General features: G+C 31.0%; 13 protein-coding genes across 27 annotated transcripts; 7 read left to right on the plus strand and 6 right to left on the minus strand.

Annotated features, from left to right (window-relative positions):
• The first annotated feature begins 5159 nt into the window (after nt 1-5159).
• Nucleotides 5160-11466, plus strand: LOC107925702 (aladin). 4 transcript variants are annotated; one of them, XM_016856418.2, is made up of 16 exons: nt 5161-5304; nt 5405-5460; nt 5545-5640; nt 5733-5777; nt 6477-6591; nt 6746-6845; nt 6943-7122; nt 7264-7322; nt 8512-8599; nt 8678-8753; nt 9254-9353; nt 10061-10112; nt 10240-10377; nt 10624-10711; nt 10830-10898; nt 11289-11466. In XM_016856418.2, the coding sequence occupies exons 1-15, from the start codon at nt 5247-5249 to the stop codon at nt 10878-10880; spliced, it is 1302 nt and encodes a 433-aa protein (XP_016711907.2). In that variant the 5' UTR covers nt 5161-5246; the 3' UTR covers nt 10881-10898; nt 11289-11466. The 4 variants fall into 4 exon arrangements, with proteins under 4 accessions (XP_040961013.1, XP_016711907.2, XP_016711908.2 ...); XM_016856419.2 differs by having other exon boundaries at nt 6749-6845; XM_016856417.2 differs by having other exon boundaries at nt 10830-10908; nt 11289-11420.
• Nucleotides 11467-16685: 5219 nt separating this feature from the next.
• Nucleotides 16686-17638, plus strand: LOC107925716 (calmodulin-binding protein 25). Its single transcript, XM_016856435.2, has one exon. It carries the CDS (start codon nt 17008-17010, stop codon nt 17539-17541), a length of 534 nt encoding a protein of 177 aa, XP_016711924.2. The 5' UTR covers nt 16686-17007; the 3' UTR covers nt 17542-17638.
• A 524-nt stretch (nt 17639-18162) lies between these two features.
• On the plus strand, nt 18163-19192 carry LOC107925958 (calmodulin-binding protein 25). The gene has a single exon (XM_016856729.2). The coding sequence runs from the start codon at nt 18365-18367 to the stop codon at nt 18887-18889; it is 525 nt and encodes a 174-aa protein (XP_016712218.2). The 5' UTR covers nt 18163-18364; the 3' UTR covers nt 18890-19192.
• Nucleotides 19193-23908: 4716 nt separating this feature from the next.
• On the plus strand, nt 23909-28340 carry LOC121223511 (uncharacterized). Its single transcript, XM_041105080.1, has 5 exons — nt 23909-24479; nt 25811-25923; nt 26009-26380; nt 26522-27287; nt 27989-28340. The coding sequence occupies exons 1-5, from the start codon at nt 24233-24235 to the stop codon at nt 28048-28050; spliced, it is 1560 nt and encodes a 519-aa protein (XP_040961014.1). The 5' UTR covers nt 23909-24232; the 3' UTR covers nt 28051-28340.
• A 4257-nt stretch (nt 28341-32597) lies between these two features.
• Nucleotides 32598-38866, plus strand: LOC107925934 (uncharacterized). Its single transcript, XM_016856692.2, has 13 exons — nt 32598-32827; nt 32933-32973; nt 33046-33121; nt 33232-33310; nt 33644-33709; nt 33851-33999; nt 34259-34315; nt 35285-35444; nt 35907-36126; nt 37218-37307; nt 37621-37752; nt 37873-37924; nt 38286-38866. Exons 1-13 carry the CDS (start codon nt 32771-32773, stop codon nt 38436-38438), a joined length of 1332 nt encoding a protein of 443 aa, XP_016712181.2. The 5' UTR covers nt 32598-32770; the 3' UTR covers nt 38439-38866.
• A 664-nt stretch (nt 38867-39530) lies between these two features.
• LOC107925710 (transcription factor MYBC1) lies at nt 39531-41219 on the minus strand. Of its 3 annotated transcripts, none has more exons than XM_041105083.1 (3): nt 41072-41219; nt 40098-40970; nt 39531-39893 (listed from the first exon to the last, which is right to left on the minus strand). In XM_041105083.1, exons 2-3 carry the CDS (start codon nt 40852-40854, stop codon nt 39841-39843), a joined length of 810 nt encoding a protein of 269 aa, XP_040961017.1. In that variant the 5' UTR covers nt 40855-40970; nt 41072-41219; the 3' UTR covers nt 39531-39840. The 3 variants fall into 3 exon arrangements, with proteins under 3 accessions (XP_040961017.1, XP_040961016.1, XP_040961015.1); XM_041105082.1 differs by having other exon boundaries at nt 40021-40970; XM_041105081.1 differs by having other exon boundaries at nt 39531-40970.
• A 2400-nt stretch (nt 41220-43619) lies between these two features.
• Nucleotides 43620-47782, minus strand: LOC107925870 (uncharacterized). Its single transcript, XM_016856603.2, has 4 exons — nt 47187-47782; nt 45641-46259; nt 44687-44972; nt 43620-43906 (listed from the first exon to the last, which is right to left on the minus strand). The coding sequence occupies exons 1-4, from the start codon at nt 47314-47316 to the stop codon at nt 43853-43855; spliced, it is 1089 nt and encodes a 362-aa protein (XP_016712092.1). The 5' UTR covers nt 47317-47782; the 3' UTR covers nt 43620-43852.
• A 5159-nt stretch (nt 47783-52941) lies between these two features.
• On the minus strand, nt 52942-55269 carry LOC121223512 (G2/mitotic-specific cyclin S13-7). The gene is made up of 5 exons (XM_041105084.1): nt 55118-55269; nt 54686-54900; nt 54288-54593; nt 54076-54204; nt 52942-53978 (listed from the first exon to the last, which is right to left on the minus strand). The coding sequence occupies exons 1-5, from the start codon at nt 55152-55154 to the stop codon at nt 53238-53240; spliced, it is 1428 nt and encodes a 475-aa protein (XP_040961018.1). The 5' UTR covers nt 55155-55269; the 3' UTR covers nt 52942-53237.
• Nucleotides 55270-58729: 3460 nt separating this feature from the next.
• LOC121223513 (stomatal closure-related actin-binding protein 3) lies at nt 58730-66820 on the minus strand. Of its 2 annotated transcripts, XR_005920823.1 has the most exons (14): nt 66375-66820; nt 65251-65552; nt 65018-65146; nt 64609-64701; nt 64318-64461; nt 63884-63952; nt 63521-63604; nt 62500-62680; nt 61555-61671; nt 61340-61398; nt 60642-60776; nt 60197-60346; nt 59402-59513; nt 58730-59149 (listed from the first exon to the last, which is right to left on the minus strand). XR_005920823.1 is itself a non-coding variant. In XM_041105085.1 (13 exons), the coding sequence occupies exons 2-13, from the start codon at nt 65533-65535 to the stop codon at nt 59481-59483; spliced, it is 1479 nt and encodes a 492-aa protein (XP_040961019.1). In that variant the 5' UTR covers nt 65536-65552; nt 66375-66820; the 3' UTR covers nt 59166-59480. The 2 variants fall into 2 exon arrangements, 1 of the variants encoding a protein (XP_040961019.1); XM_041105085.1 differs by lacking the exon at nt 58730-59149 and having other exon boundaries at nt 59166-59513.
• Nucleotides 66821-86151: 19331 nt separating this feature from the next.
• LOC107925867 (tubulin beta-5 chain) lies at nt 86152-89435 on the plus strand. 2 transcript variants are annotated; one of them, XM_016856597.2, is made up of 4 exons: nt 86152-86361; nt 87350-87765; nt 87884-88153; nt 88505-89435. In XM_016856597.2, exons 1-4 carry the CDS (start codon nt 86201-86203, stop codon nt 89182-89184), a joined length of 1527 nt encoding a protein of 508 aa, XP_016712086.2. In that variant the 5' UTR covers nt 86152-86200; the 3' UTR covers nt 89185-89435.
• Nucleotides 89436-93119: 3684 nt separating this feature from the next.
• On the plus strand, nt 93120-98172 carry LOC107925767 (protein TOM THREE HOMOLOG 1-like). 8 transcript variants are annotated; one of them, XM_041105086.1, is made up of 10 exons: nt 93120-93515; nt 93647-93737; nt 93823-93875; nt 93974-94066; nt 94158-94229; nt 95144-95189; nt 96221-96273; nt 96394-96522; nt 97731-97797; nt 97948-98172. In XM_041105086.1, the coding sequence occupies exons 4-10, from the start codon at nt 93998-94000 to the stop codon at nt 97980-97982; spliced, it is 471 nt and encodes a 156-aa protein (XP_040961020.1). In that variant the 5' UTR covers nt 93120-93515; nt 93647-93737; nt 93823-93875; nt 93974-93997; the 3' UTR covers nt 97983-98172. The 8 variants fall into 8 exon arrangements, with proteins under 8 accessions (XP_040961020.1, XP_040961023.1, XP_040961022.1 ...); XM_041105089.1 differs by having other exon boundaries at nt 97951-98172; XM_041105088.1 differs by having other exon boundaries at nt 93647-93727.
• Nucleotides 98173-104719: 6547 nt separating this feature from the next.
• LOC107925887 (probable mediator of RNA polymerase II transcription subunit 26b) lies at nt 104720-109649 on the minus strand. Its single transcript, XM_016856622.2, has 9 exons — nt 108201-109649; nt 106885-106953; nt 106711-106793; nt 106290-106342; nt 106071-106195; nt 105933-105960; nt 105539-105846; nt 105370-105460; nt 104720-105278 (listed from the first exon to the last, which is right to left on the minus strand). The coding sequence occupies exons 1-9, from the start codon at nt 108681-108683 to the stop codon at nt 105154-105156; spliced, it is 1365 nt and encodes a 454-aa protein (XP_016712111.2). The 5' UTR covers nt 108684-109649; the 3' UTR covers nt 104720-105153.
• A 9418-nt stretch (nt 109650-119067) lies between these two features.
• On the minus strand, nt 119068-126080 carry LOC121223515 (hydroxymethylglutaryl-CoA lyase, mitochondrial). Its single transcript, XM_041105094.1, has 9 exons — nt 126046-126080; nt 124966-125083; nt 124757-124886; nt 124441-124620; nt 123983-124063; nt 123739-123902; nt 120997-121133; nt 120343-120458; nt 119068-119650 (listed from the first exon to the last, which is right to left on the minus strand). The coding sequence occupies exons 2-9, from the start codon at nt 125046-125048 to the stop codon at nt 119405-119407; spliced, it is 1137 nt and encodes a 378-aa protein (XP_040961028.1). The 5' UTR covers nt 125049-125083; nt 126046-126080; the 3' UTR covers nt 119068-119404.
• Between the last annotated feature and the right edge of the window lie 4330 nt (nt 126081-130410).

The following is a 130410-nucleotide window of genomic DNA, read 5'->3' on the forward strand; positions in this document are numbered from 1 at the left end:
AAATAAAGAAAGATCGAATTGAAACCACGAAACAAATCAAGAGGGCTGATGGCGCAAATTTCCCTTCCGAGACCAAAACGCGCGGGTCTGGCCACGCTTGGGTCAGGTCATCGGGTATGGCCATTAAACAGTGCCGTTTTAGAGTCACTGTGACAGACTCCAAACGGTACAGTTTTAGAACTATTATAAAGCTAAAAAGAAAAAACCTAGATGCTACTCCGTCGCCCCCATTTTCAAATCAAACTAAAAACACACACAAAAAAACCCTAAATCCTCCTCTTGCATGCGCCGCTCGGATGCTCGGGAGCTCTCCGATCTTGTGAACCGTCGTTTCCGATCACAACGGAGCAAACAACGATTCTAATATCAGGTAAAATCACTCTCCTTCTGTTTTCTCTCTTAAACAGTAAATGAAAAGAAGAATGAATCAAAGAATCGAGAGCGAAGAAAAAAAAAGAAAAGAAAAAAATTTCCAAAATAAGATCTAAAATCACCTTCCTTGAAACTGTTTCTTTCTATTGCCTTTCTTTTTTAAAACTTTCATACAATATTCGTGTCCCCTTTACAGATTTCGTTATGGCTTTATATAGCCAAAAGAAAATACAAAAATCGCCCTTTTTCTGTTTTCCCTTCTTTCACTATTACAATTTTTTCTCCCTTTTTGTCGTGTTGTTTTCTATTCATTTTTGTCCTTTGCAGGTACATGGTCGTACAGAGGCGCGGGCGCGCGCGTACGGAGGCTCGCGTGAGTGGCAGTGGCGCGCATGCGAGGGCAGAGGCTGATCGCGACTTGATGGCTTGCTAGAGCGACGGCTGAGGCGTGCGGCTAGGGTTCCAAGGCTTCTTTTTTTCGTTGAAATTTTTTTGGGCTATCGGGCTGGTTATTTGGACTGGTGTAATGGATGTAGGTTTGGTTTCATTTCTGGATATTTTGTGTTTGGGTAAATTAATTGGGCCAGGGTTAGGTTTAGCTATTTTGGTCTGTAATTGGGTAGTGATATTGGGGCTTAGTGGGTCTAATGTATTTTGGGTTTGTTGTTGACACCATTTTTTGGATGAAAAACGGGGTCGACTTGGGTTTTGACAAAAACGAAAAAAAACGGGAGTCGCCACCAATCCTTTTTTATGAGGTGTGATTGGATCACCTCGAAAAGTGGTTGTTTTTAATAAACGGTTTGATTTTATTAAAACAACAAGTTTGGTCCATGAAATTCAGAAAAACGGGTTCGGAAGTCGGTTACGCACGAAGAAGGATTAGCACCCTCGATACGCCCAAAATTAGTACCTAGTTGATTACTTAATGTCTTAATGTCGAAAATTGAGAACCTTGAAGAATTTTAAAAATACGATCCTTGTATTAAAACGTTAAAAATTTTCAGGAAAATGGGCATATTTCACGTTATTCGAGAAAAAAGAATCATATCCAGTAAGTTAGGACACAATGTCTCGAATTCCCGATACGCGAATGAAAAATGCTTATTTAAAAGATATTTAACTATCTTGGATTTAAAAAAAGAGATCACGACCAGTAAGTTAAGACACGATCCTTTTTTAGTTCCCGATATCGTTTAACTTAAGTTCAAAAAGATTCGTGCATTTAGATTTATCGTGAAAATCAAAACCCAGTAAGTTAGGGCACGATCTTCTCGAATCTAAACACGAAATGCCATTTTTTAAAACAAATTTTGTTATATCGAGTAAAATAAAACACGAAGTCGTAGTAAGAAATGTGAAAACAAATTTCATTGTTGTCATGCATGGCAGAACCATAATGAATATGAAAGTATAAAAAGTATAAAAAATACGAGCAATAACAACGATATAAAAGGCCAAATCTACAACATAAAAATAACAAAGTATATAGACGAATAAAATTAAAACATTCATGAAAATCAAATAAATAAATAATGAATACAATTAAAAATGTAAAGAGATATATATATATCTATGTACATAGATATAAATTAAAATATGTGAGTATATGTGAATTATAAAATATATATAATATATTAAAAAATATAAAGAATATATAAATATGTATATATAAAAATATGTACATATACGTGGGTATATAAAAAATTATGAAATATGAAGAATATAGACAAAATGTATATTTTTTTTGAAAGTACGAAATGTATGTAAGTATATATAGATAGAATAAAAATGAAGCTGAAAATAAATATAAAGCTAATTAATATGATAGTAACAAATAAATAAAAGGAAAATAAAACTAATAATAGTTAATAATAATAATAATAATAACAATAATAATAGGACTAAATCAAAACGGAAACGAAATCTCAGGGCTAAAATCAAAATAAAATAGAGTAAGGGATTAAAATGTGAGGCGCGCGAAAAGTAGAAGGGCCAAAACAAAAAATAAACCGAAGCCCCAAAATGCAACGCAGCAGTGGACTAACGTGAAACAAACATAAAACTTTGTGGCCAAATTAAAAATAAAAGAAAATAGTGAAAAGGGGCCAAATTGCGACACGCTTCAAAGTCAGGGGGACTGCGTGCGCAAATAACCCATTTGAAGAAAACATGCGGATCCTCCCCTTGGGTCGGGTCACCGTGCGGGTCAGAGACCAAAACGACACCGTTTTTGGTCTCTGAACCCTAAGTCCATACTACGTCATTTTGAAAACCATTAAAATAAAAAAAACTTTCAAAATTTTATTTTTCTCTGCCGAAATATACAAAAAAAAGGAAATTTCATTTGAGCCACCAAAACTCTGACCCTTGGAGTTCTTTGGCCTCTGACGCGCCGTTTATGCACCCGCCGTACCGCCACCGTCTCCGACGGCCGACGAAGCGCTTGAGAGGCGTTCGAAGCCCTCTCTCCGGTTACTTTCCCTCTCTTTCTTCTTTATTTTTGTTAAAAAAATAAAAACAACAATAAAAATAAAGAAAGAAAGAAAAACGAAAGATTGCAATCTAAAAACCAGGAAATCACCTTGGTTTTCTTTGTTTTTTTTATTTATTTTCTTTGATCTTGTCTGTCTATTACAAAAGGAGAAATCAAAAGAAAAAAGAAGAAGCCGAAACCCCCAAAGAATACATCTTTCGGCTTTTATAGTTGATTATACTACTGTTTTCTGCTATTGTTGTTGTTTCTTGCTTACTTTTTCTTCTTTGCAGGTGCAAGTGGCGATGGGACGTGCGGCGGCAGAAGCGGCGGTGGCAGGGCAAGTGGGCGACATGACCGTGACGGTGGCGGCTGGTCAGCAGATGCGACGCTAGGGTTTCTTTTCTGAAACCCTAGTTTGACTTTGGGGGGATTGGGCCAGTTGGGCTAGGTTTGGGTTTCGGGTTAGGCTAGTTGGGTAGTGGGTTGCTGATTTGGGCTTTGGTTTGTAATTGGGTAGTTGGGGGTTTAATTGTTTTTGTTTAGTTTAGGGTTAATTGGGTTTTGGGCTAAAAATTGGGCTTGTACATTTGTAATATGGACTTTTAACATTTTTTACTTTTATATTGGTTTTTAATATCTGTATCGGGCCCGGGCAAATTGGGCCTATTACAATTATGATTTTAGGAAAAAATAAAAATATTTTTATTTATTTAGAAAAATAGGTGGCTTCTTTATTTATGTGGTGAAAAAAAAACGGCTCATAAATTTACAAGCAAATAATTTTTTTTTTACTAAAAATGACTATATACCTATAATTTTAACTTATTTATTAGCGTAAAGCCCAAATTATTTAAAATTACCTAAAATATTCTTTATTTTATTCATATAGTTTTACCATACAACCCTCCAAATATTGAACCATCTAATATTAATATATCATTGGTAATCTGAGTTTAATTTTAATATGCAATTTAGTATTTAAGTTCGACTTTAATGTTCAAATTGGCATCTAGACTAAACAATATTGCGTGGCTCATTGAATATTTAACACGTGCTCTAATAAAAATAACATAAAGTACTTAATAGGGACAAAAAAATTAAGTACCAAATTGAACATTGAAGTCAAATTTAGATACTTAATTGAGAAAAAAACTCAAGTATTAAATTGAATATTGAAGTCAAATACAAATACCAAATAATATATTAAATTTTATATTATTAAAATAATATTATATTTTTATAAATATGTTAATACCCGTATTGCATGATTTTCATAGATGTATTTTTCTTTAATATAATTAATTTTTTAATATTTTATTTAACTTGTGAAAATTCAATAAATTTTAAATTATCCAAAAAATAATTAAAAATATTAAAAATTTAAAATAATACATTTTAAAATATCTTGAAAATTTTAAAATTGTTAATCCCTGTTGAAACTTAATTAACTACCAACAACCTTATAATAATATAAGAAATGAAAATTCCAATCTTAAAAAAAATGGAAACAAATCCTAATACACACTAATTAAGGGTAGTTCTAATGTCTTTAAAAATTTTGAGATTTCTTCATGGGCCGGTTCGAAAGCTTACTCGAAAAATGATAGGGTTTGGATTAAAATATAGACCCAACAAATGAATTTAAGCAAAAAAAGGCCCATTTAGCAAAACGGGTCAAGCTTCGAATAAGGTTTTTTGGCCTGAGCTCAGCTCAAATTAAAAATGTTGTTTTCTTGTTTTTTAATGTTTTGCTACTATATTATTGTTTTCTTACTATTTTGCTATCATTTCACTATTATATTGCTACTATTTTGTTGTTATTATTTGGATATTATATAATTATTATTTTATTGTTAATTTTGTTATAATTTTAGAGGTATTTGTTTATTAAGTTGTACTTATTTTAGTGTTATTTAAGCATATATATTTTAAATTTATTTTCAAATTGTTGGAAGATATTTATTTTAATTTTTTTAGTATTTTTAATGCATTATATTATTTTTTAAAAATATTATATAAAAATTTTGAATATGGGCTAGCCGAGCGTCGAGTCAAATTCAAACTTAACAAACATGACTAAAATTTTGATTCAGCCCGACTTCTACTGCACACCTCTACTTCTACTGCATGCGAATGAGATTTTGGCATTATTGTTAAACATCAAGGCATTATGCTTTTCTTTTTGGAATAAAAATAAAAAATTTAAATAATTTAGTGACCAAAATGTTAATTTGCAATAGTTTAATGACGTTAGGTGCAATTTACCCAAAGAAAAACCCTCTCTAAACTCTCCCTCGTTGAAGCTTTAAAAATGGTTGTTCTTCCTTCACAAACCTCCTTTTTCTTTCATCTTTTTAGCCCAAAAATTAAAGGAAAAAAATAGAGATAGAAGATTATGCCTTCATTTCCACAGCCTGGCTCTGTTACCATCTGCGAAATTAACCGAGATTTGGGTATCTCTTCTTTATTTTTCTTTTAAATTTGTTTTTATGGGGTTTTTTCTCCTTTTGTTGCTTTGTTTCAATGGTTAACACCGGTAGTATTAATCTGCAGTTACAGCCGATGCCCTTTCTGATAGTAAAGCTAAGGATACTTATGGAAAGCTTCTTGTATGTCATTAATCGATTAACATTTTTTTATTTAAAAATATATGTAAAAAAATTTTGGGGTATCAAACTTTGGGGGTTTTACAGGGAATGGTGTTCAATCCAGTTCCGTTTCAGTCCTTAGAGGATCCCACGCAACCTCCACCAGCTTCAAATGCTGCCGTCTCTCAACCCAAAGGATTTGTATGATTTCATTTCACTTCCTTTTTTCTGTTAGTGTAATTTTTGGTTTTTTTTTTAGTAGGTTTTCACTAAGCAAAGAGATCTTATTTCAGGGAATGATAACTTCCTCCCTCAAACACATTTTTCTACCCAATGATGTGAGTTTATCATTTCCTTGTTGATTTATATATGTATGCCCTTCTCAGATATACATATAATGTTGGTTTTAGCATTTTATTGGCTGTTAATTGGTGAGCCTGAATGACGGTTTAAGTTGCGCAGTATAATCTAATTTGTTATTTAAAAAAGAAAAAGAATCTTTCATAGTATGACAAATATGTCATTATGATATATATGCGCGCTAGTGTATGTGTCATATATTGCCACAGTATGTTAGTCTTTATTGGACTGGCCTGTGTGTGTATACATGGAAAATTCTGCTAGTGGCTTGTTTAGTCTCCATGAGCAAGGTTGAATAGGTAATACATACCCTTAAGGTGTGGTAAAATAATAATAAAAATAGGACATGTGGCATTTTTTTTAACTCCTTTGTGGAGTTAAAAAATTGTATTGCTAGTGTACTGAATTCGAACCCTATATATATGAAGCAATTTGGCAGTTTTTTTTACTCTGTTATGGAGTTAAAAAATTCCATTGCTAGTGTACCAAATTTGAACCCTATATGTGTCTGTGTGTGTATAGTATGAAGCAATTCGGTAACTATATTGGAGTACCTATTTATCTTAATCATAATATTTGTATTGGATACTCTAGAAAATGTATGCTTAAACATAGAATTAAAAGAGAAGATGGTTTTTAGTATTTAAGTCTGCAGTCTCATTTGATAAGTTGTATAGATTGATTTGTTACCAGAAGTTGCTCTCCAAGGTGTGAGCTGGCATCAGCACAAACATATACTGGCATTTATATCCGGTTCTAATCAGGTTACGGTTCGTGATTATGATGATTCAGGTGAGCAACTTATTATATCATTCGATGCAAAGTGTCGTGTAACTTATTTTTTTATTTTTTGTTTGTTTGTCTCCTAGTTCAGTTTGTTTTGTTAAATAAAATTGCTTGAGTTTATCACTTTTTGATGCATACAAGTTTTGAATAATTTGAACAGCAGGGAAGGAGCCTTGCATTTTAACAAGTGAGTCACAAAGAGATGTTAAAGTTCTAGAGTGGAGGCCAAATGGTGGAAAGTCACTTTCTGTGGCATGCAAGCAAGTATCCTGATTTTACAAACTGTTAACTTTTTTTCTTCTCCCCCATTTATGTCAAATATTTTTGATATTTTCTCAATTATTTATGGGACTTCAGGGGTGGAATTTGCATTTGGGCGGCATCTTATCCTGGGAATGCAGCATCAGTTAGATCTGGTTCTACTTCATTCTTGGGGGCACTCTCTAGAGGTTCCGGGACTCGGTGGACTCTAGTGGATTTTTTTCGAAGTTCTCATGGTGAACAAATAAGTGCACTTTCTTGGAGTCCAGATGGAAGATATCCTTACTGATTACTCATGTGATATTAATATTTTATTGCTTTAATTCATTGATGAGATTGTGCTTGGGAGCCAGAACTAGGAGCGAGAAGTGTTTATTAACTATTAAAAATGTATTGTATTCCATAACGTTTTGATACATATTTGGCCTCTGCCTCGTATGAAAGCTTGTCATTCACAATTTGGGATGTTGCTCAAGGTATATATATATAACTTTGTTTCTCCTGAGCTACTTTTAAGTTCAAGTTAATAAGATTAGTAACCTTTTGATGACCCTCCCTCTTATTTGGAGCATATTCGTTCATGAGAAAGAAACTTAGTTGGGAGTTTGGATAGGCTTGATTAGTTTTGCTTTTTAAGTCTTAAACTTATGATTGTAAGTTAAAAGCTATAGACTTTCTTTTTCCTCCAATATCTGCAAATATCAGGTGCTTTTTAGTTTATTTGGTTGAGATTGCAGGTTTGAAGTCTATTCTCTTATGCATGTTTTATATTTATGGTTTAGTTGTTTTTTGTAAAATTTTGTGCTTATTTGGTTTCTTAAATAGCTTCATAATTGGAGAGAGTAAATTTTCATTGAAGTTGTTGTATTTGGTGTGCTAGTTGTGATTGGATTATGAATGCTAGGATTTTGGTTTATATATACATATATAGTCTCTTGTGCATTTGCTTGTGATGTTAATGTACTGGATCTTACGCATGGTAAAGGTGCAAGCAAGCTTAATCTGGCAAAGCTTATGGCAGTTCGTAGAAAAAGCAGAGAGTTATGGCTTCATGTACAGCCTAGTCATTGGATAAAAACAAAGGCTAAACCTTAGATGTGATTCCTAAGGAACCCCAACATGAAGCATACGGGCATATTTATTCAATTTCCTCTCTTTCCTTTATAATTCAGAAAGCTGCCATAAATCCTAATGACCTATCTGTCGTACATCATCCTTCCCTCAAATTTGTTATTTGAACATACTCATTTTTAAATAGAGTTGTTGTTATTATTATAACAAGTGCAAACTTACCAATCCTCTAAGATTCCATGGTCAGTTCTCTTGAACTCAGTCTTGTGTGCAAGCTACTGTTCAAGGTGGTTGGAAAGTAACAATATATAGTAATATGGGGCATCTAGAAGACTTTGGGCTATTTACTTGCTTGTCAGATTTGAAAGATGATGTGCCATGCTGTAAAAGGACACCTTTTGCTTTTCTTCCTTGACATCCTTCAATGACCATCATCATATTCATACTGTAAATATATATATGTATATATTAATTCTTATCTCATACTGTAAGCAGGTTGCTTAAAATATAATTTATAGTGTCATCTTAAATATACATTCATGTTGATGTTATTTCTTTAGAGATTTTAGTCACTATTTTAGATGGAATTTGCAGGTACTGGGACTCCCATTCGACGGGGATTAGGAGGAACATCAGTGATTAAATGGTCTCCAACTGGAGATTACTTCTTTTCTGGAAAATTGTATGTACCTGACAGGTCTCTGAAGTTTTATGTCTAATTCTGATAAAAATGTCTGCTAATGCCTCTATCATGTTGCAGTGATGGAACCTTTTATCTTTGGGAGACAAACACATGGACTTCTGAACCGTGGTCTTCAGCCAGTGGTTTTGTCACTGTAAGTCTTATTATTTTTTAAGTCATTGAACAATATTTATTAAGGTTAAAGTTTGCAACGTGTAGAGATATTGTCAGATGGCTGCTTGCATTATGACTACCCTTTTTTCATTTTATTTTATCTGTTCAAGTTTTCTTGGTTGTAAGTTTTAAGGTGATTTGCCAAAAGGATCGTATTTCCACTTTTTATTCTTCAAACTTAAGCTTTCTAGTATGGAATTGAAAACTGTACGGTCAAATCATATGTTATGAGTTCATCTTTCCCTAGAATTTTTCCTCATCATTTGGAGTATAAATGTTTAAACTTACCAACGGTTGACTTCTCTCTCTTTATTGTCCTGAAGGTTTTACGTCCTAACAGTTATTGATGCATCATATTTAATCAGCTTGTGTGGTTCTCATAATTTTATCATTTCAAACAAAATTTCATTGGATGATGCTGACATGACGTTAGATTTTACATATTTAAGGTTTAAGTGATCAATCACTTGTTGTTATCAGGGTGCAACCTGGGATCCTGATGGTCGTATGGTCCTGCTTGCTTTCTCCAAGTCTTCAAAATTGGGTTCTATACACTTTGCATCAAAACCTCCATCATTGGGTATGTTTGCTATCCATCAACTCATTCTTTGTAGTGGAATAAAAACTTGCTCTTGGTTATGCGGAATGAACAGAAATTGAAAAGGGGGGGGGGGGAATACAATTTGTTACAATGGTTTTCTTTTTTCTCCTTTTAATTAAAGCCATTTCACTGCAAAGACAAGATTACCTTATTCAATTTTAGATTTTAACTCGTGTGAAAATAAGATAATTGCATGACATGATAAATTGTCATTTCCTTCCCTTTCATTAGTTGAACAAGGCTGGTAATGTATGCCTCTTTTCTCTTTGCGTCTTGCCCATCTACCCCTTGAGGGACCGAAAGGTATCCAAATAAGGTGAAATTCTTCCCACTTTTCATCACCCTTCCTTCCTCTCCTTCCCTTCTTCTCAAGGTTCCCGAACATGGAGTTAACAAGCTTTTGAAACTTGGTCTTCTATGGGTGACATTGAGGATTTCCCATTCAATGGTTAACCTTTTTCTCTTGAAAACAGGAATAAGAAAATTCCTTTACTTACAACCTCTTTGTCCATGTCCCCTCTCACCTTGCAATGAGCCTTCCCTTATACATGATTTTATATTAAATCATGCTTTCATGTTTTAAATGAATTATCTGTTATCTTTTGGATGTTGTTTATTTAGTTGTAGACGGGTGCATTATTGTGAAAGTGGCGTAAATCTAATTTCTTGTCATTTATTCTCTTCAGATGCCCACTTATTACCGGTTGATTTGCCAGAGATAATATCATTGACAGGCAGGTATGTGAAGTCGGTTTTATGGTTTGTGTTAATTTCATTAGGTCCTATGATCTCATGCATAATGTGTTCTTCACCTTGCTTGGATTGTCATGCAAACTGTTCTGTTCTCAAATATTTTGTTATGCAGTCAGGGAATCGAGAAGATAGCCTGGGATGCTTCTGGAGAGCGATTAGCAGTGTCGTATAAAGGAGGGGATGACATTTACAAAGGTCTCATTGCAATATATGATACGAGGAGGAACCCCTTGATTTCTGCATCACTAATGTGAGTTACTGCTTCTCTTATCATATACTTCTGTATACACAGCTTTCATGGAAGACAAAAAAACCCTAAACATACCATTCTCCTTTTCTGGTTTATAGTCATAGATATCACAAGACCATTCCTCGGTGTCCATCAAGAGCAGAGAAATTATCTAAATCAGATCATTGTTCTGTACCCTGCGCCCCCGTTTGATATTTATACTCTTAACAGCTAACCTATATATTTGTTACTGTAATGTGGATTCAGTGGTTTTATACGAGGTCCTGGCGACAATCCAAAGCCAATTGCATTTTCCTTTCATGGCAAGTTTAAACAAGGACCATTGCTTTCGGTGGTAAACTCTCATCATTTCCTCCGCTTTTCTGATTGTTAGATCGTCAATTTTTTGTGGTTATTTGAATCTGTATGATCGGTATGGAATTCAAATCGCGGTATGTATCTTTTTTGTGCAGTGCTGGAGCAGTGGATTTTGCTGTACTTACCCTCTACTATTTCGATCCTAAATTTCTTATGCGGTCAAGGTATTTTCAGGTCTGCCATGTTTACTGACTGCATGATAAATTTTAGGCATGATACATAAACAAACCCTTGAATTTCACCCAGATGAAAATCAAATCTCTTTTATTGCTTGAAATTAAAGTTATGAACCCTTAATTCTATTGTAATTATACCCATTAAATTTGAGAGTAAGTGACATTTTGGCCATTAAAAATAAGAGAGAATTTTGATAATTATTTGGAATGTCTGTCCTTCATTTACATGAAAAACCTTAAGAAAATCCCATATCTATATTTGGCACACACCCAAGTTCGAGTAACATAAGTTATGCATAAAAAAGTTACTTTTACGAATGATTGCATGAACCAAAAGACAAATATTTTGACACATCTAATATTTTACTCTTGTTGCAGGCATTTAGAGGCCAACCTATGTATGGCATTTTTATGTGAAACTGTTTAGATGGGATTATTAGATCATTATACTTGAAAACACAATGGAATTATATTGAAGGGAAGTTATATATTTTCCAATTTTTTGCTTCACAATATTGAATTTTTTATTTTAATTATTATTTATTGCCTTATTATATTGTCGTTGAAAATTTAACTTTTTAGCTTCATTGTTGACCTTTGATTTTAATGATGAATGAACCTAGTCCGTGACTCCGTGAGTATCACATTTTATTTTATGCAAAAACAAAAATTTTCTAGAAACCTAATCTAAAACAGTTAGAATGGATAATATCAAATTTATACATGATTCTTTTATCTAATATGCAGTTTAATACGTGAATTTTTTATATAATTATACATGTGAAACTCGAATTGTGATTTATATGTATATAATAAAATCTTATTTTGATTTAAATATACACATTTAAAAAAATGTATCATTATACAAAATTTTAATAAATTGATATGAAAAAAATGGTAAATTGTACTGTAATGTAATAAATTTAAAATGTTTGAATTCATTTTAAAATTTGACCATAAACGTGTTCTTGCAATATTAATTTCAATTTGGTTTTAAAACTCGTGGTCAGTATTAACACCTTTTATGAGCCTGCCGAATGTGGAGGATTAGTTACTGGGCTCGCTTCAATAGATACTTTGGGAAACTAAAAAAAATCATGTATGGTAATGATTCTTTCTTGATGGTAATGTTGTAAAAAAAATCACTTTGTAATTAAAACTTGGTTGTTGATAATAATAAAAACTTTACGGATGTTCTTTCTTAATAGTATTGACGGAAGTAGGGGTGTAAATGAGACATTGGTGCTCGCAAATAACTTGAGTTCGATTTGAAAAAAAATTAAATTTAAATTGGTAATTCTGGAGCTGAGCTCGAGCTATCGATCGAGCCAAATTCAAGTTTAACAATACTTGACTCGAACGGTTCACGAGCCTTGTCGAGTTTTTCATATTTTTATATTATTAAATTGGATTATTACTTTTAATATCTATTAACTCTAAAGTTAATTATTGAGTAAAAAAATTGATAAACAAATTTAATCGAGAACTTGATTATATTTTGAGCCAAGCTCGAACTTAGCAATATTTGGATTCAGCTAGACTCGATTTCACCCAACATGAGAGGAGGAATATGCAATCTAATTGTTTGGGTTTTTTCAAGAGGAATTGATTATACTATTTATGGTTCAAGAAAGATATGGAAGAAAGTGGTTAGATTGATTTATAATGAATTTTTGTTAAAATGTTTTACTGGTGAATAAAAGTTTGGTGGTTAAAATTTGAAATAGAATCTGTAACATAATTCTAAAGTTATCGAACTTATTAAGTAAATTGGTCTCTTTATAAAAAATCAAAGCAATTTAACTCCAATCAATTTTTTCGTACATGAGCAACTAAGAACCATTAATCACAACGTTAATATTTTTCTTTGTCAAATTTACATAAATTCGATCCGTATAGTAACAGATTTAATCCGTACTGTTTTTATAAATGTGTAAATGTTGAGACTAAATCTGTTCAGTTTTTTTAGGATCAAGACTGAATTAACAAAATATGTAAGCATCCAGGGCTAAATTTGTTATTAAACCAATCAAGATTATGCACAATTGACGAAAAATATTAACGCTGTGATTAATTATCCTTAATTGTTCCATTTCAAAGGAAATAGTTTTCTAAAATTTTAAATTGAGAAAAACCCAAAAAGTGTTTTTACCTAGTTTGACTAATACCAATAATTTGTTTGACCAAATATATATTACAAATCATCATTCTAAACGGCTTTCTAGTGTTATCCATAATTATCTCATTTAATTCTATTTTTACCATAATTACATTAAAATATAGTAAAGGGACATGTATTATTGTATGAGATTTGGTCAAATTGCATTTAAATGCCCTTTTTAAAAAAAATTTATTTTCCATCTTTGGTATTGGACTTTTTTGCATTAAGAGCATTAGTTCAATCAAACAATTTCCATTTATATTTACAAGTCAATGATGTGATATTATTCACAATGCTTAGATGTCAACCAAATATGGGTGACACTTGGTAAGTTTAGAACTCTTTAATTACCTAAAATCACTAAAAATGGTTAAAATGCTATAAAGGCCCTTATACTAGAAGTTGTATTGTATTTTACTCCCTTTACTCAAAAAACGACTAAATTAGTCACATCTATTAAAAATTCTATCCATTTCTATTATTAAAAACTAGTGTGGCTGACAGAATAACCAGATAGTTACATGTAGTGTGCCACGTATACCTCATGTTGATGTACAGAGACCGATTTTCAACAGTAAAAACGGATGGAATTTTTAACAGAATGACTATTTTACTCTTTGATCATATTACTTTTATAAAAAAAAATGCTTAAGAACATAGCTAAAGTATATATATAGACACATAACCCATAAAAAATACAAATAATTAAAATTTAATAATTAATTGGAGAATTAATATCTTACCCAATATTGAGAATTAAGTCCTTTAATGATGTTATCAATTGAATTTAAAATTTAAAATTAAACAAAATTTTAAATCAAAAGAATAAAGTTATTAAAATTTTGAAATTAAAATAAAAGAGTTTGAATTTCAAATTCAAAAAGAGTACAAGGATCGAGAGAATAATTAAACCATAAATCTTTTGTTTCAATTTTAAAAGGTTAATATATTTTCATTATCTAAGTTCTGCTTCAATATCCAAATTGGTACCTGAGTTTTTTTCAATTTGATACTTGAGTTTTTTTTTTCAGTTTTCATTGTTCAAATGAGTAGCTAATTTATGGGAGTCGAATCCACCAATATAAACCTACACCTAATTTGTGATTTAAGCAATATAGGAAGTAGGGTCGATCCCTCAGAGACTAGGTTTACTGCAAATTGTTCCTCTTTTGACCAAATTTATGTCGGGGCAGTTGTCGTGCCTAAGAAGTTCGGGGGGATAAAATTTGAAGACCTAAAATAAATAAATAAAATGCATGAAAATAAAAAGTTGAAAACAGAATAATAAAATTAGTTAAATAAATATGAAGAAAAATTAATTAGAATAAGCTTAGCTTTAGGCACAAATTTTCCTCGTCTTTGAACCGATCCTCGAAATTAGATGAACTCCTCTTTTCCAATAAGCTAGTTATAGTTACCCAGGACGCCTCGGACACTAACTCTTCATTATGTAAATTAGTTATGGAACGTCCAATAACTAACCCTTACCGGTCGAACAACCACGAAACGTTCGTGATTTAGAACTCCGGCAGCTTTGCGTTTTAGAAGAGCCTAGCTCGAACCAATGCCCTCAACGGCGTGGGACATTTAAATCCGGTTACTACTTCCCTTGACGGAACCAAACAACAATCTCCACTTGGCACGCCAATGTGTTCACAGAAAACCGATTAGAATCGATCCTTTCGGAATTCCAATTGTACGTCTAACCACACTAAATCAAATGACGTCTTTTTTGACTTAATGTTGATCTGACTTTGTGAGTTGACAAAATCCTACTCTTAATTCGGAGAAATAATAAGTACTGAAATTTAGGAGTTAATTTGCTCGGGTTCGTAACTCATGGGTTTTAACGAGGCTAATTCCGACCTAAAGCTGAAAATGAATTTAGTTAACTAAGGTTTGGGACATGATGATATTGGGCATAATTGGATAAGGTAGAAATGGGTGGAAAGGATGGGTGGCGTAATTAAGTATGGGGCTGGAATTTTGGTGGTGTATTAAAGTAGGGTGGCTACTGGAAATAAAAAGGAAGTTTGAAAAAGAAGTTGTAAATGGTAAGTGGTAACAAGTTGGAAATTTAGGAATTGAAAGTAAAGGAAACTAAAGACAATAAATTTGTGAATAGAAATGAGAGAATCTATTGAAAGATGAAAGCTTGATATTTCAATTGATGATTAAAATGAACAAAATAAGCCACTATTTATACTAGTGGCTTTGCTAAATTAAGAGCCAACTAGTATAGAAAATTAAGAAAAAATATTCCATGATAAAAAAAATCCTAAAATAATCTCCCACTAAGTCAAAAAAAAAAATTTCTGCTAATTAATCTTGGAAAAATTCTGCTTTGGCCCTCCTTCTTCGCTTATTTCTTCAATTTAGCCTAATTGTTTCCTTTTTCTTCTATTTAGCTCCAAATTGCACCACTGCACGGAATTCAATAAAAACATGGAAAAATTAGTGGTGCACTCTCATAAATTAACTAATTTAGTTACATAAAATATGTAACTTTAGCATTTAATCACTATTTTTTTTCTTTTTGTCTCAGTTAAGTATTTATGCTTTGGCTTATATGTAAAAAAAAATGTAAAAAAAAATCAATTAAGTCTCTATATTAAATTCACACCCAATTCAAACCCGTCGTTAATGGTTTTCGTCATTGACCACGTTATTCATTAAAATAAATTGGAGAGCCAATCAAATGGTGACACGTGACAACTTATAATTTAATCTAACGTTTTCGCATAAGAAATGATTAAAAATTATAAAAATCAGAAAAAATAGAAAAATATTAAAATTGATATAAATTTATTAAAATTATAAAAAAATATAAAACTTAAAAGTATTATAAAATATAAAAAATATAATAATAATTTTTTCATATATGTCTTTTTTTATAATTTTTTATATGTTTTATAATTTTGATAGGAAAAAAATAGATTAAACTATAAGTTGTCATGTGTCACCATCTGATTGGCCCGTTAATTTATTTTAACAGTCAATGTAGTCAATGACAAAAATCGTTAACAAATGGGCTTAATTGATTATTTTAGTTAACAGTATGGACTTAATTGGGTGTGAATTTAATACATTAGCTTTATTTATTTATTTTTATTTTTTTTGTATTTTCTTAAGAGTTTTTATTTTATTTTATGTAGAAGCCTTATGATTTTTATTAGAGCACACGTGTCAAACATTCTTCGAGACACATGATACCGTTTGATACGATTACCAAATTGAACATTGAAGCTAAACTCAAGTATCAAATTAAGAAAAAACTAAGGTACAAAACGATATATTAACCATATCTTCAAACATTACTAGATGGTTAAAATATGTCATTAGTCCTTATCCTCTTCCTAAATTTGAAATTTAGTCATTATATTTTTATTTCCGAGAATTTACTTAATTTTTTAAAATTTCAAAATTCAAGTTCAATTATTAATTTTTTTCCTTTAAATTTGCTAACGTGACATTTTGAAATAAAAAAATACTTGTTTGGTAACTATGTAACTAAAAATATAACATTATGATTAACCTATATTTAACTAAATAACTTTAACAAGGTTAGTAATTGGACCTAAATTTTTAAATCTGGAAAGTAAAGATATTGAAATCCTAAAAAGTGAAAAAGTATCAAGGATTAAATTTTGAATTTACTAAGAGTAAAGGACTTAAGTGCATATGTTAACTTTACTAGATTTCATGACGACAAGCTGACGCGTGTCCACTCGTCATCACTACGCGGTTTCTTCGTCACCTTACCCCACACCCCCACATTTCATTTAAACATCCCTTCACTTTCATCTGTTTGGTATCTGAGAAAAGACCAGAACTCAACACTCCCATCAAAACAACTGTAAGATTCTTTTCTTACTAATATTTTCTTTCTGTTCTTTCATTTTCCCGAGAAAATATACTTATCGTTTCAAAACAAAGATGTTGGCATCGTCAGAAAACCTAGCGAACATCGAAACGTCGACGTTTCGTTCCCTCTTCGACGATCCTTGGATCTCCGAATCCTTTTCTCGCGACACACAAACTTTGACGATAGCGTTACAAAAGTCAATATCCGATTCCTGCACCGGCTCCATCGCTTCGCCGGTGCCTGAACCGGCACCCAAACAGTACCGAACCGCCGGTCCACCGCCTACCGGGAAAGTTTCCAAACGTAAGCCTCGCGCCTCGAAGAAGTCTCGAACTACCTTTATAGCGGCAGATCCAGCCAATTTCAGGCAGATGGTACAACAGGTAACCGGAATTGGATTTGGTGACGGAAAGATGACGACTGTGAGTCCGATCCTTAAACCGGAGCCTCAAAGACCCGGCAACCGGTTACCTAACGGTACTGTGCCTGGATATTTACCTACGTTGGACACTTCGGCGTTGTTATTGGATCATCACCAGCTGCATGAGCAGCCATCTTTTGACACTTTCCCGAATTTTCCCACATTAGAATCCTGGAAAGTTTAGGGTTTTCCTCCCCCAGCCCCCTTTTTTTCTCGAGCTGTTTCAAATAACTTAGAATGTAAAAAAATGGTAATTTTCATATAAGTTATTCATAGTTAAATTCGCTCTTCTAATTATTAATTAACTAAGTCTAATTTTAACAAAGTACAATTACACGGCGATGAACCTTCTAATAATTATAAGAACTACTTTTTTTTATAATTTATATTTTTATAATTTCAAAAAGATTAAATCAAATTTTTATAATTTTAGAAGGGTCAAAGTGTAATTTTATCTTTACTAATTTAAATTTTAAAATTTTTAAAAGACTTAAATAATAGTTGAATATCAATATATGAATATTTATTGAACTATTAATATTTTTGTTATATAAAATAAATAGTTGAAAAATTTTTAATTTACACTAAATTTAACATGCAAATCTATTAATAAAATATTAATTGTATAAAAAATATAAAATCACTTTAATTTTATATGGATAAATGAATCCTTCCTAAATATAATTACTATCTTAATTTACAACCCAAATCGAAATCTAATTTAACCAAATCAACTCTAATTGTCCTAAAGGATTAATTTTATTTCAACTTTAAATATGGCTAGATTTAAGGATAAAAAGGTTGACGCGTGTCCCCCGTCATCACAACGCGGTTTCTTCGCCCCATTTAAGCTCTCCTTCACTTTCTCTGTTTGATATCTGATAAAATACAAGAAAAGTTCCTTAACCTCCAACCCTTCAGAAACACCTACTTGATTCTCTTCCTCTAAACTTTTTTCTTTCATTTCCATTTTTCCCGAGAAAATATAATTACGGTTTAAAATAACGATGGCAGCATCATCAGAAAACCTATCAACATTCGAAACATCACCGTTTCATTCCCTCTTAACCGATCCCTGGATCGCCGAATCCTTTTCTCGCGACACACAAGTGTTAACGAGAGCGTTACAAAAATCAATCTCCGATTCCATCACCGATCCCATCGTTTCACCGGCGCCTGAACCGGCACCCAAACGATACCGAACCGCCAGTTCATCGCCCACTGGAAAAATCTCCAAACGGAAGCCCCGCGCCTCGAAGAGTTCTCAAACTACTTTTATAGCAGCAGATCCAGCTAATTTCAGGCAGATGGTACAACAAGTAACCGGAATCGGATGCGGCGACGGAAAGACGACGACGACGGTGAGTCCGATCCTTAAACCGGAGCCTCAAAGACTCGGTAACCGGTTACATAACGGTGCCGGACCTGGATTTTTACCTACGTTAGACACGTCGGTGGCGTTATTGAATCATCAACAGCCATGTTTTGAAACTTTCTCGAGCTTTCCCACATTAGAATCATGGAAAGTTTAGGGTTTTTTTGTATCCGACTGTACTTGTAGCAGAGCATGTGGAGGAGCTGTTTCAAAAAACTTAGTATGTAAAAAATGGGTAAATTACTGTTTTAGTCCATAAATTTTTAATTTTGTTAATTTGACTTTTTTATTACTAAATTTAGTCGTAATTTAATAATTTAGAAAAAGAATCTCTGTAGCATATCTAATCTGTTTACTTAAGCTTACTTAAATTATTCCGTTAGTACTCCTACTTTTAAATATTATAAATGAATTACATAATAAAAATATTATGCTCCTCCCTACCTTAGGAGCTAGATTATATTTTTTTCCTCTTTTAATAAAGTACGTTAGATTAAATTATCGAAATTTTTAACAGTTATATTGTTCATGTTTGTTTTACGATCTATGTTTAAGATTCGTGGTTATTTTTCTCATTAATGTCATTTTCAACTTCCTTAAAAATATAACGTGCTTCGCTATTGCACTTAACACTTGGTTAAGAAAAGCTTTAACTGATAATAAAATGAATGGTTAGATTAAAGAGAAAATGATTAATTTAAATAAAATTAATTAAATATTTAATCGAATAAATTAATAAAAATTTTAATGGCAATTAAAATGGAGAAAAATTCAAGTAACCAAATAATGATATGTCATCATTTAACAGTAGAAATGAACAAAAATTTTAACAGAATGATTTGTTTTATTATTATTTAATGTACATTGACTAATTTATTTTATTTTTAAATAAAAAGAGTAAAACATAATCTGACTCTTAACATAAGAACCTCTGTAATATTTTTACAGATAAGTCCAACAAGTACAGCATATTTTGAAAAGTAAAGGATTAAAAATAATTAAATTGTAAATATAAGGACATAAAGGACTAGTACATGAACCTTTACTAAAATTTTCCATTTGATTTTCACTATATACTCCAATAATAGAGTCGAAATGTCAAATTAATGATTGGAAAAATATTTGGTACTGATTTAAAAATATATATATCTAGTATAAATTATTTAAAAATAATAAAAATTTATTTTTGGTATGATGTTTACTTTACTGTAATAACCCCTATAACCCTCAAAATTATATTTTTTAGTTTGGAATTGGACCTTTTTCATTGTAGTACCTAAACTATTATTTTAGTATATTTTACCTTAAAAATACCCACATTCAATAAGAATGTGCCACAGTCATGTTTTTATTGGCAATTTCTTTTTTTAAATTGAGACAAAAATTATAGTACAGTTACTAAAATCGGACAAAAAAATTAGGTACCAAAATGAAAATCAGGTATTATTTTAGGATCAAATATTAAATTAAGCCTTTTTTCATTTTATCACAAAGATACTTTACTCTTGATCGGTGCTCTTTTTTTGCGTCATTTTATTGTTTTCTGCCACGTGTTGAAAAGTTATCCTTTGTTTCTAGAACAACAAGAGTTAAGTGAAGGCACCAATAATTTTTATATTTTATTTTCTTTTTTTATTAAAATAATTAATTTCATATTCACATTTTTTTTGAATAAGTTGCTTGTGTCCTCTATAGTATTAAATCTATCAATTTAGTCCCTATATTATTAAAAGAATCAGATAAGTTCAAGTTACAACAAAATTAACATTTACTGTATGAAAATGATATTTTTCAATTGCAATTTAATTGAAAACAAAACAGGTTTCATTTACATAACCATAAAAAATGTGAAAATATTTATTTCGTTAAACAATAAATGTTAATTTTGTACCAATCTGGTATTGTTTAATTATTTTTAATAATATAATGTCTAAATCAATTCATTTAATGGTAGATGGACTAATTTAATCAACTCCTATAATATATGGACCTCTTAAGTACATTCACATATTTGAATATCATCTAAATGAAGTTTTGATTTAGTAACGATGTTGTCAGTTATATAAATTACGTATGAATTTTCAGTTAAATTTTTATTTTGATTTACTTTTTATAATATACGAATTTTGTTTGGATATATTTTAATTGTCAAGTTAACAGTGTTTTATAATCATTATAATGAATAATATATATTATACTTCACACTTAAATAGGGGCGTAGCTATAAGGGTTGGCAGACCCCGACCCCGACCCCTTAAAATGAACAAATCAATTTAGGTCCTCTTAAATTTTAAATTAAAAAAGATAAAATTACACTTTGCTCCCTAAAAATAATAAAAAATAATTTAATCCTTTAAAATTTATAAAGATGTAAACTATTAAGATGGTAAATTTACATTTTTACTATCGTTAAAATTACAATTTAATTCCACCCTTAAAATAATTTTCTGACTTCGTGTTGCGCTTAAAACAATCGACAAATCAATTTCACTAAATAAAACCTTAGCATGAAAGGAAAAAAAAATTCCATCTAACTTATCAACCTAAGTTATTTTTAACTTAACCATTACATTAAATTACTGTTTTTTCTTCCTTAACCATCAAGCTAAAAACATTTTATTTTAGTGAAAATATTATTTATATTGTATGACAAAAGTGTTTAGATTCAATTCCTAACAAATTCATCAACTATCTCGATTATAAGAAATCGAGCTACTAAATTGAAAATGGCATACAATAATAACCTTCTATCTTACAAAGTTATAATGTGAAATTAAGGCAACACTCATTAAGTTGTAAGCCGCTCGATGTCATTAAAATTTTGAATTTGAGTTTTATGGATGAACAAAATAGCGTTAGGAGAACTTTATCATCCATTTAGGTGTTTGATATGTCTTAAATTCGTATTCAATTGCAGTCTAACGTGGGATCGAGTCCAATTTGATCAGACCTATTTGTGAATCAATTTGAATTGAGCCCGTGGAAGGTGTTTATACTCATTTCTTGACTCAGGTTTAGTCTAATGCAAAAGGCAAATCTGAAGAGCACAGACAACCCATAGAAAAAAAAAGAGTTTCAATTCAGTCTTATTATAAATAGAGAAATTATAAGTTAATATATATAGTAAAATTATACTTTGGCCCCTCAAAATGAAAGATTTTCAATTCAATTATCTTATAAATAAAGATATTATAAATTAATATATGGAAAAATTGCACTCCAACCTCCTAAAAATGATTCTTTTTGTTTAATCCCTTAAAAAATGATGAAATTGTAAACTAATAAATAATAAATTTATATTTTAATTCATGAAAAATTATAATTAAATTCTAACCCCGCTAAAAGTAATTCTAGATTCTCGCTCCTAACGTAAAACAAAAAAATTGAACTTCTTGCCCAAATTCAACTCTAATTAATTAAGGAAAATTCAACTCTAATTTCACAACCTAAGGTACTAATAAGTGTTCTTAATAGAGATTAAAATATAAGGTAAACTACTCAATTGGTCATCTAATTTTTAGAGCTCTTTTATTTTGGTCGTTAAAAAAATCATTACAATTTCGTCACCCAACTTTTAGGATATTTTTATTTTAGCCACCCAAGTGTTAAATCATCAGTGGTGGCTGACTGTACACGTCAAATCAGGTTTGCATCATATTTATACTTTTATTTTGGTTATCGGATAAATTTTATATTTTTAAAGTTCTTATCCGAATAAAAAATTTACACATTAAAGTGAAAAAGCAATAGAAACTAAGACAATGCCTTTAAAAATTTTGTTATATTGTTCCGATGCACTTGTTTAGTTTGAGTTGCCTTTGGAGGTAATAGGTAAATGGATTTGACTATTTGGGTTAAAAAACTTATTTTAAATATATAATAAATATAATTATTATTTTAAAAATTTAGCAAACATATAAATTCGGGTTAGACTAGAGCTGTAGACTCAAATAAATTTTATTATATCAATTTAATCATACATTTGAGTAAAATTTTATTTTTAATATATTTTTAAATACATTCAAAATAAATCTCAATAAAAACATGTACACATTTCATTTGAATCTAGACATCCTATTAGTTTCTTGTTGATTCTAGTAGCCACGTTAGTGTCTATTAACGATCTGATCAATTAACGACAGTTCCTATTAACAGAACAGTCTAAAATTTTGTATCATTGAAGCTCATTTGGGTATATATATATATTCTTGAGGGCTTTTAAAACATTTTTACAAAAAAAAAACAATAAAAAAATTCAAATATAAAAAAGTATGATTTTGATTTTAGTGTATATTGTACTAAGTTTGAGATTAAATCTCTACTTTAATTCGGTATAATTTGATCATCTATCTCTACAACATTTTCAATAAGTCCAAATTGATAATATTGTCAATTGCAGTCGTCAAAGTGATGATGTTGATTTTTTTTTATATATAAATCGACCACACAATTACGGTCACATAAAAATCCAAACAACAAAATTCAACCAATAAGAATATTGCATATTTGTTGAATAACAACTTTATTTTCTATTCAAATTTACTAATAATATTATAAAAGTAAAGAATCGAACTGAGACAAATTAAAAAGGTTTAAGTGCTTGGGAGATTCTTGTTTTATAGGGATTTGATCAAATTAGTCCCTCAATTATTAAATGGATCAATCGAGTCACTATACTATTAAAAAGAATCAAACAAGTACAAATTGTAACAGAGTTAAAGTTTTCTATATAAAAAATGACTTGAAAATTATTATTTTTAATTACAGTTTAATTCCCAACAAAAGGTTTCATTTATAAAACTATAAAACTTTAAAAACATTAACCATGTTAAACATAAAATGACATGTTTTAAACAATAAATATTAAACCTGTTCCAATTTGATATTATTTGATTCTTTTTAATAGTATATGGACCAAATTGATCCATTTAATAGTGAAGGGATTAATTTTATTAGGTCCCTATAATAGAGGGATCTCTCAAGTACATCCACCCAAATTAAAAGGATTAAATTCAAAAGTTCAACATAGTAGAGGGACTAAAACTAAATTTGCACCAAAAAATATTTATTTTATTTAAAAAAAAGAAATTCCACAAATTGATGTCCCATGTTTTAAAGTTTATCTTTTAAAAAATAAAAACAAAAATAAAAAAATAAAAAAGCAGACATTTGAAGAGATAGAGATACTTGATTCCCTTCTTTTTTTTTTCTCCTTTCATCGTCAAAAACCCTACACATAATTTCTCATTGTCTTTAACTGTAAAAATTAAAAATTAAATTAAAAATTAAAAAAAATCCCAAAAAATATATAATTCATAAAAACAAGCACAAAGACGAGCTTTGTTTGTGTCCCCCTCCCCTAGAAATTAGAAAAAAAATGTGCAAAAATTCAGCGGTGAAGTGAAAAAGGGTTAAAAAAATGGGAGCATCATCAATGGCCAAGGCAAAAGCAAATCACCATGGAAATGGAGTATAAGAGCAAATGGTGAAGAAATGAACTATGGGTAAAACTGAAGAAGAGCAGAGATTAAGTTTAAACGTGAGTAGTGAAGTATCTGTGGTAGAATCGAGCTCTACAATTTCAACCAGATTCGTTGTTTGTGGATCTAAGAACACTCTCTTTGGTCTTCGATGCTTCTTCGTTTTGTTGTTTTCTCTTGCAATCTTCCTTTCGGCTTTGTTTTGGTTACCCCCTTTTCTTCATTCTTCAGATCACTCTGATCTGGATCTTGATTCTAGGTTCAAAGGTAATTTTTCTATTTTTTCTTGATTTAATTGTATGTATATGCATGTATGTATGTATGGATCTGGGATTTTTGTTTTTAGTTATTGTTCTTAATTTTTTTTTAGCTGAGAATGTATGAATGAGAAAATTTTAGATTTTATTTATCGACTTGGGTTTTATTTATTTTTTTGAAAAAAAAAATTTTAAAAACTTCCATTAATGGAAACTGGGTTTAAGAGTGTTAAATATTAGTTATATGGAGTGTTTGCTAAAGGAGTAAAAGGGAAAGATTATGAACATTTTTAAATGATGGATTCTTTTACCACAGATGTCATCAATCAATAAAATAAGATAAAATTTCCATAAAAGATAAATAAATTTGGTAACTCCTTATATATATATATATTTGGATAGATTATTATTATTTTTATTTCATTTGATGCATTAAGGCTGTATAGAATATGATAATAAAGCTTCATTGGAAATGAAGTTATTTAAAATTACATTTAAAAAGTTTTGTCAATGTGTCATTATCTGGTTCATTGACCCTTTATAGAATTACATCCTTAGTGCATCAAAAATAGAAAATAAATCCATGTGATTTAGTAATTCATATTTTAATTTTCCTATAATTTAGAGTAAAATTGGACCATGGAAATGAAAGGATATCCACCAAGGTATCTCCATGGTTGTTTTACGGTCCATGAAGAATAATCTTTTCGGGGTTGAGTTAGCCTTTAATGCTTCATTTAGTGGTTTCCCCTTAGCATTTTCGGTTCTTGACACATGAGTGATGAGCACAATCGATATTTTTGAACACATTTGGTTAGTTACTGCAGTTTTTTTTATTTCATAGTTCTGCTTATCTGCTATATACATATATATACATGTTTGTGTATACCATTGAATTTGTTAAACATTTCATAGATCATTAGCATTGGATGTTATGTCACGTACGTTGTATATGAATATGTGTTGTCGGTGTTGGTTTCAGAATTATATTTGATGTATCAACTTGGTTATTGATCTCTGCATTCATATAACCATTGTTGTTGTTTATACGGTTTTCTGACTGAATTGTTCAACATTTCATAGATCAATTACTATTGGATGTTATGTCACGTATATTGCATATAAGTACCTGTAATCGGTATTGGTTTGAGAATTATTTTTGATGTATCAACTTGGTTATTAATCTCTGCATTCATATAATAATTGTTGTAGTTATTTATATATGGTTTTCTGATCGAAGCTGGTCCGTAGGATTGGCAATTTGGTATTTGCTGTGGGGTTGACCAATATTGAATTTATAATTATGGAAGTGATTTAACATTTGGTTATTTTATTGTCCAGATCATGATATAGTAGCAAGTTTTAAAGTTGAGAAGCCGGTTTCTTTTCTGGGAGACAATATCTTGCAGCTTGAAAATGACATTTTTGATGAGATAGACTTTCGTACGAGCAAAGTATAATATTTGATCCTTTTTTGTCATGATGTATGTACTTTGTATTACATTTTTGCCTAAATTGTGATTTACTTCTTTGAACCAGGTGGTTATCTTATCTCTCGAACCTTTAACTGAATCGAACGTAACAAAGGTTGTGTTCGGGGTTGATCCTGATGCAAGGTATTCGAAGATATCTCCAACTTCTCTAAGTTTGATAAAGTCGTCGTTTGAGTATTTGGTTATACACCAAGCATCTTTGAGCTTGACTAAATCCTTGTTCGGGGATTCATACTTCTTCGAGGTGTTAAAATTCCCGGGAGGGATTACTGTGATTCCCCCGCAAAGCGCTTTTCTTCTGCAGAAAGTGCAAATCCATTTCAACTTTACCTTGAACTTCTCTATTTATCAAATACAATTATATTTTGATGAATTAAGGAGCCAGCTCAAGTCTGGATTGCATTTAGCCCCAAACGAGGTTAGGCAATCTGTCTTTTTTTATTGATTATGCTTTGTTATTTTTTGTTTTTTCGTTTTTGTATGTACCATTTGTAAGAGAGTTTATTGGCTTTAGCGTCTCTTATGCTGAATCTGATGCGATTTACTTGGCGAGTTTCAGAACTTGTATATCATCTTATCGAATTCTAAAGGCTCCACTGCTGCTCCCCCCATTATCGTTCAGTCAAAAGTTCTGCTTGCTGTAGGGAATTCTCCATCAACGCCAAGATTAAAGCAACTAGCTCAAACCATCACGGGTTCTCATTCGAAAAACCTTGGCCTAAACCACACTGTATTTGGTAAAGTTAAGCAAGTTCGCCTTTCTTCCATTTTGCAACATTCTCTTCACGGAGGTGACAGCAGTTCAAACTCACCTGCTCCTTCACCTCATCCTGTCCACAGTAATCATCATCACCACCACCACCACCACCATCACCACCACCATCACCATCATCACCATAGTGCTGATCTAGCTCCTGCAGTTGCACCCACTACATCAACCGAGCAAGGTGCTGCACCTGCACCTGAAGCTCATTCACCTACCCCTGAAACAGTTTCACCCGCATCTCAAAGGCATAACAAGGCAAACCCTCCTGGTTCCCAACATGGGAATAAAAGGATCAAGGGGAAGCCTCGAGAGGGACCTAATTTAGCCCCTGTTGCCACACCCAAAGTTTCCCCTCATCATTCGGCGGTCCCACCAAATGTACACCCATCAGCACTGGCACCCAAACCTAAACACAGACCAATTACCTACTTAGCTCCCACATCCAGTCCGCTGCCAAATGTAGCGTTTGCTCATGCCAAGCCTCCATCAAAGAGTGAACCAAATAAAGAGGATCCTGATAGGATACCTTCAGTTTCACCATCAGCATCGGCACCTTTCTGTGAGTAAATGACGTTTTCTGAATAATTAAACATATCATCACACGCCAAACCGAATTTTATGATCATAAATTACCTGGACTATTCGTTTCATACAAATGGAGTCTAAAGATGATTTTCTTGTGCAGTGATTTTAGTCATATTTAGAAATTTAAGAATCATTATAGCGGTTGATCAGTTTAATTCATATATTTATCCATGCTCAGCTCTTTGGTAAAAGTACTATGGAGGCCCTTATACTAGAAGCCGATTGCATTTTGTCCCTTCTACTAAGAAAATAGAAAATTAGTCCTTATAGGTTAGATTAAAGAGCAAACTAGTTCTATTAAAAATTCTAGCCATTTTTACTGTTAAAAACTGGTCTATGTACATTAGCATGAGGTACATGTAACAGTAGAAATAGATGAAATTTTTAATAGAAAAGACTAGTTTTCTCTTTAATCTAACTTTACATAGTAAAGAGGGTAAAAAGCCATTTGACTCCTAGTACAGGGGCCTTCATGGTACGAATACCCAGCTCTTCTCATGTTGAACATCGAATGTACTTCTAGATGCTTAATAATCATTATACTGGTCATTGTAACAGATCCATGCTCTAAATTATCTTCTTGCATCAGTTTGTATCGCTAGGGATTATGCTTGGGATCCGATATAATGGACTCGTGCACGTATGCTAATACCATACTCCCTCTGCATTCTGCAGGTCTTCCAACTATGCGATGGCTGCTATCTTTCCTATTAGCTATTATTACTTTACATTTATAACAACAGGGTATATCAACCTATTCTCTAGTTACAACCACTTCAAAACTGTATAATCCAAGAGTTTTGCGGACGAGAGCGAGAGCAATGCCGAAGGGTGTTGGTCTCGTGTTTCGAGTGGGGGGGATATATGCTGTTTTCTGTGCTGTAAATATGTTGATTAACACGGCAACCATTTTCAGGTCAAAAGTCACAATGGTGGCAGGGCCTATAGATTATGTGATTGCTGCTGTTTTGTTGTATTCTCTTTTGTTGAAATCAATAGAGGGATAAAACCAAATCTATGTGCATTACTCTCCTCTTCCTTCTAATAGCATTTTTTTAGTAATCTGCAATGTTGGGTTAATTTTAGTATTATTTAAAGAGAGTTTGGCTAGGTGGATTAAATAAGGATATAGTTAAAATATCACTTTTATAGCCCCTAATAAATGTAATCTTTATACTTGAATTTCGGGTAATTTACCAATAAAAGCCGTTTTTTTCAAATTTTACCGAAATGGGCCGATTTTTTTAATTATTTACCGGAATGGACTATTTTTCGCGAACTTGCGTCCACGTCAGCGCGCTGTCAGGGTACGTGTCAAGACATCGTGTCCATGTCAGCGCGATTTGCTTACGTGGACACAAATCGCGCCTACGAGGACGCGATTTGTTGACGTAGATGAACAGTTTATGTTTTTAAGCTTGGAAAACTTTGAAAGGCCATAACTTTTCGCTCGGTTGTCCGATTGAGACGATTTTTTTTTATTTCGAATAACTTTTTGAGATCTACGTGCTGACGCAGTTTTCGTCGAAAAAAATCTTTTTTTGCCCCTAAATTTTGATTTTTTCGGTTTAAAATTGAATTTTGAAACATTCAAATCATTATTTTCCTTATTTATTTGAAGTAAACACCGGATCTTTTTTTACCGAATTGTCTTATATCATCCTGTTATAGGTATAAGTCAGCTCATTTCACTTTTGAGAAGTTCCCTAAAATTTTCCATTTTATTCAATTTAGTCCCTAAAACCTAAATAGTCATATTTTCAAAATCTAAGCTTCGTTTTTCAATTCAAATTCAAATTCATCCTTCCATAACATTCAAATATTCTTAAATACAAAAATTTCATGCTAATTTTGAAATAATTACACTTTAGTCCCTATACTCGTAACTAACAAATTATACTTTACAAATTAGTCCCTATTCATCTCTAAGCAGTTTGTCAGCGCGTAGATCTCGAAAAGTTATTCGAAATAAAAAAAATCGTCTCAATCGGACAACCGAGCCAAAAGTTATGGCCTTTCAAAGTTTTTCAAGCTAAAAAACATAAACTGTTCATGCCACGTCAGCAAATCGCGTCCTCTAGGGCGCGATTTCCGTCCACGTCAACAAGTCGCGCTGATGTGGACGCGATTTCCTGGCGCTTACCCTGACATCAAGCTGACGTGGACGAGATTTCGCGGAAAATGGACCATTCCGGTAAATAATTAAATAGTTGGCCCATTTTGGTAAATTTTGAAAAAAAATGGCTTTTATTGGTAAATTACCCTTGAATTTCTACAATAAATTGGTCCTATGTTTTTTTTTAATAATATTTAGTTCAAATAGTTAATATTGTTGATTATTTTGATAAAATTTTTTTATGTGAAATGTTTAAATAAAATACTACTAAAAAAATTATTTGGGCATCATGAGTTGGAATAAGTCCATTTTTAAAATTCACATCAATTACCAAAATTATTATCAGTGTTAATTATTTGAACTAACTAATGATATTATTTTCTCTTTTTTTATTCATTATAAGATAATGGTAAAGTTACAGTTTCGATTTCTCTATTATGCTCACAATTGATAATTAGTCTTTATATTTTAATTTTACATAACGTGGTCCTTTGCTTTTACAATTGCATTAATTAGTCCAAATAATTTACGTATAGTTATCTTATTATTTTACTATCGTATCCTTTGAATGTTTGACAAGTGTTTAAGAATAAAAAATATTATTTGTAGTCGAAAGGTTAAAAGACGATTTTTTTCAACTATTTATAAACGTCTTGGCAAAAAAAAAAACTTTGAACATGGCAAAGTGGCATGACATTGTATTTTTTTCCATAGATCATATAACAATTAGACCTGTCCATGGGCCAGGCGGCCCGACCCGGCCCGACGGTCCGCCCGAAATATGGGAGGGTTCGAGTAAAAATATAGGCTCGAAATATGGGCTTGGGCAAAAAAACGAGGCCCGTTTAAAAAACGGGCCGGGCTCGGGCTCAACTTTTTTGACCCGAGCCCGGCCCGGCCCGGCCCGAATATAATAAATATATATTTTTTATTTTTTAATTTTAAAATACTTTAAAAATATTTTTATTTTTATTTTTTATTTTTAAAATATTTTTTTGTATTTATTAAAAATCGGGCCGGGCTGGGCCTGGCCGGGCTCGGGCTTATTATTTTTTCCCGGGTCGGGCCTGGGCAAAATTTTAGGCTCATATTTTGGGCCGGGGCCGGGCCTAAGAGTCGGGCCAAAATTTTTTCCGGGCCCGGCCCATGGACAGGTCTAATAACAATTGTCAAGTTCCAATTTTGGTCCCTGTACCACTACTCAAATTTAATATTTAATCTTCATACTTTAACTTTTTGGCATTATTTAGTTCCTCAACTTTTTCAAATATCAATGATTAGCCCAGATGCTTTATTTAGATTAAAATGATGATGTAATTTTTAAGAGTCGTTAACACTACTAAAAATTTCTATTAAATTCACCTCCATTGCAATGTTTTTTTTTGTTACATGGTTATTATGTGAGTATTTTTTTAAGGAAATTTTAAAATGTCACTCTGGCGAATTTAATAGTGTTAATAATTGAAGTTGAATTTTTAAATTCGAAAAGCAGAGGAACTAAATTCTTAAAAATAAAAGTATGAAGATTAAATTCTAATTGCACAAAGAGTATAATGACTTGAAGTATATTTTAACTTTTTCAAAATTTATTCTATAATTTGGTTAAAAAAACAATTAATCTAACACGAACCTTGATAAAAATTCATACTAATTATTTTATAAAAATATAATATAATATAATTTAAATTATTCAAGTCAATAATTATAATGGTGATTTTATTCAAATTGTTGATATACCATTTTTCTAATTAAATTTATTTAAATATGGTATTTTTTTGGACAAAGTATAAAAATATCATTAAATTAAATTAAATTATTTTATTTTAGTTATTTAACTATTATTTTTTCGATTTAAATGATCAAAATAAAACGTAATCAATAATTTAATAAATATTTTTATATTTTTTTTTCAAGCGGGTTCGTGTCAATGGTTAGCTTAAAACTAAAAAGCCAAATAAACATAATTTTCTCTTATATTTTCTTATTTATTTAAAAAAATGGTTTTTAAGTGAAAGAAATATATAAATCCATACATGAGATTAAGTTTTTGGAATAGATAGCAACTTTTAGGCTTTTCTTAAAGTAACCCAAAATTTTTAATTAATTGCGAAAGTGATCCAATTTGAAAATTATGGACGTAAATGATTTGATTTATATAGTGTTTGCCGGTGCTGCCTAACACACCGGTGGCACTAGCCTCCCATCATCGGCTAATGATTGCATTTGAAAAAAAAATTTAGTGGTGCCGCTTGATAAATTGGCGGCACCAGACTGAAATATGATAATATAAAACACTCAAAGACTTGATGAAGCGATTACCCCTTTTAGATTGGCTGAAAAAAGGTGTTGCGGCACCAAATTAAATGCTTTTCAACTTTTGGTCTGTTTGCATATTAGGTCTGTCCCCTTTTGAAATTAAATTTAAATAGGCTTTAAAAAATATAAGAATAACATAAATAAACCTTTCTCATTTTTAAAATAATAATAAACTTAAAAAAAATATAAAATTATTATTTAAATTTCCCAAATATACCCCTCAAAAAATTTCCCTCAATTTTGTATATTTAAAGATTAAATTTTGTTATTTGTCCCTTTACTTTGCAAAAATTATAGATTTAGTTTTTATAATTTAATTTGATAAAATTTAGTCATTGTACCTTTTGAGTTAGTCAAATTTAATATTTTTCAATATTTGAAATTTTAGCCTTGACCCTAGATTGTAGCAATTAAAATATGTTTGGTTAAATTCAATTAATAGTCATGTACTATACGTACAGTTGTAGATTTGGTCTATATTTTTCAATCGGAACATTATAAGTCCCTATACATTTTAAAATTTAAAATTTTAGTTTTGACGTAAATGACCGTCGTTAATCCATTAATTGGATTTTTAGTGAGTGATGTGTAGAAATAATAAGTTGACATAGCATTAAACGTATGATAATATGTTTGGTGCATCAAATTTTGGAAATAATAAAACTTAATGATTTTAAAAAATATCGTTCGGGGGAGACTAAACTTTTAAAATTTGAAAAGTAAAGGGACTAAAAAGCCAAATTAAAATATAGAGATTAAATCCACAACTTTTTCAAAGTACAGGGACTAGTAGAGGTATTTAACCTATATTCAATAGTCATATATATAAATGGGCCCGACCCGGTCTTTTCCACTTATAAAAACCCGACTCGCACCCGCCCACCTGATCATAATATTTCTGAAATTAAAAACTCGAAAAGGGTCGGGTTTGTATTCGCCGTCTCTAAAACAGGCACACGGAGGCAACGGTTGCAGCAACTATTATCTCTGTCAGACATAACAGCAAACACCTGGGGTGCAAAAATATGGAAGACCATTTTCACAATGAAAATCCAGTACCTCATGTCCTTCTCCACGAACAAGTACCTGTCTCTCCTCCCCCTTTCTCTTTCTATCTTTTAATTCTCCTTTTTTTTTTCAAGTATTATGCTAATCTCTATATCATTTGCTAATGTTGGTGTTGCTAGGAAATCGCCACCCAGAAAATTATCCAGGCTCAGAGCCAGAGGTATTTGGTTTGGGATTCCCATTTTTTTTCTCTGTTTTTATCAATCTTTTGATTAAGCTAATTGATTTTCAGAGAGGCAGCTGCCGGACCTCCGTGCAAGGATGGTACGGACCTTTTCTCGGAACGGCCTGATCCCAATGCTTTGAAAGTGAGTAATTTCATTTGCTTTCGTGTTTGTGCTCTTTTTTTGATTATCTGTACAATCCTCTTTAGTCATAGTATTTCATTGTTTTTTGGGTAATATGTATGTTCATACAGGAGCATCTTCTGAAAATGGCTTCAGAGCATCGTGCCGAACTAGCTTCTAAGCGTGGCAAGCCTAACCCTCCTGAACAAGGTCATATTTCATAATAACCCTTTTTTCATTTTCTTCAAGTTCATGTGATTGTGTGCTTGAAGATAGAATTTTACTGCCCTACCAGCTAAAAGAGGAGTTTTTTTTTTTCACCAAATGAAAGAAAATTATTGGGGAAAAAAAGCGACCCTTTGTTTGTATTGAAGTTGGAAGGTTTAGGACCATGTGCTTTTTGGGTGTTCAGTAGAACATGTGGAAAAAATGTTCTTGATTTGCTTCAGTTTGATTAATAAATTACTTTGTTTATCTACTTTTTCATTTTGAAAGAAGGAAAAGAAATTGCTGATTGAGGTTTATTTTCTACTTTGGATTTAGGTAACATAGACATTGGAAATGGGTATGGTGTACCAGGTGGAGGTTCTTATAGCTATGGCACTCCAGGTTCTAATATTGCTACACCAAGTTAGATTTACCATGAATGGACTCTCAAGATGTTGCTTGATTATTTGCAAAACCAAGTTGATATCTTTTTTTACATAAAAAAAGGAGCTAGTTGGGATTTCACGTCTTCTGATGTTTCAGGAAATTTGGGACATGTAAATAATGATACAAGTGAGAAAAATTCTGAGGCTGCATCTAAGGACTTGCCTGAGTACCTTAAGCAAAAGTTGAAAGCTAGGGGAATTCTAAAAGCTGGTTTAACAAAACATGACCTATCAAGAACCGATAAGGCAAGTTTATTTTTTTCATCCTTATGTCCCATTGTCCCTCATTTTTTATTCTGTCCTTGTTTAATCATCATAGGTTGTGTTGAAATAAAAAGCACAGCTTCAGGACTTCATTATTTGATCTTTTCTGGAAATTTACCTATTCTAATTTGCCGATATTCTTTTCTGAAACTTTCTATGACCTTAATATATAGACTAAATATGAGCACCATTTAGTTGCTAATAACTATGCAACAACTTGCTTTTTCATTTTGGATTTCAGAATTTGGAGACTGATGCACCTCAGCTTATGGAAACTGCGAAGTTGCCTCCTGGATGGGTGTGTATCAATGGCCAGCTTTGTGCTTTTGGATTTAATTTGGTTTCTGTATGTTTTAATGCTTATTGGAATCTTTGTTTTTAAAAATTTAGATGGACCAAGGTTTAAGTCCTTAACATGTGATTAGACATTGAGTTTATGGTTGCTTCAGTTTTATGTGGTTGTTCTATTAAATCTTTATGATGTCAAGTTTAAGAGGCTTGAAACCTTTATTGGAATTGACGGGAAAAGAATATATATTTATTTGTAGGGTGGAGTAATAAGCTTCTATATTGAACTTGTATATGGGTTAACATGATTCTTTATTTCTCGCCTTAAAAATATCAAATTCTTAAACTTTCTCTAGATAAGGATATCATAACAGTATGCAACTTAACTTTTCAATCAGTTCATATCTTCACTATCCCATCAACTAAGTTTTATCTTGTTCTGGTTGAACTAGAAGAATTGGAAATGTAAGAGCTGCTAGAATATGAACCCATAGGGGAAGTGAATTCAACTACATCAAAATGATGGAAACTTTCAAAAATTAAAGATGTTTGTTTTGGGAATTTGTTGGAATTGGCAAAAAAATTTCAGGTTTTACTTTTGGGTCAATAAAATAGTTTGTACAGAATGGAAGGAAAATAAGGAAAGGGTACCATTCAGTTTTTTGTGCTACAATGTTTAAGCTTTTTTATTGTAATTATTAGGGGTTTGGAATCGTACATCTTGAACTCCAAACATATGAAGAATGCTACTTCTTTGCTAGAATTCTTTTCATGTGAGCTTTCTGCAATCCGAATTAATTCTAGGTTTCCTTTATTTTTGGTGTTCTATTTACAAATGGGTGTAACCTTATGCCAGAGACAGAAAAGGGAAAACTGAAAACTTTCTTACCTGGATGTCAATTTTTTTATCTTATTTCTAGAAGATGTTTTTTCCTGCTTTCTGTTGTGACTCTGTTGACTTCTATTAGTTCCTCTATAGGTGGAAGCAAAAGATCCCTCCACTGGTGTTTCATATTATTATAATGAAAGTAAAGGAAAGAGTCAGTGGGAAAGACCCGTAGAAACATCTTCGAGTACTCATTTCCCATTCGCTACAAGACATGTGGAAGATTGGGTGGAAGCAGTAGATGAAACAACAGGTATGCTGTATAAAGAAATTTGTATGATTTGTCTCATTTTGTTTTTATCACAATTTTTATTTTCTTTTTGAATGAATCATACAGATTATGAATTTGGAAATACATGAAACTAACTATAGGAAAATGACGTCATATCTTTTGGGGTAAAGCTGCAGATGTTAGAAAGAATGAAGTCTCACATTGTATTTGGAAATATTGTTTCTATATTTTTTATTATTTCTATTGGAGCTGAAAGTTTTTGTTGACCAAAAATCTGAAAGGCTCTAACAATTAAAAGGGTAAGGTTGCTAATGCAGATGGAATTTTAGCACATCATATTATTCAAAAGATGCTTAAAAGATGGATTACTAAGTTGATTGGTTTTAGATGTAGAAACATCTAACTGTGTGTGCATGCATGCATCTTTTGACTCAGACAGAACTAAGGGTTTCTTTTTTCCATTTTTCTTTTGTAAATAAATAGGGCGCAAATATTATTACAATACAAAGACCAATATATCTCAATGGGAGTGCCCTGATGTATTAAAGCCGTTTGCATCACAGCATCCTGGAAGCAGGGTTTCTGAAAATACTGTTAATGAGAATTCGACTGTGTGGTCATCAAACTTGGACAAATGCTTTGGTTGTGGAGGTTGGGGAGTTAGCCTGGTGCAAGCTTGGGGTTACTGCAATCATTGCACACGGTATGTAATGTCTCCATACACAGATTTTGCTTTATTATTATGGTGAATAGGCATGTTTTACCATCATTTTTAATGGTTCTAAAAGCAGAACATATTGACCTATTGACGTTAATTCACATGCTAAATTTTTCCTTAAAATTTGTAAGATCATCAAGATATTTTATATTCTATCGTTGTGGTATTAAAGGATGGATCAAGTTTAAGTTGTTATTGTAGCATAAAATTATTTTATTAACATATTAAAGAACATAATTCCCGGATGATTGAATTGTGTGTGTTCTTGTTAAAAAAAGAAGAAACCATATATGTTAAAGTTCATAAAATGACATGAAAATTTGTGGGTTGCATGCCAAGGTGCCACTGGTTCATTGAGTTCTTTTTTATTTATTTTTATTTATCATAATATGGTTTATGGAAAATGTGATGACAAATGGGTGCATTTAAGATGCTGTAAGGAAACTCTTTCTTTTCTCCATTTTTTGATCTTGCCAGATCAGGAAATGAATAAATGACATGGAGAACATGTAAAATTTTCATATCAACATAATGTGTTCTTTTTTTAAAAAGGATATTGAGACTTGTGAACATAGAATGTTCTTAACTTGGAGTGCTCTTAACTTCATCTCAAAGAGTAGTGCACATACAACTTGTATCTACATACGAGCTTACATTTGTTTATCTATACTTATCTATATCTATACTATTTATTATTAAGTGCCTGACTGAGTTTGGTGTCACTTGACTTGGTGACACCAACTCAGTATTGAAGTACATAAAAACCAGACTAGAATATACAATACATTAGTTTCCTTAATTATATTAAAGTTATATTAGCAATTTAACTTTTCATTTAAATAACATTAGTTTCCTTCCACTCCTATTTTTTCTCCCATTTTCACTCCTTTATACCAAGTTGTTTCACTCTTTTCATTATTTTAAATATCTTATTTCTTCATTATTTTTTTCTTTTTTAATATGTACTTTATTTTCACTCACTCCGTGAGTGAATGTAGGACTAGATTTTCATTATTATTCTGCATTTAGGAAAGCAAATTGAAACTGACAGTAGTGACAACTTGTATGGAACGCAGAGTTCTCAATCTGCCACAGGCCCAGAGTTTGCCAACGACTTTGGGTTACCAGCAGCATAATAGCGATGAGAATAAGGCTTCTAAGCCAAGGTACATACTCTAACTTTGCGCTTCTAGTTAATTTAACTGACTCTAATTTGTTTATATCTGCGACTACTGTGTGATTATGAGGGTCATCTGCCCATGCACGTATTTCTCTTTAGAATTCGTGTGTTGTCTAGGTTTTGGAAAAAAAATTGGTCCAGTATCAAGTTCTAGCATTTTGTGGAAACCTAAAACCTGTTATAGTAGTACTAGTAATTTCATAGTGAGACTTTATATAAATATGGAATTTTCAATTGTCAAGAACATAAAGACTGATTTACACATTGGTATAACGGTGCTACGGTGTTGGCCTTTGCAGATCCGGAGGGAGACCGCCCTCAGGAAAAGGAAACAGAAAAGACTTCGGGAAAAGGAAGCATTCCTACAACGATGATGATGAGCTGGACCCAATGGATCCAAGCTCATACTCCGATGCTCCTCGTGGTGGTTGGTATGTTGCCATTAATAGCTTTCCTATTGTCATGCCATCATGTTTAATACTAAGTCTGCAAACTCGAAAGAGGGCACCCTTTAAAGTCTACTGATATCATCTGACATTGGCTTTTTACAGGATTGTTGGGCTGAAAGGAGTACAGCCACGAGCAGCTGATACCACCGCCTCGGTACAATATTCTTCTTCGAACTCAAGCTATATATATTTGGTTAAAATATGCCATAAGTCCCTGTACTTCTAAAAAATTTGGAATTTAGTTCTTCTACTTTTATTTTTAGGAATTTAGTCCCTCTACTTTTTATATTTCAAAATTTAACAAAAAAATATGACGTAATGAACTTGAATTTAATAAAAAAGAATTAACTGTCTTAATGGTTGGACTTGAATTTTGAAATATGAAAAGTACAGGGACTTATGGCATGTTTTAACCTATATATTTCTATATAATAAGAATTATATTACATTCATTGCCCCTTCTGTCTTGTGAAAGACCTCACGTTTCAACTGCTGCTTGTTTCTGTGAACTTTAGGGTCCTCTGTTTCAACAACGTCCATATCCATCACCTGGAGCCGTATTACGGAAGAACGCAGAAATAGCTTCACAAACAAAGAAATCAAGCTCACATTGGACACCCGTATCAAAGAAAGGGGATGGGAGTGATGGCCTTGGTGATGCAGACTAATATTATGACTACAAAAATGGAGCAAATTTCATCCTTACTATGCTCGTTTTATCCCGGTGATCAAAGTGAATTTCGATGTAGTCTCAGCTGTTTATACACACGGTGAAGATTCAAATCTTGCCAGTTTCAGCAGTCTTGCACATGCATTCAGCTATTTCTCCCATGATGCAAGGCATCAAAAAGATGATTTGATTATTTAGCTACTAAAAATCTATGAACTGTACATTCACTTGTATTGTATGGTAATTTAGGGTTGAACTTGGTCCCAGTACTTTTAGCAGGTCATGGTCATCAAATAGTTCAGTAGGGGCCATAGCATAGATGATTTGAGAGAATAGGGATGTACAGAAAATTTGACCTAAAAATTTCTTGCTGCTATTGTCGGATGATGGTTCACAAAGTTAAAAGAGTAGTTGGTTTCCTTTTAATGTGGAAATTTGAGGGGATTTTATCTTGCATTTGGATCGGTTGGATTTATATATATAGTTATTTAAGTTGGGCTTTAAGTATGAGTTTTAAATTTTATATATGATAAAATTGTAAACATAAATCAATATAAGATTTTTTTTTCATATTCTATATTTAATTTTAATGTGTCATAAATCATAAATACAAATAAAAACATTATAAATTCAAAAACAAGTTAAGCCGAATTTAGAACTTAGACTTTGATTATTAAAAAGTTCGAAGTTGTGTTTTTTTTTTTGTATATATTACATATAGAAGAAGAGAGTTGAAACCATTGCTTTTTTGTGCTGTTAATGAATCAAATATTTATTCAAATACATTTTTCGGGCATTATTATTTTGTTCATATCTTTTAATACCGAGAGATTCTTTTGATCTAGACAAACAATTTGATCATTATACCTGTATTCATATATGTTTTTTTTATATGATTTTAAAAAGATAATCATTAATATTAGTGTAAATTTATTTCAATACTATAATGCTTAATATAATTAAGCACAATTATATTTTAGCAATGGCGCAACTTCATAAAAATGGCGTATGTACTCTTAACCACAAACATGTTGCTCACTTCTGATTAGAATTTCATTAGCTGCCTTCATATTTTAGAACCACAAATCACTGACAATGAAACTGAATATCATATGTTTCAACAACAAATTCTAACATAAATGTTCTTTTCAGTATCCTACTTTACATTGCAGAATTTATGTCATTCAACAACACCACTAAGGTTACACATGCTTTAGAAAATTGCAGAAAATATATAGCTTATGTCATTCTAACATTGTATTTTTTCCATAGATCATATAACAATTGGTGTAACAATTAGACCTTTCCATAGATCAATCCGTAGAATGGGAGGTACATCCCTACTTTTGCCTCAAAATCACCTTTTATGGCTGAAAAGAACCTCTTAGACAAGCAAACACCTAAATGTAAGTAAACATGAGCTGATTTCCCAAATATCCATGCATCAAAGACCCTATATATGATGAAAAACATAAACAAAAGGACTAATCACATAAAAGACGAAAAGTTTCAATGACACTCAATAATTAGTTTTTTTTTTTTTTGAATCAGTCATCCCTTGGTGGAAATAAAGTTAATACCTTCATTCCACCATTGCCATTGGCAGATTCCAAATCTTCAACATAATTATTTGGTACTTGATTGTGTGAGGGTGTACCTCCCATTCTACGGATTGATGGTGGTGGTTGCTTGGCTAAGAAGGGATGCTCCAATTGACCATTTGGTGATGACCCAAAATGCCCTATCTGCTTTTGATACTGAGTTAGCAAATGTGGATGCCCGACTGCGGCCGCCGCCGCTAGCTGGTGTTGCTGTTGTTGGTAATGGTGTTGTAGTCCTGGAACTGATACAAATGGGGCGAAAGGCTCTGAGCTACCTTTACTAGGATGAAGGAAGTGAGGAGGAACGGGTGAACTGGCAAACAAATGGTCAGTCGCCGGATCAGACGCAGCACCGCCGTTTGCACCGCCACCGCCGGACCCTTGCATTCTCTTCAAATAGAGGCGATATTTCTGTAAATGACTAGCGACGTTCTCTCTGGTCAACCCATCAACACTCATCAACTGCATTATGGTCTTTGGGACGGCGTTTTTGATCCCTAAATGAGCCACGGCGTCAACGAATCGCTTGTGGAGCTGCGGGGTCCAGACGAGCCGAGGCCGTTTGAGTGTTCGCGCCGGCTCGTCACCGCCCGCTCCGGATCCCAAGTCCCCGGAATCACCGGCGAATTCAGCCGGGGGAGGCGGCGGCGGCGGCGGGTGTTTCCGTTGACGGTGGTTTGGATTCGAGATGTCGAAAGCAAGGGCAAGGTGAGGGGTAATTAGGGTTTGTGAAAGAGGCATAAGCTCCTCCGGCGACGGCAGCTCTTCTTCCCATTTTCCAAACAAATTGGAGGAATCCTCAATTTCTCTCATAATTATTACTTATATTATTCACAAATTAAACAGTAGCAATAACAATTAATTCCAATTAAAAAAACAACAAATCGAAACCCTAAATTTTGGGGGGAGGGGGAACTGAATCTGCTCCACTGTAACAATCAAAATATTATGGAATTAATAAAAAAAACACGATTAACATGATTAATCAAATCAATTATTGAAGAAAAACAGGGCAATTAATAGAACTTACAGAGTGCAGATGAAAATCCAAAGAGAAAGGTGGATCTTGGTTTTTTTTTTCCTTTCTTTCTTAAAGCTTTTTAGTTGTTTATGTGTGTATGTATGCACATGTCCACCATTGCTATTGCCATTGAGGAAAAAAGGTTAAATTCTGGTTTTAGTCCATTTACTATGCTTGATTTTGAGATATAGTCATCGTAGTTTAATATGGTATAAACTTGTTTTTTGAAGTTACAAATAAAACTGTAGTTGCAAGTATAAATAATACATATTCAAATAATTATGACCGGGTTGACAAACCGAAATAATATCGAAATAAGGCACACATATAGCAGGACTCAAATCTTAGACATTAAAGGTTTTCAGAGAATTTTTTCAGAGTTAAAGTCAAGAATTTGGTATTAGAGGGGCTAAAATAAAATTTTAAAAGCTTGGGGAGGTAAAAGTAAAGAAATTGTTAAAAAAAAGACTTAAATTGAATACTTTAAATTAAAAGAACCTAAAATTATATCACTAATTACGCTCATGAGGTTTTTATTAAAAAAACTTCGATTTTTAACCCGTCGTTTAAAAATTTTCAAGTTAATATTTTAACAAAATTAATTATTTAATAAAATAAAATCAAGGCTTAACATCTTCTTTGACCCTTGTACTATAACTAGATTATTACTTTGGTACTTGAATATTCTTTTATCAGTTTAGTCCTTTTACTTTATTTTTGTTTCAATTTGGTCCCTTTACTTTCCTTCTATATAGCTTGTTATCCCAAACCAAATTTCAATTAAAAAAAATTAAACCAATCAATGACACGGTACCCATACCACGTGCTAATAAAAAGTAAAAATAAAAATCACTTAAAAATTAAAAAAAATAGAAAAAAAATCCCAAAAAATATTAAAACTTAGAATTATTAAAAAAACTAAAAAAATCACAATCTAATTTTGAAATTATAAATAAATATTTTTTAATTATAAATATGCGAAACTGCAAAAAAAAAATCATTTGCTTGGAATTTTAGGTTCTTTGATTTTTTTTTAGAATTTTATGGTTTTTATGAAAATTTTAAGTTATGCACATTTATAATTTTCAAAAATAGATCATAATTTTTTTTAGTTTTTATTTTTATAATTTTATGAGTTTAAAGATTTTATTGGATTTTTTTGAATTTTTAATGACTTTTAGTTTTGTTATATTTTTAAAAAAATTTAAGTGAAATTTTTATTGTTTTCTTGACACATGGCAGCGTGTCATTGATGTTTTGAATTTTTTTTAAACAGGATTGTAGAATGAAAATATAGGGGCCAAACTAATAAAAAAAAGTACAATAGTCAAATTGATAATAATAAAAAATACAAGTATCAAAGTGATAATTTAGCTATAGTACAATAGCCTAAGATTAAATTATGCTAAATATTTAATTTTAAAAATTTTAATTTAAATAAAGTACAAGGACCAAATCATAATTTAACCTAAAATTTGTCTTTGTTGACAATAAATAAGTTGCAACGAATCACAGCTTACACATAAATTAAAAAAGTTTAATCACAATCATATTATTAGTTCTAATTTAATTCAGTCAGCCAACCTGTTTTGACTTAGATGGATAATGAATGGGATCTTGATCTTTTTAATTATTATTTTATTTTTTGTTCATTATTTATTTATTTATTTTATGATTTTTCTTTTTAAGATAGTAAGCTCTTTTGACGACGTTTTATTCGTAATACGTTAAAAGAGCTTTTATTCATTGATAAATACATGTGTGAATTGGGAAATTCAGAGATTTTATATTCAAGTTAAAGAAATATGTTCTATTCTTACTGAAGTCAGGCCACAGTGCCAATAACATCTTAATGTCGATAAAATTGAAATAATTATAGCAATAAAATGAGAATTAAGAATAACTATTAAAGAATTTTTGAATTATCTTATTTTTATAAAATCATTATATTATTTATTAAAAAAACACTAATACATGTGAAATTATTTAAGGGCATTTGATTGGGAAAAAGGGTCCAAACATATTGTAATTGTGGTGCATGTTCTTCCAATGAATTACTTTTGCTCAGACATATTGTGTTCATAAAATAATTCAGTGATTATACTCTTAAGTTCATTTTATTTATATTTAGGAATAATATTTATTACAATTTGTTCAAAATTGCTGATCTTTCAGATATAATATAATTAGCAATACATTCATTATAAATGTATCTAATATACATTCTCATGTAGGTAATATATCGATACGTATCAATACCAAAACAATTATTCGATACGGTACAGATACACATCCCTGTTTAAACAAGGGAGGCAAGGTGCAAAAGATTAAACCGAAAATTAAACCAGTTAGATAAAAAATCAAACCAGTTAAATCTTTAATTCTCGATTCAACCGATTGATCCAACCAATTAAACCATTAAAAATACAAAAATGGAGGAACATTTGGTTCCCAATTCAACCTTTGGACCATCGATTTTCAGTTCAACGATTGAACCGGCCGGATCTTTAATCATCAATCATCGAGGGAAGGGCAATGAATATATTTCCTCAGCAAGTTTTAATAAAAGAAAGAGTATATAACTAAGTTTTCAAACAACATCAAAGTTTTCAAACATCATTGTTACAGTCTCCTTACCTACCAATATGATCCATCAAAAATTAGAAACCAAGGAATGAATGGTCTAACCAAATGTATTTTTTAAACAATGACATGACCCTAGCAATTCACCCACACTAAGCCCTAACAGATTTTGATAATTTTTTGCAGAAATACAAATCTTACCGTTTTTTAACCGTTCATCGAATAATCGTAGCTCAGAGGTGGTTGGTGGACAAACGGAGCCTGCAATCAGAAAAACATACACACATATGCACAATTCAACCAAGTCATTAAGTGTAAACAATGATATAACCATTGAAACACTGGGGGAAAGAGTATATGAATATGCAGCAATGACTAAAAACTGAAATAACCGGACACAGGCATATGAATGGAAGCAGATACATATGGTTTCCTTTTATCTAACTCGACTGCAAAAATCATATTCACAAATCTTGACTGCTAAATTAGTCGACCCTTTTTTTCAATGAAACATAGAGCCAAAAATTTTCCAAGGGAAACCCCATGATTAAAAAGAAATCAGTATCAGCAATACTTGCTAATAAATTATCAGTGAAAGTACCTAACAGGCCCCTCTATTATAGGAACCTGATAAAATTAGTCCCACTATTAAATGAATCAATTTAGTCCTTGTACTACTAAATAGAATCAAATAAGACTAACTTTTAATATAGTTAACATTTACTGTTTAAAAAATGACATGAAAATTTTTTCCATTTGTAGATAAGGTCCCTATAACAGAGGGCTTGCCAGGTACTTTCACCTACTATTATATGTATAAAGTAGATAAGAATGTTGAAGACAAAGACTATAAAACCAATGTACCAATGGGATTTCACATGACCTTCAGCCAAATTGCTGACAAATTGGCAAAGAGAAGCAGAGACAACATCATTGTTATGCAAGGGACAACACATCTAATACTTACTGAGGTAAAACAATAAGCATAACTCATTAACCATAATCCTGGAATACTACATAAGATAAGAAACAGTGGCCTACCTGAAATACAGCATGCATAAACTGATCATATGAATGGGAAAACATCATATTAGCACTTGGCCACTGCATGTAAGCACCATCCCTAGAAGTTGGATTCAATCCCAGCTCACAAAACGGACTCACAGCTGGCCTCGAAGGAACACCATAACCGAGGGGAGCTTGTGTATTTGCAATCTGACCCAACTGAGGAAAAGCAGAATCATACTGCATGAATGGAAGTTGAATCTTCTGCATATTGTAAGGAGCCACACCGACGCTCTGGTTACATGGAATGCTTCTGACGTACCTATATCAGTTCAGAAAAAGTTTGTTTAGATTTAAGTATACCCCCCAACCAAATTATACTCCCTATTTCATGCCACCCATTATCATTCTTATTACGTTACTTAAGTAGAATGTATTTTATCACCATGATCCTCATTAAGTAAAATTATCATGGAAACCCCTGTATTAGGTGTTAATTGCATTTCCCCCCTCTACTAAAAAAATAGGCAAATTAGCCCCTGTACGTTAGATCAAAGAGCAAACTAGTCATTTCTGATAAAAATTCATCTATTTCTATTGTTAAAAACTAGCATGGTTAATAGACTAACCAAATAGTGGCATGTGGTTTGCCAGGTGTACCTCATGCTAACTTTCAGGGACCAGTTAAAAATGGATGGAATTTTTAACAAAATGACCAATTTGCTTTGATCTAATGTATAGGGACTAATTTGCCCATTTTTTAGTAGAGGGGGCATAATGCAATCTGACTCCTAGTACAAGGGTCTCTATGGTTCTTTTATCTCATTATTACAACTTTCACATTTGCAGCTTTAACTAGATTCTGTTTTCACGAGAAAATAGGGATAGGAGCATTGATTAAAGAATTTGTACACACACTACATGATAGAAAAAGTGAACAACCACCTACCTAGATTCAAATGCCTAAAGTAATAGGAGTATTAATCCTACCTTTGATAATTCCTATCATAATCCGGGTCAGTACGATCCTTCTCTCTGTCTCTGAAAATGGCTACTCGAGATGTACCATCTCGGACAGTCATATTTTTCTCTGGATCAACCATGGAGCTCCGGTAATTTTCAAACTCCTCTCTGATAAGAGATTCATTTTTTCCATCAACAGAGTTCTGAGGAGAAGAATCGTCAGAATCAGGAGTACTAGGACTACTGAAAATACGTGCCCGTGCTCTGTCATATTCTTCCTTCCTCTCTTCAACACTTCTCACAGGACTTCTTTTGATGCCGATTTGATTAGCTTCATTTACAGATCCATTATTTGGCCTAGGCTTAATAGCAATTTTAACCTGCTCTGGTTTATCATTTTCCGAGTTTTTGGCAGGAATTTCAGACAAACAAACACCAGGCCATTTGATTTCCCCTGCTTTCTTCGCCACGATTCTGTTTCCTAGGCCATCTAAACCATTATCATAAACCATAGTTACCAGCCCATAATGTTGAGCAACACGATGTGCAGCAAGCCGAAGATAAGAAGTGGGAAAATGTTGGAACTCAAATTGCTGCTGCTCTGAATTTTGCACAAACCTCTGGATATCAAGTTCCATCCGCAAGACTAACTCCCAAACAAGAACAAAAAAGAGAGAAAGACAGTAAATCTACCATGAGAACAGAAAGGGACAAACTATAGAACAATTAAATATGACCATGAACGCCACTATTAAAGAAGTATATGACATAATACTCTAAAGAAAGCCTAAAACTCTCAAATCGAAAGTTCCCCAGGCCTTGTAATCCGAATCACGTAGTTTGCTCACTAGGGAAAAAAATGGTAAATACCAACACAAGATGCAAAACACACACACATATACATATTGGGCTGTCACCCATGCAAGTGCTATTTTGGCAGTTTGCGACTAAAGCAATATAAGGATTCCAGCACCTAGTGTGCGCCGTGCACCCATGATAACACGGCAGTATTTTATCAAACATCTGAGCATTCATTAACGTTAAGTAGGCTTTTTTCTTGCTAAAACCTACACCATGAAACTAAAAAACGAAAATCAAACCAGGATAAAAGCTCCATTATTACAATTACATAAAATTTCACCCAAAGAAATTATTTCAGAAACCAATTAATAAAAAATTAAAAAAATTTACTCACTTTGAGACAGATATGCTATGTTATGCATTAAGCTATCATAGTTAAACAAAAATTAGCAACAAATCTAATAAGTTCTTCTCCCCCTCAATTTCTCAACACCCACTTGAGAAAGTCAATGAAAAGAAAAATCCCAGATCTGATAATAATCTCTTCTGTTAAACAAATCCCTAACCTAATTAACCCCCAAGCAAACCAAATCCAATCTAAACCCATTCACATCATAGACCATAAAATCGAAACAAAAAAATCAAAATCCTACGTATAACGGGATCTATGAAATATGACATAAACCCTAAAATCGCAAATATATACAAAAATTAAAATCGATTGAAGATGCAAAATTAAGATAATTAACACGAAAAGGGGAAATTAGGTTACTGGTGAGACGATGACGAGGATTTTGAAGAGCCTCAACCAAGAAAGGATCGACAGCTAACTCTTTTTCGTTAACAGGTCCGGACAAGGCGGCTGCCGTCGTCGTTGTCGTCGTTGTTGAAGTCAAATCCATGGGAATATTGTTGGGGTTTTTTTGCCTCTCAAAAAAATAAAAGTAAAAAAAAAAAAATCCTCTCTTCTCTTCTCTCCTCTGTTTCTTCTTATTCTTCTTTTTAGCAGATTCTTCTTCTTGTTGATGAGCTTATCAATGAAAAAACAATCAATCAAGAAGAAGAGATAATACCCTTTATTTTTCGTTTGCCCCCAAAAGCATCTCGGAGAAAAAAAGAAGACAGGGAGAGAAGGAGAGAATCTGAAAGGTGATTTTGGTCGTACGGAAACGACTTTCTCTCGAAGAGGAAAAAGAGGAAGAGATAAAAGGCAATATCTATCGATTTTTATACCCTAAAAATCTAAATTTAATTCAACCCCCTCCTCCCCCAAAATCCCCCAATTTGACAACTGAGAGACAAAAGGAACAATCTTTTTTGGGTAAAAACATCTTTCTAATCCTTCCTAATTTTGATATTGAGCAAATTGGTACTCCTTAAAAAAATTAGAGCAATTTAATTCATGTCAATTTTGGAAGTGAATAACTAAACACAATTAATCACAACATTGATATTTTCATTAATTATGCTTAATTTTGATTGGTATAATAACAAATTTAGCCTTTGATGTTTTTATATTTTATGTAAATGTTGACAGAATGTGGAAATATTGCAGGTCAAAATTGTTGAATTTTCACAAAAAATAATAGAATATGTAAATATCGAGGACTAAATTTATTAATATACTAGTAAAAATATGTACAATTGACTAAAAACATTAACATTGTAATTAATTGTCCTTAGTTGCTCACTTTCAAAATTAACAGGGATTAAATTACTTTGATTTTTTAGAGGGACCAATTTTCTCAATATCAAAATTGAGAATGATTTAACAAATTTAGCCATTAACTATTACACATTCAGTCAATTTGGTCATAATTTAACAAATTTAGCACGTAACATTTACACATAATATATAAACATTAAAGGCTAAATTTGTTATTGTATCCACTATTTTCAAAGTTAGATCAAACCAACTGGTCATACTAAGAACCTGTTGAGGTATCAGTCCAAAGAGATGGGCTGAACTAATTAACATGTGAATAGGTATGGATTGGTTGAACCATTTTTTATGATTTTTTTATAATTTATTTTTTCGAACTAGTTAAACTAGAAATTGGTAGCCTAACCAATTCGACCATCGGTCCAATTTTGAAAACCTTGATCGTACCAATCAAAATTATGTGCAATTGATAGAAAACATTAGATTCGTGATTAAATTGTTCTTAGTTGTTCACTTCCAAAATTGATAGGGATTAAATTGCTCCAATTGTTTGAGAGGGATCAATTTGCTCAATATCAAATTCGAGAGGGTTGAAAAGTTGTTTTTACCTATTTTTTACAGTAAAAATAAAAATATCGAAATTTGTTATTAATCCCTATACTATGAGTAATTTTTGGATTTAGTTATAGTACTCTAATTTGGACACATTTTGTAATAGCCCGATTTTAGGCTTAGTCGGAACAGTGGTTTCGGGACCACAAATCCGACGAAAAAAAAAATGTAATGGCTTGAATTTTCAGAGGTGTCAGAACGGTGATTCGAGATCACTAAATTCGACAAATGGGTAGAAAATATTATTAATTTAGTAAGTATAAGTTAAATATGAAGTTAGGAAAATTTTTTGAAATAGTGAATAGTGCACTAGAAATAAATATTAAAATAATTAGAATCGAAATTGTGTATCAAGACCTCGGGGATTTTAAACTGAGCCATAAATATTTTTATAAATATTTATGGAGTGTTAAAAAGTTAGTATTAAAGTTTCGTTAAGAAATTTTAAAGTTCCGATAATTAATTGAACAAAAAAGGACTAAATTGTAACAAATGCAAAATTTTGGGAAATGATTAAATAGCTTAAATGATAAAAGGAAGAGGGCTTAAAAGGCAAATAGACCCAAGGTCTATTTGGGCTGGACGGCAGAGGCATGAAATCAGCAAGAAAGTAAGGAGAATTAAGGGCAAAATTGGAAAATTGCAAATTTTGCTTAATAAAGTTAGAACCCAAGTGGAATTATCCAGATTTCTCTTCATTTTTCTGAATTCTCATCAGCTAAAACACCATGGAAGGGCTTCTTCAAGCTGGTTCTTCATATTTTTATTACAAGTAAGTTCAATTCTTGACTATTTCTTGAAATTTTTGTATTTTTATGACTTTTACAACTAGGCCCATTTGTTAAATCCATTAGTTTTTGATTTTATGAAAGAAGTTGAAAGTTGATATGAATATGTGCTGGAAGTATATGATGATTTAGCATGAAATTAGAGCTTTAAATTGTTCATATGCTGATTTTATTGAAAGAATTGAATAGAAAGTAAATGTTTAGGACCTAATAGTAAAAGAGTTTGAAGATAGAGTTATATGTGGAAATTCTGAATTTCAATAGTTGTGTAACAACTTATAATGTCTAGTAAAGTACTAATTGAGAAAATTAGATTAATTGAGGGGTTAATTGAGAAAGGACCGAATTGTATAAACTGTGAAATTTGGGGCAAAATGGAAATCAACATTTTGCACTAAAGCAGTTTTGGACAGCAGCAGTAGTGTAACTTTGAAAAATCACCAAAAATTGTAGAGATTGAATTAGAGGATGAATAAAATATGAAACTAAAGCTTATTGAGTCTAGTTTCTTATAAAAGAAATGATGTGAGCAATGGAATTGTAAATCATGAGATATAATAGATTTTGTGAGACAAGGTCAGAATGAATTCGGGTTCCCCTGTTCTGACTTTGGAAAATCATTAAAAATTGTACAAAAATGGTTATGAGTTATAATTTATATGGTTAGAATCCTTAATGAGTCTATTTTTATAAAAAACAAGCTAAAACATCATCCGAATTCTGTACAATGAGATAATTAATTTTTAGTGAAGAGTGGTCGGAACTGTCAGACAGCGAAACAGGGGAAACTTTAAAGAATAAACTGTACTATTTGGCTGAACCAAAAATTATGAAAATTTTATGGTATGAAGATATGTGAGTCTAGTTTCAGGGAAAATTAACGGATCTTAATTTGGAGCTCTGTAGCTCCGGATAAAAATAATTTAGTGACTCTGACTCGGATAAACAGCTTTGAATATACATGTTAGTGAATATTAAAATTATGGTTAATGTTGTTTAAGTGTGTTATACACATTAAGGATGTGGAATGGAGAGGAGGAGGAGGAAAATTGGGAAATATATGAATGATCCGTGTATAAATGGTCATATGTTTGATTATAACTCATAAACGATGAAATATGAATGATGCTTATTTTTGTGCATTATTGGTCATGGTTTAAGCTCATGTGTGAAAATAAAGTTGCATAGTATGTGTGTATGGTATATTCAGTATATGATTTGGCATGAAATAATACCATGAATGGTTTATGAATTAACACATGTTGGTAAGCCTGATATATGAATAAATGATCAAATTGAGCGGAACGCCGGATTTGAGTACTTCTGATCAAGTGACAAAGTGATAAGTGGTAGCTTTAGCTACACTTATCTGATCAAGTGACAAGTGGAAAGTAATAAGTAATAGCTTCGGCTATACTTATCTGATCAAGTGACAAAGTGATAAGTGATAGCTTCGGCTACACTTATCTGATCAAGTGACAAGTGAAAAGTGATAAGTGATAGCTTCGGCTATACTTATCTGATCAAGAGACAAAGTGATAAGTGATAGCTTTAGCTACACTTATCTGATCAAGAGACAAAGTGATAAGTGGCTACACTTATCTGATCAAGAGACAAAGTGATAAGTGGCTACACTTATCTGATCAAGAAACAAAGTGATAGGTGGCTACACTTATCTGATCAGTGATAAGTGATCATACGTAAGACCATAGTTATACTATGGCAAAGTGAAAGTGAAGTACTCAATTTTCCGTGACCGTTCCCTAATTTGATTAAGGATGGTAAGTGACAAATGGGCCCAAAAGAATTAAAGTAAATGGATAAGTGGTAGTGTATTTATATCAGGACGATGTTGTTATTCAAACTAAAGTGATATTTTCATTGCTAAATTGAGAATTTCATAAATGTGTTATTGAATGGTATAATTAATAAACATTGAGTTAAATGGTAAATACGTATTAGTTTTGAATTTGATGTCATTGAATTGTACGTGAATTAAATGGAAATTGCTAGTGATATGATTTAAATTATGAGCATGAGAAATTGCGAATTGAATGAAATGGAAATGAAGCATTAAATTGCATGAGTATGTATCGGGTCTCGCAGGCCCTAATTATTATGATTATAATATTTTGAGGATATATTGTGAAAAGTTATAGAAACATGTTAATTATTTTGAAAGTTTTAATTTTGATGAAATTTTATAACTCGGTTAAATACGTTTACAAGTGTATGTGTTTTGGTAATGCCTCGTACCCTATTCCGGTGTTGGATACGGGTAAGGGGTGTTACACATTTAGTCCTTACACATTTTAGAATTTTAATTTTAAGTATAGACACAAACAATAGCTAGAAGTGTCTATGGGTCGGGTGGGGTCGAGACTCAGTTCCAAAAAAACTTCAAGCCTGAGCTCGTTATTGGTCTAGCCTGTTCAAAAAGCCCACTTTGCTATTCAAAATTTAATAAAATATTGATTATGTTTTAAATTGTATTTTATATATTATTATAATTAAATTAAAATTTAAAAATATTTTTATTATTCAATTTGAATTCAGCTCGGGTCTAAATGACTCGAAGTGAAAAATGATTGTTCAAGCCTACCCCATGAACAAATTTATAATAATAATCAATGTTATGAAAATTTTACTAGTGATTGAACCAATCAAACTATCGATTACTAATTCTTAATTCAACTAAGTCAACCTCTAATTCAATAACTACTAAAAACTCATAAACCAATTTAGCATGTAGTATCGAAATTTTTTAGTCTTGTATTATGTGTAAGTTGTGAATTATTTTCTGATTTGATCATTTTTAGTCCTTATTTTATTGTAATATTAAAATTTCAGTCATGACTTAAACGATAGACTAATAAATTAATCTACTAAAATAGCATGGTTTAATTTTGTAAGTATAATGCGAATTTAGTAATGTGAAATGGCATTGTACGTGTGATAATATGTTTATTGCATAAGATTTTAGAAATAGTATTACTTAACGAATTTACTTAGGTCAGAAATGGGAATTCAAAAATTAGATATGTAAAAGGACTAAAAATGATTAAATTGAAATATAAGGATTAAATCTATAATTTATGCATAGTATATGGACTAATAGCAAAATTAGACCAAAATTATGATAGCTGGCTGGCCACAGCAAAGTCGTGAAATGGGCTCGGACCCATTCAAAGTGGTCAAATTAGGTTTCTGTCTGTATATTGAATTTAGGGATTGCAACCAAGCCCCTTTTTTTATATTTTGATTTTATTATTCAAATTTAATTAATTTTTTCAAGATCATGTAAGAAAATTTCTAAAAAACATTTAAATATTTAATTAAAATATAAAATATGGATTTGGTGTAAATTGAAAACTCGTCTCAACCAATCTTTAAAGAAAAATTCATTAAGATGTACTTAGAATTACCCCAACACAAATTCATGGATCAATGCTGCAATGGGAGAATTTAACCTAAAACAAATATGTATTTTCATGGATAAATAATATCGAATTACCCCAAAACAAATTCATTGTTGTTCAAATGAATCCCCTCTTAATGGCATCAAAGCTGCAATGGGAGAAGAATTACCCCAAAACAAATATGTATTTCATGGATCAATAATTTTGAAATACCCCAACACAAATTCATTGTTGTTCAAATGAATCCCTCAAATCAATGCTGCAATGGGAGAATACAGCAAAGCAAATTCAAACTCCTAATAAAAACCCAAACATCAATATGTTTTTTTTTTTTGTTCTTCCTAAGCTGAAGAAACAACACCGGATAACAGATTCTGGCATGCCGGAATCAACGCGACCGCTCCACGTAGCGAACTCGAGTACTTCCTATACACAACTTGAAGCCTACTATCAACAGCCTTGGAATGGAAACAAGCCAGCAACTTAGCACATTCCATCAGCTGCTGTTCGGTATACCCGGTGTGGAACTTGAGGGTGTCTGTCCAAGCTGGTGTCTTCTTCAAGGTGCACCGTGCGGCATACACAGCCGAAGCAGCCACCATCGACGGACAATACCTAATGGTCTCGTAATGCATTATCCCCAACTCAGCTAAGAAATACACCATGTTTTCCATCTTCGGGTCAGGGATCGATGCTTTGATGAACCGTGCTAAGAACACGTAATGTGTAGGCACCGTTAAAGTCCATTCCAATCGTCCCAATATCGTTTTCTCCATTATGAGGATCTGTTCATGTGTGTAAGCCCTGTCTGCAATGCATACAAGATCGTTGACCTCAGGTGGCCAAATTTCTTCATATTTGGTAGAAATAAGCATAGCACTCATGCCTAAAAGTTGTAGTTCTCTCCTCGGGACGACTTTCACTGAAAGGAAGCGATCGATCAAGTTGATCGTAAGATAAAGAGCTTCGGGTGAAAGCTCGAATTTTTGATGAACGTCAATTAGCCAATCAATGAGAATAGCTCTCATTTTCTCATTGATATCAGTTTGCAAGTGCATATAATCATTTGGCATGCTCTCATGCTGCAAATTTTAACAACATTTTCATTAGTTTCAACACGAAATCATTGCAAAATACACAAAATCGATGAAAATTTTGTAGCTTTTTTAATTTCCTAACCTCAGCTGATTTATAGAACTTGTAGATTTCATCAACATATTCAACACCAGCCAAATGATTATCAGTATCTGCTCCATCGATATCAACAATGTCTTCCTTTGGCTTGTTAGATATTCCATGAGCAGCAGCCTGGTGAGATTTCAAAAAGGTTAAAGATTGAATAGGATAAACCCTAAAACCCAAAATCCCGAGATTGATTTGTTGTTTTTTACCTTGCTTCTTGCAGTAAGGGCTGAAGAAAAAGTATGTTTTTTCTTGGGTGAACCCTCTTTTTGAGTTACTTTCTTATTGTTGTTAATCACTTCAGCCTTGTCTTTCTTCTCCTTTTTCTCCTTCACTTCCAGAATTTCTTCGACATCGGGGCTGATTTCGATCACTTCCACCGGCGGGGCGGCGGGTTTGGCGGTCGGTTTCTTTTGAACAGCCTTTGGTGGTGCAGCAGCAGGAGCAGCAACACTTCTTTTAGGCGGCACGGCCGCCGCGGCCGGAGCTTTTTCCACATTAACACATACGTTTTTCTGAATTTAAAAAACAAAACCAGAAATCAAATTTGTAATTCTAAAAGAAAGATTACAGAGATCTGATATAAATTATATAAATATTATTAAACCTTGTTGTTCTCAGCCACGGCGGCGGCTTGTGCATTGGCGAGTAACTGTGCGCAAAAGGACCTAGTGAGGGGACGATGAGTCTGAATCTGAGCCGGTTTACCATCGGCCACTGCTCTTACGTTCACCACATTCCCGATATCCCCCAACGCACGGCGGCTCTTCCCATCTCCGGCCGCCACGTTTTTCTTCGTCTGCTTGTGAACTACGGCCTCGCCTGCAAAGAAAAAATCACCATTTCCTTAAAGGATCCGATAAATCCAAAAGAACCCATTTCTTTTTTTAGCCAAAACATTCAAGATAACCCATGAAATCGAAATCATTTCACAAAAATCAAAAGAAGAAGAAGAAGAAAATCCCAACATAAAATCAACGAAAAAAAACGAAACCAGTTTTTAAAAAAAGCATAAACAAGAAGATAATGATGAAAATACCCCTGGGTTGTTGAGGAACAATAGGTCTTGAAGCCATTTTGGTGGTATTTTCACACTCTCTGTTCTTCTCTTTTGCTTTTCGCTGTATTTTGTTTAGGGATTTTGAGGGAATATGAGGGACATGGGGGAAGATTGCTTTCCTTTTTGAAGCTAATGTGGCCCAACGGTCATATTGAACTTTTCGAATTTTCACCGTTGGATTGTTTTTAATCCAACGGTGGGAATCGCGTCTCCAAATTATAGCCGTTAGCCTACCTGTCAGTTTAGAGGTTCCATGTCTCCATGGGCTAAAAAAATTTACCCGTTTGGGATTTTTAGGGTTTTGCCTTTTCGGCTAATTTTTTAATTAATTAATTAATTAAAATTACTTAAATTATACAACTCACTATGCAATTTAATTATTATAATAATGGCTCCCATACTCTGTATTTAGCTTCAAATTTTGGGTCTTGCACATAAGATTAGCATGAATCTATAGTTTCCTAATTGGGATAAAAGCAACATTTAAGTCCCTAAAGATGGTAATTTTTTCAATTTAGTCCCTGAAATATTTTTCTACATTAGTCTTGAAACTTGACAGTTTTTCTTTCAATTTGGTCTATAAACTTGGATTCCATTAACGTGTTGTTAGAGTGCCATGCCATCGCCTGAAAATTTTTAAAATATAAATAAAATCTAAAAAATATTAATTTTATTAATTCAAGTAATGGCATGGCATAATTTCATAGTATTATATTATTACACTTTAATGAAAATCAAGTTTAAGGACCACATTGGAAAAAGCTATAAGTTTGGTGACTAATATGGACCGAAAAAAAAGTTCAAAGATAGAGAAAAATTAAGGAAAATATATGTTGCTTTAACCCTTTCTAATTTTATGATCATATAATATTATCTTATTAAAAAAATATAAATATAAACAGGGTTAATATACCATTGGGTACTTATATTTAGCTTTAATATTCAATTTGATACTTGAGTTTTTTTCCCCCAATTTGGCACCTAAATTTGGCTTCAATGATCAATTTGGTACCCAAACTAAACCACATCATGTGGCCCAATGAATATTTGACACGTGTGCTCTAGTAAAAAATGTATAAGATACATAATTGGGACAAAAGAAAAGCTCGGGTACCAAATTGGTCATTGAAGTAAACATAGGTACTTGTGTGGGATAAAGAAAAACTTAAGTATCAATTTGGAAAATCTTAGGTACCAAATTGAACATTGAATTCAAAACCAGGCACCAAATTAAACATTAAATCCAAATATAGGTACCACATAGTATATTAACCCATATAAATATAAATAAATTTAATTTTAGCAAAGTATCATCACGAGGTTTGATGGGAGTATCTCTTTTTACCAAAAACGAACTTTCAATTAAATGTAAATAAAATAAGCTTCTTTTGTTTCATTTATGGTTAAAATACGCTTCAAGTCCTTATCTTTTACCTGTTTAAAATATAATCCTTACTTTTATTTTAAAGAATTTTTGTCCTTTTATTACGTGACTATCAAATGAATTTAATAAAAGAATTTTAACAAGATTAACAATTGACCTGAAATTTAAAATATAATAAAAAATACTAAATTCTTAAAAATAAAATAAAGTAAATAAATTTCAAATATACAATAAATATAATTACTTGAATTTATTTATATTTTCCCTTAATCTATAAAGTGAAGGGACTTCCACTTCTAAGCTTCCTCTTTTAAATTAAAAAATAATTAGGTAATCACGTTATGGTCTTTTTCTAATTATTTAATGTTATTTCTGTAATTTTTTTCATGTCGTTGACATATATTTTTGATAATTTTTACTCAAAATTCTAAATCTCGAATCTTGAATTAAAAACCAATATCATAAAGAGATTGGATTATTGATTTGTCGCTTATAAAGAAGCAAAAATAAATAATATCAATTGAAAACGATAGTATTGACTCGTTGGTTATAAAGAACTAGAAACTAATATTATCAAGAAAATGGAATTTATACAGTTTCATCTTTGGAATTGTCGAAGTTCACCCAAGACAAAAATGAAAATATTCTCACAAGTTTTATTTAATATTTAAAGAATGAAATAGAGGTGTTCATGGGCCGGGCCGGGCGACCCGCCCAATATATGGGAGGGTTCGGGTAAAAATATAGGCCTGAAATATGGGTTTGGGCAAAAAAACGAGGCTGGGCCTCAAGCACCACTTTTTTGGCCTGAGCCCAGACCCAGTCCGAATATAATAGATATATTTTTTAAAATTTTTTAATTTTAAATATTTTTAAAATACTTTTTTTTAAAATTTTTTTATTTTTAAAATAAATCTTTGGTGTTTATTAAAAAAATGAGCCGAGCCGGGATTGGACTTAGAAATTTTTCCGGGCTGGGCTTCCCTGGGCTCTACCCGGCCTATGAGCACCTCTAGAATGAAACTGAGCTGACAAATGAAGAATGCGATCAATGAAACACAACAATACAATTTGTTAGTGCTACCAATTGCTCCGTCAATCGCAACTCACTTTATCAATTTACGTAAATTATTGTCATATTTTGACCCATTTATCTTAATTATTTTTGTACACCATTTTCAAGTTATTAAGCATTAATTATCGAGATTGTTATTAACGTTGAGATTCAGTTAACCAAAGAAATTTTCTAAGAGTCCTAGTGTGTTCTACTTAATTTATTTAAAGATTTAAAATTTTGTCTAAATTTGTCCATTTAAAAAATATATTTATATTATTTTTAATTTAATATTTAATATTTTTTCACTTGTTAAAATTTATATATCGACCTATTAAATTTTTAATATTTACATCATAGTATTAAATATTGTTATAGATATGATTTTTGTGTTATAAATTACACAATATAATATATTGTAAACATTGAAAACGGGCGAGGCCAAACTAGGCTTTAACCTTGAATGTTTGAGCTCGAGTTCAGCCTATATTTTAAATAGGTCTATTTTTTCTGTCCAAATCTATTTTTCAAGCATAATATTTTTGCCAAAGGGTGAATTTGGATGGACGATGTCTTTACCCGTGATTAGTGTAAAAATAACGGTGACAGTGAAATTAGATACTGTAGCATAAAATAAAAAGTAAATTAAATACACTGCATCCCACCACCCATCCAAACCCACCCTAAATCATCACAAATTTTAGACAAACCTTCGAACTAAGCCTAAACAAATAGCCCGACCTATGAAAAAAATCTACTCACTATACAATTTATTAGCAATTCAACACTAACATAATCAATTGAAGTCAAGAACCAATATTATCAAGAGAGTGGAATACATAATTTTAAAAATGCCCAAACAATTCCAACCTTTATTTTTTCGAAAACCAATATGCAATATCATAAATTAACTTTAATTTTGTACGATTTTATATTAAAATTTTGATTTAATTCAGATTTAAAAATCACTGACTACATTATCAAATTAACACCGTTTTATATTGATATATTACATACTCAACTATTACATTAATCCAATATAAAAATAAATATATATTACTTTCTTTAAATATGTATAATTAAATTAAACTCAAAGTTTTCAAATTTCATGTGCATATTGTACTAAATCAGAATTCAGGTATCAAATTGCATATTGAAACAAAATTCACATATAACTTTGATACGAGTTAAAATTACTTTTTGAGGCCTAAACTTAGCAACTATTCCCACATTGAGATCTAAATTTTTTTTTCTATCCAAGTTAAGCGTTGAACTTGACAATTATTCCCACATTAAGGATTTAAAATTTCTTTTAGTCCAAATTAATCCCTAATATTTTTGTAAAACCCCTAAAATTTAAATCCCAATACGAGAACAATTGTCAAATTCAGAAACTAACTCGGACAAAAAAATAATTCAAACCCTAATGTGAGAATAGTTGTAGAGTTTAAGACCTAACTTAGGCAAAAAAAGAAAATTTGAACCCAATGTAAAAATAGTTACCAAGTTCAAGCCCCCAAAAGCAATTCATCCTATTTGATATTCATCACTTCGTTTAGTCCATATGAAGTCACTATAAACAAAGCAAATGAAACACAAATCAAGCTATCAAATAAAATCAATTAAGAAAAAATAAAACAAAGGGGGCAAACTTGTTACAACTGGTGATAATTAATATTAGGCAAACCCAAAAAACACTGCCTAAAACAATGCCACCATTACCAACCAAATTAGTGGAAAAAAAGAAAACCCAATTTTTTTTTCATATCCTTTCTTCTCTCCCTCACTGCAAACACACCATACAAAATATTAAAAATTTACTCACACAATTAAACTCTTGGCCTTTTTATCACAAGTTGTAGACACTCTCTTGAAGTTAGTATTTTTATTTTCATTTTTAGCTTCTACATTTCATCATCTGGTCCTCCAAGCATCACCTGCAATATCACACATTTCAGAAACTTCGTAAAAAGAAAAGGGTCAAATTATGGTTTTGGTCCCTGTACAATGCTCAAATTTGAGGTTTAGTGTATGCACTTGTATAAATTGATCTTTCTGTCATTAGTTAGTCCAAATAATTAACAGCAAAGATGTAGACAATTAGGCAATGAAGAGCAGGTAGTGACCTTGGTCACCCGAAAAGGGTAAATTGGCCATGTAATCCCTTTAAAATTTATGAAATTACAAAATAATATAATGATAAAATTGCACTTTGCCTCCTCCCAACAAATTTATCATTCATTTTTTACTCTCCCTAAAGCAATTTTCAAGTTTCGCCCCTGGTTAACAGATAATTATTCCGACTAAAGAGCTGATGTGCATTTTTTTTCTTAAAAATGGTTTAACTCATCATGCTGTCATGATTTTTTTTGTTCATGTTGGAAGGAGTGTTTTTAAGGTAAATCCACATCAACAACTTAATCGAAATAATTAATGGAGTTAACTATTTGAACTAACTAATGATATTGTTAAGAGTATACCAGATAGGCCAAATTAATGTACATGGACTAAAACCCAAACTTGAGTATACCAGAGAGCCAAACATGGCAAAAATGAAGTATCAAGATAATGCATTTAACTTAGATAGCGGAATTATTCGAAAATAGAGTTAGAAACATACGCTACAGTCGAGAGCATGCTTTCGTGCAACCATGATAGCTGCATTTCTGTCTCTCTCTGATTCAAATGTTAATACGTAAGAGTGCCCTTTCCTTGGTTGCCAAAACAATGACTTGGCCGGAGCATTAGCGTCGCCTCTAGCTCCGCATAGCTTTAATTAGGAAAAGCCAAAAAAAATTATGTGAGAACGGCTAATGGTAAAAAAGTACTTAGGGAATAATAATAATAGGTAAACTATACTAGAGGTCACCCAACTATAAAAAGTAGTCTTTTTTCGGTCAGCAATTGGCTAACCTAAAAATGAAAACACCCAAAAATCCAAGATAGTTGGGTGACCAAAAGAGAAAATTAAATAGTTGAATGACCAACAAAAAATACATAGTTGGTGACTACTAATGTAGTTTACCCAATAATAAATACTTGATAGAAAGAGTAAAAATAATCACCAGCATTGATGTGGAATAGTTTTCCCTGGACTTTGTGATCCATCCTCTACAAAGCTTGATCCTCATCTTTCCGATATTGAATGAGTGAGTCGAACGTAAAGAATGATCTTGTCCATTGATCCGAGAAATGACTACCTAGAATATGACATTGTATGAAGAAACTTTGATTAGAAGTGGATGATATAAATATTCTTACCATGCCGAACGATTCTAGAATTTTACAATGAACCACTTAAGGCAAGGCTAAGGGGAAAATGCTCAAATTTTGTATCATCACCTGTCCCCAGCGATGAATATAAGTTTAAAAATAAGCTGTATGAACCCAATGGCTAATAGACCAAAACAATATCAATACATTGATTCACTAGCAAAAATTCATTTATAAATGATGATCAGAATATCACTAATGGACGAATTAATAGGAGTAATTCTATAACCGGTTGCCTGGTCTTTGGCAGCAGGAATGAAGACAAGGGGGGCGGGCAGTGGCCTTGGTCCCCCAAAAATAGTAGATTTTCCATTTAGTCCCTTAAATCTTTATAAAATTACATGTTAGTATAATGGTAAAATTGTACTTCCCTCCCCTCCCCAAATAATTTATGATTCATCTCTAGCCCCCTAAACCAATTTTCTGGTTTCGTCCCTGTTTAGTAGGAAGGCAAAGAGCAGAAGTAACTAACTGAAGAATCATTACATACATTAAATTCACTGCTGGATTTCCGCAACAGTGTCTCCACGTAGCTTGCCAAACCTGCAGCTGTAAAAGTAACTCCATCAGCATTTCTTGCTTTCATTTCTAAGCATCAAATACGCTAATGGCAAAAGCACAATCTGACATTTAGTCATAACATGCATGAATTTTAGTATAAATAAAAAATCGGAAGTCAAATTGTACATCAGAGTATAAACTAACCAGAATCAATAGGATTGGCAGTTGTTACAGAAATTTTTTGGCCATTCGAGAGAATGTCGGCCTGCAAAATTCGACCAACATCAAGTGGTTCCGGGGCGTACATTGTTTTGTTGGCACCTGATAATGGTAGAAAATTGAATCAGCTGTTGGTAAAGGATACAATGATACAGGTTATCAAGCAACAATGCATTTTCTCACACATTGAAGAGAAAAAGTATACCATTCTATATGTTAGATTCTTATGCTTCACAGGACGGAAGTAGGATACTGAGAATCTGATCAACACAGCTAGCTTAGACCTAAAGCACTACTTACAAGAAGGATGAATAGCCACCTGAACAGTAAAAGTACCATAGAAGCTCTTATACTAGGAACCAAATTGCATTTTGCCCCCCTACTTAAATAACGAGCAAATTAGTCTCTATATATTAGATCAAAGAGCAAACCACTCCTTCTGTTTAAAATTTCATCCATTTCTACTATTAAAAACTGGTCATTGTACGTTAGAATGTGGTGCACGTGACACTATTTGGTTATCATGTTAGCTATGCCAGTTTTTAACAAGAAATGGATAAATTTCTTAACAGAAAGGATCAACTAGCTCTTTGATCTAACGTACAGAGACTAATTTGCCTATTTTTGAGTGAAGGGGGCAAAATGCAATCTAGATCCTAATACAGGGCCCTCTATGATACTTTTACTGCACCTAAACTGATAAACAAGGTGGATTAGGACATTTGTGAAACTATATCAGGCTTGATGAGGGAAATAGAGAACATAGATTTTCAATGTAGGAAAATTAGTACAACTGGCATTAGGGTGACTCTTCGGTAGTATGATAGAAAGTTCATCATACAGTATGTTCTATATGGCATAATTAAATAAAGCAACTTCAGTTAGGCTAGGAGACTTCCACGTAAAGAAGAACATTCATGGAATGGATACCTGAAATTACTTCCTTTCGATTTTCATCAGAAGATAGTCGATACCACTGAATCGAAGATTGTGAAAGCGATGGAGTATTATCAGATCGAGGCTTGAGTTGCAAGCATGAACCAAGAGTTTCAGAACCATGCAAAACAAACATGCAGGATTTGTTCTCCTCTGCCCTCTTGTTAATTGCCAGCTGTAATTAACTGGCATAGATTAGAACCTCAGATATTATCATAGACTATCTTGACCATCCTACTAGCTAATATTTAATGTTCTATCGGTACTAAGAAACAACATGCCAGGAAAATGATAGTCACAACAGAACATTAACAAGGAAATACAACTTAAAACTAACCGGAGACCATTACGGAAGCAAGGAAATGAGGTAAAAGTACAGTGGAGGCCTTAGGAGTCAGATTGCGTTTTGGCCCCTTTACTAAAAAATGGGCAAATTAGTCACTATACGTTAGATCAAATAGCAAACTGGTCATTTTTGTTGAAATTTTCATCCATTTCTACTGTTAAAAACTGGCATGGCTGACAAAATAATCAGAAAATTACATGTGACATGCCACATGTACCTCATTCTGACATACAGGGACCAAGTTTTAACAGTACAAATGGATGAAATTTTTAACAGAATGACCAGTTTGCTCTTTGATCTAAAATATAGGGACTAATTTGCCCATTTTTTAGTAAAGGGGCCAAAACGCAATCTAACTCCTAGTACAATGGCCTCAACGGTACTTTTACCAAGAAATGATGGTCGAGACTTGGAACATTAGCTACCAACACCCATCAAGAGGCTCGACCAGTATGGTTAATGGAATTTATCTTCCAACATTTTGAGTTATACAGTAATATTACCAAATATTCAACTTTCAGAGAAACCAACAAGTTCCGGTATGAAATACTCCATTTCATTTTAGCTACATTTAGGTTTTGAATGAAGATTATTCAAGTTATTGAGATATTCAGTATCAAGATTCACTGCCAAGACATCTATATTTTATCATAAAGGTACTAAACAGACCTCTTTCTGAAGCTTTACTGAGAATATTGTTTTTTCTCGAATTTGAGCTCTGAGAGCACGAAGTTCATGCTCCATATCCATCACCTGAAAACATAACATGAATTGCAATGATCCAAAGCTGCCATTATATCGCAACCATATATATTTAACAATAAAACCCACTTACTTAACCACCCATGTAAATGTAGCCAAGGAGCATAAATATAGTAATTGAAAACTTGAAATATACTGAAAACAGTTGACTGTAATCTTTGAAGCATAGCTAGCCTTAAATCATTAATGTGAGGCTATATTATCAAAAGCACATCCATATTTTCTACAACCGCATTTCAATTACAAGACCTACGAGACATACTAACGCACCTTACTAGGCTGATGCATGAATTTAATTCTTCTGGCCTCTTGAACTTCCTCTACTAGTTCCTCAACCTCCTGCAAGAGATAACATCAAAGGTGAATATAGTACATACCATTCAATACAAATATCAGTAGTTCTCACACTACTCTCGATATTAGTTGGATGCAAGTACATAAAGAAAAATAAAGAGTCTAGGTACGTAGAGTTTAGTTAAATACAAGCCACATTTCCCAACATGTGTACGAAGAGTGTTATTATTTAGTCTGAATTTACGGTCTAAAATAGCACCCGACTAGACACAGTGCCAAGTAATAATTAAGAGCAACTTAGAGTAGTTATGCTATGTGCTATGTCTAGTTGGACTATTTACTTGGCATCAAAAGTAAGACCAAAAAAAAATTTCCATGTCTGAAACCGGCAAACTAGGGAGGAAGTAAACCTGTGTCTTTTGAGAATTTTCTGGATTCTTTTCTTGCTCGTCGAGGGCCTCTCCGAATCGTTGCACAACAGCCCTAGCACTTTCAATTTCAGCACAAGCAAAAGATTTTTCTTGATTGACCAACTTTTTAGCATCTTCAGAAGCCTGGAGATATAAAGGAACAAATTTGATTCGGTAAGACAATCCTTCAAAAAGAAAAGGCAAAACTGCAAGCTCCCGAAAAAGGCTGATCTTCATTTGAGACATCAAGAGAAAGAAACACAATTCAAAACTCGACCGCGGTGAACTGACCTGTTTGAGGAAGTTTGCTAGTTTTTTCACTTCAAACTTCTCCTGAATCAATTCACCTTCTTTTTGGGTCAATTTAACCGCCAATGCCTCGACCTACATGTTCCAAAAAGGATAGTTATAGCCAAAAAAAACTCATGGTGTACAATGTCTTGAGTGGTAAGAAATACCATCGAGATCATAGCAGAAAGAAAACATGACAATTTGGCATGAATATGAAGGATGCTTGATGTGGCTTTATGCTTTTTACATTATATCATAACAAGGGTTGCATAACTGGAACACTACACTTTGACCTGCTCGAAATTGTGAACAAAACCATAGCTACTTATGATAAATATATGATGCATTAAGCTTCAAACAAAGAAAAACTTTAGTGAAATATAAAAACGATAAGGTGAAACATGCTAACCATAGAGATAGCTTTCTCTACATCTTCTTTGTTTCTCCCGGCCATTCGACCTCTCAAAGATTCTAAGGCGTCTCTAAGTTTCTTCAAAAGAACATGCCCCTCCAAAGAAGCAACCTCTCTAAGCTTGGCCTAAATTACACGAAAACAAAGCATTATTCACTATATCATCCATTGTCAAGGAGACAGATAGGGATATCATTATTAGGAAAATGCATCGAAGAAAAGAGTTAAACCTCATCGGCAAATTTTGCAGCAGCGGTTAAGTTCTTGTCAAATTTACTAGCAAGGTCACGAACTGAGAGTCGCTTGTGCTGCTTGGACAATTGTGTTGTTTCCCTTTCAACAACCTCCTTTAGCGACGGACCGCTGTTATCCCCTCTTGGCTCCTCCAAAATCTGATTATCAGGTCCTAATTTATACTTCGGAAAGTGGTCCGAAGCAAAGCTCACATCAGCTGAAACAGCCACAATCGACTCTTTCAGCATTGTTTCGTCGATATCGGGACTTATCTTTGTCATCTTTAGGTCAATTAGCTCTGCTCATGTATATAAACACAAAGGAAGCAACCTTATGATCAGAGACCTCAAACAAGACACTAAAAGAACAGATCTTAAAGCATAAATAATCTTACAAAATACCATGAATAATACATGCATAAATACATATATGAGCCTAAACATGGCTAGTTAAATCTTGCATTTAGTAACACCTTCAAGTACCAAAAAAAGCTCAAATCAAGCAAATGAGACACAATCAACTCAACCAAAAAGGAGATTATAAAAAAACAAATTAAAAAAAGAACATAATACTCAACGAATTAAAAGCAAAATAGAAAGCTACATAAATCTAAATGGTTTTCCACAGATCCAAATAAGCAGTTACCAAGTACTAAAGTTCAGCTACAACCAACATTTGTACATTTCACAACAAATAAAGCAAAAAAAAATCTAAAGAAAAAATGATGAATAACAAGGCTGATATCATATTTTTCCTTCTTTTGCAATAATAGTAAAGGTATATATCTTATTTCCCTTTATAGACTGCAACTATAGTCTTCTTCTTCTTCTTCATTTTCTTTTCTCTTTTACTTACAAAAGCAGCTAACCTATATATATATATAATCTCAAACCACATTCCAATAAATTTCCAGCCCACATTTTCATTTCTCCAAAAACAACACCCCAACATTTAAAAGAAATACAAAGAAAAGCATAAAGCAGCAAAATCTCAGAAAGAACAAAAAAATATGAAAATGGTAAAAAAACCAGCATAAACCAACAAGTTTTTTTTTTAATATGAACAATAACAAAAATGAAAATGCAAAGAAAACCCAAATTAAAAATTTGATATGACATACAGGTTGTGTTGTAGTTTTAGAATAATGTAGCCTCAAAAAAATGTGTGTGAAGAGCAAAGCAGAGAAAAGGGACAGAGGAGTTGAAAGCTTTCTAATAACAAGTGAACATGGTGTTAAAAAGAGAGAGAGAGAGAGAGAGAGATTGTTGAGCTTCTGTTATTAGCTGAAGTAGCTGCAAATTTGTGGGTTAAACACAGAAAATGATGAAGAAGATGAAGAACAAAGAACAAAGAAGAAGAAGAGGAATCTGCAAATGGGGGTGTGTTGGGGTTGATTTTTGGAGGTCTTGGAGAAATGCTTTTCCTTCCTTTCTTTCTTTTTTTCTAAAAGGAAAAGACTCTGAAAAATAAATAATAATTATAATAATAAAGAAAAGAAAGGGAAAGAGTGAAAGAGAGAGAGTCATAGAGAGAGAAAGCTTTTCTTCCTTTTCTGGTGGTATAATCGAATCGAGCCGAATTTAATTAATAACGGGTAAATTATACGGATAGTTATTCGATTATTGGATTTGACACAAAAGATACAAAAATCGAGTCAAGCCAATTTTAATTAATAATAGGTAAATTATACCGATAGTTATTCGGTTATTGGTGATTTGTCACAAAAGATACAAAAATCGAGTCGAGACGAATTTAATTAATAAGGGTAAATTATATTGATAGTTACTCAACTATTGATAATTTTTCATAAAAGTTATAGAACGGTAATTTGGGTTATTTGATTTTGTTTCTTATTAAAAAAAATTGGCATAATTTTTCATTGAGTGACTTTTTTATTTAAAAAGTTTAAAAATAAATTTATTAATTATTTTTTTCATAAATATACCAATAATGGAAACACCAAAAAAAAACCAAGTTTCCTCGTCTTTTTAGATTTAACATTCAATATCACGAAAAATAGTAAAACTGTAAAAAAAATACCAAATTACATAATGTGTAAATGTTTAGGGTTGGACTTTTTTAGAATTAAATCAAAATTGATATAATGTATAAATGTTGAGGGGTTAAAGTTACTATTATGTCAAATTTAAAAAGCTCTCACCTCATCTTTTCATTCGACATTTAACGATTGATGACCTAAAATGAAAAATTGATTAAATGATTGACTATTTTATAACTTTTCACAGTTGGGTGATCAATAATAATTTTTTTATTTCCCAATAATAAATATATAAAAGAAATTAGATATTTGATCATTTTTAAACTCTACTTGTGAAATTGAAAAATACAATATCGATGTACCAAATACTAACCCGTTTAATAAATAATATAAATAAAAATTCATAAACTACTAAAATAAAGTGTTAAAAACATCGAAGATGCTCAAAAATTACCGAATCAAACTGAAATAATTTATGAACATGCATGTCCCAATTGCATCTTAGTGAAATAGTTAACATATGTCGTAAGTTTTTGTACTTTTTATAAAGTTAAAATTTAGTCATTATACTTTTATTTTTAAGAATTGAATCTTTTTATTTTTTTTTAATTTTAAATTTTAGTTCAACTGTTGAAACTGTTAAGATTATTTTGTAAACTTTAAGTTCATTACAACGTCATTTTTAATTGCATTGCTATAAATTGAATTTTTTTTATTTCAAAATATCGCACCAATAATTTAATAATATTAACTATAAGACCTACATTTTTTAAATCTAAAAAATTAAAGGACTAAATTTTAAATTTGTAATGCTTATAATATATTTTAACGATAATTTAAGAGCATAAATGTCCCAATTGCATCTTAGTGAAATAGATTGATTGAGTTTTTTTTTTAATTATTAAAGTAAAATAAAGGTGAATAAAATATTATAATTATAATAGTTCTAAAAAAAAATGATGCCATGGCCACGCGCTGGTCCCATTTGGTTGTTTGACTCAGCTTTTGTCCGGCAGCAGACTCAGTCACTCGGACCACTCCTTTTGTACGTTTTTATTCGGACATTAGTTGTCACTTGTACTAATACCCTTCTCTTTTCTTTTTTTTATAACTAGATTTGGTAGAATTTTAAATATTTTTTAAAAGGGTTTATTATTAGGAATATTTTATATCTGCCGATTGAGTTTTAGCTCGTTTGATATGAATATTGTTATCAATATAAAAGGATTAGGCATTGTGTCAAAAAAATAGATAAATTACACATAAAAGCCCTATTTTTTAAAATTTACCGAAATAGGCCTGGTATTTTATTATTTACCGGAATGGGCCATTTTCCCCGAAATCGCGTCCACGTCAGCGCGATGTCAGGGGACGTGTCAGCAAATCGCATCCTTGTAGGCGCGATTTGTGTCCACGTAAGCAAAGCGCGCTGATGTGGACGCGATTTACTGACACGTCCCCTGACATCGCGCTGACGTGGACGCGATTTCGAGGAAAATGACCCATTTCGATAAATAATAAAATACCGGGCCCATTTCGGTACATTTTTAAAAAATAGGACTTTTTTTGGTATTTTGCCCAAAAAAACCAGATATGATCAAAGCCTACAATAAGTTTATTCAAAAAAATATTTTATAACTATAGATATATTTTCAAGTAATTATAGAGTATAATAAAACTCATTTACGATAATTTATTAAGATTAGATAATTACGCATCATAATTATGGATGGTGAAATCAAGAGCTCTGTCAGCTTAAAATGAGAAATTGTTATTTTAGTTTCCGAAAGTTTATAAAATCTTAAATTAATGTATCATAAAATTATAGTTTAGCCTTTCAAAAAAAATATTAAAATCTCAATTTAGTATTTTTAAAACTCATAACTTAATCTCGGTCCCTCTTAAAAAAAATTCTGCCTTCGCCTCTGAACGGGCTTAAACTTGAATGTGCAAGGACAGAAGGAGGATTTAAATTAATATTAATATTATTGAATAAATTGATAAAAAGTTCGATGCTTTTTAAGTAAAATTTTAAGTTCGAGTCTTGTAAATAAAAATAATAATAAAAGAGTCTTATTTCCCAATTTAATGATATGTTTAGTTAAAATTCAATGTCACATCATGGAATCTATGTAAAGATTAGTTTAGTTGTGCCACAAACGGCTCTGGATTGTTTTTGTTTGGATGATTATAACATTAATTAGGGTTAATATATATAAAGGTACCTAAAAAATATCACTTTTAACTTACAATTAATTACATTTCATTAAAAACAAAGTAATGATGGGTGAAAAAAAGGGAATTTCACCTCATTTGTACTTTACCACATCGCCCATAAGGATAAAAATGTAAGTATATCTATTGACATGGTACTAGGGATGGTAAAATTCGAACTATTTTATTAATATTAAATCGATTCGTTCCAAATGAAGCGAGCATTTTGTTTTTAAAGTGGGTGAGGTGCGAGTAGACCTATCCATGGGCCGGGTGGCCCGGCCCGACTCGACAGCCCGCCCGAAATATGGGAGGGTTCGGGTAAAAATATAGGCTCGAAATATGGGCTTGGGCAAAAAAACGAGGCCCGTTTAAAAAATGGGCCGGGCTCGGGCTCAATTTTTTTGGCCCGAGCTCGGCCCGGCCCGAATATAATAAATATATTTTTTTATTTTTTTATTTTAAAATACTTTAAAAATATTTTTTATTTTTAAAATATTTTTTGTGTTTATTAAAAATCGGGCCGGGCCAGGCTCGGACTTATTATTTTTTCCCGGGCCGGGCATGGGCAAAATTTTAGGCCTATATTTTGGCCCGGGCCCGAGCCTAATAGGTGGGCCAAAATTTTTCCGGGCCGGGCCGGGTCTAGGTGCGAGACAAGATGGGACTGATTTTATTTTTTGAACTGTAATAATAAACCGATTATGTTAATTGCTCACCACACCTTGATCCTTCCAATAAAGTTACCATTTTGTCCTTTTCTATATAATTATTAAAATGACAAAGATGTAAAAAAAAAAAAAAAAAAAAGCTATACCATATTTCTAATTTATGTTTAAATAGTTGTTTGTCAAAAATCAAAATTAAAGTGAGACGGACTAAGTAGAATTTGACGCATCAACGATTCGTGAATATGGACGCTCGTAATGGTACGAAACGAGTGATGGAACAAAAACATACCACCCATGGAGTGGTAGTACCATCCCTAGACAGTAAAGCGTGGTGGGTGTCATAATCAGAGATCAAAGGTTTATTTCGATTGCATGTATGTTAAAATATTAGAATATCGCCGATCCCTTACAACACAAATGTAATAGCTTCTTATAATCAAGCTCACTATTTTGCTCGAGATTTACTTTTTGCACATTCTACAGTATGATTTAGCTGCATTGTAATTCTATTTTCAGCATCCAGTTGATACCTAATTCCGGGTTTAAACTTTAAATAATCTCTATCATTTCCGTAAAAATAAATAAAATAAAATAATAATTAGGTAGGTGGTCTTATTATCACGTATTAAGCAACTATCATTATCAAAAATGTCATATTACATAAACGATAAACCCAACCAACTTTTTAATTTTTGGTGGTTACCGGTAAGTAACCAACCGTTTGCTCATTGTCTTAAATCTTGAGTTTAACACAATCAATCCTTTTTTTTAATCATAACTTTTTTCAATAATGAAAAATATAATGTATTTAGTTCATCAATTTGGGTTTTTAAATATTTTAAGAAAAATTGCATAAAAGTATATCAACTTGTATTTGGATGGATTATAAACAAAGATTTTGATTAATCTGAATTTGAACTTAGCCTATCTATTCAATTAAATCAATGTCGATTAAAATCAATTATAATTTATGTTAAGTCTGTCAGTTATCAGTTATTAAAATTTATAATTGAACTCGGAATACGTAATAGGTATGGCGGGTGGTGCGATCCGAGGTGCATTTGGCTCGTGGTGCTTGGGATTTGTAAGGAATATTAGGATGTGCAGTGCTTATAAGGCGGAACTTTGGGGGATCCTTGATGGCCCCTGAGCAAGTTTGGGAGTGTGGTTATCGTGACGTGTTATTAGAAACAATTTGTTTGGAAGCGTTGCATCATGTTAAGGGTACGTTGATGATAAATCAGTCAGGCTCGTATGAAATTCGTGCCATTTGAGACTTGTTGCATCGAGATTGGGATATTGATAGTAGGCACGTGTATCGAGAATGTAATAGGATGATTGATTGCTTACCAAAGGCTGCAGAATGAATGATTATTGGCTTTTACTTTTGGTCCCAACCTCCTAATTTTGCTTTAAATATGCTGCATGAGAATGTTACTGGTCTATCTTTTCCTAGATTGATTGTTATGTAATAGCTTATACCGTCCTTTTTAATAAAAAAAAATTATAACTAAGCTGACCAGCTTAACTAGTATACAATATTGTTTTTCATCAATTTTAAATATATTTTATAATAAATAAAAAGCAAGTCGATTAATTGACTTAATCAGTTGAACCAGTTGACATTAAATCAAACTGGACAAATCAATTAAGCTCTCAGTTAACATTGGATATTGTCGATTAAATCAATTAAGTTCAAAAAATCAAACAAGCTAATCAGAAAAATTGGAAGTAGGCCCCTAATCACACCTACCTCAAGTAATGTTTTCAGAACTGTACTAACGGTCGAATCAATCAGATCACCAGTTCTCAACTCGAACAGGTTGCTCGATTCATTTGAATACATTATTAAAAAAATATAAAAAATTTTAAAAAACAAAGAAATCAATTCATCTATCGATTCAACCGATTCACGAGTCAGCCAATCCAACCTCTTATTCCAAACCGATACCTCGACCAATTCCCGATCAAATTGATCAGTCCAATTTACTTAATTCGAGTGCATTGAAGCGCATTATCCTCCTATTTATAGGAAGGATAAATAAAATTAATTTTCGATATAATAAACAATTATATAAACTACATTTATTTGCAAACTTTTGAACTTCCTTCTTCCACACTTTAGGAGATAAAAATATATTATTATAAGATTGACTAACATTTAATATCAACCCACCAACAAAAAGATTCCTCATTTTATGTTATATATTTGATTAAATTTTATTTTTTGGGGGGAGAAGGTAGGGATTAGTATGTATATATAAATGTTATAAAATGATTTAAAATTATTATTTTATTATTTAAAAACTATGTTTAATAATATAATTCATATTTAAATATCCATATCATTGTTAATTATTAACCCATCAACGAGTCTCAATTTAATTGTAAAGTTACTAAAAGCTCATTCATTTTATAAAGTAACAAATATTATATCGAGGATATTTATAATTTTTTATATATTTTTAATAAATTAAAAAATTACATACATATTATGAGAATCAATTTTAAATTTTAAATTATTTTTTAAGTTATCTTTTTATGAATTCTTAATTAATAAAATAGGGCTATTTTTATATTTTAAAATCGTATAATATTTTAAAATATAATTTTTAGTCGATTGAGTGTTAGCTCGATTGTCATTAGTATTGTTGCCAATATAGGAATACGTGAGATCGATTGCACTAAAACGTATTAGAACAAAAAAAAATCATTAAAAAATACTATTCACTGAAAAATGTATCATTTGATTAACATTAAAAATAATAATTAATAAAGGAAGAGCGTGATAGCAAAGTAAGGATTAAATTATAAAGTTGAAATGATGGGCGGGGGGTTATGTTAAAGTTGAAAAATAAATTTAATTAAGCAAGGGTGGGACCTGTTTCGCAGGGAAGCAAAACTTTAATTGGATAAACTTAATTGTCCCTTGGGCTAATCATTGATAAACAGTTGTAAAAGCCATGGAATGGAAAGGCATGATTATCGCTAACCAAACATGGCCCTACCAATCCCTAAAGTTCCTTCCTAATCCTATACCCTATTACCTTTTTTCCCCACCAACCACTTCCATTCCTTTAGTCCGTATATTCTCTCCTTCTCATGTGTTGGGAGTTTTTCGAGGTTTTCAAAACTCGATCACTGGTCGAATCAATCGAATTATTATTTTTCGATTCATTCGGTTCAATTAAATTAATTATTAATAAATTAAAAATAGAGAAATTCGATTCAATCGATTCGTAGATCAATTAGTCTAACTCATTGTTTCGAATTGATACCCCTGTTGGTTCCTAGTCTAACCGGTCTAGTTCGGTTCATAAAACATTTGAGTTTTTTATAGGTTAAAATTCTATTTGGCATCTAAATTTTGGGGGGAGGGGTCTAATTTGGTACCTGAGTTTGGTTTCAATGTTTAATTTGGTACTCATACTAAACATCATGTGGCCCAAAGAATGTTACTTAATCGGGGAAAAAACTAATATACCAAATTGAATATTGAAGTCAAATTAAGGTATTTAACAGGGGAGATAAAATCTCAAGTATCAAACTGGGAAAAACCACTTAGGTACCAAATTGAACATTAAAGCCAAATTTAAGTACTAAATTATATATAACCCTTTTTATAGGGACGAAGCTAAAATTTTGGCTTACTATATTATTTGGTATTCAAGTTTGATTTTTTTCTATTATGGTGTTTGTAATTTTTCTAATATTAAATAAAAGTGTGAAACTTTGGTACCAGATGATGTGTTAAGCCTAAAAATTTTATATTAAAGAGCTTAAATTAAAAAGTGAATAAATTTTATTTTTTACGGTTTATGTTTGCGGCTTGTGATTGTCCTTTCAACAATACCGTTTTTAAAGTTTAAATTTACATTCTCTTCTTGAGATTGTAATATATTTTATCATTATATTCAATATTTATTGATAAAATAAAAATGATATGTTATTTTGAAAAAATACAAATCAAGGGAAAAAGATTTCTTTTTCCTATAAAAAAATTAACATTTTAATATACATTTAAGGAAACACTGAAATTAAACCAAAATTAACTTTATTTGTTAATAAAGGAATAAAAATCAAACTAGGATTTTTGTGAATAATTTACATTAAAATACTTTATTTAGGAACCACGATACATGGTGTAGATTTAGATATTTAATTTGTTTATCTTTTATTTTTCGGATAATATTTAGGTCCTTATAAATTTTTAAATTAATAATTATAAAATTACATTTTAGCCCCAAAATTATAAAAATTGATTTAATCATTTAAAAATTATGAAGATATAGGCTATTAAAATGGTAAAATTATATATTTACCATCATAAAAATATACAATTTAATTCAGATCCCCCCAAAGAAAATTTCTGACTTCACCCTTGGATACCGGGATTCTAACTACTATATGTCATAGATTCGAAACAAATGCAAATATTAAGCTTTTAATATTCGAAACAAATTCCATGTGGATAATAAATGGATTCATGTTTTAAAGCATATTTATATATTCAAATTTTTAAAAACAAAAAATATATATCAAATCCGTTATCATCAGGGGCGAAGTCAAAAAAATTTTAGGGGTCGAAATTAAATTGTATTTTTTTATGATAATAAAATACAATTTTACCATTTTAATAGCCTATATCTTTATAATTTTCAAAGGATTAAATCAAGTTTTTATCATTTTTGGGGGGCAAAGTGTAATTTTACCATTAGTAATTTAAAATTTTATAAACTATAAAAGGACCCAAATAGAAAAAAATTTATTTCAGGGGAGGTCGGGCTTGCCAACCCCCCGAATTCACCACTATTTTGAGAACCAGAATGATCAGTTAGACAAAAAATTGACCGGAGTATTGGTTTGGAAAAATAGATTGAACCGATTCAATTTAGTTGATTCGAGTTAAAAAAAAACTGAGTAAAACAAAATTTTCTATTTTTTAATATATACTTTTATTAATTTAGTCACTTGAGTCGGACAAAATTAATTAAACTGATGATCTGATCGATTTAATCGTAAATAACGCTGTGAATACCTAATTATAATCACTAAATTTCCCTAGAAACCTAGTAAGCAAAACCCATCCATGAATACATCCGATAATGAACTTAGAAACGTCGTGATAGTGAGTCCCATCGAAAGCAATTGCCAAAAACATGGGGTGGGTTTCCTTCCATTTTTTAGCTTACAGATCTCACACAAATTAAAAGCTAGGTTTAGATGGTCATGACATGATGGGTCATACATATCATGGTTGTCAATATCTTCTTTTTCCTTTTTTTTCCCTTTTTTCACATTTTTTTTTTACTTTTGAAAGCAATTATTATGAATGTTGAAAAGTGGTAACCCTAGTGCCATGCATTAGAGGTAGTATTATACGTGTTTATATATTAAGAGCCGGATTGTGTTCGGTTTATTCTACTTTAAAAAATAGATAAATTAGTTTTTGTATATAAGATAAAAAAGTAAATTAGTCATTTTTTTTTTAATTTTCATTTATTTGTACTGTGAAAAACTGGCGTGTTTAATGAAATAATCAAAAAGTGACAAGAGTGTATCACGTGTACGTCATGCTAACATACATAGACTAATTTTTAACAGTAGAAATAGATTAAATTTTTAATAGGAGGACCGTTTTGCTCATTGATCTAATGTAAAGGGACAAATTTTTCCGTTTTTTGAGTAGAATGGACAAAATGCAATATGATGGCCATCATGGTACTTTTACATGCATTAATATTATCTTAAATTGTCCTAAAGGGTACCAAAAATAATTTTTTTTAACTTTTAGAATTAGAAATAAATTGACAGATTTTGTAAATATTGAGGGTTAAATTTTTTATAATTAGAATTAAAATGATAAATCTTGTAAATATTGATGCCTAAATTTGTTGGATTTTTTATGTTCAAGATCAAATTAATAGAATGTATAGATATTAGAGGGTTAAATTTATTATTGAGCTAATAAAAAAGGTCCACGTCAGTTTTCTGTCACTCATCTAGCAACAACTGATAAAAAAAGTAACTGAAATATTTAATTTAAAAAAATTGAGTAACCAAAACAAAAGAAAAACATAATGATTATTTTTATAATTTACAATTTTTTTATACACCTTTTTTTGGGTTTTGAAAGCAATTATTATGAATGTTGAAAAGTGGAGTTTGAGGTACTGTAATCTTCCCTTTCTCTAGAGGAAATTTTGCTTTCCCCAAAGGCAATTTTGCCCTAAAGGGGTACCCCAGTTTCATGCATTAATGTTATTTTACATTGTTGAACACACTCACATGCATCGTCTGATATTAAGTTCAAGTCGAGTTGAATTAAGTTTGTATATGAAGAGATCTGATTCAGATTGGCCAATTTTTATTATAGGTCATTGTATTTCGCATAAGTAGTAGATTTAGTTTTTATACCTTTTAAATTGATTAATTTAGTTAAAATATTCTCTAAATCCCTATACTCTTCATAGACTTGGAACTTAGTCCTTTGATTTCGGATTTAAAAATATAAGTCCGATTGTTAACATTATTAAAAGTCTTTTGTTAAATTCATGTTTATTATAAACGCTATTTTATTGGTTACATGGTTACCAAGTGAGTTTTTTTTTCATTATTTTAAAATTATCACACCAACAAATTAAACAAAATAATTTTAAGGGTGTCAATAATTGGACTTAGATTTTTAAATTCGAAAAATAGAGGGACCAAATTCTAAATGTTCGAATATTATAAGGACTTGTAGCATATATTTTATCGGCTAATTTTAGTCATTGTACTTTCTGAATTTTAAATTTTCAGTCTAGACCCAAAACAATAGTTGTTAAATCCGTTTGGTTAAACTCTACTGTTTATATTGTATTATTATAGATTTAGTCCATATTTTCCAAATTGATTTTTCTTAGCCCTTATATTTTTTGAATTTGAAAATTTTAGCATTAATGCAAAATGGCAACCGTTAAATCTATTGACTAGCTTATTGTGAATAATATGTAGAAACAACAAGCTAGCATAGCATCGTACATGTGATAATATATTTGCAGTATAATATTTCAAAAATAGTAGAACTTGATTTAATAAGTTTAACAATTACAGTTTGGTCAGTGCTAAAATTACAAAATTGAAAAAAATGACAGACAAAAAAGGGTCAAATTAACTATAAGGATTAAATCTATAACTTACACATAGTACAGGGACTAATAACAGAATTTAACCATTGAATTTTGATAGAATTAATATACATAGTGTTATGAAGATAATTAAAATGCAATATTTTGGGTTTAATTTTATTTTTAGGTATTGTATTTTTTCAAAATTTGAAATTTAGTCTTGCTTTTATTTCGAAATAAAGTCCAACTAATAACACTATCAATGGATTTCCATTAAATTTAAATACGTGGAATTAAGTATTCGAAGTTATTATTTAAAATTTAAAGTCCAGTTGATAAAACAATCATATTCAAATTTAACGTAAATTAGATAATCGTGTTAAGAGACTAAATTCTTATAATTAAAAGTAGAGGGGAAATTTTAAAATTTCAAAGAGTACAAGGGCTAGGGGGCATAAATAGACCTTTTATATATTATTTTTGATGTTATCATCTATGAATATAGCCATTCAATTAAGTCCACAAAGTTTAAATCAATAAAAAAACACTAATTTTACGGATTATTATTTATTGGGTATACTTTTTGTTAAAATATTTCATAAGAAAAGTTAAAAAATTTTAAAATTTTGATATTAAGCAAATTGGTCCTCATAAAAAATTGGAGCAATTTAATCCCTCTCAATTTTGAAAGTGAGCAACTAATGATAATTAATTGCAATACAATTGACTAAATATTTTCACCAATTTTCTCAATATTGAAATCTAGAGGGACCAAACAAAAATTTTCACCATTTTTTTAAACCATTTTATGTCTAAAAATCCAAATAAGCAGGGGAGCAGTGAAGGGCGGAAGGAGAAAGCTTGGGTTCCTCGGTTAAATGAAATAATAACATTTTCAGTCCCTCATAATTGTCAACAATTTAACTAAAGCTATTTTAAAATGAAAATTTTAGTTTTAGTCCCTAAATTTTATATTTTTCTTTTCACACTTAACACCAAATTCCGAACTTTGGCCCCACAAATAATTTACCTAGTTCATTCATACGTGTACAGAATCTTTTCACGATTTCTACATAAGGATTGATGACTTTGTGAAAAACAAAGTCTATAGATCACAAGATAATAGTACCATTCATAGTAAATAATAAATTGATTAGGACTTGTATTAAAATTTATATTTTTATAATGATTGTGAATTTTTTTATTGTTTATTGAGAAGTTTTCAAAATGTTATTTACTGAAAATGGAGGTCTTGTTCTTTTATTGTCCGATATTATTTTTGACGAGAGGTTTTGTCTCTTTACATTTCTGTTCTTAAAGAATTGTCAGGTCTACAAAATGAGAGCATCTCGTTCGATATCTAAGAAAACAAACCTTACGTTCAAACACATTTTTTATAGCATATAGGTAGGGATGAAGTTGGTTCGGTTCGATTGGATTTTTCAAACCATCCATCATAATTCGATTCAATCCTCAATTTTTCGTACTAAATTTTGATTTTTAGAATTATTTTGACAAAATAAGTTTCAAATATTTTTTAATCTAAATAAAAAAAAATAAAGTAAATGAAAAATAATCAATATTTTTTATATAATATTTTTAAATATATATTTTGTATATAGAATTTTAAGTTATTTTTGGTATTTTAAATAAAAACAATTTTTTACATTATAAAAACTAAAATCATTTATAAATTAAATAAAAAAATACATTTGGTTTGAGTAAACGATTTTTAACTTATATCTCAAAAATTATCCAAAATACATCATTTATAATCTATTTTCGATTTTATGACAATGTTACTCGTCCAAGTGGTACCCAACTTGTACTCATGCCTCGTTTAAGACATAGGTACAAACCAATTACAAACTCTTCAAATTTTTCAATAGTTCGTATGATCAGGTACCTCACAGTGTGCTCTCACTCTACAAATCAAGGTTTACAAAAACTAGATCAGTGGTCAAACTGTTTAGTTCATCGGTTTGTCAGTCCAACCAATTTGATCAATCCATCCAATTTGATTAAATAACCATGAAAAAATATTAAAAATTCGATTGAATTGGTTTGTATCAATTCCCAAGTCAATCAATCAAATACCTTTCTCCGAACCAGTTATTAGTCTAACCGATCTGACCGACCAATCTTATCTAATTCAAACAACCATGTTGCAAACTTGTTACCTCTTCAAGTGCGACAGTCGAGAGACGAAATCCTCATACAAGATAATACCAGACTTATTGAAGAGTCTATCAACTCCGAGTGAATGACAATTTGTAAACTTAGCCCGTGGGTTACTAAGCACATGGTAGGGTCAAAAAAACAAGAGCTTTTATTGTGTGCCCCAACGTAATAAATAATGCGCCTTTTGCCCCCTTGTTATTGTCCAAACCGTGATTTTAGATGCGGCCAATATAAAATAAATACACAATAAAGACATAAATTCGGTAAAAATACTGTAAAATTTTATATATTATGAGTTAGATTATATTTCATTTTTTATTAAAAAATTAAAAAATTAATATTTATACGTTAAATCGAATAGCTAATTGGTTATTGTATTAAAAATTCTATTTTTTTTATTGTTAAAAATTGATCTCTGTACTCTGGTATGTCATGTGTTTTCTGTTTAGTTATTCCGCCAATCACATCAGTTTTTAACGATACAGAAGAATGAAATTTTTAACAGAAATGACCTATTTGCTCTTTAATTTAACGTACATTAACTAATTTACTTATTTTTTTAAATTAAAAAAGAACAACTTGACTTCTATTACAATGATCTCAATGATACTTTTACCTTAAAAATAAATATAATACAAATTATTTTAATATATTAAAATAAAGAACATGATAAAATACTGCAAGTTAGGTTTGGTTCAGATACTTTTGAATTTTTTTATTTTTTATTTAATAATCTCATTATAGTTTCCGATCATATCTGTTTTTTTTTACACAATACTTAAAACTACCCATAACTCATCCTCAACCCATTAATAGAAGGATAATGTATTTCAGTGCACTTAAACTCACATCCTCCTGCATTGACAATAATATCCGTGCTTAACTTAATCCGCATATACTTTTAAATTTTAATATTTAGTATTTGGCATTTATATTATTATTTATTAAAATATTAAAATAAAACTATGTTAATATATTTAAAAGTAGAAATAAATAAAATAATATTTATTATAGAAACCTAGACTTGAAAATCTGTACCTAAATTTTTGGCATTGGTCAATTTTCACAAGCTGGTGGATGGCCGTCTAACACAAAACGTGCAAAAAAGTACTAATGAACCTAATAAAAAAAATAGTGGGCGAAATTTCCAGCAAATATACAGAAAAATAAAAAGTTGATATGCATGAAAATTTGACCAAATAAATAGACAAATCAAAGTTGACATTATATAATTGACCCAATAAAAATTATTTATTTATTTTGAAATAAATTATTAAATAAAAGTTGGCATGCATTATTATTTTCTTCCTAATATTATATATATTGAATATTTTTCTAGAAAATTAAACTCATTAAGTACGTAAAATTTCGAATCGATTTCAGATTTTAATATATGAATCGAGAATATCATTTTTATATGTATTTAACAATGAAAATTTTATAAATAAAACATCGAAATCACACATATATGATGAAAGTTTCAAATGGATTTCTGGTCAAAATTGGATTGGCTAATTAGATCGAAAATCGTCTGAGGTATTGATAAAAAAAAGAGAATGGATCGATTGAACTAAATTTCCCTATTTTTAAATAGTTTAATATTTTTAGTAATTCATCCAATTAAACTTGATAAAACTTATCGAATCAGGAACAAATGATCTGATCGATTTAACTACCGATCTGGTTTCTAAAAATCGGGATGTAATTTGAATTATTTATTTGCCCTTTCTTAAACCCAAGTATTTATAATTTGAGCTCATTAGAGGGCAGCCCAATTATGACAATGAATAAAATGTGATACTAAAAATGAGTTGCAAGGGTCACCTTTCTTGGGCTGTTTTTTTTTTGACCAATTTATTGGGATTTTTATTTTTTTATTTTAGTTTTATTTATTTTTTAATTCAATTTGGCTAAGATAAATGTTAAAAACATGTAAGAGTTTCTTAATTTACTTTAAAGCTGTCCAAGGGTTGAGCAGTTTGATTCGAGTTAAGTTTAGACAATTAATTTTTTATATTTGATTCGATCTGATTAATTTAATTTGAATTCGATTTAAATAATTAAAAAATATTTTTTTAATTTAAATTTAATTATAAAAATTAATATGAAAAATATCGAAAATAAAAAAATTAATATGAAAAAACTGAAAACTGAACTATGAGTAGTGGTTCAAAAAATTCAACCTATAAGTTCATTTCAGTTCGGTTTTCAGTTTTTCATATTAATTTATGGTTTTAGATGTTTTAACTTATTTTGACAAAATAAGCTTTATTTTACGGTATTTGAATATTATTTGGTAAAATTTCAAAGTTTTTTAATACAAATATTTCTAAAAATAATAAATTTTCAAATAAATAATAATTAATTAATAAAATTTATATTATTTTATTGAAAAATGTTTTTATATAGAACTTCTAAATTATTTTGATACTTTTAATTATAAAATATTTTTATATCATAAAAATAATATTAAATAAAAATAGAAATATGTTCAATTTGGGTAAACTCGTTTTTTAAAATTGCATTCTATGAACTGTCAAAGCACCTCGGTTTGGGTTGATCTTTCGATTTTTCTTACTTAACTCTAGGTACAAGCAATTTTTTCAAAATTGGACTAGTTGGTCGAACTGGGAACCAATTGAGGTACTGATATGGAATTAGAGATTGAACTAATTGATTTAGGAACCAGTATGAACCTATGGTTGAACTAGATTTATAGGACTAAAAAAACGGTTGAATAGACCCTTTTATATGGTTTTAATATATATTTTTTTAATTTTAGGACTTTCTAATAATCTATTAAGTTGAACAAATAAAATCTATTGGTCTAGTCAAATTGAGAATCGATAGTTTAATTAGTTCGACCACCGGTCTAGTTTTGAAAACCTTCGGTACAAATACAAAAATACTAATTGATGTTTCAACAGTTTATAGATTGCAATCCATAAATTGTTTGAAGTTCAAGTTAGTTTTCAAAATTTCAGTTTTTCTTGCTCATCTCTAAGTACAAGCACTGTATTCAAATTCGGACTGAACCGGCTGGTTGGATCGAGAACTAACCGGGATATCAATTTGAAATAATAGGTCGAACTAGTGGATCCGGGAACCAAAACAAACCAGGCTAAGAAACTGCTTCAATTGGTTTTCTATGTTTATTTAATATATATTTTAAATAATTTATTCAATTGAACCGAATAAACATGTTGAAGCGATCAAAGCAATAATTAGATAGGTTCAATCATATAATCCGATTCTGAAAACCTTCACGACAACTAGTAGGGTGAGTAAAATTTTATTTGATTCGAAAAATTGAAAAAAAAATTGAATTTCGAGTTATTCCAATTATTCGAGTCAACTCAAATAAGAAATTTTAGATTTCGAGTTTGAGTCGAGTTAGATTTTTACAAATCGAATAATTCGAATAACAGATTAGTATAAATACCCTTTTGGTTCTTGTCAATTTAGAAAACGAGCAAATTGATCACTCCCTTAACAAAAATTACAAAAAAAAATTAAAAATAATTTTAATATTTATAATATTTATAAAAATTCTAAAATTTGTGTTTTTAAAAAAATATAATTTAAAAAAATCTAAAAATATATAAAAATTTTGAAATTTTAAAAATTTTATAAAAAATAAATTTGGAATCTAAATAAGTTTATGATACTAAAATGTCTTATTATTATTATTTTGCTTTAAAAAAATTTTCAAATATATATGGTTTCAAATTTATGTGCTCTAACATGGAAATAGTTATACTGTAACAAGATTTTAATTTAACATTATTAATTTTTCTAATTTAACTCGAACAAATTTACTTGATTCGATCAAACGCTCACCCTTAATTCGAGTTATCCAAAAATCCTAATAATAAAATGCAAAACTACGCCGTTTTAATAAATGTTTATTTTTTCTAAAGTTAAAAGTTAAAACTATTAAGTTAAAAGGTAAAACTACGTCGTTTTGATAAATGCTTACCCAATAGTCTTACTTTCCTTCTCGAAACGCCTCCAGTTTCCCTTTTTTTCCTTTAGTCAAAATTAATCTAATAGCTTGTACTTCGTCTACTAGTTAAATAATTGATCAATGTAAATGCAACATTAAGTAAGTATAAATAACAAGATTCGTTAACTCGACTCGACTCGAAATTTTTTGACTCGATTCGACTTGATTCAAAAAAATTCAAATTGAGTTCAGTTGCTAAAATAGGATTCATCAACTCAACTAATTCGAAATTTTTTAACTTGATCGAATACTTACCCCTAGCGACAACAACAATACCGATAGACGATTATAGAGTTTATACGTCCAAATTACAGCCAGACCACAAGCAGAATCAAACATGATTTGCGTATAATTAAACTCCAATCCGAACCTATGATGCGGATTCTAACTTAAGCAAGCAGCAACAAATGGCATCAAATAAGAAGAAAGGGCTTAATCAGTTGTTAATGTAACTCAAACGTTATAAGATGGGGCCATTTGGTAAAATACCAATAAAAACAATAATAAGGGGTGGTTCATATGTCTTATCTCTCAACACTCACCTTCTACCCTTTTTCGTTCGTTTGTGTAGCCCACGCGCCACTCTCACGATGGCTGAATTCCCTATCTCTCTTTCCCGTGTATTACACGCGCTGTACGTTTGATGGTGCAATGAAATGTTGGAGATTTATGATTATGGAAACTAAAGATCAGCCGGCCCAAATATCCTTTTTCAACACTCCAAGAATATCTTTGAACCAAAAGAAGCAACTCTACGAGAATATCCATTTTTATATGACCATTTTACCCCCTTAGGGGTTTTTTGTTGCTCTTGGTAATGAAATTTCGGTCGGACGAAAATACCCTTAGGTTTCCCCTTACTGTTTTGTGTATTGTTCATCGGTTGGGTTTAGACCTGTTCATGAATCGAGCTATTCGTTCAGGCCCAAAAGTTCACTTGAAATTTAAGAGGGTTTGGGTAAAAATATTAGGCTCGAAAAATGGGTCTGGACAAAAAATTAGGCCCATTTAAAATATAGATCGGGCTAGGACTTAAACATTCAAGACCTAAGCCTAGCCTGACCCGACCCATTTTCAAGTTTATAATATTATATATTATGTTATTTTTATATATTTTGTAATTTAGAACACGATAAAAAAATAAACCTATACTAAATATATAATACTACTCTAATGTAGACATTAAAATAATATTTAGATGATTAAATAAAAAATTTCGATAAATAAAAATTGTATAAAATTATTAAATACTAAAATAAAATAAAATAAATATTTTTTAAAAATTATGTGGGTGAGCTTAAAATGAGCTTGGGTTAGATTTTTGCAAATATGGACAGGTTTGAGCAAAATTTTAATCTCATATTTTGGGCTGAGCCAAGCTTGAGCAAACATAAAGTATGTTAATATAATGCTTAGACCCGACCCATGAGCACCTCTAGTTGGGTTATCCGTCTAGATCAAAATGTTTGCATAAAATTTGGAGATTTAGAAGAAAATATTAACCTTGTAAAATGGGGTTAAGCTTAAAAATTAGGCATGCTTAAAATATTAAATAAATTTTGCCTAGTTGTGTTGTGTTTATATTGTACATGTTTATTTATAAGTAGGACCGTTTATGGGTTGGATTTGGTTTGGTCCATGCTTATATATGATATCAATATATTTTATATTTACTCAAACGTGGCCTGACCCAAAATGTAAGCCTCAAATTTTGTCAAAACCCACCCATTTTTACAAATGACTAACTCAATATTATGTTGTTGTTGTTGCTGCTTTTTCTTTTATTGAAATTTTAAACTTAGACAATTTAACATATTTTTTTAATGTTTACGTTATAATAATATATTTTATTTTATTTTATACAAATTATATAATATATAAAATAAAAATATATATCATAAAGTAGAAAACGAGTCGGGTTGGCCCTTGAATGTTAGATCTGAGCTCAATCTATATTTTAATTTGGCCTAATTTTTTATTTATTTCGGATCTCATTCTTTTATCCAAATCCTTTTATATTTCGAGTTTAGACATAGTAGGTCCATATGATAACCTTAAGTTTAGACCAATATGGTTAAGGTGTAAGGTGTGAGATGGTATAAATTTGGTAATTGGACAAGTCAAACAATTACTAGGGCGGGTGAGAGATTTTCATTTATAATTGATGATGTTGAATTAATTAATTTAACAATTAATTAAAATAAAATTATAAAAAATTTGCATATGATAAAACTCGAATTTGGAATTACAGAATTTTATTGACCTCGACTTGAGTCATTTTCATTTTAGAATAAATTAATTTAGTCCCTAAACTTAGTAACATTTTCAACTTAATCCTTGCATTTTTTTTGGTCTACATTAGTTTCAAAATTTGACAACTTTTCTCAACTTAGTCTTCGAACTTGGATTCCATTAAAGTTTGATAACTTGGCACTCCGTGATTGTACTACATCATCACTTAAAATTATTTGTTTTACAAAATTAAGAAAAGCTTCCAAGTTCCGAGACTAATATAGATCAAAGAAAAAGTTCAAGGACCAAGGTGAAAAAATTTGCTAATTTCAGGGACCAAATGTTACTTTATCCCTTTTACTTTTTAGACAGAGGGAATGCTCAAAATCAAAGGACAACCTAGTCATTTTACCAAAGGGTATATTCGTCTAAAAACTTCCAACAGATATTTAAAACAAAACTAATAAACAATCAGGACCGTTCATAATTTCCATCGAACGGCTTTCACACACACACACACACACACACAAAAGGATGGAAACAAACAACCACTCAACTCACTCACTCACTCGCTCGCTCACTTCCATTGATATATATAACACTCTAATCCTTTCCTTCCTTCACCAATCGCAGATCTTTCTCTACAAATACTTTGCTGCAAATTCTCCCAAATTTTTCAGAAAATCTAACACAAGGTAAAACGTTCTCCATTACTTCTTATATTTAACCACAGATCTTACATTAATGTATATTTTTCATGACATTTTCTGTATATATATGTGATTTTTTGTTTTTAGAGCTTCGCTTTTCAATTTTTATATCTGAATTCCATTTGTTGTTAGATAGATTCCCTCTTAGAATTTGCTTGGATCTTAATTTCCACATGTTTTTTCTTTTTGTTTTCACTGAAATTATGTGTCATCTTTCTGCGTTTTCGGTTAGATTTCTTTTGGAAACTAAGTTTTGTTGAAATCTGCATTGCCGCCTCTCTGTCAATACTTGAATTGCTTGGTTATTGAGATCTTAAATCTATTGGATATGTTTAGTCTTTAGATATAAAGCATCGCAATTTCATACAACGTTTTCTTTGTTTTTTTTTGTTGGATTTGTTTTTGAAGCTTTCGGAAATTAAGTTCTGTTGAAAATCTGCATTGCCTCTCTGTCAATATTTGAATGCCTCGGATGCTAGATCGCTTAGTATTTAGATCTGAAGCATCGCATTTTCACTCGACGTTTCCTTTATCGTCATCGTCATCATCATCATCATCAACATCATCATCTTTTTGTTGGATTTCTTTCGGTAGCTTTCGGAAATTAAGTTCTGTTGAAATCTGCATTGCTCTCTGTTAATATTTGAATACCTTGTATATTAGATCGCAAATCTGTGGATATGTTCAGTATTTCGATCTGAAGCATCGCATATTCACTCGATATTTTCTTTATCATAAACTTTTTGTTGGATTTCTTTTGGTAGCTTTCGAAAATTAAGTTTTGTTGAAATCTGCAATTCTGCATTGCCTCTGTTAAATTTGAATGCCTTGGATATTAGATCGCAAATCTCTGTATATATTTAGTATTTAGATCTGAATCATTGCATTTTCACTTTACTTTTTTTGTTTTAATTTCTAACAAATGCATCATTTTATCATAGATTAAAGAATTTAGGACTTAATTTTAGTTCAGTTGTTATCAATTAGGGAAAAAAATGAGAGAGATCCTTCATGTTCAAGGTGGACAATGTGGGAACCAAATCGGTTCCAAGTTTTGGGAGGTTGTTTGCGATGAGCACGGCATAGATCCAACTGGAAGGTACATTGGTTCCTCGGATCTGCAGTTGGAGCGTGTTAATGTTTACTATAACGAGGCTTCATGTGGTCGCTTTGTTCCTCGTGCTGTGCTCATGGACTTGGAGCCTGGTACGATGGACAGTGTCCGAACTGGTCCTTACGGCCAGATTTTCAGGCCAGACAACTTTGTTTTTGGACAATCCGGTGCTGGAAACAACTGGGCCAAGGGCCATTACACTGAAGGAGCCGAGCTTATCGATGCCGTTCTTGATGTTGTGAGGAAAGAAGCTGAGAACTGTGACTGCCTGCAAGGTGAAGACATTGTTTCTTTAGGTTCCGGCTGTTATAAATCGATACGTTCCATTTAATTTTAGCCACTGAACATCTTCGCTATCATTAGTGACAATTGTGGATCTGATCGCCATTGCAGGTTTCCAGGTATGCCACTCATTGGGTGGGGGAACTGGTTCCGGTATGGGTACATTGCTTATCTCGAAGATCAGAGAGGAGTACCCCGATAGGATGATGCTTACGTTCTCCGTGTTCCCCTCGCCAAAGGTTTCCGATACGGTTGTCGAGCCATACAATGCTACTCTTTCGGTTCATCAGCTTGTTGAGAATGCTGATGAGTGCATGGTTCTTGATAATGAGGCTTTATACGATATCTGCTTCAGGACTCTTAAATTGACTACTCCTAGCTGTAAGCAAATACTTTCTATGTTTCAAATCTCTGTTTTGTATCGATTCCTTTTACTGCATTTAAATTCTTGATAGTGGTGGCTAAACCATAACATGATTGCCACCAGCTCAGTTTCGGTGTCTCGAAATCCTGAGGTTTAATCATTGGGCCAACAACCAGGTTAAAAAGGTTTAATCACAGTTCTTAATCTTCCCAAAGATGACTGTAAACATAATTTCAAAAGTTGCAACCCTATGATTCATTCTGAGATTTTCGTTTCGATATAGTTTGTTCGAATAGGGTTAGAACGAGTAATCGATATAATTGGTTTGGTGTTCAGATCATGTACTTATATATTGATATGCATTGCAGTTGGTGATTTGAACCATTTGATCTCTGCAACCATGAGTGGAGTTACTTGCTGTCTAAGGTTCCCCGGCCAACTCAACTCCGACCTCCGAAAGCTTGCCGTGAACTTGATTCCCTTCCCTCGTCTTCACTTTTTCATGGTCGGATTTGCTCCACTGACCTCCCGCGGTTCCCAGCAGTACCGAGCTCTAACCGTCCCTGAGTTGACACAACAAATGTGGGATGCAAAGAACATGATGTGTGCTGCTGACCCGAGGCACGGTCGTTACCTCACAGCATCAGCCATGTTCCGAGGCAAGATGAGCACCAAAGAAGTGGATGAACAAATGATCAATGTCCAAAACAAGAACTCTTCCTACTTCGTCGAATGGATCCCAAACAACGTGAAATCCAGTGTCTGCGACATCCCACCTAGAGGGCTATCAATGGCATCAACCTTCGTAGGAAACTCGACCTCCATCCAGGAAATGTTCAGGCGAGTTAGCGAACAATTTACCGCTATGTTCAGGAGGAAAGCTTTTTTGCATTGGTACACCGGTGAAGGTATGGACGAGATGGAGTTCACCGAGGCTGAGAGCAACATGAACGATCTCGTGTCCGAGTATCAACAATACCAGGACGCTACCGCTGACGAGGAAGGCGAATATGAGGATGAGGAAGATTTGGATGAAGAACACATGTGATGAAAGCGAAAACCAAACGAAGTTGTCGGTAATGCAGCATATACAGGTATGTGATTCGAGTGGATTTGTATGTAATGAGTAATGAAAGTGTCTTTTCCCTATTTTTCCCTTTCACGAGTTTGCTTTTTTTGGTTTCTATTTGAGAGAGTAATGTATAATATATCCGAAAATAGTAATGTAATACCTATATCTATGTTTGTATTCATTTGGTTTTTGTGTATTATATGATCAATGCCTTATTTTTTCTCTTATGTTATTGAAGTATTTAGGGGAAAAAATGCTCTATTGTGCTTTTGGTACGGGGTTGTGTTAATTATATTTAAAAATTTTTATGTTATTTTGTTAATGAAGTCTTAACATAGTCAACAAAGCGTTAAAGGTGATTTTGGGACCTTGATCATCAAGGTTTAAGTCTTATTATGTGTGAATGCCATGTATAGGTTTAAATTAATTGGTCTAAATTTTTTTTTAATTTGGACCGTTTCGTGTTCAACTTATTTTATGTCTGTCAGTTAGATTTTTTGAGTTTAGATTTTTATTTCAAGTCATTTTGAATTACTTTTAATTTATTTTGAAATTTTAATTATTTTTAATCTATTTAAATAATTTATATTGTAATTTAAATGCATGTTAAATATCTTAATATTTATATTTAACTTAATTATATATTTCCTTCTAGCGGAATGTAATAATTAAATTTTATCAAAACATATTAATTATTATAACTTAAAAATGTTTAGTAATAAAAAATTGATTTAAACAAAATAAAACCATTCATTTAATATCTTATTTTGTAGTTAAAAAAACTTGAACAAAAGAATTAAGGATTATTATCTACCCATCTTTAATGAAGTAAAGAAAAAGTACAAGTGGATTCAGGATAATTCCGTAAGTCTTTAAAATATAATAAGATAATTAAAAAAATATAATGATTTATTTGACCTTTCAACTTTATAAAAAAATTATTTTAACCTTTCATTTAATATTTAATTTTTTTAGTCTTTAAACATGCTTTTCTTTTCAAATCACTCAAAATAAATGAAAAAGTTAACTTTTTAAACATTGTTGATGTTACATACACTTAGATTACTACGCGGATGACACAAAATTATTATTTTTAGATTTAATTTTTAAAAAATATAAAAACTATTTTAAAAATTAAAAATCATTAAAATTTAGGAGGAAATAAAATAAAATATTCGAAAAATAACATACAACTCTCTCATTTTCTCTCATTTGATCATTCTAATTTGGAATGATTAATTTTTATGTACAATGGTAGAAAATGGTCATCCTTCCTCCTTTTTTTTCTCTCACGCTTTTCTTCCCGTACCCTCAAAATTTATTTTCACTCCCTCCACTTATCCTTTCACTTTTCCACCCAACTAAATACACCCCAAAATCTTAAAAAATCTTAAAATAGTATAATCTAGACCCTATCTAAATAATAAAAAGATGTTAACCCTAAACCTCGTATATTGGCCTAAAGGTCAGTGTGTTAACACCCTAAATATAGCCTGGATCCGAGTCGCGCTAATCGCGTTGTTGTTAAGATTTTGCCTTCCTCTTATAATTAAAAAAAATATATCTTAACCCTGTAAATTGGGTCGGGTTATTGCAATTTCTAATGGTAATGATAAGCTGTTCATGCAGGGAATGGGCTTATGGATTATTCTTTATTATTCTCATTAATAGATTTAAAAAGATTCATAACTTTTTAAAAGGGAATATCCCCTTTAACTACAGGTGTTAATGGGTAAGTCCGATTCTAGAAATATATTTAGACCCAACTAAATTTAACCCATTCAAATGATCTATTTATTATTTAAAAATAAAACAAAAATTAATTATACATATATATTAATATAAAGTTACTTTTATATGGTTAAGTGGGCTGAAATTGAATTTTTAAGTTTGCAGTTGTTTGGAGAATCTTCAAGTTCGGTGAAAGGTTTATTGCTTGTTGATCGTAATGTGTCGATACCTGATTAATTTTAGTCGGTTAATGTATTCGCTTTGATTTCTAGTATATATATATATTTAATAGTGAAATGAGTCGGTCGAAACCTGATTCAAAATGAGCCGAGCCGAGTGCTCAGCCTATAAATATCTCTACCCTTAATCAGTGATGTTTGAACTGAATTAAATCAGTCGGGGTAACGATTTGGAGACAAGTATCAGATTGATTTACCTGCGAACCGATATGAACTGTCGAACCGAGCTAAAAAATCGATCAAACATGATCTTTATTATTATAAAATTTTAATAATTTATTTAATTGAACTAATTAAACTGATTAATACAACAAATTAATATAACAAATTAATATCTCGAACTATCTAATTACTAATCCGATTTTAAAAACCTTACCCTTAACCTACCAAATTCCTTTCTCATTTAAAAATAATACTTGAGAATAGGGATAGATTCCTTTTGGTGAGATATCAATCCCTTTTAGTTGGATTCGTGATATCCTTTTGTAATTCTCTACAAAAAAAAGAAAAAGGATTGACCTCTCTTTCAATGGATTAATCTTTTATATATATAACATTCTTGAAGTGACATAAAAAATAAAAAAAAAAGTCACATCAATAATCCAAATTATCGTAAAAATTATTAATCTTTTATTAATCTTAGTAATTTTAGGATAAAACAAAAATAATCACTTTTATTTGTCTCCTATTACATTTTAGTCACTTACGTTATCGTTTTATTACGAAGTGATCACTCAACCATTAAGCTCCGTTATCTCAGCCGTCCTACGTGACAGTCTAAAATAGTTTTAAATGTCAACTTGGATGTCCTACACGCCAACCCAAATTAAATTTATTTAATTAAAAACCTATTTTCATCCCAACAACTAGACATCCAAGTTGGCATTTAAAACCTATTTGGTTAGGGAGGTAGCGGAGTTTAGCGGTAGAATGACCGTATAAATACAATTATTGATATAACATCCTTTTTATGTTTATATATTGCATACATAAATAATTAAAGTAAATTAATGTATATATTCATTTAAATGTGTATGATTAAATCAAAATTAAAATTTTAAGTATACATTTTAATCATAATTAGAGTTTTATGTCTATAATTACGCGAAATTAAAATTCATGTACAAAATTACATATTAAATCAAAATTTATGTATAATTTTGAGACTTATCCGTAAAATATAAAAATTCGAAGAACTCACGTAAAATGTTCTCCCAAAGCGGAACCTAGCTTCCCTCTCTCTTCTTTTTTGCCAATGTCCTCTTCATCTCCTTTAGCGAAATGCTTCCAAGTCGAGTATTTCTTCCCCCATGCAGCCGCTGTTCACAACCTTCCTCCCTACTCCAATGGCTAAACTAAACAAGAAGAAGATGAAGCTTTCACCCTCTTTCCTTATTTTTTTCCCTTCTTTCTCACCGTCCATCCATTTTTCTCAAGAAAAACAATTTTTAATTAAAATTAGATGATACCAGCACTACACCAAAACAGGCTTTTAGCGGCGTTTTTAGTGGCGTTTGGATAAAAAACGCCGCTAAAAATTAAGCATTATCGGCGCTTTTAAGAAAACGCCACTAAAGATAGAGTATTAACGGCGCTTTCAGGAAAACGCCACTAAAAATGAGCATTAGCGGCGTTTTCCAAAAACGCCGCAAAAAACCTAAGCCCAATCACGTCCTTTTTTGAGTTTTCGGGGCTTTAGTGGCATTTTTAAGGAAGCGCCACTAATGCTCGGGTCTTTAGCGGCGTATTTAAAGAAGCGCCGCTAATGCTCGGGTCTTTAGCGGCGTTTTTAAATAGGCGCCACTAATGCTCGGGCCTTTAGCGGCGTTTTTAAAGAAGCGCCGCTAATGCTCGAGCCTTTAGCGGCGTTTTTGAAGAATCGCCGCAAAAAATATTTTATCATTTATTATTTTTTTCCCTTCTTTTCCCTAAATCGATTCCCCCCACTCTTTTTCCCCCCAATTTGCTTTCTCCCCTACCCCGATTCCCTTTATTTTTCCCCCCAATTTCCCCAAATCGGCAGTCCTCTGCATCTCCTCATCTTCTTCCTCACATTTTATTCGTCCCCAAAAAACATTTCTATTCCTTTTTTATACAAACAAAAAACAATGGTTACACCGTTGCTTCATCTTCTTCCTTTACCATGCTTCATTTAGCTTCATTGTTCTCCATTTTTGTATTAGCTTCATCTTCTTCCGTTGCTTCATTGTTCTCCATTTTGACACTTTTAGCGCAATCGAAATGTTTCTAATATGTGCTTGAAGTTGCTGTGTATTCCGGGGGCTTTGGGATGTAGAAAGCGACAATGATGGCTAACAAGAAGGCTGCGTTTTGCGGGTTATATCCCAGTTTTAGTCATTCTATCTAAAATGCGATAAGAAATTTTAATGAAGAAATCAAGTGGAATTAAGATTCTGTTTTAGTATATTTATGGTCTTAACGTTGTTGTCCTTAATTGATATTTTTAGGTTCAATTGATTCGGATACAAATAAGAGTTCCCGAGTATGGTTGGACCACGCAGAAGGTCTTCCATTTTCTAAATTTTCTGGTGAATGGGGGTTTGTATTTATAAAATTTTAATGGAAGCTTTTTATTTTTAGTATTTTGGTTTCTGTATTTAACGCAATTTCTTTTTTAACACAGTTCGCGCCTTAGTTTTTGTTTTCGGACGGAGTGTGCAGAATTTACATCCAGAGGTTTGGGACACCATTGCTCATTGCGTTTATCTTTTGAAAATATATACTCGTACTTAAGTTGTTCATAATTTGTTGCTTGATTTTCGCATCTTTTTTAGATTGTTCAACATATCTTGCTTGACATGCCGAGTCTAGCTTTCTTCACGACATATGCACTTTTGATTTTGTTTTGGGCTGAGATTTACTACCAGGTTAGGTTATTTGAGCTTCATGAGTTGCCTCCCTGCCTCCTGCTTTCTAATTTTATGAGACTTTATCTTAAACTTTGTCTATCGTAAACAGGCACGTGCTGTATCAACTGATAGATTGAGGCCTAGTTTCTTTACAATTAATGCTGTAGTTTATACTATTCAGGTGATATTTATGTTCTATTATTTTGGTAAAGTGCCCATAGAAAGGAGAATTTGAAGTTGTTTTTCTCTTTGTTTGAGAGCTAGTAATGTTTGGTCCAGAACAATAATGTTATATAGTTTCACATAACTTAGTTTGTTGATTTGTCACATATTCTATACATGTTAAGTGGGGAATGATGTATATAGCATTTGCAGATTTTTGAAGGTTAGAAGAATATGATATTTATTTTGCCATTAGTTGGATGAGGGATAAACCATAAAATAGGTTAGTAAGTTAGAATACGCTATTTCTTTTGCTAGAACAATGCAAGGATGTTTCTAGCACTTGCAAATTTTAGTAGTAAATATGAACCCCCAAAATATATCTAAGTTGTTCGGACTCTTCATTTTTCATGAAGTACCCATGACCGACATTTATGTCCGAAACACGGATATGAAGATATGACCTCCGAGGATCCTTCAAATACATAGGAAAACATAGAAAAACTAACCACACCTATGTCAGAAACATACTCGTATCTGACACTCATACCTGAGTCCAAGTAACTTAGGTATATATTTTTCTTATCTAGCAAGTTTAATGATTCTGTCACCTTTGTAAGTGTTGTTGCATAATTGATTTCCTTTGAAACATTACTTCAGACAAGATGTTAATAAAGTTTCTCTAACATGAGGCTGTGGGTACTTGATTTCAGATAGCAATGTGGCTGATATTGTGGTGGAAATATATTCCACTTTTAGTCATTCTATCTAAAATGTTCTTTGCAGGCAAGTCTTTTTGGTGTTCTTAATAGATTTTTAGTAGTTAACTGTTGAGTAACTTTGGTGCTCTGTTGATGTACCATGATTCAGGATAATCACTTGTAATTTGTTTCAATAATGAGTGGATATTTGATCCTCACTGTATATGTGCAGGTTTGTCACTGTTTGCGGCATTTGGCTTTTTACTGTATGGTGGAAGGTAATTGCATTGACATTTATTGTATTGTTTCTAATTGTTTTAATGGCATTGGAGCTAGCTTAGTGTGATAATTTGTTTTATGTTTAGGGAGCACACATTTTAAAACCTGTATATCATTTTTCTTTTTATATGTTGACATAAGCTTTGATATCTGGTTTGTGAATTAAAGGAGTGGATTTTTCCATGTTATAACAAAACCAGGAAGGATAACGGTGCGTTAAGCATTTAAATATAATAAAAAATATATCATGTTGATATGAAAAAAGCAATATATCACTATATTGTACTACAAAACACTCACATCTGCATACAATGAATGTAAAATATACTAATGATGCAGCTCAATTAAAAATTTTTAATATGGATATACTTTGATCACATGTGTCCACCTAGTTACTGACACTTAGGCTTTGCTAAACATTTGTACTCATTGTTGATAATCTTGTATGTATCAACATTAGAACAAATATTTAATTGGTGTGGAAAGGTTTGCCTTTGCTGAATGATGATGAATCTCTTGTTTATATAGTGTGCTCTTTTATCATTTATGTTAATGTGGCTTCGTGTGCTTTCCTCTGTATATCCCCAAAGTTTTCTCAATCTCAGTGATTTATTAGAGTTAGGTGGTGAGGCTTTATTTATGATATGAGATTCTTAAGAGAACCAAGAAAATAAAATAAGTGAAAACACTGATAAAGATTCCATGGGTTCCTTGCACCTATGGTTGATTGCATCACAGAACTCCCTAACTAACCAAAGAAAATCTTAATGTGTCAATCATCTTTGCATCCTTAATAGCCCCATCCCCCCTCCCCAACATACACACACACCCAGTCCTCTTTTTGTTTTGGGCGTTTTTTTTGAGCTTTTATTAAGGTTTCAAGGTTGCCACCTAATATTTTTAGGTACTGATAAATACTTCTATAGATAGTCATTCTTTTACTGCTATTAATCAGTAGCTCAATAGAACTGTGGAATCATAGATATCGTATTATGTAAATGAAGAAGCTTGATATTTCAATTGCTTTCAGATATGCCATTCAATTTTACTGGGCTTTTATGTTTCACTTCCTTCCACCATATGGTAATTTCTGAAAAGGATCCTTTATAAAATGGCAATGTCATGTTTCACATTTTCTTCTGAGGCTTGTTTTCATCATGGATCATGCTCAATCATTTAATTTAGTTACTCCAATTACTGTAGACAACTTCGGAGCATCGAGTATCCCATGTAATGCCCATGCTTGTTCGAGCTTATGATGACGGTGATCCTCGTATACAAGAAGAGGCATTGAGAAAATCTCTATTCCTTGCCAAACAGCTTGATATGCAGGTGACTGTCATACATTGTTTTTCTTTTAATGGATTGTTATTTCAAGAAGTTTACCTTCTCATCTTTTGTTGCATGCAATAATAATCATAAATTGATTGCACATCTTTTAGAAGAGAATCATTTATATTGCTAGATCTTTGACTTGGATGTTATTTATGCTTGTTATTGAATATTACGAAAAGGAGCAACCATTAGTACCTGTTGATTGTTGGATGGTGTAAATTATTCCTTAGACTCTAGATACTAAGAGGAATGTACAGCTTCACACTCAGATCTCATCTTTGCCTTAAATTTTTAAAGAAGATAAAATAATTCCATCGTTGTAGAAGGATCACACCCTTTTTTTTTCATTAGCTGCATTTAATATGGATTTGAAATGAATCAAATCTCAAGTCGAAAGTTGAAACAATGGATGGAGAGACCAAAACTTACAACTTTTCGGCATTTTGTTTGAATGATTGTGCTTGATTTTTTCATTAATTGCTCGCATGCTTGACCAACTTCTTGAGTAATTTAATGTAAGAAATGTCACTGGCTTGTGTCACAAAAATAGAGAAATTAATAAAAATCATTCTTAGTACATCCAGCACTTTTTGTCAGATAACTTTTGTTCTTCAACTCTTATAGTGCTGGATCTCCATGTTTAATTTTGATGATTCTCTTCATTATTTAAAAAGAAAACATACTCTGATCTGGTAGGCTAATAAGTTTATTCCTCCATAGCGTAGTTCCATTTCCTTTTTGTAGTCATAATAGTGGGTCTTTACCTATCGTAAGTTGCAGTTGTCACCATCAACATTTTTGTAGTGGATTTTAGCTCAAATTTATTTTTCCAGATCACTGTGAAATAGAAGCATGATCTTCATGTTTTGAGTTCTTTTTAGCTGTTATATTCTTGTTGATATTTCTATAATGAGGGTGTTAAGTGCCAACAAGTAACAGCTTGTGAAACAAGCTAATCTACCTCATAATGGATTTTGTTCAAGCATCTTTGAGCTATTCCGAGTGCATTGCAGTATTTTCAGTTATTTTTGTAAATATATTAAAAATAGGAATTTGTCGGTTGTGAAATATGGATTAGACAGTATGGTGTCAAACACCTTGTAAGTTTCATCTATATTTTTGATGTTCTTTTTCGTTATTGTATTCATGATGATAGCCTATTGTTGAAGTACTAGCTTATGTTTCAAATTATTCTTCATGTTCAGCTTGTGAAAGAAGCCATTCTGCCTCGTATTCATGGCTTAGCTCTGAAAACAACAGTTGCTGCGGCATGTATGCATATTTTTGCTAATTAACTTTAATTATATTATGTTTTCATAACTTTATACTGACACCTAACACTCATACCTAAGTTCGAGTAACATGGTTCTTTTCTTTTTCAAGTTCTAAATTGTTTAACAATAAGTTCTTTGTTTTCTTAAGCAGGGATGATGAAGATGATTCTGTTGCCAAGATGAAGGCAGCTGAGGAAGCCTTGGAAGCAAAACAAAAAGTAACAAATAGCTTGTCTGCTACCTGTTCTTTTTTTTTTTATCATGTTTTATAATTTTGTGACAAATTGTTCTTGGTACTCTGAAGATATTTATGCAAAATTGCCCTATGATTCTATTTTATTTATACTGCATGGTTGCACCATGTATTTCTTAACTAGTTTGATAAATTTTATGTGTGGTGTTTAATTTTTCGTTATTGTCTGTGTAACTTGCAGCAAAAACCTACATTTGAGCTATCTTTCTATTGTTTATTTTAGTTTTGATTCTAAATTCTTATTTTTATTTTAATATTTACGACAACTTGAGTTTTAACTTTTGGATTTTAATTGTGTTATTAATTTATTATTTTAAATTCTAAATTTAAATTAATTAATTTTTATATTTAGTTTTAAAGTTAAAATTTTCATAGAAAATTTAATTTAAATAATATTTTTTATTTATCCTTAAAAAGTATATTTAAAGTTCAAATTTAAAAAATAAAACATAATATAATATTTATCATAAAAATAAATATTATTTGATTAAAATAATTTTTTTAAAAGATTATGTTTTTAGCGGCGTTTTTGTTAGAAGCGCCGCTAAAGGTCTTGGTCTATAGCGGCGTTTGTGATAAAAGCGCCTCTAAAGGTCTTAGTCTTTAGCGGCGTTTGTAGGAAAAGCGTTGCTAAAGGTCTTGGTCTTTAGCGGCGTTTTTCTGGTGCTTCTCAAAGCGCCGCTAAAAACCTAAAAAAGCGCCGCTAAAAACCTGTTTTGGTGTAGTGCAGTGGGAACAATCATTAACAAATTTCCCATGTTTGCAACCGGTCACCCAACCAAACGCCATGCACACCCTAAACTCATTAGTTAATATTATAAAGTATTAAGCATAATGAGGGGTGATAGAGCCGAGTCGAATCGAGTAAAAGAATTTCGAGTCAGTCAAGTTAACGAATCCTATTTTAATAACCGAACTCAATTTGAATTTTTTTGAATCGAATCGAGTTAACGAACCCTATTATTTATACTCAATATTGCGTCTACATTGACCGATTATTTAATTAGTAGATAGAGTACAAGATTATTTAACTACATAAACAATATAATTTTTTTGCCTTTTTAATGGGTAAACATTTATCAAAACGACGTTATTTTGTCTTTCTTATTTGGGTTTTCGAATAACTCGAATTGTATAATTCATATTCGAGTTAAACCGAAAAGTTTAATTTTTTATTCGAATTGATCCAAATAACTCGAACTATTTAATCCAAAATTTAAAATTTTCATCAAAATTTTCGAATTGAATCGAATTTTGCTCACTCGTAATTAATAGTCCAACTACCAAACCAAAATTCCCTCCTCAACCAAGGTTATGAATTAAAATAAAATGAATGACTAATACAATTCTTTTTCAGTAAAGTTACCTATTAAAAATTCAATTCAATCTTTGTAAATATTTAATAACAATAATTACGGGTTCGATTTTCGGAAACAAGGTCTCGATACATCACTTTCCGACACTATTGACCTTACGGTCAATACACTTGTACCTTAATTAATTATCAATTAAATAAAATATTCTAATCCAAATTTCAATATAATTCAAAATAAACTCGTAAATATTAAATAATAATATTTTCGGACTCACTCGTCAGAAATAGGATTCCGAAACCACCATTTTTCGACACCCCTAAAAATCGGGTTGTTACATAAATTTTTATATTTCATAATCATATATTTAGTTTCTACATCAATATTTCATATTCCACTACTCAAACCCGTAGAATTCGAAAATTTATAAATTTTACAATTTGATCCTTACTTCAAATTTTATCAAATTAATCACTTAACAATTCATTTTTCAACTTACTCATCCAATTAATATTCAAAATAAATATTTACCACTTTCAACATAATAAACTCATAAATCCATCATTCAAGATAATTAATTCAAAATTAAAATATTTTTAGTAAAAACACTCGCACTTTCTTGCTTTCAGTTATTCACTTAAAATCATTCGCCAAATTATTCATAAAATAATTTATTATTCACTTCATACATAAACACAATACTTCCATAAGTTTATATATAGAAAATAATTATTTACGCCAAATTCTTGCAATTTCACAACGGATTATACAATTAAATAAATACAACAAAATAATTTACCCTCGTTTTCTCTCAATTCCATCTTCATCTTCAAGCCTCCGTGATTGGTTTCATATGAGAAAACACTCTTGAATTAGATTTTGGTGTGAAATCCCACTTTAATTTCATAAAAATTTTAAAGAGTTTAGGTTAAAAATAAAAAAAGGGCCAAATTGAATAAAATGGAAAACTTCATTTTTATTTTCTAAAAACAATTTTGAAGAAAACCATGACAAAACCTCCCAAAATTCAGCCAAAGGACCTATTTATAATGATGAGAGAATCCTTTTTTCTAGATTTTTCCTTTCTTTTCCTTACTTTTATTTCCTTTATTTATTATTTTATTTATTTATTTTTTGCTGCTTCTTGTTGCTGTCATTTGCCCCTTGTAATATATGGAAAAATCATCTACATATTTCTTTTTTTTTCAATTTAATCCTTTAATTATCAGCTAATCAAAATTTAACACATTTCTTCTTTAATCCTTATTATTTTAAAAATAATTACCTTCTTTTTTAGAAAAAAAAATAATAAGTTTTTATATTTTTTATATTTTTTTCGCAAATGTGTCATAATCCAACTATATATTTTTTGATCTTTATTATAAAAGAGAAAAAAAAAACAAGAAAAATGTGCAAAGAAACAGACCCACGAAATACACGTTCGCACAAGGAGCAAACTGCAAAAATAATAATGAAATTAAGAGTTAAATATTTTAAAATCAAAACTAAATTGACACGATATATAAATATTGATGGTGAAAATTGCTATTATGTCAATTTTAAAAGCTGCCAAATTATTTTTTTGGTAATAATTTAACTTTTGGTGACCAAAAAACGAAATTGAATGACATTTTATAATTTTTTATAATTAAGTGATAAAAAACAAATACTAATAATTAAATGACCACTAGTGTAATTTACCCTTTTTTTTTAATACAAGGCCCACTGTTTTCTAAAACACAAAACAACCTTCACTCACCAGTTTTAAAAAAAATAAACGAGGTCCATGGTTTCCATCCCTTGGATCCTTTTCTTCTAAAAGGTATAACTTCGTATTTGATCTTTCATAATTTTTAGATTATGCTATTTAGTCCCTAATTGTAATTATATTCATTCAATTTGATCTTTTTGCTATTTATTTTAGTTACTTATATCATATTTAACACTTATAATTCGTGATATTTTTTTATCATCTAGGTTCATCAAAAAAAATATGAATGTATATAAAAAATAAATTTAAATTGAGTTAGAAGTGACAAAATTGAAAGGTAATTCCATTACTAAAACCATTAATTTAACCATTAAATGAGATGTCAGATATTATGTAGCATAATTTAAAATAAATACTGTAAAAATGGATGTTGAAAATCTTGATTTTGAGGGTTTTAAAGCTTTTACAAAAGTTTTATCGTTTACTCTCTATTTTCTTGATTTTACTTTTTTTTTCATTTTTAAATTATGTCAGATAAAATTTATCGTATCATTTAATGATTAAATATGATTTTAATAATGAAAAGATTTCGTTAATATAACATTAATAGTTTAAGGATGAAAGTAGAATGTTTTGAAGTTTAAAGACCAATTTAAAACGATGATCATAGTTTAAGAATGTTTGGTGCAATTAGCTCTTTTCCTTATCTTTTATTTTTTTTAAGCAACTACCCTTATTTGTAGAAAAAATAACATTTAAAAAAATAAAAAAATATTTTTTTCTATTTTTTAACAACTGTGTCATCATCTAATCACAATAATAATAAAAAATAAAATTTAGGGTAAATTATGGTAGAGACCATCCAACTATGATTTTCTTTTTCTTTTTTGTCACTGAACTATGAAAAGTTATAAAATAGTCACCTAACTATTCGTAATTTTCTTTTTTAATCACTTAACTGTTCAATTTTGTCTTTTCTAGTCACTAGCATGGAAACACCCAAAAACAGTGGCGGAGCTAGAAAATCTTTTTTGGAGGGACCGAAATTAAATTGTATATTTTTACAATAGTAAAAATGCAATTTCATCATTTTAATAGCTTATATCCTTATAATTTTAAAGGGTTAAAATCAAAATTTTATCATTTTTTAGGGGGCCAAAATGTAATTTAACTATTACTAATTTAAAATTTTATAAATTATAAAGGCTTAAATTGAGATTTTACCATTAGTGGCCCCCACTGCCCAAAAATCCAAAATAGTTCAGTGACAAAAAAGACAATTGAATCGTTGAATGGCTATTTTATAAATTTTTTAATTAAAGAACAAAAAATCATAATCGGGGGATTACTAATGTAATTTGCCATAAAATTTATTACAAAAGAGAAAAAAAAATGAAAAATGTGCAAAGAAAAGAAAAATACACGAAATACACGTTTACATGACAATTGTAAATCTCCTCCTACTATTATATTATGGAGGCGGAACGCGTGGGGCCCACACGCCAATATCACGGATGGATAAGTGTGAACAGTCACAGTGGTTACATTTTTATGGCGTCATGTATTACGTCCGTCTCACATGAATAATCTAAACCGTCGACAGAAAATGTCACGCGCCAAAATTAAGTAGGCAACGACAGCAGTTAGGTAATGTTGCAAATTTCTTTTCTTTTTTTTTTATTAAAGAATTTGAAATAAAATTTTCTTTAAAAAAGGAATTTAAATAATTTAAATCAGTAATTGTTTTGAATAAAAAATATATGTAAAATATATGATTTAAATTAATAATATTTTTCAATTTTTTTTTGTTTAAAGGTCTTTTTTTGAAAAAAAAATTTATGTATTTATTCTCAAATTCAAATTAAAAAAATCTAGAAAAAAATAAAGTATACATATGTTTCCATGCATTTAATCTCAATTTAAATAAAAAAAATTTAAAATCACCTTCCCAATCCTCTCAATATTGATATTAGCAAACTGGTCCCTCTAAAAAAATCAGAGCAATTTTATTCCTGTCAATTTTAAAATCGAGTAATTAGGGACAATTAATCATGACGTTAATGTTTCTCATCACCGATACATATTTTTAATTAGTATAATAACGAATTTAGCCCTTGAATTTTACACATTTCGTCAAATTAACAAATTTAGCCCACAACATTTGGGTAAATGTGCAAATGTTGTTGTTATACTAATCAAAATTATGTACAATTGACGGGAGACGTTAACACTATGATTAATTGTCATTAGTTGCTCACTTCTAAAATTGATAAAGACTAAATTGCTCTGTTTTTTTTTCTTGAAAAGGATCAATTTACTCAATATCAAAGTTAAGAGGGACTGAAAATACAATTTTACCATAAAAATTCATAAAAGCAATTTAAACCTTAAACCCATATTTTTTTTCTTCCAAATTTTCATTCGAACAAATTTGGAACTTTTATATATTACAAAATTGCAAGCCCCTATGAGGAATATTCTAATATAATGAAATATTTTTTTTATTGGGAATATTTTATAGATAAGAATAAGATAAACTCAATACACAATACAACGCATTGGTTCATATAATTTTGATTTTCAAGTGTTACCGACATTCCAAGATTTGGCATCATAATATTTATTTTTAAATTTATTTTATTTTTTTCATTATCACCAAAATTTAAGCATCTATTAGATTCTTGTTCTTGGAGTGCAAATGACGTAAAAAAATAATAAAATTAAGATGCTTTTGATATCCAGAAATTAGTATTTAATTTATATTTTTTTTGTGAAATTTTTGATGTATTGTATTTAATTTATATTTTTTTTATTAAAATGCGAGGTTGGTTTTTATGTTTTGAGAATATTTTAGAATTAGTTTTTTTAAACTTGAAAAATAAAAATTTAATTATTTTAATTTGAAATTTTTAATCTGATCATTAATATTTTTATTAAAAATTATCAATATGGTACGTTGATTAAGTTACTTTTATATGAGACAACTACATGGTTGGCAAAAAAATAAATATATTAAATTAAAATTTTAATAAAGAAATATCAAAGCTAATAATTTGACTTTTTTAAAGTATCTTGTGTTTGGAAAATTTTAATTTGGAGTTCTTCATTCTACTTAAATTGTTCAACGCGTTTGAAAATTTTTAGTCACAATTTTTTTCCTTTTAGTCCACTAACTATCAAATTTAAAATTAAATATCTTTTTAATTGTAATCAAAATATTTATTCGATACTAATCTGACTAATCCTTACCATAGTTGATAAGGTTGTAAAAATCTATACCCTTTGCCCTTAACCTAAATTCCAATTCCAACAAATACAAAACCAAACACTTAAAACCGAACTCTACAAAACACTCAACTCATGCAAGGACTACGAGCAACTTGTAACCACCTCTCCCGTCTCGACCATAGCCAAAAAACCCTAAAAACCTTAAAACTCAAATTGAACTATCGAACCAAGAAAAGCCGAGATTCCGAATAAAAAATAAACATCAATCTGATAGTCTTGATCAGTTCAATAATCGATCCGCGTCGGTATTAAAAAAGTCATTGTACATTTTTTTCATCATTAATTATTTTTATTATTTTTTATTACATGTAAATTCAAGTAAGGTTAATGAGGGTAAGAAAGAAAGATAAGTTGATGAGTCAATCAAAAAGATGGGTAAAAAAATTAGGGATCTTGTTCTATACATGGATTTCAATGGACTTTGTAGCAGTCTCCAAATGCATATATCATTTTTACCCATAATTCTTTTCGTTCCCCTATCTAAAACATAACAGTAAAAAATGTCCCTATACCTCAAAAGTTTCGAAAATCTACGACGAGACTCGATCAGAAAACCCGTTTCCTTATCGGAAATGTCCCTTTCTGTAGCTGTGTTTAACTTTGACCATCAGAAAAAAAATTGTTTTTTTTTTCTCTTCTTATTTGATAGCCTGAAATGTGGGGTTTCAGGTCATTTGTGTGCTTCCCATTTGTGTTATTGGTATATTCTTACACCCGAACACGGAAGAGACCCAGAAAGGCTATCTACACCGCTCGTCGAAACACGAGAGAGTGAGAGAGAGAAACAGACTATCTCCTTCCATTTGCCCATTGCCGGTTATGGTTACCGTGTTTGAAATGTGGATTTTTGTGGCCAGAACCTTGCTTTGGGAGATCATGCAACTCCATTACTTGTATCGTCCGTCTCCTCTTGGCTGTTAACACGAGAGATGTTAAGTTATAGACAGTTTTTGAGTTGAATAACAGAGGATTCGTAATGGGATTTTAGAGGGGAAAGAGACGAACCGTTCTCGACTTGTTGATATCGCTCTTGTAGCTTCCTTTTCGTTGCCTCAAGCTTTTGTTGAACAGCATCTTCATCCGAAGGCTTGAGTTTCTGATAGAAGAAAAGACGGTTATCAGAAAAACAGTTTGAACATGCATGATCAAAGTACGTAGAGATAATTTTACTTACGTCTTGTTGGCTACGGAGGGGCTTTTTCGGGACAGCCATTTTATCCGGTTTCCGCAGCGAGTTTGATTCGTTTGAGGCCTTTGGTTCGATATTATGTTTTGGAGGTTTCCCGGACCCAACATTTGTGGTTGATGGCTTGTTATTAGGCTTTGTAACGGGTTCTTGTCTCTTCATTTGTTGACTCTTATCATTCTTCAGGGCCGGATTTGCTTCACTTGATGTTTGCGGTTTCCGCTTCGATAAATTCCGGTTCTCCTCCGATGGTTTTCTTCCATTATTCCGGACAAAGTCCCCACTGCTTCCAGGATCTGAAACAACATTCCCCAGATCAAAATCGAGAATCTAAAGGCTCACAATCCATCTAAGCATTAGAAAGGGAAAAAAATCAACTCACTTCCATCATCATCCATGCCATCAAAAAACTTCACATAACACGGGATCGGCAACAAAGGGGAAAAAATAATTCCAATCAGTCCACAAGCATAATATTAAAAAAAAAACACGAACACGTAAAGGTTAAAAAAGTAAAGACCTGAGAGAGCTCCATTGCTGTCGGTTGAGCAAAGAGAGCATCCATGTCTAAAGGAGGAGACGGAAGCCCTTCTTCCTCGTCTACTTCTTCATCAACGGATGGATTCATAGATTCGGGAGTAACCCCTTCATTCACAAATTTCACGAATAAATACAAAACCAAAACACGAAGCAATGTCGGTTTCCATGAATTACCGAATGCCAGTAAACTATTTCTTACCAGCAACAGCCTTTGTGGCACTAACCCACTCATCCACCAATGCCTTCCATACACTGCAATACGTAAAAACCGGGTGAAATTTTACTTCTATACGTGTTCCGGGACAATTTAAATTAGTCAAGAAGAGCAAAACGGTCAAGATTAAAGCACCAGAAATAGATGCATACATATAAATAACCAAGAAGAAACTAAAGTAAGTTGTTAAACCAGTGAAGTTCTCCGATTATCCCAATGGAAAAGACAGAGTGAGCAAAAGTCAATGTGCCATTTAGTCGGAGCTAACAGTTTAACACTAAAAACCCAATCAATGATTGTCATTTATGAAGCCGAGCACATTGAATGCATGCATTAAACATCATGTTCATTGCAGAACACAGTCAAACGTTCAACATTATTGAAGGAAAGGTAAATAAATCCGTACTCGATGAGAGTTTGTGCAAGATGACGGATCTGCTTCGACGAATGCTTTCTGACCCGGTTAACAGCCTTACCAATCCCAGTTGCCTGAAAACGAAAAAAAATGAATAAATTACCCTGTTTTCTGAGCACTACAACGGAAAAACGAAAAGAGAGAAAAAGGTTCCGATTGAAGTACCTCCAAAATATCCACTGTCAAATCCATTAACTGAAGTTTCCTCAATGATTCGAACAGTACAGAATCGGGCTGCAACGAACATTAAAAACAAAAGAAACCATTATTCATAAATTATCATAACAAACCCGAAAAAAAGCAATACATTGAAATTTATGTTGCTCCAACATGTGGATGTTGGGAAACATATCCCATATCCGACACTCATACTCGAGTTCAAGTAACATCAACAACAAATGAAACTATACATTGAAACAAATTCTAGAAAGACAATAAGTTAAAAATCTAAGTTGCTCGAACTCTTCATTCTTCTTGAACTAATATTGAACATTTGCATCTAACATTTATGAGGATTTGAACTTCTTCCATGATCCTACAAATATAAGGAAAAACCTAGAAAAATCTATCATACACGTGTCAGATACAAGCCGGTTTCGAACTCCAACACCTAATATATAGTTAAAAATCCTCCAAAACATTAATGATAAAAGAAACAATCAATCAAAAACTATCATTGAAATGAACCCCAAAACGGCAATTCGTTAAAAACCAGTATTTAACACTCACACTCGGATCCAAATAATATAGCTAGTATCATTGACACAAACCCCCAAAACGGCAATATGTTAAAAAACTGATTTAACCTCACACTCGAATCTGAATAGTGTAGTTAAAGTAGTTAAAAAACCATTTTAGCGCTCATACTCGAATCCGAATAACGTAGTTAAGAATCCTCCAAAAAGGCAATTCGTTAAAAACCAGTATTCAACACTCATATTCGAATCTGAATAACATTTTTTAGAATCCTCCAAAGAAACTATCATTGAAACAAACCCCCAAAGGCAATTTGTTAAAAACCGGTATTTAACGCTCACACTCGAATCCAAATGAATCCCCCAGACAAACTATCATTTAAACAAAACCCGAAAGAGGCAATTCGTTAAATACCGGTATTTAACGCTCACACTCGAATCCAAATAACCTAGTTAAAAGAATCCTACAAAGAAACTATCAAGAAACTATCATGCAATATGTTTAAAACTGAAATTCATCGCTCACACTCGAATCCGAATAATTCAGTTAAAAGAAACCTCCAAAGAAACTATAAATCAAAATCTATCACCCAATAAGTTAAAAATCGATATTCAACTCCGAATAATTAGTTAAAATGAACCCTAAAAATCCTACAAAGAAACTATCATGCAATACACTCACACTTGAATCCGAAAAACATAGTTAAGAATCCAAGCAATCAAAAACTATAATTGAAACAAAGCCCAGAAAAGCAAATATATTGAAAATCATAAAAGAAAACAAACCTCATCCTGACAATTGTGTAGGATCTCTTTGATCCTAAACACTTCCCCAACTATCATAGATTCTTCTTCGATTTCGTCCGTTAGAGCTTCAGCTTCACCGTAGCTATAGTTGCTTGCAATCTGGTTCATTAAAGGATCATCTCTACTGCTGTTGGCTTTACTTTCTTTGCTACCTCCAGCTTCAAAAAACCCGCAACCATCTTCTTCTTCCTCATCTTCTCTTTTAAAGCTCCCATGGCAGCCTGTAGGGTTATCATCATCCTCATATTCTGGTAGAACCAACTCGACCCGGTCACAACCCGAACAACGAGTTAATTTGCAAGTAAAGAGCTTCTCAGCGATTCGATCTCTGCGTAATCTGAACTCTTTGGGACAATCTAAAGCCGCTACCATAATAGCATGATCGATTATATCGAATATATCAGAGTTTGCTGTACGGAAATAGCCCCTCCATTGTTCTATTGCCCAACCTTTCATCGCCATGGATTTTTTCGATGAAATTGAAATTTAAAAAGAAAACAAGGGTCAATCCAATTCAGATCAAAAGAATCGGATTCCAATTAAATTCAAATTTTTTTCCCATACAAGATCAAAAATCAATTCGATATTGTCCTTTTGGATGTGTGTGTTTTTTTCAAAGTTTTAGTAATCTGATGAAGAAAATGGATGATCGAAATGAAAACAAAATCTGGGTTCTTTGTTTTTCTTTTTCCAGATTCTCGTAGTAGAACAAGAAGAAAACAAACTTTCCAGGAAAATCCCTTCAATCTTCTCGAGAAAAAAAAAGCTAAACTATAAAGAAATCTAACAAAAACCCCTCCCAACTAAAACAAACAATAACTGAACACTACACGGATGATTATTTCCCAGAATCATAAACAAAACCTAAAATCAAAATTTAAAAAAAAAACAGAAAAAAAAATCAAAATCACCTGTAACCCCAACAATAAATTGAACTAGAAAAAAAACCTTTAAAGAGAGAGAGAAAAACAACAACCCTTAACCCAAAAAAGAGAACTGGAAACAACCGTAGCAAATATATATGAGAAAAAAAAATTGAAGGAAAGAAGAAGAAGAAACGAGACCAGATGAAGGCAAATATAAGCTGTCAGCCTCAACAAATCACCAAATTGTATATAATCTTCTCTGGATTTGTTGTTGATATACCTATATGGGTCAATCCATGTTTCGACCCGAATCCATGGGTGTTCCTTCAATCACTAAAAAACAAATTTTATTTATTTTTATCAAAAATAATCTTTTTAAAAAGGGAAAAGAAAACCTCAATTGGGATTTTGGATATGGATTGAGGGGATTGTTTTTTCTCTTACAATTATGATTATGATTAATTTTTTTTTCGGTGGGGTTTTTATTTTATTTTATTTTTTATTTTTTATTTTTTTGGGAGGGGGTGCTTTGGGGCAATGTTTGACTTGATCGATGAAGGAAAATCTAATAGAGAGAAAATTGAATAAAATGAATTACGTTTCTTCATGGAAACGGAGATTATAGAACTTTTCTTTGGGTCTACTAAGCTTTTTTCTCTCTCTAACTTTTTTTTGTCTTTTTTGATCAAAGAATTTTTAGTTTTATCTAACGCTCATTGAATCAAGGGATAATGGGTAGGGTTCGATTCCATTAGATTTAGATCGATTAAATTTTGTGGATCAATTTCTGATAATCGGATCCGGTCTGGTTTCTTATTTCTATTTTAGTAGCTTTGAGCTTTGAGAGTTTTTTTTTTAATTTGTGATCGGTGGTTGAATCGATTAAGTCATTCGTTCTTCGTTTCATCCGGTTCTATTAAATAAATCATTAAAAATAAAATAGAAAATCTAGTTCGATTGGGTTTTTTTTTGCCCAATTCAATCTAATCCATATCAATTCATATTGTCAATCGGTTCAAAACCTCCTTCAAGATTAATACCCGGCTGATTCTAGGCCCAACTGGTCTAACCAACTAATTTGGTTCAGTTCAAACAACTTTGCCAGTAATCAATGGTTCAGATTGATTTTCGATTTTGATTTTGTGTAACTTTAGCATAGGGTTTGATATCTTTTAAGTAAGGTTTCGATTTAGTAATTCTGAAAGAGCTTACCTTGGCTGAACTAAAAACTTAGTCGTGCTTACCGAACATCAAAGGTATTAACTAAGAAATTATAAAGAAAAAATAAATAAATGATGTACATATACTTATTAGTTGAGTCGGATCACAATTTAAATTTACAAGTTTGAATTGGATCGATCGTTAACCTATTTTTATCATTAATAAAAGACTATAATTGAACCCTAAACTCTAAACTTCTTCGAATCACAAGTCACATTTTAATTTAATCTTTAAATTAAATATATATTTCGAAACTGGTTTTTCCATTAGTTTAATAATTATTTAACTTCAGCATTAAAGGTTAACCCATATATTATACGACTCCTTTTTTTTTAAAAAGTCAAACCCAAGCTAATATTTAATGTAAAAGTTGACTAATAGATCAATAAAAGGATTTGATTGAAAAAACACTTTAGTTTAAGGATTCAATCGATATAAATTTAAAGTTTAAAAACCAATTTAAAATTTTATTCACGTAAGAATACCTTATGCAATTAACCCATAAAATCAAATCCAATTTTACTGCACTTGTGGTAATAAATTAATTGATTCTTCATTGGAAAATGGATAGTTGGATAATTGTATTTAATTAATTTTAATTTTTTGACTAATTAATTTATTTTAAATAATAAAAAAGGGTAAATTATCTATTTGGCAGCATGTATTTTTATCCACCTGTATATATTGCTAAAAATAACTATTTTTTCTTATATTATTTTAATTTATGACAATTTTAGTAATAAAGAACAATATTTAATGTACCATGGCAAATGGAGTAAGTTACACTAAGTTACATACCATTAAATTACTAAAGTGGTGTCCTATATATTTAATTCAAGATTTTCTTTTTTTATATATAAATAGAATAACTATAATTTTAAATTTTCTTACCATTTAAAGAGAATATCCACTTTTTAAGGTTTATATATATATATAAGAACCCTAAATCCTTTTCTACTATAGAACTATAAAAAAATATATATGGGGTTGATTGAGTTTTAGCTCCATTGGTATGGGCCTTGTTATCAATGTAGAAAGACGTAGGTTCAAGTACGCTGAAATGCATTATCCTCTTATTTATGGGTCGAGGAGGGGCAATGGATAGTTTTAAACATTGTGTCAAAACGAGCAGATATGATCAAAATCTATAATGAGATTGTTTAATATATATATATAAGGGATAAATCTCAAAACTATATATGAATTTGGTTTTCTGCAATTTTACACATGAATTTTTGATTTGATCAAATTCTCACAAATTATTAACACAATTATTGACATAGCATCATTTTATGTTGGGTAAACTACCATAATAGTCACTTTTGTTTGCCTCAGATTATATTTTAGTCACTTGTATTTGAAATGTTATCGTGTTGTAACATTTAGTCATTGAGCCGTTAATGGTGTAACGTTAAGCTGATGTGGCACGTTAAATCATCATTTCAAACGAAATTTTTAGGTTAAATTATATAATCGGTCCCTATATTTTTTTTGAGCAATTTTTTTTCTTTTATGTTCTTTTAACTTTTCATTTTTTCTTTATTTTCCATTCTCTTCTTCTTCTCCTTATGTTTTCCCCCATTCTCCATTTCTCTTAACGTAGTTTTCTATATTTTCAATTTGTTAAAATATCCTAGCATATAGGTTAAGCTCTTTTAGTTTGACATTTATTGTTTCTTGCTTTTGGGAATCACAAGAAGTAAGGGAGTTCAAGGGGCAAAATTGGGTCTGATTCTTAACTGGATGCAGAATGTAAGAATTGCGGTTGATGCGACAAGTGGCTTGGAATATTTGCATGAGAAGGTTTAACCTTCGATTATCCACAGAGATATTAGATCTAGCAATGTCCTTCTTTTTGAAGACTTCAAAGCAGAGATTGCAGATCTTAACCTCTCAAACCAGGCTCCTGACATGGCTATTCGTCTTCATTCTATTTGTCTTTTAGGAACCTTCGGCTATAATGCACCTAAGTAAGCTATCTTAAGTTGCTTTATATCATTGTTCAAATCTGTTTCGAACCAACCAGTCATTGCCAATTGCTGACATAAATAATAGAAGGGAAGAAAACAAAATGACAAGTAGAAGAGAAAGGAAAATCAATAAAAAAAAAGTTAAAATAACATAAAAGAAAAAAAAAATTAAATTGCTTAAGATGAAAAATATATAAGAATCAATTGTATAATTTAACCTAAATTTTGCATTTGAAATGATGATTTAACGTACCACGTCAACTTACCATTACACCGTTAACGATAATTAACGGCTCATTGACTAAAATGTTACAACACGATAACGTAAGTGACTAAAATGTAATCTGAGGCAAACAAAAGCGACTATTTTGGTAGTTTACCCTTTTATTTTTATATATTGCATACAAAAATAATTGTATTTATCCAATATAAAAATAAATTAAAGTAATTATTTCTTTCATTGTGTATGATTGAATCAAAATTAAAGTTCCATGCATACATTTGAACAACAGTTAAAATTTCATGTATATAACTATACCAAATTAAAGTTCATGTATACAACTACACATTAAACCAAAGTTTATGTATAATTTTAAGATTTATCCCTATATATAATTGTACCCACTTAAACATTATAACTAATATGGTATAATTATGCTCTTCGTCCTTGTACTATTTGCATATTTAGATTTTAGTCCCTTTACTCTTCTGATTTGATAATTGAAATCCAATTCATAACACCGTTAAAGGCTTTCGTTAATTTAGATTGTGTGATGATTTTAAAATAGAAAAATGGTTAAATTATTTTTTGGAGCCTGAACTTGGTAATTGCTTCTACATTAGGGCTTTAAAATTATTATTTTTTGCCAAAGTTAGTCTCTAAACTTTTTTTAGTCAAAGTTAGTCCTTGGACTTAACAATTCTCTCCACATTGGGGCCTAAAATTTTTTTAGTTCAAGTTTGCCCTTGATATTTACTTGAAAACTCTAAAATTCGAACCTCAATATGGGAACAATTACCAAATTTTGGGACTATTTTGAACAAAAAAAAGTTCAAACCCTTCTTTAACACTATTTTAGAAAACTAGAGCGAAAGTCAAAACCTTTTATGTTTTATTTTTTGCTTGCATGATTTACACATTTTAACATAAAAATATTAATCTAATCATTATTGTTGTTGGTAGTTCCGGTTAAAATTTTACAATTTAACACGTTTATTTTACATCAATCATATACCATGCCATACGAAAGTAATTTAAATAATATGCCAAGTTGACAAAATCTTGACAGAAAAATACTAATAATATTAATGATCGAACTATAATTTTTTATTTTTAAAAGTAGGACAACTTAATTTTGAACTTTTAAAGTAGAAGGACTAATTATCAAATCTTATCAAAGTATAAGGACTAACACCATATTTTAACTATGTTTCCTCCACTATATTCCACGTGTAGGTGTAATATCGTAGAGAATTTTATATCGTTATGAAAATATCCAAATGTCATAATTACAACAACCTCTTGTTTAAAATGGTTGGATGACATTTATTCCTATTTTGGTTGTAAGGTTAAAAGAAAAAAAGAAGAAATTGATAATGTGTAAATTTTCAAAAGTAAATAAAAAAATTACCGTGGGTAATTTTTCAATAGGAATCAATATATTTACTTTTAAATTTTGGGATGTGAAAATTTACTTTAAAATCTGAATATTTTATTTGAATTTAAATTAATTAAATTATTTACAGTATATTTAAATTTGTTAAAATTCAAAAATAATAAAAATAAAATGGATAATAATTTGAATATCTACTATGAATAATTAATAAAAATATTAAAATCCAAAGAAAAAAATTCTCATTTTTGCAATGCCATCCCTATTTAAAAATTGAGCAAAGATTTTTTAATCTCGAGTTGGTTTGGCAAAGTCTAATTTAAAAAAAAAATGAATTATGGTTCGATCTGTAGATACTTGTACTTAAAAATTATATAAATATTAATATAGTTTTTTTTTCAATTTTTTTAATAATTTCATTAACTAAATATAAAATCGGATCTAAATTCTCATCCATTCAAATAAGCAATGCGAATTCGAATAATGGATATCCGAAGTATGGTAAATGTACTATAGAGGTACTTGTACTAAGATTCAGATAAAAAAATTTAATCTCTATAAGTTAAATTAAAGAGCAAACTAGTCATTCCGTTAAAAAATTCATCCATTTCGATTTTTTACTGTTAAAAATTGGCGTGGTTTACGGAATAACCAAACACGCAATGTGTAACTTATGCTTATGTACAATGACCATTTTCAATAGTAGAAATTGATGGAATTTTTAACAAAAGAATCAATTTGCTCTTTAATATAACATTCAAGGACTAATTTGTTAATTTTTTAATACAAAGGAGCAAAATACAATTTAATCCCCAACACAAAAACCTCGTGAAACTTTTACCTTCAAAATATCTATCTATAATTCGTTTCGAGCCCGCACCAAATAATAATTTAAAAGTTCCGACCTATAATAATACAGTTCGTAAAATATTATGTCGAAAATATTTGAATCTGTAATCCGAATTTTTAAATACAGCTTAAAATGTCGTGTTATTAGTAGAATCTAAAAGATTAAATTAATAATGAGAAGTGATAAAACTTTAGGGAGAGAAGATGAGTTATGACTCGATGTTGAGTGAGTTAGGTACCCTTTGTATTTCCTTTTGTAGTTGGGATTGGCGAGTCAATGACTCAAACAAAATCATTCCTCCTTTTTACAGTAGAATGTAACACTCACACGGCTGCGACGAAACAGGTGGTGACACCCAATTGGTGTTGGGCTACTCGTGGCCATACACGTGTTGCTTTGCAAAACACATGAAGGAAAATATTGTAAGTAAATTATTGGAGGTTTATTTGAAAAGTTTTTGATTTCGATTCGGTAATTATCGAGTTATATTTGAGTTTTAGTAAGCTTAAGTTGTTTGTCGAGTTAAATTTAAGTAGTGTAAACTCGATTCAAACGGTTTGCGAGCTTAATTAAGTTTTTTATTTTAATATATTATTATATTATGATATTTTTACCATTATTATAAAAAAAGGAGAATTGGAAAATAAACTTAATCAAGCTTGATAAAGTTTTGAACCGAGCTCAAGATTAGAACTTGATGGTTGATTGCTCAAATTTGCTTTTATTTGAGTTTAACTCAACTCGATCACACTTCTAGGTTTGATCGAGCATTTCATCTCTCTATGTTATGTAAATTGATAAGTTAATTTCTCTAATTTATTAAAATTTGGCCATCGTACTCTATGGAACGAAAAATTTAGTCCATTATTGGTAAATACATGAAAGTGGACAGTTGGTTTTTATTAATTCATTTGCACGTAAAATGCTTGATCGCTGATATTTATTAATTTCTTGTATATAAATTGTTGAAGTAATCATTTTCAAACTCGTGATTTAGTGGTCAAATTTTCAAAAAGTTACCCACTCGGACTAACTTTATAGTTTTTGTATAGTAAGATGACTAAATTCTGATAAATTAAAATGACAATACAAATTTTTTAATTTTTGTAAAATAGAGTGTTATAAAATCAAATCGAATAACAAATAAAGATAAAGTAACATTCAGTACCTAAACTAGGCAGATTTTCCCACATTGATCCGTGAATTTAGATTTTGTTAAAATGTGATGATATAACACTTTGAGTCTATGTCACATTATACCAATGGCGTATCTAGAGGGTTGGTAAGGCCCCCGCCCCCTTAAAATGGAAAATTATCCATTTAGTCCAATTACAATTTTACAAAATTTAAATTAATAAAAGTAAAATTACACTTTGATCTCTCCTAAAAAAATTTCTAACTTCGCCCCTGCATTATACCTAAAGTTTTATATATATATTATCTAAAAGACACACAAAAAAAACTATAATTAAAAAAAAAATCAGGTGATGACATAGTATAATATCCAAGTACCACGTCATCACACCTTAACCTAATTCAAGGTTAGAGACTAAATTGAGAAAAAGTTTCCAAATTCCTAGACAAATGTGGGACCACAAAAACTCAAGGACAAAAACAGAAAAATTGTCAAGTTTAAGGACCAAAAGCTAATTTTATCCAAAAATAAAATAATAAAAAAGGCACATGCTCATAAAGTGACAGCAGTGTGATGTTAGATTTACTCTCCCAATTAGAATTTAGTCAATTCACAACAACTTTTATTTATTTATTTATTTATAAATTCCCGTACCTAATGGGAAGCACTGATTAAAAGAAACGTTTTTGACATTTTGACCACTCAGGATAAGGCTTTCTCAGCTTTTTTGTTAACTTCAAGGGGAATGACTTTTTTGACATTTTCATTCAACGTTGAAAATTTGTAAACATTATTTAATTTAGACCGATTGAGTATTAGTTCCATTAACGTCGATATTGTTACAGTGTAGAAAGATATGAGTTCAAGTGTATTGAAACGTATTATCCTCCTATTTAAGGGTTGGTAATGGGTTATGAGTAATTCTATGTATTGTATCAAAAAAAAAGCAAATATGATAAGAATTTATAATAAAATTAATGTTAAAATTTTTTTATGTAATTTAGACTCTGGGTTCTAAATAATCAGGTTTGGGTCTTCGAGTCTCATCAATGATTGTTGACATGTATGAGTTTTAACCCGATTAATTAATTATAATCTAGATTATTTCGATTCGTAGTCTGTTTATGTTGTAATAGCTTGATTATAATCTAGATTAATGTAGATTACTTTTCCTAGATCTTAAGACTAAGTTTTAGAGGAGGTAACCAAAATTTTCAAAAAATTTAAAAACTTACGAGATTGCTTTCAAAAAAAATTTTGGGGTTTAATTACAAATTTTTAATATATTGTGAGATTAATGAGAGTTTTGAAAAAAAATAGAAGAGAATAACTAAATTTTTCAAGAAAATTTAAGTGTCACAAGGAAATATTTAAAAATTTAGGAGTCATATTAAAAATTTCAAAGAAAAAATGAAAATTTTCAAGAGTTTTGGAGGCCTTGGCCTCCATTACGGTTCAGTTCTGATTGTATTGTAATAATTTGAGATTATATCTATGATTATTGAAATATATATTTCTACTTTGGTTCTACTTTGTTTATAAATTAAAAATGGGGATTGAAGTATTAAAAAATATGTTTAAAATAATAAATTCACTTTTGTTTTAAAATTTTTTTAAAAAGGTCAAACTTTTGACTTTTTAATTTGAGTTGAACATATTTTTCAAAAAGAAATTTACAAGTAGAATTATTAATATTCAAATTATAAATTTATAGTGGGTTGAAAATTTAAAATATATTTAAATTTAGGCCAAAAAAATTATTGATAGGGTTGGTATATTATGAGACTTAAAATAATGAAAATTTTCATATAATGTTACGTGTGATGATACTCAAACCTAAACACTTATGATCTTAAAGTCTCGACTTTTATAAATACTGACAATATCACATTGCCAATAAAAAAGGCATATATATTATAGATTTTTTGAAAATTAAAATAATATAGCAGATATAAGATTTCCTTTTGTGCTTAAAAAAACTTATCATTTTTTCGAAATAAATTCTTTTTGTTAAAATATATCTAAGTTTAAATCTACCATAACTCTTTCTTAAACTTTAAATAGGAGAATAATGCGCTTCAGTATACTCGAGCCCATATTTTTCTGCGCTGACGACAGTACCAATACCAATCGAGCTAAAACTCAATAAGCATTATCTATTAATTTTTAATTTATAATTAATACCCACTGAGTCTAACTCAATCAAAACTTTTTAAAGCTAATATAGATATAGATTTTTCTTCTATTCTTTTTGTTTGTTGTAATTAATGAAATTGAACCCTTGAATTCCTTTTTTAATTATCAACTTTATTTTAGGCTAAATTAATGCTTAAACTCACACAAGGAAACTACATCATTAATCACTGAATTATAAATAAACTTTTATCTTAATAACTTAATTACAAAAATATAATTTATCGATTAAATTATTTAAAAGTATTTATTTAAGTAAAAATTTAAAAAATAATATTGTATGACTTACTCTATTTGCATTGACTGCACTAATTGGAAGCTCTCTTTTCCCTTTTCTTTTATAATTCAAACTTTTTTTTTCTTGAAGTAACTTTGACATCATGAATTTTCGAATCAAAATTCAAACACTTTTTTTCTCTGATCTAAAACACTGACCGTCAGATCAACTTAGATCCAAAATATATTCATCATTTAAAACTCGCAGGCATTACTCAAACAATATAATCTACTCAAAAATCAAATTACTTTTCCAAAAAAAAGAAAGAAGCATTTTCTTTTTGGTAATTCAACCGTACATAAATATAATTATTTATTTATGCAATAAATAAATATAAAATAATATTTACATCAACAACCGTATTATTAGTGATTCATGAAACTTAAATCAAATAAAAAACTTACACATACAACTATATAAAATCAAAGTTCGTATATTATATTGTGTTTAGTTTCATTTTCTAATTTGCAGTCTACCTATAAATCACAATCACAAATATTTTCAAAGGACAAGTAAATATGATAACGTAAAAAACTGCATACAACATGATCAACGTTTGTAAGTAATGGCAATTTTGTAGTATCACATGAAAAACGTTTTATATCTTAATTAAACAGTCTAAAAAATAAAATACTACAGCTACGTGTTGACTTTTTGTTCTACATATTTATCACCCTCTTTTCTTTTTTTAAATTGTAAAAATATCATTAATCAATTAATATTTAAAAAAAATACTTATTTTTCTATCATATTAAATATTCATGACAACTTCAAACAAACAAAAAAGAGGTCTCCTCAAGATTCTTTTGCCTATTACATTTATATGGCCATCAATCCCTGTAGTTTAACAATATTCAAGATTTAGTCCCTATATTTAAATTCGATTTAAAACATCATAGTTCAGTTATTAACATCAATAGAATTTTCCGTCAATATTAGTTAATGTTAATTTTTAATATTTTAAGTACAAGGATTAAATTTCGAATTTTACTGAAGTATAAGGATTAGATGCATATCTTGGCCTTTTACAGCATGACAAGTATTTTATGGTTTGTACCTTAAAGCTTGGAGTTAGCCTTCTTACTGCTCAACGCAACTGCTGTCTTCGAACTAGGTGGCCGCCTCAAATGCTTGCATATAAAATCTCCGGCCACCAAGAGTTTTTCGAGATCGACATTTGTCTCTATCCCAAGCCCATTGAGCATGTAAACCACATCCTCGGTGGCAACATTTCCTGAAGCACCCTTAGCATATGGACAACCTCCGAGACCGGAAACTGATGAATCCACGGTACTGATCCCCATCTGTTAAGAGAAAACATTACTAGAATATCTGCAGATTTTACAATTTGGGTTACAAGATGGATAGCTTTATAATGTTTTATCAAGCAATGATGTTGGACTGGTATAACTAGGAAAAACATGGGACTTTCGAAAAATTTTAGCCGTAGATCATAGAATATTGGCTGAAATATGTCCGAATAGAGAAGAAGTATAAATCGAGATCTACGTATAGCGATAATGTTTGAGGGTAAAGGTTTTCGAATATATATAGTCAAAATTTTCCCAGTGTTTGCCGCATTAGTGAAAACAACTTGCTAACCAAAGTGGTGCAGAAACTCAACATGCAAATAAGGTAGACCTGTCAGTTCTGACCCTAACCTAATCCCAATCCAACCCGATTTAACAATAAAAACTCAACTGTCTGAACCTGAATTGACCCAAACCTAAAATAGCCCAAGCTCAAAACCAAAATGACTTTAACCTAAATGACAAAGCAATAAATGATCTGAGCCCATAATGGCCAGACTCGATAAACCCAAACCTCAAATCTGAAACGATTTGAACATGAGATGACTAGACCTCGAAAACCATCTTGAAAAAAAAATTAAAATCCAAATTGACCTGATCGAGAACCAATTCGACCCATCCAATTGACAAGTCTAAAGAAGGAAATGCAGCTTACTGTGAACAGAAGGAAAATGAGGACTGCTTACTTGGAGTGATGTTAAGATATTAGACAGAGCTTGCGCATAAGTGTCATGAAAGTGGACAGCAAGATTATCGATTGGGACAACATTCATAACATTTTCGAGCATTGGAATGACAGTACCTGCACCAAGATGAAACAAAGAGGAGAAGCTGAAATCGAAGTCAAAACTGAACAACTACGAAATAATAGCACATAGACCAAAATTAAGTTGAAAGTTTATGATTTCTAATACGGCTTAACAAAATACAAGCTTAGTAGAAATCAAGCTAAGGATGGATCACCCTATGCATATAAAAAATGGTGCCCACTGTTCAACTGATGAAAAATGGGAATCCTCCATACAGATTAAAGGGTTTTAAGGAGGATAAGATAAGATCAAGTTAAAGATCCATTTGGCACGGAAGAAAAGCTTCAAAAGGTTTTCCAAGTGAGAACAGCAGTATAGCAGTCTTGCACACCACGTCCAATGAAAAGGGAAACCAAAACATCTCTACATTCATTACTATCCACACTTGTCTTATTATCAGAACAGATACATTCATCTAGATATGTGTCTCCTCCAACTAATCTCCGTCAATAAATGGGGAATGTAAGGGCTGCCTAATGGTGTACGTAATAACGGTGAAGACTTACTAACAGAAGGTAACTTGAAAATTACCAGGTGTACCAACACCAATTGTATCACCAAGGGAAATTTCTGAGCAACCCATATCAAAGAGCTGTTTAGCCACATATGCTACTTTTGATGGAGGCACTATTCCTTCCACTGGGCAGCCAACGACACATGATACATATCTGAGAAGACCAGAAAGTGTTAAGAGGGTGAATCAACACAGGGAAGGGGGAAGGAATTAAAGCTTTTTGCTAATAAAAAAAGTTTCAAACCACTGACAATTCTTTGCAAGAAATTCTAATTAAAATAAGAAAAATTATCTTATACACAGCCTGTGAAGTTTTTTGGATTCCACAAGCAAGTTTAGGGTGTGACATGTTTCATCTAGGGAATAGTAAAAAAATAATAATACATAAACAAATGAGCACTTGCCACATTTGTAACCATGTGTTTCAAATAATTACCCTTAAAATAATTCTTTAAAAAGCAATCACCAGAGATATAACACAGTAAGCAACCATAAATCTTGAATCAACGATGACTCTAGAACTACTTAGAGCAAATTTTAAAACAACAAACAAGAAAACAACATTCATAAGATTATTGCCTGAAGAACAAATGAAAAGGAGGATCCAAGGCTCATTTTCATTAAAATAAATCTGATTTAGGATTTGCCCTTTTCATTCTAGGGATTCAATAAATTACAAAGTCATCACTTACACTTAATCCAACACAACAATATCCACACCATCTAATAATTTTTGTCAAACATTACTTGACATATAAATACTCGTACATATGACTGAAGTTCTGCAACTTGACATCTATACAATATTAAGTTCAACTTATAGACTTTGTAGATGTTTCTTAGCAGTTAGACTGAACTGGGTGTCCTCAAAGTTGGATTTTTCAGTTACAAGTAACTTAAAGTCCTCACTCATTTCAGAACAGATTCATTTCAGCATGAACTAGAATAGCGTGTTAACTGGTTATGTTCATCTCATCAATACTCAATTAAGTCAATGCAAAACCAACAAAACAACAAATATGCACAAAATTCATCCCTCCACATTTTACTTATCCTCGTGCTTGTTTGATATATAAGCCATCAAATGTAATAGAAAACTTTAAATAGTGTCATCATTAGGGAGGATACTAACAATGACTGGATCTTGCATGGTAACAGTGCTATGGTAGATATTATTAAGAACTTATTCAGGATATAATGCTTTAAGATGATTAAAAAAATTCTAAAGGCAAATTCAAAAGGGAGAAATGACTCTGGGGCACAATATAAGCAAAAATGTACACTTTACAATTTTTATGTGCGCTTGATAGACTGGTCCTCTTGCTAAAATGTATATTTGAAGGAAACATTTGTTTGCAATTTTATTACAATTCATCAGTTCGGACTTTTGAGTGACCAAAACTAATGCCAAGCTAAAAAATTAGTAAGGCCAGAAATCAAGGTCTCTTCCACCAACATTCAAGTTATTTTGCAACTTGCATGTGATACTTCAAGTATTCCTCAACATCACAATTAAAAGTACTAATCAAAAGCCATCATAGTACTGTCCCAATTAAAATGTCTACATTTACCCAACAAATTCTAACATTTTCTTTGTTTAGGGTAAAAAAGGTGTCATTCAGACTGCTGCCAATTCTGCAGAATCTTAATTCTTTGCAAAGTCCAAAGAAATACCATACAGAAAAATATTCAAATTTTTACTAAAGTTGGGGCTACATGAAAAGAAGCCTAATCAAATAGCCAATACCACATGAAAGAAGCAAGAAGTCTTTCCTCCTATGAAAGAAAAAACTGAAGACAATAGTTCAAATTTGGATGATGCGTCAAGACCCATGCTACCACATAAAGTTAAAACTTTCATGTATCATAAGATAATAGGGTCATTTTCCCTACATGTGAGAGGAGCATTAGAGTGGAGATAAAAGAACTCAAGTCTGTTAAATTGGGGGTAAACAACACACAAACATAACAAGTACCTCTCTGCCTTTTGCTTATCGCTTTTAAGTTGGAAGTCATCTTACAATTTAACAAATGAGGGAATTCATTTTATCTCAACTCTTAAACCTCTTATGTTTTACCTCCCTCACCACCTTTCTGGCCTATGAGGAAAAAAGAAAGGAACTAACCTCATTTCTTATCTTTAGGGAAGAAGAAAAATCTTCCGACATAATGTTTCAGCTTTCGGGTTTTTTTTGTTCATGCAGGCAAAGATTGTATTTATGCCTTCATATTCGATATAGAACTGTTTATCGCATGTGGTGCCCTTTGGAGCTCAATAAGTAATCAAACTTCAACAAGGAACACCATTCAAATCTCCATTCTTTATAACAATCATTAGGCATTTCAACCCCCAAAAAGTAAACACAAAAAAGAGTCCATGGAGATGAAAACAATAAAGGTACCAAGAGTGTAAGAAATGAGATTGAATTGGTATACTAAAAAATAACTTTTAGATTACAAAATATACAAAGTACAAAATCTCTTCATAAGGACTTCAAAGAAACAGGCATTTCATTCAAATCTCTTCGGCTTTCAAGTTGATTTTCAAATTTTTTTCTTTATCCATAAATAAATATAAGTATAATGCATATAGAAACTAGGGAATTTCTAGAGCACTTCAGACATGAAAACCAAATTATTATAGTTCAGCAGTGAAAATGAAGCTAGTTTATACCTTACTTCCCCCAATACCCAACCCCCCCAAAAGAGAGAAAGAAAAAAGTAAGTTTAGTCAATCCTTCATTATTCAGAGAACATACCCTCGAACTGGAAGTGAGATCTCTCTAGCAGCAGAAACAACATCTCTAAAACGAGCAAGACTATCTTCGATGCTGCAATTTATGTTTGACTTGGAAAAAGACTCAGAAGCTGAGGCAAAGATGGCCACTTCATTGGCTCCAGCTGAAACAGCAGCTTCAAAACCCTAAGGAAAACATTTTATCTTATCAACAAATTCGCACAATTTCTCAACAGAAATGTTTTTCTCCATTAGAGATAGCTTACTTTAAGGTTGGGAGTTAACACTGGAAATCGGGCTCCTTGAATATTCCGGATTGCATCCATTACATCCTTTGCATCTGCCAGCTGTAATTCAATTATGAATTAGCTTAGGATAGCAGTTTTTTTTTCTTTTTCCTTTTTGCAGCAGACACCATTGAAAGATGAGCATGACAATAATTTATCCTAAAGTCCACTGAATAAAATACATACATTTTAAAAATGACAAAAAAAAATGATGAGTATCATACCATAGAGGTTTAAGGATAAAAAATAAAAGCAAACCACTTATGATTAACAAAGCATGAGCTATAGACTACCACAAACATTAGAGATTGGAAAAACAAAAGGTGCAAAATGCAGAATCATGAATCAAGAGGATACACAGAACTCTACAACCAAATTAAACCATTACTTGCACAAATGTTGATTGCCTGGCATGAATCACACAAAGGCAGACTAACCTGTGGAACCCATTTTGGTGAGACAAAACTTGTGGCCTCGACAACAGTCAACCCTGAAGAAACTAACATTTTTATTAGCTGGACCTTTGTGGAGGTAGGTACAATTTCCTTTTCATTTTGCAATCCATCCCTTGGCCCAACCTCCACTATCTTCACATGTGCTGGAAGGTTTCTTAAGACCTAGGGTGTAGTTTACAGACCATGTAGAATAAGTAGCAAGAATAGACAAAATTGAAAAAGAAAAAAAAACCAAACGAAAACAAATAAAAAAAATCATACCAAAATACACACAAAAAAGGTAGAAGTTTCAATTGACCTTATTTGTGGGACTATGATTGCAGTTGGAGCTGTAATGATATGTTGAAAAACAGACAGCATCACCATCGTCGTTACCAAGTAACCTAACTTTAGGGTTCAAAGATTCAGTCCAAAGCAATGACTCCTTACTGCAATCAAAAGAGAACAATAATACTACTTTTTTACAGACTATAAGAATGGAAACCGAAAACTAATGTAAGCACCTACTTAAAAGCTTTGAGAAAAGAAGAAGGGGTGGCTCTGCTTCCCATCAGCCGTGATATCTTATCAAGTCGCCTTGCCGCTATCATTTCAATTATTATTTTCCAAGCAAATATCCACCCACCTGAATTAGTTGCAGAGAGACAATGAAAGCAATTATTATACTAGTTGAATTTTAGTGCATAGTAGTAATATAAAGAGACTATATTTTTTTTCTCATTTGTATCTCAAAACGGTTGTTTTGATTAGAATCTATTAGAAAATACAAAAGTAATAAACTAATTGAATGACAAGTAAATATTTGAATCGCAACCCAAACATCCTCCAAAACCCATAGCCTAAAAAAGAAAACAAAGCAGTTCAAAACATGTAAAGCTAACATAAGGCACAGTTTGCTGGGTTAAATCCCATAGATGAGCAAAAGGCTGGAAACTAAAAGACTATTTTGAACCATCTAAATACCAACCTGATACATTTTTACAGAGAATCAAATCAGTCACAACTCAATTGTCACCAAACAAAAGTTTACAATTAAATCAAAACTCAGTGTTTTATAGGTTTCAAATTCCCAATTGATACACAAAAGATTATTATCTATTACTACCAAAATTTTAACCACTAAACTAATTCAAACAAAGCTAAATTTTAAAACAGCTAACGAAACTAAATAGTTATTAAATTTTGTAAGCTACTAGATGCTAAGTTTCTTATATCAAACGTATAATTAAACCTAATCAACCCTTCAGGAATCTTATTGAGATTGTATATAAGAAAATAAATTCCAAAATTCACTGAAATTAATAGTAGCACAAACTTACCTCAATAACTAAATACAATAACAATCTGATCCATTCGCATAACTTAATCAACAAAAAACACTATGAATTTACTCTAGTTTGAATAATTAAAAAAATCGCAGTTCAAAAGTAACAGCTGAACACCATAAAGAATTTTTTAAAAACCACTTACAATTGAGAAAAAAAAATAATTATACGAACAATTTCTGTACAAGCACTTCGAGAGTCTTCAACAATGGATGCTTCAACAAACACTTTGGATTTTTAAAAGAATTAAACAAAAAAATACCTGTTGATGACAGAGAGAGAAGGCTGACAGGGACGAAATAGAAGTCTAAATTCTTATCTAATTGTCTTCAGTCCCAGGTCGGGTCGGGTCGAACCCGACCGAATGTTGAAATCTAAGCCCAAAATTGGCCCAATCCATTAGCTTAATATATAATTTGATTTTTTTTCTAATATGGTATATATGTTTTTTTATTCAATTTGGTACTTGTATTTGACAATACTTATATAGTTTGGTACCCAAAGGTAATAGTATTAACGCTTTAGTGTTTAATTCGGTTTTTACCGTTGACTTGATGAAAATTCATAATTGGTCAATAATATTAGCAATTAACTTCCATTAAACCAACCCTAAAACCCGAGCTAAATCACATCCATCGAATTGTATTCGAAAATCAAATTAAAAATTAAACAAATTCACAATTATCACTAATTTTATTCTGTTAAAAATTGTGAAAATTTTAAATCTAATAATATTAACATTTAATTTTCATAAATCAACCTTAGAACCCGAATGAAACACTGAAAAGTTAACACAATTACTTTTGGGTACAAAAATCTATAATTTTTGTGAAATGTATGCTACCAATTTGGACTAAAAATAACACATGAACCACATTAGAAAAAATGTCAAACTCATGTACCAAATGATATATTAAACTAATCTATAATTCAGTTAGGAACTAATAAAAAAATAACCAATCTTGTATAATGTGCTTAATGATGTTATAACGGTGTTTTATATTTTTTTATGCTTTTATATAGTTAAAACTATTATTTAACAAGGATCGAGGTAAAAAAATTAGGTGTAACATAATCTAGTATTTGTGTATGTTGAACCACTATCTTTGGGTCGGGTTTATACCTATTTCGGGTTATGGATAAAACAGAACAATATCAAAAGAGTATTACATTTAGTTTAGGTTTGATTTGGCTCGATTTCAAATCCAATCACAGACCAATGTGAAAAACAAATACAATCGATTTATAAAAGTTGAGCCTTAATTGCCTACGTCCTCTACATTAACCCTACTCGCCAAAGATTTTATCATTTCACTAGCTTTGAATTGCCATTTAGGATTAGAGGTGTTCATGGGTCGAGTCCAAACTGGGCCTAGGTACTATATTAACACACTTTATGCTTGCTTAAACTCGACTCGAAATATGCAACTAAAATTTTGCTTAAGTCCGCTTATATTTGTAAATGGCTAATCAATCTCATTTTAGACTTGCCATATTATTTTTTAAAAATATATTAAAATATATATATTAATATTTGATAACTATACCTACAAAATAAATTAAGTTCATCATAACACCATTTTTAATTACGTTGCTACCAAGTAAATATATATTTTTTATTTCAAAATGTCATGTCAACCAAATTAATAAAAAAATAATAGTATTAATAAATAGGCCTGAATTTCGAAATCTAAAAAATAGAAGTACTAAATTTTAGAAAATAAAAGCGTAAAGTCTAAATTTTAATATTATGGAGAGTACATGAACTAGACTTGTCCATGGGCCGGGCCGGGCCTAGAAAATTTTTTTGGCCCGCCCCGAAATATGGGCCTAAAATATTGCCTAGGCCCGGCTCGGGAAAATATCATAAGCTCGAGCCCGGCCCAGCCCGGCCCAACCCGGCCCATTTTTAATAAACATTAAAAAATTATTTTAAAAATAAAAAAACAAAAATAAAAATATTTTAAAACTAAAAACTAAAAATATATTTATTATATTCGGGCCGGGCCTGGGCCAAAAAAGTGGTGCCCGAGGCCCGGCCCATTTTTTAAACGGGCCTCATTTTTTTGCCCAAGCCCATATTTCGGGCCTATATTTTTACCCGAACATTCTCATATTTCAGACGGGCCGTCGGGCCGACAGGTCTAACATGAACCTATGATATATTTTAACCTCTTAAATAAAATCTTTCAAATAATTCGGTGATATTTTATAAAACTTTGAAACTAAAAGTGACTAAAATATAAATTTACTAATAGTATAATGATCATAAGTACAATTTATCCAAATGATAATATAGTTGAAATTAAAATTTTAAATTCCAGCCCCCGACCCCAGAGGACAAATTGGTAATAATGAGGAAAATGAGCGTGACATAAGCAATAATTACTACTATTAGCTAACAAATCTTTAGGGTTTACAGCCGGAAGCGGTGTTTCTGACAGCGGCGCCGCCTCGATTCTCAGAATTTCGATTAGACTGCAATTTCAACCAAATAAATTTCACAAAACAGTGAGTGGCTCCTTGAGATTTCGTCAAGGTTTCAACTTTCCCTTTTAACACCAAAACCATATTTGAAGCCAAAACAAAGGACAGTGCCTTTATTTATTTCTTCATTAATAAGTGAATGAATTAAACCACACCACACCACACCACTCCACCACCATCACTACTTTCTTTTTCGAGCGCCGAATAAATTTATTAAGGGAGAATAGCTGATGGAGGTTTTAAAATTTTAATATAATTTTGACCTTCAACTTTATCATTTCATTCATTTTGGTACCTAAATTAATCTCAAAATTAAGGTGAGTTTGAATAAGCGATGCGTTTATCTGCAACTAGTGTAAAAACAGCGGTGGCGGTGAGATTAAATTCTGTAGCGTGAGAAAAAAAATAAGCTAAACGTACTGCACCGCACCCAATCGTCTATTCAAACTCACCCTTAATCTTCAATATTCAAAATCAAAACCAAAATAAAATGCCATAAATAACCCAATCCTCACCTCACTTAACACACCATTGAAAAAAGGGTGAAGTACAGAAATGGTCACTAAAGTATTGAGCATGTTCTCTTTTGGTAACTTTTAATTTATTCTATTTTAGTCACCCAATGTTAAGATCCGTTAAAATGCTAATGGAAAAGTTGGTTGAGTCTTAACTTGGTTAGCATTAGTATTGTTGCTAGTACATGAGGACGTGAGTTCGAACGTGTTGAAATGGGCTTATCTTCTTAAAGGTCGGGATGGATTATGGATACAGACGATTTTAAATGTCATTTTCTTTGATCTAATGTCTCTTCCAGTATACACTTAAAACTACCGGTCTAGTTTGTTCCCACTAACATATTCCTCTAAAAGTTAATTACACGAAAAGTCCCTAAATTTTGGAACAAAGCTTATTCTAGTCCTTAAATTTAAAAGCGGTTTAAATTAGTTCCAATTACGGGAATCATATCAAATAGTTGGTGCCATGTGTGTCGTAAACTGTCTTGCACATGCCACTTTTTCTTTTTCTTTTTTACACATAAAATATTTTTAATTAAAATTTTACTTAATTTCTTAAGAATATATATTTTTATTTCTCTATTTTCTAATAATAAAAATTTTCGACTAAAATTAACTAGGTGCATTTAATATTTATAATATAATGTATTTATTTAAATTAGTTTTTTATTTTAATTTTGTACATAAGGTATATGTGTTATTATTATTAGTTTCAAACTTTACGTTTCATTACTTACTAATTGTTAAATGCATAATTGGATTCTAAATATATGATTTCCACACGTATATACGTGTAGGGGTGAAGTCAAAAAAAATTAAGGGACCGGATTTAAATTGTATATGTTTATGATTCTAAAAATATAATTTTACCATTTTAATAGCCTATATCTTTATTGTTTTTAAAAGATTGAATCAAAATTTTATCATTTTTGGAGGTCAGAGTGCAATTTTAACATTATTAATTCAATTATAAATTATAAATTATAATTTTTAAAAGATTAAATTAATTTTTTATAATTTTTAGAGGTCACAGTGCAATTTTACCATTACTAATCCAATTATAAATTATAAATCAACATAAATGAAAAATATTAAGTGTATTAAAATTTCAAATTAATTATGTAAATAAAATTCATACTAATTGAAAATATTTTAAATAAAAACTAAATTAAATTTAAAAAAAATAAAATACTCAAACTCGTTCCACCTCAGCTTTATAATAATTAATTCAATTTCTTTACACCATTATTTTTGGGCAAATTATATTAATAGTCACCTAATTATTAATATTTTTTGTCATTTAATTACAAAAAATTACAAAATAGTTACTCAACTATTAGTATTTTTTTGTTACTCAACCATGAAAAGTTACAAAATGGTCATTCAATTATTCAATTTTATCTTTTTTAGTCATTAAGTTGTGTGACCATAAAGGAAATTTTGAATAATTGGGTCACTATTTTATAATTTTTCGTACTTGAGTAATCAAAAAGATATTAATAATTGAGTTACAATGTTGTAACTTTTCACAATCGAGTGATCAAAAGAATACTAGAGGTGGATTTGAATGTATGGTGCGTTTGGTTAATATAAAAATAATAGTGACGGTGAAATTAAATACTATA

Source organism: Gossypium hirsutum, chromosome D11, assembly GCF_007990345.1.
Source record: "Gossypium hirsutum isolate 1008001.06 chromosome D11, Gossypium_hirsutum_v2.1, whole genome shotgun sequence".
Taxonomy (NCBI): domain Eukaryota; kingdom Viridiplantae; phylum Streptophyta; class Magnoliopsida; order Malvales; family Malvaceae; genus Gossypium; species Gossypium hirsutum.

Coding starts and splice junctions, on each gene's coding strand:
- LOC107925716 (XM_016856435.2), top strand. CDS start 17,008: ATGTTGGCATCGTCAGAAAACCTAGCGAACATCGAAACGTCGACGTTT.
- LOC107925702 (XM_016856418.2), top strand. CDS start 5,247: ATGCCTTCATTTCCACAGCCTGGCTCTGTTACCATCTGCGAAATTAAC. Junction 7,123..7,263: donor TCTTGGAGTCCAGATGGAAG/ATATCCTTACTG, acceptor ACGTTTTGATAC/ATATTTGGCCTCTGCCTCGT. Junction 10,712..10,829: donor AAGGACCATTGCTTTCGGTG/GTAAACTCTCAT, acceptor TTTTTTGTGCAG/TGCTGGAGCAGTGGATTTTG.
- LOC107925767 (XM_041105087.1), top strand. CDS start 93,998: ATGCCGAGTCTAGCTTTCTTCACGACATATGCACTTTTGATTTTGTTT. Junction 96,274..96,393: donor TCACTTCCTTCCACCATATG/GTAATTTCTGAA, acceptor CAATTACTGTAG/ACAACTTCGGAGCATCGAGT. Junction 96,523..97,730: donor CCAAACAGCTTGATATGCAG/GTGACTGTCATA, acceptor CTTCATGTTCAG/CTTGTGAAAGAAGCCATTCT.
- LOC121223515 (XM_041105094.1), bottom strand. CDS start 125,048: ATGATAGCGGCAAGGCGACTTGATAAGATATCACGGCTGATGGGAAGC. Junction 123,903..123,982: donor TGTTAACTCCCAACCTTAAA/GTAAGCTATCTC, acceptor TGTTTTCCTTAG/GGTTTTGAAGCTGCTGTTTC. Junction 120,459..120,996: donor AATTGGTGTTGGTACACCTG/GTAATTTTCAAG, acceptor ATCTTGGTGCAG/GTACTGTCATTCCAATGCTC.
- LOC107925710 (XM_041105081.1), bottom strand. CDS start 40,854: ATGAGAGAAATTGAGGATTCCTCCAATTTGTTTGGAAAATGGGAAGAA.
- LOC121223512 (XM_041105084.1), bottom strand. CDS start 55,154: ATGGCTTCAAGACCTATTGTTCCTCAACAACCCAGGG. Junction 54,594..54,685: donor CCGTGGCTGAGAACAACAAG/GTTTAATAATAT, acceptor TTTTAAATTCAG/AAAAACGTATGTGTTAATGT. Junction 53,979..54,075: donor AGTTCTATAAATCAGCTGAG/GTTAGGAAATTA, acceptor TAAAATTTGCAG/CATGAGAGCATGCCAAATGA.
- LOC107925958 (XM_016856729.2), top strand. CDS start 18,365: ATGGCAGCATCATCAGAAAACCTATCAACATTCGAAACATCACCGTTT.
- LOC107925934 (XM_016856692.2), top strand. CDS start 32,771: ATGGAAGACCATTTTCACAATGAAAATCCAGTACCTCATGTCCTTCTC. Junction 33,710..33,850: donor TTATAGCTATGGCACTCCAG/GTTCTAATATTG, acceptor CTGATGTTTCAG/GAAATTTGGGACATGTAAAT. Junction 37,925..38,285: donor CAGCTGATACCACCGCCTCG/GTACAATATTCT, acceptor TGTGAACTTTAG/GGTCCTCTGTTTCAACAACG.
- LOC121223511 (XM_041105080.1), top strand. CDS start 24,233: ATGGGTAAAACTGAAGAAGAGCAGAGATTAAGTTTAAACGTGAGTAGT. Junction 26,381..26,521: donor TGCATTTAGCCCCAAACGAG/GTTAGGCAATCT, acceptor GGCGAGTTTCAG/AACTTGTATATCATCTTATC. Junction 27,288..27,988: donor ATCAGCATCGGCACCTTTCT/GTGAGTAAATGA, acceptor TGCATTCTGCAG/GTCTTCCAACTATGCGATGG.
- LOC121223513 (XM_041105085.1), bottom strand. CDS start 65,535: ATGACAAAGATAAGTCCCGATATCGACGAAACAATGCTGAAAGAGTCG. Junction 61,672..62,499: donor TCGAAAGGAAGTAATTTCAG/GTATCCATTCCA, acceptor TACCATTATCAG/GTGCCAACAAAACAATGTAC. Junction 61,399..61,554: donor TGCCAATCCTATTGATTCTG/GTTAGTTTATAC, acceptor TTACTTTTACAG/CTGCAGGTTTGGCAAGCTAC.
- LOC107925867 (XM_016856597.2), top strand. CDS start 86,201: ATGGAAACAAACAACCACTCAACTCACTCACTCACTCGCTCGCTCACT. Junction 86,362..87,349: donor TTCAGAAAATCTAACACAAG/GTAAAACGTTCT, acceptor ATTTTAGTTCAG/TTGTTATCAATTAGGGAAAA. Junction 87,766..87,883: donor GAACTGTGACTGCCTGCAAG/GTGAAGACATTG, acceptor TCGCCATTGCAG/GTTTCCAGGTATGCCACTCA.
- LOC107925887 (XM_016856622.2), bottom strand. CDS start 108,683: ATGGCGATGAAAGGTTGGGCAATAGAACAATGGAGGGGCTATTTCCGT. Junction 106,954..108,200: donor TACACAATTGTCAGGATGAG/GTTTGTTTTCTT, acceptor TGTTCGTTGCAG/CCCGATTCTGTACTGTTCGA. Junction 105,961..106,070: donor CAGCAATGGAGCTCTCTCAG/GTCTTTACTTTT, acceptor TGTTATGTGAAG/TTTTTTGATGGCATGGATGA.
- LOC107925870 (XM_016856603.2), bottom strand. CDS start 47,316: ATGGATTTGACTTCAACAACGACGACAACGACGACGGCAGCCGCCTTG. Junction 44,973..45,640: donor TATGATAGGAATTATCAAAG/GTAGGATTAATA, acceptor GAACTGATATAG/GTACGTCAGAAGCATTCCAT. Junction 43,907..44,686: donor TTATGCATGCTGTATTTCAG/GTAGGCCACTGT, acceptor TTCTGATTGCAG/GCTCCGTTTGTCCACCAACC.